Source organism: Silene latifolia, chromosome 1 (genome assembly GCF_048544455.1).
Source record: "Silene latifolia isolate original U9 population chromosome 1, ASM4854445v1, whole genome shotgun sequence".
NCBI lineage: Eukaryota > Viridiplantae > Streptophyta > Magnoliopsida > Caryophyllales > Caryophyllaceae > Silene > Silene latifolia.
This window is the reverse complement of record NC_133526.1, coordinates 1,795,846-1,928,720: the sequence shown is the minus strand read 5'-3', so window position 1 is coordinate 1,928,720 and position 132,875 is coordinate 1,795,846. Positions and strand designations below refer to the sequence as shown.

At 37.3% G+C, this 132,875-nt stretch overlaps 13 protein-coding genes across 18 annotated transcripts; 8 read left to right on the top strand and 5 right to left on the bottom strand.

The window, feature by feature from the left end:
* The first annotated feature begins 6,636 nt into the window (after positions 1-6,636).
* On the top strand, positions 6,637-13,602 carry LOC141592232 (uncharacterized). Its single transcript, XM_074412840.1, has 10 exons — positions 6,637-6,935; positions 9,243-9,302; positions 9,401-9,440; positions 10,091-10,269; positions 10,368-10,406; positions 10,520-10,609; positions 10,794-10,854; positions 11,733-11,857; positions 12,182-12,273; positions 13,249-13,602. The coding sequence occupies exons 1-10, from the start codon at positions 6,888-6,890 to the stop codon at positions 13,361-13,363; spliced, it is 849 nt and encodes a 282-aa protein (XP_074268941.1). The 5' UTR covers positions 6,637-6,887; the 3' UTR covers positions 13,364-13,602.
* Positions 13,603-25,146: 11,544 nt separating this feature from the next.
* Positions 25,147-33,945, top strand: LOC141592222 (E3 ubiquitin ligase PQT3-like). The gene is made up of 15 exons (XM_074412830.1): positions 25,147-26,115; positions 27,582-27,681; positions 27,862-27,946; positions 28,032-28,198; positions 28,309-28,379; positions 28,492-28,560; positions 28,655-28,811; positions 28,896-29,044; positions 29,467-29,631; positions 29,715-30,026; positions 30,458-30,502; positions 30,609-30,882; positions 31,385-31,510; positions 31,699-31,777; positions 32,932-33,945. The coding sequence occupies exons 1-15, from the start codon at positions 25,950-25,952 to the stop codon at positions 33,706-33,708; spliced, it is 2,742 nt and encodes a 913-aa protein (XP_074268931.1). The 5' UTR covers positions 25,147-25,949; the 3' UTR covers positions 33,709-33,945.
* Positions 33,946-34,888: 943 nt separating this feature from the next.
* Positions 34,889-37,915, top strand: LOC141592212 (large ribosomal subunit protein eL15-like). The gene is made up of 4 exons (XM_074412819.1): positions 34,889-34,995; positions 35,123-35,289; positions 36,493-36,690; positions 37,455-37,915. Exons 1-4 carry the CDS (start codon positions 34,992-34,994, stop codon positions 37,698-37,700), a joined length of 615 nt encoding a protein of 204 aa, XP_074268920.1. The 5' UTR covers positions 34,889-34,991; the 3' UTR covers positions 37,701-37,915.
* A 1,077-nt stretch (positions 37,916-38,992) lies between these two features.
* On the top strand, positions 38,993-43,903 carry LOC141592205 (phosphatidylserine decarboxylase proenzyme 1, mitochondrial). Its single transcript, XM_074412809.1, has 12 exons — positions 38,993-39,257; positions 39,365-39,453; positions 41,039-41,092; positions 41,210-41,275; positions 41,368-41,428; positions 41,537-41,646; positions 41,752-42,005; positions 42,133-42,239; positions 42,527-42,594; positions 42,795-42,872; positions 43,236-43,358; positions 43,466-43,903. The coding sequence occupies exons 1-12, from the start codon at positions 39,077-39,079 to the stop codon at positions 43,634-43,636; spliced, it is 1,362 nt and encodes a 453-aa protein (XP_074268910.1). The 5' UTR covers positions 38,993-39,076; the 3' UTR covers positions 43,637-43,903.
* A 2,226-nt stretch (positions 43,904-46,129) lies between these two features.
* Positions 46,130-48,206, bottom strand: LOC141643119 (uncharacterized). Of its 2 annotated transcripts, none has more exons than XM_074452254.1 (3): positions 48,024-48,206; positions 47,254-47,406; positions 46,130-46,414 (listed from the first exon to the last, which is right to left on the bottom strand). In XM_074452254.1, the coding sequence occupies exons 1-2, from the start codon at positions 48,027-48,029 to the stop codon at positions 47,254-47,256; spliced, it is 159 nt and encodes a 52-aa protein (XP_074308355.1). In that variant the 5' UTR covers positions 48,030-48,206; the 3' UTR covers positions 46,130-46,414. The 2 variants fall into 2 exon arrangements, with proteins under 2 accessions (XP_074308355.1, XP_074308284.1); XM_074452183.1 differs by having other exon boundaries at positions 47,258-47,406.
* Positions 48,207-49,439: 1,233 nt separating this feature from the next.
* Positions 49,440-53,320, bottom strand: LOC141592180 (VAN3-binding protein). Of its 4 annotated transcripts, none has more exons than XM_074412781.1 (6): positions 53,234-53,320; positions 52,449-52,824; positions 51,333-51,741; positions 50,661-50,837; positions 50,133-50,240; positions 49,440-49,798 (listed from the first exon to the last, which is right to left on the bottom strand). In XM_074412781.1, exons 2-6 carry the CDS (start codon positions 52,749-52,751, stop codon positions 49,569-49,571), a joined length of 1,227 nt encoding a protein of 408 aa, XP_074268882.1. In that variant the 5' UTR covers positions 52,752-52,824; positions 53,234-53,320; the 3' UTR covers positions 49,440-49,568. The 4 variants fall into 4 exon arrangements, with proteins under 4 accessions (XP_074268882.1, XP_074268888.1, XP_074268873.1 ...); XM_074412787.1 differs by having other exon boundaries at positions 52,449-52,827; positions 53,234-53,293; XM_074412772.1 differs by lacking the exon at positions 53,234-53,320 and adding an exon at positions 53,050-53,216 and having other exon boundaries at positions 52,449-52,827.
* Positions 53,321-62,952: 9,632 nt separating this feature from the next.
* On the bottom strand, positions 62,953-64,911 carry LOC141643039 (putative aquaporin TIP2-2). Its single transcript, XM_074452086.1, has 3 exons — positions 64,709-64,911; positions 64,104-64,354; positions 62,953-63,471 (listed from the first exon to the last, which is right to left on the bottom strand). The coding sequence occupies exons 1-3, from the start codon at positions 64,833-64,835 to the stop codon at positions 63,100-63,102; spliced, it is 750 nt and encodes a 249-aa protein (XP_074308187.1). The 5' UTR covers positions 64,836-64,911; the 3' UTR covers positions 62,953-63,099.
* Positions 64,912-66,676: 1,765 nt separating this feature from the next.
* LOC141592168 (uncharacterized) lies at positions 66,677-71,108 on the top strand. Its single transcript, XM_074412764.1, has 11 exons — positions 66,677-67,549; positions 68,119-68,194; positions 68,336-68,425; positions 68,525-68,641; positions 68,774-69,115; positions 69,194-69,498; positions 69,571-69,670; positions 69,772-69,831; positions 69,933-70,019; positions 70,181-70,321; positions 70,551-71,108. Exons 1-11 carry the CDS (start codon positions 67,461-67,463, stop codon positions 70,878-70,880), a joined length of 1,737 nt encoding a protein of 578 aa, XP_074268865.1. The 5' UTR covers positions 66,677-67,460; the 3' UTR covers positions 70,881-71,108.
* Positions 71,109-73,428: 2,320 nt separating this feature from the next.
* Positions 73,429-75,666, top strand: LOC141642967 (uncharacterized). Its single transcript, XM_074451997.1, has 2 exons — positions 73,429-74,237; positions 75,188-75,666. The coding sequence occupies exons 1-2, from the start codon at positions 73,557-73,559 to the stop codon at positions 75,368-75,370; spliced, it is 864 nt and encodes a 287-aa protein (XP_074308098.1). The 5' UTR covers positions 73,429-73,556; the 3' UTR covers positions 75,371-75,666.
* A 5,700-nt stretch (positions 75,667-81,366) lies between these two features.
* On the top strand, positions 81,367-92,607 carry LOC141592160 (protein SWOLLEN 1). Its single transcript, XM_074412754.1, has 15 exons — positions 81,367-81,584; positions 81,676-81,744; positions 82,269-84,022; positions 84,679-84,953; positions 85,089-85,459; positions 86,201-86,250; positions 86,337-86,441; positions 86,532-88,255; positions 88,429-88,537; positions 89,171-89,351; positions 90,267-90,334; positions 90,437-90,549; positions 90,753-91,601; positions 92,030-92,129; positions 92,222-92,607. The coding sequence occupies exons 3-15, from the start codon at positions 82,279-82,281 to the stop codon at positions 92,227-92,229; spliced, it is 5,697 nt and encodes a 1,898-aa protein (XP_074268855.1). The 5' UTR covers positions 81,367-81,584; positions 81,676-81,744; positions 82,269-82,278; the 3' UTR covers positions 92,230-92,607.
* Positions 92,608-93,425: 818 nt separating this feature from the next.
* Positions 93,426-100,148, bottom strand: LOC141592149 (O-fucosyltransferase 29). Of its 2 annotated transcripts, none has more exons than XM_074412734.1 (9): positions 99,524-100,148; positions 98,131-98,221; positions 97,356-97,432; positions 97,179-97,267; positions 96,878-97,067; positions 96,538-96,719; positions 95,851-95,953; positions 94,560-94,888; positions 93,426-93,968 (listed from the first exon to the last, which is right to left on the bottom strand). In XM_074412734.1, exons 1-9 carry the CDS (start codon positions 99,794-99,796, stop codon positions 93,617-93,619), a joined length of 1,686 nt encoding a protein of 561 aa, XP_074268835.1. In that variant the 5' UTR covers positions 99,797-100,148; the 3' UTR covers positions 93,426-93,616. The 2 variants fall into 2 exon arrangements, with proteins under 2 accessions (XP_074268835.1, XP_074268841.1); XM_074412740.1 differs by having other exon boundaries at positions 98,109-98,221; positions 99,524-100,090.
* Positions 100,149-121,655: 21,507 nt separating this feature from the next.
* LOC141642893 (metalloendoproteinase 1-MMP-like) lies at positions 121,656-122,841 on the top strand. Its single transcript, XM_074451905.1, has one exon. The coding sequence runs from the start codon at positions 121,692-121,694 to the stop codon at positions 122,715-122,717; it is 1,026 nt and encodes a 341-aa protein (XP_074308006.1). The 5' UTR covers positions 121,656-121,691; the 3' UTR covers positions 122,718-122,841.
* A 3,590-nt stretch (positions 122,842-126,431) lies between these two features.
* LOC141619317 (putative lipid-binding protein AIR1) lies at positions 126,432-126,815 on the bottom strand. The gene has a single exon (XM_074436578.1). It carries the CDS (start codon positions 126,813-126,815, stop codon positions 126,432-126,434), a length of 384 nt encoding a protein of 127 aa, XP_074292679.1.
* Positions 126,816-132,875: the final 6,060 nt, after the last annotated feature.

Genomic DNA, 132,875 nt, shown 5'->3' with positions numbered 1-132,875 from the left:
TCCTTGTTAATCAAAGTAGTACAGAGTAGTAATTAAAGTGTGTAACCATTGATTAAAAAATGATTTACTGGAGTAGGCATTTCGGGCCGGGTCAAGGTGGGCGTCACGAATCGGCACGGGCGCGGTAAAGAAACGAGGTGACCCGGGCTCGGCACGACCGAGTAAGAGGCGGGCCACGATGCCAAATTTCCAAAAAAACATGCGCTTACTCGCTTAGACACAACACGAAGCACGATGGGTCAGGCACGACGATTTCATTAAAAATACCTGAAGCAAGATGGGCGGCACAAGCCCGGCCCGACTTTGCTCGGGCCACGATAAGGGGGTGATAAAAGCGGACCGGCACGGTACGGCTCAAAAGCACGATTGACCGTATCTGGGCCCGGCCAAAATTGTAACTAGGCACGGCCCATTGCCTACTCTACCCCCCAAGGCCCCAACGACCTAACTTACCAACATTACATTCACAGACACGTCTAGTTGTGCACCATCAACAAATCAACACCTGACACGTCATAACTAAAATCTGACCTGTCATAACACGTCATCACTTTAAATCTTCTAAACACAAACGGAGTCCGTTTTTGAAATAATGCTCAAAAATAAAAGAATTGTCGTTTTGGGTCGGTTTTGAAAACAATTATCGAAATGGTGTCCACGTAGGCTCGTTTTTGACGAGCCTGTAGGAGGCTTAAACACGCCATACGTATTGGCGTGTTTACTTCACTGAACACGCCATACGTAATGGCGTGTTTAGGCAGTCCAAAAAACTAAACCAAAGACAGAAGCTGGACAACATAAGCAAAGGAAACACGCCATACGTAATGGCGTGTCTTGAGAACAAAACACGCCATACGTAATGGCGGGTTTCAGCAGCCAATTTTCCAACCCCTTTCCAGTGACTATCAAATTGCCAAAAACTAAACACGCCATACGTAATGGCGTGTCTTCCTCTTTAAACACGCCAATACGTATGGCGTGTTTAGCCAGTTGTATTTTTTTTTTTTTCATTGCTGCACAAATTCCCTTCGTCCGTATCTTTCCTTTGCCAAAACAGAAAACCAAACTCAACAATGCTCAACAATGCAAAGGACAACACAAACCATTGCCTATTATAAATAAAAACCGAGTTTACACAACACATATGTTTCGCACAAGGGGATTAAAATCTAAGTTTTACAACTAAAATGTCAAAGAAATTAACCATCTAAAATGTCAAACAAACCATTAATCTTCTAACTATTACATCATATCCTCAAGTCTTCTTCTTGCTTTTTCGTCGAAGGCGATTCCAAAACCCTTTCTTAGGCTCCGGGGTACCTTCTTCATTGACGGCTTCTTCATTGACGGGTGACATTGAAGACATGGAAGGCATTGAAGACATGGCCGGCATTGAAGACATGGAAGGCATGGAAGACATAGAGTGTCTAGCCGGCATGGATGAGTTCGAGCGTCTACCCCTCCTTGTGTATTGAACCAATGGTGCATCGTCATCCACATTCATTAAGTTGAGGGACTCTTGAACCATTGATGAACTTTCTTGCCTTGGTTCTACGGTTGGTTGAAGGAGATGGGAATAGCCTACATGTTCAAGCGATTGAGAGGAGTAGTCCCGTAGGTGTGAAACCATTGTCCGGAAATGTGGAGGCACCTCAAGAGGCATTTGTCGAAGCTCCGTATCACATGTATTATGGACATTGACGAAACCTTGCGCCTAAAACAAAATAAGTAGTATAAGCTAATCACATTTTATGATATATTGGTTAAGAATTTTAAGACAAGTATATTAAAGTGTACTTACAAGATATTCTGTGGCTCCAAAGGGTGCTTGATAAGTAGCTTGTGGGGGAAAAGGGTTCAAGCGAAGAATAGTGCGATCCCGGTACCAAACCATGTAGGGGTCGAAGTAGTTCATTTCAATATCATCCTCTTCACCACGAAACCGAAAATCACCCCTCCTAACCCAATTTGCTATGTAGGGTTGATGTTTTTCAATCCAATTCCGTGAAGAGGCACCCCTTTTGTCTACTTTGTGCAATTTTGGTTCGGTATCAGAGTTTAACGGGATAATTTGTTTCCACCCAAATTGACGAGCTACCCTATTTGGAAAATGCCACTCAACAATGTCGAAACAAATCATAGGGGCCATCACTGTCCAATCGTCGGAGTCATCATAACAAAACGGGGGCAAAAAAGACAAAATCTGTCGGGTGTAAGGTTGCCATGTAAACTGATCATGTCGCATTGAATCAAAAGCATCCCTATACCCAATTAGTGTGGTCACCCCTTCCGGCCTCTTACGAATCACACTTGCCCACCTACGACCCAATGAGTCAATCCTGATTTGATGTTGTGAACCTAATGGGTTTGGTCCATGATGGGTAGCATTAACGGGTCTCGTGAGTGTAGGTCGACCAATACTAATCCTCTCCCATGCCCACAATTGCAATAGAACAAGGGGACCTCCAATGTCTTTGGACTTTACGTTGCTTGCTCTACATAAATTGCGATACAAAGTAGCAAGTACGGCACTTCCCCAAGAGTAGTTATCTAAGTTACTCAAATCCCTCAACAAAGGCAAATAAATAACTTGTATGTCATTACCACTCTTATCCGGAAACATGATAGTTGCCATTAAGATAAGCAAATATGCCCTCACATATTGATGTAGAACATCTTCATTTGCATCTTCCGGAAGACCACTAAATTTTTCTAACAACCAACCAATCCTCAAAGAAGCCCCCTTAAGGTCTTCACTACCCGGTGTTTTGCCTAAGAGTTCAGTTATTAACAAGGGCCAATTATAAGCGGTTGGTCCACTAATAATATCCCCTCTAATCCGTAGCCCTAACAACACTTGAACATCTTGCAAGGTCACAGTAGCCTCGCCAATAGTCAAGTGAAATGAATGGGTTTCCGGCCTCCATCGCTCAACCAAAGCACTTATTAATTCCACATTAAACTTTAAACCCACTAACCTATGAATAAAAAAAACTGAGTGTCCCTAATGAAATCAACTACTTGATCACTTACCAAAAACCCCTTGTGCGAAACTAAGTGTGACCTACATCGAAGGGAACCAACGTCCCGCCCTTCCAATATTGCCTTGCTCCGGTGTACCTCTTGTTGTGTGAGAAGTTCCGGGTTCACCGGGCCTTGTTGTTGATGTTGTTCCATTATTCCTACACATTTAAAAGAAGATTATTAGATTAGCATGAAAATAAATGTCCAAATAATTAAAAAAATTATGGTAATAAAAAAAATTAAAGACAAGTGTAAGTAGTAGAATACCCTTGTGAATTGTTAACTCTCAAAGTACATGTTTTTTTATTGTGGCCTAAACCACGACACAAACTACATGTGACCTTGTTCTTGCTCTTCTCATCCATTTCATTAAGAAATCTTTTATTCTTCCGTCTTCCTTTTCCCCGTTTATTTTGCTCATCGCATACTATTTTAGGCCCATTGTAAGGACCCCAATAAGCCTCATCTTTCAAAGGGTGAAATTTAGAAGCATATGAAGCTAAGTGTTCTCCGGTAGAATAGGCGATGTCCACAAATTGAGTAGCATTTAAACCCTTGTTTTTACAAACGGCATACACATGTGAACATGGATACTTGTATGTTTGGAACTTGTTACAAGTACATGTCCTCTTGGATAAATCAACGGTGTGCAAATGGTTACCATGTGACATGGGTCGAGAACCTCTACGTGTTGTGACTTGGTACACCCCTCCGACATGGTCAAAAGCCACAATCTTATGGTATGCTCCTTTTTGGCAATTTTCCTCCAACAAGGTTGTAATCTTCGGACTATAATGAAGCCCCTTCATCAACCGTTTCCTTGCAAACTCACGTCGCTCAACAAAGTATGCATTGACTCTAAAAAATACACACTTTATGATTGCCGTTACGGGTAGAAAACGTGCTCCTTTAAGAACATTATTAAATGCCTCCGCCAAATTAGTAGTCAATATTCCATATCTATGTCCACCATCATGGCAAATTGACCACTTCTCTATTCCAATTTCAACAACATATTGTTGTGCCTCTCTATTCAACTCACCTAGGCGACGAAATCCTATGTCAAACTTCTTGTTTTGTAATTGCATTGCCGTTGACCCAAACATTTCTTTAACTGCAGTATTTCTAAATCTTGTATTAACATTTGAAGCCAAATGACGAATGCAAACCCTATGATAGGCATACGGCTCCTCCCACCCACTACCAACTTCACTCATTGCTTTCATAATCCCTTTGTGTCTATCGGAAATGACACACAACCCACTTCTTTTGGTAACAAATACTCTTATGCATGACATAAACCAAGGCCAACTATCGGTATTTTCGGCTTCAACAATAGCAAAAGCAACCGGGAAAATTTGATTATTAGCATCAATTGACATAGCTGTCAAAATTGTTCCCTTGAACTTTCCATATAAGTGGGTTCCATCAATGCTTAAAACTGGCCGACAATGTTCAAAGCCATCAATACATGGTTTAAATGCCCAAAAAACACGCTTGAATTTTTGCACATTTGGGTTAGTTGTTGGTGTTGTATAAAATTGAACAATAGTGCCAGGATTAGATTCTTTTAAGCCTTGCATGAAACGAGGTAGCAACTCATATGATTTATCCCAATCTCCAAATATTTCCTCAATTGCTCTTTGTTTTGCATTCCAAGCTTTGGTGTATGAAATTGTGTAACCATACTTATCTAAAATATAAGTAACAACAGAGTTTACTTTATATCCCCAATCTCCCTCAACAAGGTTACGAATCTCATGACTTATGAATGCTCGTTTCAAATTCATGTGGTCTTGAGGTACCATGTCACAAACACAAGACTCATCATGAGGACCTTTGTATGTCACAATGGTAAAAACTTCAGAATGAAAGTCTTTTTGTGTAGCCCTTAACCGCCAATTACATGGTGTAGGAATCCGGCCACATTTGAAGGTAATAGTATTAGGCTTTGATTCGGCAACTTTGAAAAATTGATTTGCTTTAACACAATATGATGTCACCTCATCGCTAAGTGAAGCTTTGTTTGGGAACACTTGTCCAACCGCAAACTCTTTCCCATGTTCATATCTTACCATATTTTCCCAAGTTTTCCAGCTATTCAATTCATCCTCATCTAATTGATCAATCTTATTAAACTCAACGATGGGAGCACTAGCAAAGACAAGATCATCATCACCATCTTCTTCATTTGCCAACAAATTCTCATCAAGTATTGCCAATTCCTCATCAATCTCATCACCTTCTAAGTTACCATCAAATTCCCCTTCATTTACGTAATTAGTTTCAAGTGAAACAAATTGAGCAACATCATCTAGCCTAATACTTGGTGTAGGAATGACAATTTGACTAGTAGAAACTTCTACAAATATGTCCATTGAAGGAGCATGTGAATGACGAATACTTGCCCATAACGCTTTAAAGGCTCCCTCATTATTAAGAGGAACAATTTTGAAACACCAACACTCGGAAATTTCATCATTACCTTCAATTGAGTACCCAAACTTTGAACACCAATTCCCTTATAAATCTCTTCAACTAATTCAAGATATGTCATCTTTGTACTAGCTAGAATAAAACATTGATTCCCTCCTCTATAGGTTACACATCCATTTTGCTCCAACACTTCACCATCCCAATAACAAATAAGAGGAAAATCACAAATTTCCATTCTATAAAAAAAAAATTGAACAAATTTAGTATAAATCAACTACCAATAACCTAATTTCCCTAAAATACATACCTAAACAACAATTAAAAATCAGAAATCGTTCATCCTACCTAATTAGGGTTTCGAAAATTTGGGGCTTTTTTTTAACAACCTTAAATTAACACATATAAGTTGTAGATCTAGGCACAAAACAACATAATTACCAACAATCAAGACAAAATAAGCAAAATCTACATTCAAAAGATGAAATTAAATAAGTTAAAAGAATTAAATTACCTTGCTAATTAGGTAGAATGTATAATTTGAATAGCAAAAACCCAATATAATGCGGGAGATACGGGAGATTCACGGAGATGAGTGTGAGGTGAAGAAATAAGAAGGGGAGTGAGGTTTGTTGAGGTTTGTTCTATCGCGGTATGTCTTTGTGAGGCGAAATAATGAAGGTTTTGTTTAGTAGAAAGGGACGGAGGGACGGATATACTAAAAAAAAAAAAAAAAAAATTACTGCCTAAACACGCCCATACGTATTGGCGTGTTTGTCTCTTAAGACACGCCATTACGTATGGCGTGTTCTATTTTCTTCTATTTTGCGGCTACTAGACTCGGAGTGTCGAAATTTGTCGCTTAAACACGCCATACGTAATGGCGTGTTTTATTCTCAAGACACGCCATTACGTATGGCGTGTTTCCTTTGATAATATTTCTCGAACACTTGTCTTTGGTTTAGTTTTTGATCGCTAAACACGCCATTACGTATGGCGTGTTGTTCATTGAATTAAACACGCCAATACGTATGGCGTGTTTAAGCCTCCTACAGGCTCGTCAAAAACGAGCCTACGTGGACACCATTTCGATAATTGTTTTCAAAACCGACCCAAAACGACAATTCTTTTATTTTTGAACATTATTTCAAAAACGGACTCACACAAACGTCACTCTTCATTTCTATTTCCTTTTTTCTTATTTCCAAAAAAATAAAATAAAATCGGCGGCAAAATTCAATGCGATTACTGCTTAATTTCTTCTCAGATCTGATGATCTGATTAAACAATTGTTAATTTGTTCATAAAATTGTGGATTAGATGTGGTCAACTTGAATAATTTCGCAATTATATTAGTAATTTTAGTTTATAGTATAATTGATAGATAGATTAGACGAAATTCTTCAGATTTTGGAGGTTTAATTTTGATAATGGCGGCTCCGTTCTTCAATACACCTTTTCAACCGTATGTTTATCAGGTTCGGAACACATTTTTCTATGATATTAGTATTAATTAATATAGAGTGATTTTGATTTACTGTGTTTTTTTGTTGAATTCTGTTGTTGTTGTTGTTGTTGTTGTTGAATTCTGTTGTTGTTGTTGTTGTTGTTGTTGCGATTTGTTGTTAGGTTTAGGTTGATGATTATCTATGAAATTAGTGATTTATGCTAATTTATGAAGTTAATTTGATGTGTGGAGGAATTTTGATTGATTGTTTTGATCGAATTTTGTTGTTCTCGTTTCGATTTTGTTGTTTTTATGTGAGAGTAGTGATTTGTGCTAGTTTTAGAAGTTCATTTGATGTGTGGAGGAATTTTGATTGATTGTTTTGATCAAATTTTGTTGTTCGTTTCGATTTTGTTGTTTTTATGTGAGAGTAGTGATTTGTGCTAGTTTTAGAAGTTCATTTGATGTATGAAGAACTTTAGATTTATTGTTTTTTCGAGCTTTGTCGTTGTTGTTTTGATTTTGATGCTAGGTTTAGGTCTTCTGTGAAATTAGCAATTTATGTTTGTTGATCAGTTTATGAAGCTCATTTGATGTATGGTATACAGTTGTTTGCGGAATTTAACTGGTCTAAGCGGGATTCTTGTATGAGAATTTGTTTCGAGCCATGTTAGTCTGGAGAATTACGTAACTGTTATAAGGTGATGATGAAACATCATGACAATTGGGAGTTTGAAAGTCAGACAGTGGCAATGCTAGGATTCAATGTTACGAGGGGACGTGCTAATGCAATAGTAACTTGGGAAAAAAGATTGAAAATTAAACTAAACAAATTTATAGATTGCTTTTAGGGGGCGGCACTCGGCAGCCCTAGGTAATCCCTAGGTCCAGCATTGATTGGAGCTTTTTTTTTCCTTCAAGTAAACAAATCTCACTGTGTTGTGATGTATTTTATTTTACCCGAGCCTTTTTAGGTAGGTATGTAGTTGTTGTGATACCAACAGATTTTACAATATATAGGAGAGTTCTAGCGAGGTTTTGGAAACACACATAATTGGAGATCAGATACATTGTAAAGTTTGGAAATCCTCAAATTCAATGGTGTTTTAACTTTTAAGTTCCTTTGGGTTTGACACGAGTGAGTTGTTTGACGACGTAGATTCACAATTGTCAGGGACTTAACTTGATGAGGTTGTGTCAAATGTTGGATGAAGCTCATCTAAAATGGAGAGACATGCTTATGTGATGTTAACATGTGATGACACACTCGCACATACAATGTTCTACCTTCGGGAATCTCACCCAAATTTTAGGTTAAGACCCGTTGCTTTCAATAAATAGTTGAGACTAATTACTCTGAATACCAGAGTGCCTGTGACTTGGCTTCGTACTAGAAGGAAGATGTGTGAGATACCTAAGGGGTTCCTCGTGATAGGATAACTAACAGCCTAGTTTGTAAAGAACTTTGATTGACTTTTCATTTCTTTGAACTCTGTAATTTAAGGTAGTGGTCGTGTACCTCATGTGTCTTCACATTTCTTTGGGTAATTATCCTGTTCAGGTAGGAGTGCGGGTCCAATGGTATGTGCTTAATTTTAAGCCAATATCACGAACCAAACAAATTTTTGAGATAAATATGTCAGTTTCATTCATTTCATTTTCCTTAATACAGAGTAGATTTTATACACGTGCTCTAAGTGCCTCTGGACCAAACAGGTGCTTATGTGAGGTTTGGCCAAATATGCTCCCCTTAATGATCAAAACACACATTCAACTTCTAGAAGTCATGCAGAAATTGAAACTCCTTTCCACCGAAGTAGACATCCCATCAGTAGTATATTGAACTTAACAAGAAAGAATATTACTGTATCAAAAATTTTTCCCTTTTAGAATCTTTTATTGGAGGCGGTCTTTTCAAAGTAATGTGGTACTGTGCTGTGCATTTTAGAAGGATGTTACATTTATCCAAAAGACAATGCTCTTGCCAAGCCATAACAAGAAGACCACCACTATTTTCTTGGATTCTGCTGATAGTGTACATGAATTTTATACCACATCAATCTATTATTTGGCGGGTGTCGCTTTCTCTTACACCAAGTGTTAGTTTAGTGAAGCATAAGCTACTTACCAACCAACAGTTTGAGTTTGCCTTGCCTGAAAGGTTGCATACTTCCTAATCTATTGAGACCCTTCAAGCTCCTGCCACTAACTAAGAAGTTTCTTGTTTACATCCTTAAATGAAATGGTCTTCTTATTGCAGTGTATAGTCTGTTATTAAATGTCATACGTTTGTTCATGACTCAGCCCTTAAGCATTAAACTGATCTTTTGTCGTACAGAGCCCACAAGAAGCTGTCACGCCTTTTCAGATTCTTGGTGGTGAAGCTCAGATAGTTCAGGTATGCTGATAAATGCTGAAGTTTCATATTCATGCTCACAAAAAAACAAAAGATTGAAACTTACTTTCTTTTCTGCTGAATGGTTTTACCGTAACTAGATTATGCTGAAGCCTCAAGAGAGAGTAATTGCTCGACCAGGTATGCCTTAAAATGGCTTAGATTGTTAAACTTCTGTCTTATTATTGTTCCATTCTCTCTTGAACCTCACTGCAACACTGTTCTCTTTTTCTGTGATATTGGGTGGGGGTTGGGGGATGGGGGCACAATTCTTTCTTGTGATTTCAGGGACACAAATAACAATTTTTGCTTGTTCAAAAAATACCATTAATCATTTTTGTAATGGATTTGCGCGAAAAGGAAATGAGTTTACTGAAAAGCTTAACCATAGGGATCAAACTCGTTGAAAGCTGCTAAACTAAAGTCGATATTATGAATTAATTTGGCAGGTAATCCTGTAATAAGATCGATGATGCATTGATAAAGAACAGACACTGAATGCATTAAATACATTAGTGACTTATGCCTAGCAATTAATTATGCAAAGACAGAGGTAAAAAATAGTGCTGGTAACACAGCTTGCAGGTGGGATTTTGAAACTGCAATTATATTCAGTCACACGTGACTTCATGCTAATTGTCACTGAGCTAAGAGCGCTTTTAATCGAAGTAGATAACTAGATACTTTTTTGACTTGCAAGCTGAGAGTGCCTTCTCTGTTCATTACTTAATTATGATACAATATGCTTTTAAGAGTTGCTTGGAGAAATATTAATTATAAATAGTTTGCAGGCTCTATGTGCTACACATCTGGGTCCATTCAATTGGACAACGTCTACGTTCCTGAACAAGAGGCTGGAGTATGGCATTGGTTCTTTGGCAAGAGCGTGACTAGCATTGTTCTTCTCAATTCTGGTTCCACTGATGGATTTGTTGGAATTGCTGCGCCTTCACTTGCTAGAATTCTACCGGTTGGTCTATGAGATTATTTTATGTAGTTGACATTATGTTCATGTTGCCTGGTTTAATGATCTTATATTTCTCTGATGTTTTTTCTTTTTTCTTATAGATTGATTTGGCAACGTTTGGTGGAGAACTTCTGTGCCAGGTATAATATTCGAGTTCTGATCTCTAAGTCTTTGACATCTCTTGTTGTAGAGTTGCATTTTGTGATCGTTCGTTTGTTTAATTTTGACATCTGATTTTAGTAATTGTTTGTAGCCAGACGCATTTTTGTGCTCCGTAAACGATGTCAACGTTACTAATACTACTACTGACCAAAGAGTGCGTAACGTTGTTGCTGGTGCAGAGGTCAGTTGCTAAGCCATCTCTCAACTTGATCCTTTTTAATACATACAAGGCTTTAGAGATGCTATCATGCTAAGAGTAACTGGCTAGATGAAAATATTTTTCGTTTCATTTCTTTATTTCCTGTTTTACCTAGAATCAAGGTTTTATGCAAACTGACATTCTCATGTATGTTTTTGCTCTGAAGAGTTTTTTGCGGCAGAAGCTATCTGGTCAGGGCCTTGCATTTATCGTTGGTGGTGGATCTGGTATGCGTTCTTTCTTGTAGGGTATCTTGTATTTTATCTCTGAAAATTCTCTGTGAAGCAGGCTTTCTTTCACTTCTGTATGCGTGTTATGCATTACTCCCTCTATTCCACTTTTATCGCCCTCATTTCACTAAGGGGTCATTTCGGAGAGTATGTCTTGAATTAACTACATAACCCTACGAGGCTATGACTTAGAGATCCTGCTAATATTGAGTTATCGGAAAGCGTAAATTTAGATGCTGAGTTTTTTTCCCATAATTATGGGAATGCGGGAAGATCACAACAGTAACTGAGTAACATTCTAACTTAGAAAGACGGCGAGAGAAACAAAAAGGAAATGAGGACTACTAAAGTAGTTGGGAATAAAGATTCACGAGTAATTAGCTTGAAGTTCTATAACACATTCCAAGGTGTCAGTGCCTGTGGATCGTTTCAGTTTGGGCAGTTGCCATTGTACATTTGTCTGAGAATATAGGCCTCAATGACAGCCACTTTCATCCTTTTCATTTATTTGTTATTGGTTTTTGAAATATCGTATATGTTCAGTTGATAACTGTGGGATAACTGTGGATTATTACTATATAATCGATATAAACCGATGATTCTCCATATATATTTGGGGTATAATCATTTTTATGTTCCATCTATTTCTCGTAAAAGATAAATATTCATATTCATATCTTATAAAATTGGACTTATAGGTTATAGGCCTATAGCCCTCTTAACATTAGGTAATGCAGTGACTGCCTATAGTTAAGACACAATCAGCTAGTCATTTGTATCTGCATAACTTCCCTAAATTCAAAGACGGGTCAAGTGCATTTGCTCATCTGTTGTGCTTAGCGTAGGTTCTTATTTTGCATTTCTCCTTCGTTTAGTTGTGCAGAAAAATCTGGAGGTGGGAGAAGTACTTGCGGTTGACGCTTCTTGTGTTGTGGCCTTGACAACGACAATTAACGTTCAAGTCAAACATAATGGTCCCATGCGAAGAGCAGTTTTTGGGGTAAGATTGTTCATCTTTTGTGATTTATTATTTTTTGGAACTAGGTGTTATCGGGTGGACCTAGCAAATAGCATCTTCAAGGTCTCTTTTTTTTTTATGTGTTCTTCAAGGTCTCTTGATAGCCTTAAAACCACTCTGGTTTTTATGTGATCTCTAGTCAGCATAATGATCTTTAGTATAATCTTTTGAGCACACTGTCCACATTTTAAATCAGTACATGAATGACGAACCCTCTGGATTATTAATTTCAAAATAAAAGCTCAGTCAAAGCATTTTATGTTTATTTAACCAGCTCTAAATCCTTTAGATGTGATGAAATTGTAGGCGGAGAATCTAGTAACAGCCATTCTTACGGGACCTGGGATAGTTTTCATCCAGAGCTTGCCCTTCAATAGACTTTCTCAGCGTGTTGCCAGGTAATCTCGTCTCTTCTGTGCTCCCTCTCTTCAAAGCCCTTTCTTATACATCTACTTTTGGAACGAAGTTTTACGAATAGCAAATACAGTTGGGCTTTTGGTTATTTTGGGAAGTAGATTACTTGTATTATCCTTCTAACTTAAAAAATCAACTATTGGTGCAAGTTGGGCTGGGCGTCGTTTTGGGCTTTTTGGTCATTTCAGGTAACACACATATCAAAAGAAATACTCCGTCTAGGCGTCTAACAGTAGGTCTCCCTTGTGACGGGTCGGATCTTGCGACGGGTATTTTGTGAGTGGAAATGGGTAGAGGGGACAAGGTGGGCACCCACCCCATGTGCTCCTTCTCTCACCCTTATGGGTTTTTTGTGTGATAATATGGTACCCGTCACAAGTTTGTGATGGATACCCTCCGTCATAAGGGAGAATTTGTGATAATCTAATATCTATAACATGTTGCAGTAGTAATCTAATATCTATAACATGTTGCATCGTTTGAAAGGAAAAGAAAGGGAGGGAGAGTAGGGGATTTTAAATCCCCTGTTTGGATAGCAAATGAGGATGGAGGGAAATGGAGGGTGAGAGATTTGGAGGGATCCAATTTCCCTCCTCCAAGCCTAATCAAAATCTCTTCACAATAGGCAAGATTGATTTTAAATCCTCCACTCTCCCTCCATTTCTTTTCCCTCTAAATCGAGGGGAGGAATTTGGAAGGATGAGCAATCCATTGTTTGATTAGCAAATTGAGGTAGAGGGAGTTGGAGGGGAGGAAAATGGATCCCTCCATTTCCCTCCTACAAGGCAAATTATTTCCCCACCAACATATGTAAGATTTGGAGGGAAAATCACCTCCTCCATTCTCTCTTCCCTCCCCTCCCCTCCCTTTCTCTTCCGTTCTCCCCCCTCCTCTCCCTTTCCCTCTTTTTTTTCCTATCCAAACAAGGCCTTAGTCTTTGACTGTTGTTTTTATGGCAGGGCTGTGACCGCTCCAAACGTAAGGGAGAATCCAAGGTTCTTCATTCAGTTAGCCGTATTCTTTTTCCTGGCGTATGTTGTGATTGTATCGTCGTTGATATTGACTGATGTATAGCAGTAGCACGACCAAGTCGTTTTGTTCTAGGCAGTTGGTTTAATGTATTGTTCTCCTTGTGATTGCTATCCTCTCCCCATTGCAGAAATAGTTAAATAGTACACAACTAACGGGGCAAAGCAGGATACTTTGATTTTCTCCAATTTGTTTCTTGTCCAACTTAATTAGTCTTTCAACATATGGAAAATGAAAAATTGGAAGAACAAATTTGGTAGACAAACATGTTTGATTGAGACGATTCTTTTCTTTTTGTTTGGGATTTGTGCTTTGCATCTGATTTCATGTTAGGGTGTGATACTAAATCAATCTGATGGTTATTAAGTACAAAATGTTGGTAATTAGACATCTCCGAGTACATAAACTCTTGGTTAAGACGGGGCACTATCCGTCTTAAGTTTAAGCCGGGTCAAATATACTAATGTGGTATGAATAAGAGAAAAGCAGAATGCATTGGAAAAGGTAAAAAATTTGTCCTATATATCATGTTAGGTGATATTTAACATGTCTTAAACTTAAGGCGGATAATGTCGTCTTAAGCTATACTAGCTGCTCTGTATATGGGTAATTGTGAATTTACTCGCAAATGTTTTAAAAGGCTAGTCGAAATAACATTGTAGGAGACGAAATCCGTGAGAGTAAAAGCGTTCAATGGTATACTAAGTTCCACGGTGTTTAGTGGAAATAAATTGAACAATTCAAATGTTGTTTATCAATTTTTTGATCAGATAGTGTCCATCTTAAATAAAAATTTGGCAGTTAAATGTTGACTTCACTTGAAGACGTGAAGTACAAAAGTAAGAGAGAAAATCAGTGACATGTCCCTAAATTTTGTTAACTTCCGTAACAATGTGAGTTAGCAACTTAGGATGGCCACGTAGGAGTACTTGTGTTAGTTTTTTTTGTTAGACAAGATAATTGTGTTAGTTGTGTGCATACTACCTTCATGAAGATGAAAGATCTTAATTAATTCAAAGCGCTTTGTTTGTGATGGTCATAAATTGTGACGGCATAAATATTATCACTTTAAGATAAGATGTAATCATTTATAATCAAATTTTTTCATTAAAATTGTCACATTTTGGATCCGTCACAAATTGTGAGTTGTAACGTGTTCACACCTGTCAATCTGTCACAAATGAGAATTTGTGTAATTAAGGAGAATAGATTCACAAAATCTGAATATGAATTTCAGGATTTTGGATATGGATGTTATGACTTGCAAAATTGTGAGTTGTAACGTGTTTACACTTGTTACAAATGAAAATTTGTGTAATTAAGGAGAGTAGATTCGCAAAATTTGAATATGAATTTCAGGATTTTAGATGGATGTTATGACTTGCAAAATTTGGACTTAATCTTAGATTCATGGAGTCACGGACTATACCTCAATTCTATAAAATTCATTTCACAATTTGAGTCTACGCTCCTAACTAGAGCTAGACAAATTTAATCGTTGAGCTGCCTAACTTAACCTGTTAGACAAATAAGGATTGGGTTAAATCGGTTATATATAAAGCGGGTTGACTTTAGTTTCAGTTTCGGTTCCAGTTCAATTTCGATTAGGTTCATTTCAGTTAGCCACTTTAACCAGCTTATACTATTTCGAGTCCGATACGGTTTGGGTCAGGTTAACTTCAGTTCAGTTCAGTTTTGGGTCATAATTTTCTTGAATAAACAATAAAAAATTGGTTTAAATGTATCTCATACTTTCCAATTTGAATGTAATGATTCACGTTAACACTAATAAATAAACAATCAATGAAAAAACACCTAAATTATGAGTTTATTATGAGAAACAATATATATGTTTAATTCAAGTCAATCGGTTCAGCTTTATCGGTCCAGATATATAATCAGGTTCGAGTATTATTCGGTGGATCCGCTTTCGGTTCGATTTGGATTGAGTCGGGTTTCAAATACTATCCAAGTTACTTATATCGTGTGTTAATTTGGTTATCAATATTCTCAATCGTTTTTTCGGGTTCAGGTTTATTTTGCCATGTCTTCGTCTGAGTTGATCCGAGATTAGACCAATATAACCAAAAAAAATGTTATTTGAACCAACCCAAACCCTTGAACCGACGCGAAATACATGTAACCCGATGCTGACTTAACTCGATGGATGACTCGATAACAAATTAGCTTAACACCGTTCCAAATAATATGAGCATTTATGTTAATTGTTTAACTTCAGAATATAATTAAATAACCCGTGTTAACCTAAGAAAATCCAAACCAAGTATAACCTGTTTTGTTATAACCAGATCCGTAACTGATCGAGTGACCAGGTTATGACAAATCACTTTGCCTGACACTCTGACTAACCAAACACAAAATCAAACCCCCTTACAGTAGAGTGCCTGACCTAATTGGTTGGCCAACACGACAACAAGGTCATCTATACCCTAGCTCGTCTGACTTGGAAGACACTCCCCCTTTCCTCCGACTGATTTAAGACCGGTTCTCTCAAACACAACTTCGCTCGTCAAATACTTTTTTTTTAAAAAAAAAAGAAGAAAATTGGTCAATCTAGTCTGCCCAAACACGACCTCGCCCGAGTAAAGGTCAAGCTTTAACCAACTTGTGCTGGTTCAAGGCCAAGTAAAGCTATCTAAATCCGCTTCTGAATCGACTTAACCGGGACGAACACGTTCCGTAGTGGTGGCTATCATTACTTCACGGTAGCCGCCTTCCAACAAATCGATTAAAGGCAAGTAATCATATCTAAACCCGTCCTTGAATCAACTCAATCGAGTATGTCTCGGGGCTCCTGTGGCGGTGGCTCCTTCTACCTGTTGGGAAATGTGTCCTCAACAATAGTGCGATCATATGATTCAAAATCATTATTAAATCTCATTTTAAAGAATACAATTGGGAAGTAATATTGTTCTTTTATCTATTTGGTCAACATATATCGGTAATGATTGGTCGACTAGAGTTTGACATTCTTGTCGTGAGACGGTGGTGATCGATTGACCCCTAGGTCATACCTAAAGGGCAATACACTTAATTGATTATTTAATTAATCGTATAACGTTGCGAGTTAATTAAATTACTTGAAAATTGACGGACGATTTTGGAAGTAAAATTTACGTATCAAATTGAAATGTGATTAAATGAGATACGGTCTGAGTAATTAAATTGTATAATTACTCGGATGAAATAAATTGTTTAATGTAACAATTAAAATGAATGAATTATTATAAATTCAATCAGTTGAAATTTATAAATGGTAAAATATTCTGGTACGAGTAATTGTGAAATTACTAAGTCAATTTTGTATGTGACGTATTTTGATAATACGTTGATTTTTAATATGTTAAAAATTACATGACAAATATATGTGACATGTGACATGTAACATATAGACAATTGACAAAAATAATATGGACACCATGTTATGTAAAGTGCCGAAAATAAGAGGGGAATGAACTTAATATTGTGTTTATATTTTAAATAAGAAAACATAATGATTATAAAGTGATCTAGCCATGCAAGCCTATGAACATTGTTAAGAGCAACAATTTCATGCATTGGCTCCTTCCTTCCTCCACTCCCACCGGTTTTGGGAAGTAAAAACACTTGAGTTTGTTTTTCTTATTTTGCCTAATATTCACTAAGAAGTAGTGGATGTTCATTCACTTTTTACTTATCAAAATATAAGAGTTTTAGAGAGACAAAAATCCTCTCTTCTTCTTCCTCCCATAAAACCGAAATTATTAAGAGTACATAATAATTTTGGGTCATTTTTCTACTAGATTAATATTATACTAGTATTTATAATATTAATTAGATTAAGTGTTAAGCCTTGGGTATATAGCTTGGGGAGAGATCTTATTCTTAGATCTTGTTCATCCATTGGAATAGCTCAAGAACAAGAAGAGAAAGGTGATCTCTCTTGTGCCCAATATAGCCGAAATATTGAATGTAAGGACATTATTTCTCTTCTCTTTTATTAATGTTTGCATGCATAAAATCCGTTTTAATTTTATGACAAATTAATTAGACATATATGAGTATGTTAAGTATGTATATGAATCTACATTTCCTTCAATCGGTATCATGAGCCACGGTTGTTTGCATGCAAATTGGTTAAAAGTTTTTCCGAGTTATATGAATAACAAATAAAACTTGTAAAATTTGTGTTATTATGATATATCACGAAATAATTACATGCATGTTAATATTTCTGGTCCTAAAGTATTTTAGGATATTTTGGTTAATTTTTCGGATTTTTATTGTTCATATTTAATAATAATGACATTTAAATGTGATTTTATGAGTAAAAATGTCATTTTTGGTCGAAAATTAGCTATACTTCGAATTTTCACTTGGTTTTTGGATATGTTGTTACATATATTATTTTGAGATAACCTGTAAATTTTCATAATTTTTGGACTAGTTATGCTCGAAAAATGATTTTTTCATCATTAAATTCGGATTTAAGAGAAAAATAGGTTAATATGAGTTAAATTTCGAATCTGGTCATAGAAAATTAATATGTTGTCACATGCAATTTTACAAGATGTGTGTAAAATAATTGGCTATAAAGAAGTCTGTTTGCATGATTTATGGATTTTTGAAGAAAAATAGCATAAATAGTGACATTATTAGTGGAAAATTAATAAAACATAATCTATGACTTAGGAAAAACGTCTAATGTTGCATTTTATCATATTTTTCAGATCTAAAATTGAAAAGTTAGTGAAAATAATTTTTCCATGTTTTTATGATTATTTTATTAAAAATCGATAAACCGCAACATTGTTTTTCCGGTAAATTTTCGAAATTTTTAACCTAAGTTTTTGAACATTATGAGTGTCATGGAATTTTTCCAGAATGTTCATGAATTTAAATTTCAAATTTTGAATTTATTTGAAATTTTGTGATTTATTTGAAGTTTAATGGCTTATTTTTGTAATTTTTGGTCCAATTATGAACAATTTTATAAATAAAAGTTAATTATGGTCAAATTATTAGTGAAGACTATATTTTGAGTCCTAAGAGGTTAGGGTAATTAACTTATGCATAAATATGAGTTTATGCATTTTTGTGATTATAAAATGTTGAAATCACGCAAATCCGTAAAAACCGAGTAATATACGATATTGGCTAATTAAAAGGCGATTTAGCATAAAATTGAGCATGTTCATACATAATATAATGCTGCATTTTCTTTATGATTGTCATAATTTTAATTTATGTAATTTTGAATTATGTAATTTTACTTAGTATGGCCTTAGATTTTAATTGGTATTTCCCGAAATGTATGGGAATATCGATTCGGTTGTAATTTTTATTGTGATCTCGTATCACCGTTTTGTAATTTAATAGATTTATTTTATTTTAGTTACAAATGTATAATAGGAAATTATATAATTTATTATGTAATTTTATTCATTCCGGAGTTCCAAAAGACGGATTTCTTCAAGAATGGCGATACATAAAGACGGTGTTACCTCGAGATGCGTGTCACAACCGAAGTTCAAGGGACCAATGGAGTTGGTTTCCGAATTTGTAATAAATTAATAGTTTTTCTATTTTAGGAAAGGCCATACTAGGATTTATTTATCTTTATGCTTGCATTTTATTTTATGTCACATGCATCGCTAAATCGCCATAACTAAACATGCATTGTCTTTTTATCGAGTTTATCGACCGTGTCAATTAGAATTATCGTAGTTCACCGCTTTAGTTCACTTAAAACGTGATAGATAAAAAATTGACATGACCTCTCGCTAAAACTATCAATTGAGACATAGCCTTACCAAATAGTAGAAACCATGAAAACCTATTTCGTGAGGGAGTGCACTCGGCCACACCGGGGTACAAACCTTGTTACGTAGGGGAAGTGGGTGATGAATGTTAATCCACCGAATTCATGTTGATGAGAGATGTATCGGCCCCACCGTGCCCAAGTTAATGTGGGTTTGGATCATGGACACATTTATTCGAAATTTGGATTGAACTCAACAAAAGTATTTGATAAGGGATGTATCGGCCCCACCGTGCCCTTGTCGATGTGTTTTGGGCTAAAGATAATTGTTAATGTAATATTATCGACCGAGAGTTCTAAAAGTAGAATCGATTAAACGTTAATCCACCGAGTTATATTGATGAAGGATGTATCGGCCCCACCGTGCCTAAATCGATATGAATTTGGGTCTTGGAATCATTTATCATAGTTGGGTAGAGGTCACTATGTAAATGCTATACTTGTTTACAAGTATTAATATAACGATAAATGTTTTGTTTTCCACTATTCCGTTATCATATTGTTCTATTTCTTTACCACAATTCATATACGATATCATTTCGTTTTTGATTCAAATCTCCATTAAAATATCGTAACTAAAGACAAATATGAATTTGCTTCTAAAACCTCAAATGGACCATTGCTAAGGATCTCTTGTAAAGAGTATAGATTAAAGTTATTCATTATCAAACAGGTTTTTGATTCTTGACTAACACATCTACTTGCAATGGATTGTTATTCATATACTTAATTGAATTAAGTATCTTGAAGCGATAAATTGTTTTGGTAATTAGATTTGTTGGAATTCGTAATTGACCAAAATAACGCAACCACTTCAATGAAAGTTTTAAGACTAAAACGAACAAATGAAGAGTAATCTTCATAAGATTCAACTTTGCTTCTCTAAGTAAAGACTCATTGAATTGAGTGGGAGCATTCTCTTAAACCGTTAAGATGAGGACGAGGTTCAAGAAGTAGAGATTATAATGGAATTGATACAAGGTAATGTTAAAGGTAAAGTTGTTGAGAATAACGATACTAAACCTATCAATCCCGACCGATAAAGTTTCCATTGTCTTAAAATGTTGGACACGAGAAAGGAAACTACCCCAAATTATTGAAGAATCAACAAGTTAGTTGTGGGACATCTAATGGGACATTCTTCTTTAAAATGTTTATTTGATTAAACATAAATTTTGCTAGTACTACTTCGTCAATATTAGAAACCAGTGGAGGTTTTCATCATTATGTTTGACACATAAGATGATTAGAATATGACGACTAGCATCAATAATGTCGAGAGATAGAGTAATTGTGTACTCAATCTAGTTTTTGGATTTGGAGTTGTACTTAATTGTGACTATTAAGTACATAAACTCTAAATAAGAATACAAATTTGTTAAGATACAAAAAGAGGTTTCACTTTTGTGATCCTATACACCACGATTTGATGTATGGCTAGCCCATTATCAAGGTGAGTATATTCTAAACCAAACTAGAATGATATATCATGAAGATGATGCAAGACTCAAATTGGTGACCCAAGATTGAACCTTAAATTCTGGAATGATTAACGCAAAGAGTTATCGAGTACTCTTGAAACCATTAGATTGTTAATGGTATATGCGTATCTTGTATTCAAAGCAAGATGTCTCGTGCCTTTTGGTTGAAAAAAAGATCGAGGTTGTAAATCATTGATCCAAAATAGGTTGATCATTTTCTTTTACCAACGATTTAAGTTGACGCTAATATGTTCACTTAATAAGGTAAAAGGAGAAATCTTTGAAGGATTTCAAAGAGTTCAAGGAATCACGATTTAGTCGTGATGGGATTATCAAAGTGAAGACTTTGATATAAGCCAAATGAATTGTGACATAGTATCACAAATTAATCTCTTTTAACACGCATTATGGGATAATGTATGATTAGATAAGAATTCAAACGCTATTCGATAAAGTTTGGACTTCGATCAAGTTAGTTTGAGTTACTTGATCCCTTTGGGGATTTTATCATTTTTGTCTAAATTATTTTTCCACTAAATCGAATCATATGAGATATGAAATGGTAAGGGTACCATGGTTGTAAGTTTTCACAAAGAAACAAATGCTCAATTTTTCCCTCTTCAATTAACACGAGTACGACGGGTTGCGGCTCGTGAAGCTGTCTTTCTAAAAATACAAGTTTATTTCTAGAAGACAGAGTGGGAGAAATTAATCAAGAGCCACAAAGAATGCCACAAAGATTTTATGTCGCAAGAAACTGGTCTTTCTTGGCTACATGAGACGTTTTGTGTAAGATGTTGTTTCTTTAAAACCTAGGAGGTTAAATTCGTCAAATTATTGAAAATGATGGATTCATGCTACTTTTAAGAAAGTAAAGAGCTTATAACTTACAAAGAAATCGTTTGATTCAAGATTGATTACTTCTGGAAAGTAATGAACATATGACTTACATAAGAGTGTTTAAGTCACAACTCAATACAAGGCTTAGAGCCATAAAAGTCCGAAATAAAAGGCTTGATTAGTGACAAAGGGTTTTGCACTAATAAAGAGATATTTCATAGCAAGATTGGTTGATTAGTGACAAAGGGTTTTGCACTAATAAAGACAAATTTCAAAGTTTGATTGGTTGCAAAGGGTTTTGCACTAATTGAAATGCTTAAGTCTATTTGGATCTTCTTAGGGATTGTGTTTCATTATGAGGTTATGAAATACATAGCAAGTGAATCTAAAACCCACTTCTTCAATTAGAAGGAATGTATTCAATACATATCTTGAGTTTTGAAGATTCTTGCAATCCTAAGATAATGTGAAACTTAAGAGAGGGTCTTAAGTAGGACATCAATGAGTTGGAATCAACATTTTGGATCATGTGATAAAACATTTCTCGATAAGTCGAGAAGTTGTGTTTATACATGGAGTTTAGTGGGAGTTACGGAAATTTTAATTAGTCCGATATGTGGATGACGTATTGATCATTGAGAATGATTTAAGACTTTTTGAGTATTATAATACATCTTGAATATCCAGATTTATGAAGATAAATCCACATGATATTAGCGTCAGTAAGAAGTCTTATGTTGATAAGATTCATGACTAGTTCAATTAAAGTTGAACATATTTGATTGATTCCATTGCTTCCGCTGCCGGATCAATTAAATAGGTAATGATGTATAACACTTCATATACTTCGAGTATGATGAATTGTTTTCAAAATCGAATTTTAGTAATCTTTGCCAAGTACGCCATAAAGATTACCCTTAAGTGCATGCAGAAGCATTAAGGAAGTAAAGCAAAGTGTTTATGATGCAATTTTGTGTAAGTGTGTTACACAAGTGACAATTGACAATTGAGGTTGCGCATGGTTTCCGACAAAACCATAATCAAAACACATTAGGATGGTTAAGATACCATTGTGGCTATGATAATTAAGAAGTAGATTTTCTAGAATCGTTCTAGGCAATAAAGAACAATGAGAGATATTTATAACGGAAATTGAGTACACTTGCAGTCATGAGATGTGCAAGAGGATGAGTCCCGCACACTGTGAAAATGGTGGGAGCTATTGTTAGGCTAGAGGGCCTATGTCTTGATTGGATCTCGACACGTACTCAGAGAGTTTAGTAATGCAAATGTATACATTACAAAGGAAAACGAATATGTAGTAAGGTTGAGTAAGGTACAAGAAGTTGATAAAACCTACTAACCAAAGCCTTCTCATAGGCTAAACATGATGAGTCATGTCATTTCAATTGAATTGAAATGAACAACTACGTACAAGACCAAATTAGATTATAGAACATGAAATAGTAATGAGGCATTGACTATTCATATGTGATAATCGCATTTGTCGTTCGAGTTTTACTTTAAAACTCTTTTATTATACTTTGTTACATCCAAACGGGTTGTAGAGACAATTGAACCCCGTTAAAGTGAACACGGATTAACATTGTATTCGCCCATAGTTACTTGTATGAGGTGACGTCTCGAAGTGACTAGAGTGTGATGCGATTGATGGCAAGTTCAAGTGCCATACAGTCATGTGAGATGACTAGTCGATCACATAGGCAGATGTTAGGAACACCTTGTCGGGCCTTATGACCGCTTATAGAGTTCTGGCAAATTTATATAGCCTGGTCGTGGCGAGAGCTGTTATAGTATTCAAATGAGTCGATTCTTTTGACTAAAGACTATTCACCTAAGATGGCTCAGTTCAGATTAACTTTGATTTGTGTTACTACGACCTTCGTAAATGGGGTCAAATGGGCATATTTTGGGTTATGATGGCTGTGGCTAGTCGAAGGGAATGAGTGCGATAGGAATTGTCCATCCCCTTGTCAGGGTTAAAACAATATCTCAGGGCCACTCGAGGAGTAATGAACTGGAAATGCGTGGCCACGCTCGGAAGGTATCCAGAGTGGATAAATCCGGTCAATCAGTTATTCTCCAGATCGAGGAAACCACTCTCGATATGATCACTTGCAAGTACGACCTGAAAGACACCTTGCATTGAGTGGGAGATAGTAATAGGACAAGAGAATTGGTGACGCACACTTGTCGAGGACAAGTGGGAGATTGTTGGGAAATGTGTCCTCAACAATAGTGCGATCATATGATTCAAAATCATTATTAAATCTCATTTTAAAGAATACAATTGGGAAGTAATATTGTTACTGTCAACTGGTCAACATATATCGGTAATGATTGGCTGACTAGAGTTTGACATTACTGTCGTGAGACGGTGGTGATCAGTTGACCCCCTAGGTCATACCTAAAGGGCAATACACTTAATTGATTATTTAATTAATCGTATAACGTTGCGAGTTAATTAAATTACTTGAAAATTGACGGACGATTTTGGAAGTAAAATTTACGTATCAAATTGAAATGTGATTAAATGAGATACGGTCTGAGTAATTAAATTGTATAATTACTCGGATGAAATAAATTGTTTAATGTAACAATTAAAATGAATGAATTATTATAAATTCAATCAGTTGAAATTTATAAATGGTAAAATATTCTGGTACGAGTAATTGTGAAATTACTAAGTCAATTTTGTATGTGACGTATTTTGATAATACGTTGATTTTTAATATGTTAAAAATTACATGACAAATATATGTGACATGTGACATGTAACATATAGACAATTGACAAAAATAATATGGACACCATGTTATGTAAAGTGCCGAAAATAAGAGGGGAATGAACTTAATATTGTGTTTATATTTTAAATAAGAAAACATAATGATTATAAAGTGATCTAGCCATGCAAGCCTATGAACATTGTTAAGAGCAACAATTTCATGCATTGGCTCCGTCCTTCCTCCACTCCCACCGGTTTTGGGAAGTAAAAACACTTGAGTTTGTTTTTCTTATTTTGCCTAATATTCACTAAGAAGTAGTGGATGTTCATTCACTTTTTACTTATCAAAATATAAGAGTTTTAGAGAGACAAAAATCCTCTCTTCTTCTTCCTCCCATAAAACCGAAATTATTAAGAGTACATAATAATTTTGGGTCATTTTTCTACTAGATTAATATTATACTAGTATTTATAATATTAATTAGATTAAGTGTTAAGCCTTGGGTATATAGCTTGGGGAGAGATCTTATTCTTAGATCTTGTTCATCCATTGGAATAGCTCAAGAACAAGAAGAGAAAGGTGATCTCTCTTGTGCCCAATATAGCCGAAATATTGAATGTAAGGACATTATTTCTCTTCTCTTTTATTAATGTTTGCATGCATAAAATCCGTTTTAATTTTATGACAAATTAATTAGACATATATGAGTATGTTAAGTATGTATATGAATCTACATTTCCTTCACTACCTCACCGTAACCGCATTCAACAAAATAGGTTCAAGGTCAACTAAACCTATCTAAACCCGTCCTTGAGTCGACCCAACCCAACCCAACCCAACCCATCCACGGCCCGTGACGGAGACGGTGACTACCTCTACTTGGCGCCTTCGTGGTAACCGGCTACCACCAAAAGGTCGCACTCGAACACCTCAATAAATATACAAACATAACGCTCCTCTTGATTCCCATACCCATACCCCCAATTTCTCCTTTATCCTCTTTCCCCTCTTTCTACAAACCCTAAACCTAATCCCTCTTTTTACTTCAATGGCCTCCACTCAATTCCTCACCTTCTAATCTTCAATCAATCGATTCTACTCCTCGATTCTCTCTCCACTGCTTCGGATTCAAGCGTCGATTTCTCAATTTCACTCGATTTCGGTGAAGATATATATACATATATACATCGAATCACTCATTCGTTGTTAGCAGAGAATTCATCGTATCGCTTCGATCAATCGATTGATTGAATAATCAATCAAAGGTTCGAGTTCCGCAGGTGAAGATCCGGTGTTGATTTTCGAAGAAGATTCTTTCGTTGATTACTAAATCGATCTGCTAGATCTCGTCGAATTTGATCAATTTACGCCGATTTCTAATTGTTTCGGCAGCAAAATTAGGGTTTTGATCGAGAAGTTGATTGGTTTTCGCGGCGGATAATCAATTAGGTGTTTCTATCAACGTTGAGTAAAATTTGCGACAAGAAGAAATCGAAGGCGGCAGCAAGGCGAAGGGAGATAAAATCGATAATCTCGTGTTTTGTTTTTGTATTAATATTTGATTAATTTTAGTTTTTGAGAAGTTTTCAATTAGATAAACCGCCTCTTGATCAATAACCCTTACTGCTTTTTCCAGTAAGTTAGGGTTTTGATGTTTGTGCGGTGTCTAAGTATATCTATTATCTTGTTCGATTGATTGATTTCGTTTTTTCGAAGAAAAGAAAAAAAAGTTTGTTGAAGTTATGGCAGTTTATTATAAGTTCAAAAGTGCTAAAGATTATGATTCAATAACCATTGACGGTCATTTCATAACGGTCGCGAATTTAAAAGAACGAATTTTTGAATCAAAGCATTTGGGAAGAGGTACTGATTTTGACCTCGTCGTAACCAACGCTCAAACTAATGAAGGTTGGTTTCATGTTCTTTTTAGGTCTAAATTTCGCTTCCTATAACTTCAAATTTGATTTAATTCATCAATGCATCATCATCATCATCTAGCTATGTAGTTTAAACATGTAGTAATTAGTTGAATTATTGTATATGCTGTTATTTTTATCGTAATAGTGTTAAATTGTTTGCGCAAGATTGGATTTGTCCGAGTCTGCGCTCAGCTGCCGCTATTGTGTACATGTTAGTGTGTCATTAGGTGATAGAAACCATCAAAAGATAGCGGTTTGCTGCCGCTATTGTGTACATGTTAAGAGTGTCATTAGGTGATAGAAGCCATCAAAAGATAGCGGTTTTACAACTTGTTTATATGAGGAGTCCAGGTTTGTGCACTACTGGGTGTCATTAGGTTACATAAGCAGTCAAAAGATAGCGGTTTTACAAGTTGTTATATGAGTAGTGCAGATTTGTGGGCAACTGCTTTTTTTTGTGTATACGTTGAAGTGTTATTAGGTGACAGAAGCCGACAAAAGGTGGCAGTTTTACAACTTGTTATATGAGGAGTACTGGTTTGTGCACATGTTAAGAGTGTTATATGAGGAGTCTGAGTTTGTGCAAAAGAGAATGGTTTGACAAATTGTTATATGAGGAGTCTGAGTTTGTGCAAAACTGCCGTTATTGTGTATATGTTAGGAGTGTTATTAGACGACAAAAGCCGTCAAAAGATATGAGGAGTCATTGTTTTTAGGTTTTACAAGTTATATGAGGAGTCCGAGTTTGTGCACAACTACCGCTATTGTGTACATGTTTAGTGTGTCATTAGGTGATGGAAGCTGTCAAAAAATTGGTTTTACAAGTTGTTATAATAGACATTCTCATGATAGTATTATCGTGACTCGTGAGACTAAACCTATATGGGATGCCATTCCTTATTTTAGTGGATTAACTAATAGGTACACGCAGACAGGTTTTATGGTGAAATGGTTTGGTCTCACATTATATGAAACATAAGACGGACCTAAAAAAATATTAATTGTTGCTGAAACTGTGTTAGCAATTGATTAGGGCGAATGGAATTACTGCTGCTGTTGTTTCTCTTTGTGTCTACATTAGTCGAGTTTGGGTGTTTCGATTTTTAGTATTGGATAGTTTGAATTCATAGGTGAACCATGTTATAAAATATCGGCAGCAATACCACACTGCGATGAATCTATTGAGGTTTTGACACTATTTTGAGACTGGCGGACTTGAGTGCGAAGACCCTGAATAGGCTACAACGGCTGTTGATTAAGCCGCTATGACTATTTTCGAGGTCAAGACATTCGAGATTTAATACCATGAGCTGAACTAACATTTTCCTCTTTTGCCCCCCTGTAAATTAAACTCATGCTGGCTTTCATCAGGCTATACATTTTTAATTCTGTTTTGGATGTATTATTTAGTCTCTCCTTGCAGCTCTTCAACCCTTGTCTCTTCTGCGATTTCAGAGTACCTTGATGAAGCAATGTTGATCCCTAAAAACACTTCTGTTTTAATACGCCGAGTTCCAGGAAGGCCTCGCATGGCCATTGTCACGCAACCAGACGAGTATTGCTCAAACTTCATGCTTTATGATGTTTTATAGATTGTAAATAAAATAATTGGTGCCTTGGAATCTGTTGGTATTAAGGACTGTAGTTTTCTGAAATACGTCATGTAAAAATGATGTGTATTTTCGTAGCAGTGATGGTGTTTGTTCTTAAGTGAAGCTTTTTATTCTGTCTGTAGGCCTAAGGTGGAGACTGAGGTTGTAGATGATCAACTTGCAAACAGTAGTAACTTCATGACTGCTGATTCCGTGGTGATGAATAATGTACATGCCCTTCGTGAATAAGCTTCCTTTATATCTGTTCCGATGTTTATGTACGACATACCTGAACATTGCTACTTATTTTCAGTTTGAATCGGATTTTGGTGATTTTGGGAATGATCTTTATGCGACTATTCCTGAAGTGCCAACTGGACAATCAAGTAATCCAATGCAGGATTCAGCTCCTCCTAGTAAAGCTGATGAAGAGAGCAAGTTAAAGGCATTTCTTGATAATCCTGGTTTTGACTGGCAACGGTGGGCGGTCAACTTTTTACTAGCATTGTGATCAGTGCAAATTACTTTATTACTTTATTTATTATAAGCTCCTTTGTACTGAATTGCAATTGTCATCTTAAAATATGCAGTCAAGGTGGTGATGGTTTTGGCCAAGGGAGAGGTTTTGCTAGGGGTGGAAGGGGTGGTGGACGAGGTTTCGGTATGTGTCATATGATTTGCATGCGTTATCTATGTAAAATGCTGATATAGTTTTTGGCTTTCAAGTGTCAGTCCGGAAAGACTCATTATTATTTCATGTGTCTTTATGTTAGGTCGTGGTATTGGTTTGGAGCGTAAAACGCCTCCACAGGGCTACGTCTGTCACAGGTGTAAAGTTCCTGGTAATTCCTTGTTTCTTAATGTCTTATCTTTTTTCATTTGGCATTTCTTGCCGTCTTTGGCTTCTTATTTGTTGTACAAATTTATTTGTTTCAGGCCACTTTATTCAGCACTGTCCAACGAATGGTGACCCAACTTTTGACCTTAGGAAAGTAAAACCTCCTACAGGCATTCCGAAGTCGATGCTTGTTCCTACACCAGATGGCCTCTATTCGTTGCCTAGTGGGACATCTGCTGTCTTGAAGCCAAATGAGTATGTTCACTTTTGTACGTAGCATATATATTTGTGTATTTTTAATGGAGTTCATGAGCTGACATAGCAATATCAACTTAACAGGGCTGCTTTTGAAAGAGAAATTGAAGGGCTACCTTCCACTCGGTCTATGGGGGATCTTCCACCAGAGCTTCATTGTCCACTTTGCAAAGAAGTAATGAAAGATGCTGTATTAACCAGCAAATGTTGTTTCAGGAGTTTTTGTGACAAATGTAAGCTAGTTATGTACTAAAAAGCTCCTTTTTCTTGAAATATATGTTGCATTCTTTAGGGCGTTTTTGAAGGTCATGCGGTTCTGCTCATATTCGAACTCAAGGCCCCCCATCTATATGATCTCGTCAACTTTGTTGGTTGTTATATGGTTTAACAAAGCTTTAGCGATTCTTGTGTTTTTAATATTTAATATTGCCAAAAAGAAGAAATTTGTACTTGTTTACAATTTGGTGTTATTGGTTGTGATTTCCTTTGTACTTTGCGCGTGTTAGGATGTGGTGGACATATTTACGATGACACGTGTCATTTTGGAATGAAAATTGATGTGTGCGACTAAGTAATCCATTTTGCTAATATGGTGTCATGTTCTTCTATTATAAATACAGTAAACAATTTTCTCGAATCTTTCAATGTCAATCAGGTATCAGAGACCACATCATTTCCAAGTCCATCTGCGTTTGTGGAGCAAACAATATACTTGCAGATGATCTCCTGCCAAATAAGACAGTTAGGGATACAATTAACCGTATCTTGGAATCCGGTAACAGTAGTGCTGATAATGTTGGAAGTGCTGCTCATGTCCAAGGTATTGAAATAAGGACACGTTTTTTCTGATTTTTTTTTTTTTTTTTTTAAGATCTGAAATTCTGACATGTTATCCTTCTTTAGATATGGAATCTGCACGCTGTGTTCCGCCTAAGAACCCGTCACCTACTCAGTCTGCTGCCTCAAAAGGAGAGCAAAAGATTCCTGCTGCAGTCGAAAATTCTCCAGTAAAGGAGGTTGTAAATGGGAATATGACTAACGATGCCCCATTACAGCAGTCACAGCTACAGAACTCTGCAAAAGAGAATATCGTTAAAGTTCCAGATGTATCTGAAGCTACTCATGAGTCAGCTAGTGTGAAGGAACATGTATCACATAGTAATGTTCTTCCTGTTGAGGAAGAAGTTCAACAAAAAGTGGCAGCTAGTGATGCTGGTATGTGACTTGAATGTTTGGCTGTTTATTTTTGACGTGAATTGATTGTTGTCTGGGTTAACTTCTGCGCGTGCTTCCTGGCCTTTTCTCTCCTAAATAATATATTAGACCTGCTGAAAAACCGGGTTGGGATGGACGGGTATCATGAGTGGGGAACCCCATAAACAGTTCTAGTTTCCCCGTCCTCCACAGCGTGAGAATTTGTCTTAATTTGATTCCTTTTTAAAGTTTTTGTTGGTGACCATGTTCTGGTCTGGTGGATACTTCTTTTCTGGTTATGTCCTTCCTTCTGATAAAACTGATTTTTTTGTCAAGGATTACATTAAAAAATGATATCAAGAATATGTGTTGGAGATATTAGCCTAGTAGATGTCGGAATTGAGTCTTTTTCTTTTCTGGTGATGAGTTTCTTTTGTATGGCTGTCTTTCAGGAAAGAAAAAGAAAAAGAAGAAGAAGGTGCTAATGCCTCCAAATGGTACGCCTATTCATTTTTTTTTTCAGAAGTCTAAACTTTTTGGGGTTGCTTTTTTTTTTTTTTTTTTTTTTTTGACATGGAGGTCCGTCCACTTTGATTTTCTCAGGAGCAGAAATGCCCTGGATGGGAATGCAGCCTGTGATGGATGGATATGGCGGCCCTGCCAACTTCAATCCTTACTGGCAAGGAGGAATGCAGCCTCCAATGGATGGATATATGGGACCTTTTCCTGGGAACATGCCTTACAATATGGGCAATATGGGATATGGCCCAGGCCCTATGGATATGCCATTCAATATGGGATATTGTCCAGGCCCGATGGATATGCCTCAGAACTTTATGTTCCCTCCCCAAATGATGCCTCCTCCTCCTCCTCAGAGGTATATGAAATTGATTGATTGTGTATATCGTCATTTTAATGATGTGTTTATGTCGACTGTCTTTTTGTGCTTAAATAGTTGGATGCACCACCTTGTTTTGTTTAGAAATAACCAACACGCACTGCCCACCCGAAAGGTATGCAGGCAAAGGGTCATATGGAGATTGTTTCCAGGTGACCCTGAAATTTGTCTTGTCAAGAATTGTATCTACCTATTGCTGATTTGCTGCACAGTATAACAAGCGCAAGCACATTCCGTTTATTGTGATATTTTGTTTATTTCATCTAAATATTAGCTAAGAATATGTGACTTTGTGAGCCTTTTGGCTTCATTGGAAATGAGAAGTAGTCCAAGGAATCTAAATACGTCATGCTTGCCAATTAGTAGGCTATATGTCATATGTGAAGTTACAATGGGTCGTTTACGTTCATTTACATTCTTCTTCATTTGAGCTTACTGCTTTGGCATTCCCGGCCTGTTCTAATCTTGCTCCAATGTACAGGGATCTTGCAGCTGAATTTGGTATGGGAATGAATGTTAGACCACCACCAATGATTAGTAGAGAAGAATTTGAGGCTAGGAAGGCTGATTTGAGAAGAAAGCGAGAAATGGAGAGACGATTTGAAAAGTAAGAATCACATTTAACCTTTGGTTGTCTTGTGTTGATGAAATAGGATATAATACCCGAATCTTGCACAAACTAATATACCAAGTATCAGATAGCAATGGTTTTTGGTAGTATGACATTTGCTAATTAACTTCTGTATCCTGGATACTATTAATTGTTTGCTTACTCAACTGGGTCGTTTATTGCAGTAGGGAGCTCCCTCCCAGAGACCATGATTTCCGAGAAGGTAGCAGCAATGCCAATCCCTTGCCGATGAAGTCGAAACCTGTATGTTATTTGGTAGCTCAAATTTTTGTCAGCTGTATATTTGATTACTTGTATTGCAGGGGTAGTTCTTCATGGTTGCATTCCGCGTTTTGGGTAGCAAACGGTTCATATGCTTCTAGATTATTCGTTAATAGGAGTTTTTTTTTTATGCGCTATGAGGTTAACTATTATTATTATTATTATTATTATTATTTTGTTTTTTTTTTGTTTTATGAAAGTTCGAATTGATTTTGGCTAGTAGTCGGGCGATTTCAGATGCTTGTCGCCTCCCTTGGTCTTCGTTGTTGTGGTGAGCGAGGGGAAAAAGACCAAGAATTGGGATTTGTGGGGCTGTCAATTCAGCTTATACCATTTCGTGTTTTCTGGGGTTTTATGTACGGAGTAATTTTTTTCCGACAATTTCTCCTGCAAAAATATGTAACTGCGGTTCTTGGAGGATCATCTGGCTTGTATCTGTTGTACATTGTGGCCTGTGTATATGGGCTGGCTGTAGGAAGATGTCTGCTCCGATCCAAGTTTTTGAAGAGGGCCGTCGATTTCAGTTTTTTTTTTACCTTTATTACAATTTTGTTTTTACTCTCCCCCAGTAAATAGAATCAAATTGACAAAGTTATAATGTGATTTACTCAAAAATACAATACTTTAATTGTTTCATTATTGAGAAATCCATACTAATGTTTTATCACGGCTTGTAAAAGGTTGAAAAAAAGAAGTCAAAATGTGATCTAGTTCCTAGGCAAATTGATGAGAGAACTAATCTCGAGTAAAAACGAAATAATTTTTTTTCACCATTTTCTGAATAAATTCTCAGTTGTCCGTTTTTTTATTTTACTTTCTAAAATAAATTTTCTTGAAGTTGGATTTATTTAAAAAAAATACATTGAGACATAATTTAAATTAATTAATGATAATAATAATAACGATATTGATTGACGATAGAACCGTATAAATTAACAAGCTAAGCAGAGTAGAAGTTGAGCAATGTAGTTTAAAATTCCAATTTCCCAAGGCCCAGTACTCGGTTGATTATATAATTGGGCCTTAGTTTACCCTTACATGTGCATGCACGCTATTTTTTCTCATTTTTGCATCTTATTGACTTTTTGAGTAATTGAATTCAATGTTTGACTTTTCACGTGTTTGATTTCATTCAGAAGCCCCTACCAATTCGTAGGTCTTCAAGCCCAGACCGCTATGACGACCGTGACCGGGACCGGGAGCGCGAGCGTCCCCATGATCGTCACCGTGAAAGGGAGAGGTCAAGAGATAGATCCTCCGTGGACTATGATCGGGAGCGTGACCGTGAAAGCCACTATCGTAGGTCTAGCCACAGCCACCGGTCAGACCGGGTTTCCTCGGAGCGACGCGACAAAGAAATTTCCCGCCTGCCAGCAAAGAGGAAAGCTGAACACCTTGAGCTTGACCATGATATTGACCGTCCAAGAGAGCGAGAACGGGAACGGGAACGGGAACATGACCGTGAGCGGACCCACCGTCACCGATCCGAGTCAAAACCACCCGCCACGGCGGCTGAATCAGCGGCGGCTGCGGCTCAGGCGGCAATAGACAAGAAGCACAAGGCAAGTGTGTTTTCAAGGATAAGCTTCCCAGAGGAGGAACTGCCCAAGAAGAGGAAGGTGTCTGATGAACCGAAGCCCAAGTCTAAATCTGCTGGGAAAGACCATGAGACTGGCGGATCCGGTTCCGGGTCCGGACACCACCATCAGAAGAGAACTGCCACCACGTCGTCTATGGCAAATGGGTACCATGATCATGAAACGGTGAAGAAGAGCGTGATGGCAGCCATGGAATATGAGTCGAGTGATGATGAGCGGCATTTTAAAAGAAAGCCCTCGAGGTACGAACCCTCTCCTCCGCCAAGGGAGGAGTTAGATGAGACTGCCGGGAGGAGGCATCGCAAGCATAGGTAGTTAAACGGCAGTTCAAAAGGAGGGGAAGGTGCGGCCTACTGATATTGGCCCCCAACGACGCAGCGATGCAACGATATAAGCTTGCTGGAGATATATATGCGCAATTTTCTGCTCCCTCTTACTTTGGCGTACTCCCTAACATTGTAATTCTATCCGTTTTATCAATGATAATGTAATAATCAACTGTTTTTCTTGTTTTTAAGTATAATAAAAAAAAAAAAAAAACTTTTTGCATTATATTTTTCTCTTGTCGCTTCAAATATAGTTGCTTTGAGCTTTTCGCCGTCTTTGAAATTTGCTTCATAACTAGACCATAAGCATAACATATACCAATACTGATATTGACTATTGAGGCTTCTTGGACGATTGACGGGCTTCACACCGCCGAATCTTCGTGTCCTTGCTTCTCTTTCGTCTTTTCCCTTGCGTCTTCTTCATCTTTCTCCTCCAAATGGTCTACACCAAATTGGTTCAGATTAGGTCCAAGAAAGATCCGACTGCAAGACTCACAACTTGGTGATTGCGATGAATCTTCTCTTATGCTATTACTCCAAATTGTCCGTCTTCTACCACAATGACGCCTTCTCGACCTCAAAACAATTCGACTTTTCTTTTATGAGCTTCGAAAATACTCACCCTCCACGGGCTTTGAGGTTAGTGAAAAAGAAAAAAGATCAAAGTTGGTTGTTAAAATTCAAATAAACACAAATATCTATATTTAGAGTCGGATCTTCAATTTTTAATGAGAAAAAAGGGCATATAGAATAGGCATGGCAAAAGTAATCGACCCGAATAATCCGAATTGACGACTCGAGCATGATCTGTAACTCGAATTGATATGACCCGGCCTGTTCTCATGCAGTGGCCATGCCGACACCCGAACCGAGGACCCGAGCATGATCAGTGACCTCAATTGCTCTAAACCAATATGACCAACCTAAATGTTTCGTTGCAAATTGACCGTTATCCTAAACAAAATTGATAATAATAGACACAAAAGAAAACCCAATCCGAAATGACTCGACAGTCAACCCAATCTGGTACGAATTCTGGTAAACCCGAAAATTACCCGACCCAACCAAAGCCATTAGAGAGATTATATTGGGCTATAGAAACAATTAACATCATCAAATAAACTCATTTAGAATTTGGACCATTTCAAATTAAATGGGCTTCACTTCACTTAACTCAACTCTCCTCTACAAAACCCCTCTTTTTATTCCTCCTCAAACCCTAATTTCCCTCATTCTCTCCAACAGCAGCAGCAGCAGCAGCAGCCAACAATGGGTACACTCTTCTCTCTCAATCTCTCTCTTTTTTCTTACCATCTTTATTTCATTTTAAGATTTAAGATGTTCGTTCATCAATGATGATTGAATCGATTGATTTTAATTTGAAATTGGAATTGAAACAGGGGCGTACAAGTATATCCAGGAGCTATGGAACAAGAAACAATCAGATGTTATGAGGTTCATTTTTAGGGTTCGTACGTGGGAATATCGTCAGTTACCTTCCATTGTCAGGGTTACTCGTCCCACCCGACCCGATAAGGCTCGTCGTCTTGGCTACAAGGCTAAACAGGTCTTCTATCGTTTCAATCATTTTTTGTTTTTGAATTTTTTTTGATGTTTTTTTTTAATTTGGAATGCTAGATTTTTCTGGGAATGTATTGAAAGGGTTATTGTTTATGTTTGTGATTGATCTGTAGTTTCTCTGATATGCGAGACGACTTTTCTATAATGTTAATGTGAGACGGTTTCTCAGGGTGGTTCTTGTTAAAGCGTGGTAATTGGGAAATGATTCGGATCTTACTTGGTTGATTGTTTGGTTAATGCTGGTTTTCAGCCTTTGCAGTTTAGATTAGAGACCGAGTATCGAGTATCGATATGATCTGGTACTAGTGAGATGCATGTAATGTTGTATTACTTAAGCTGTTACAGTAGTTATTTTGTTTTCTTTGAGAGCTAGATTGTGTTTGGACCGGGTTATTTGAGATGGCTGCGTGTTGGGGGATGTGTTAGTGTCTGCTCATTGTTTTGATGCATCTTATATTTGTTGCAAGTTTTTTACGTGTGCTGGGTTGAATCAAGTTGGCTCATTGTATAATTGCGTATTTAGATTGTGTTTTTTAGGTTTCATTAGCTCGGGTCATGATCATTTCATGTTCAGTGGTTACTAGTTCAATATTTGTCATGTGTAAATAGGCTCTTGCCATTTGTCTGATTATTTGTTATCTTTGCTTCAGCATTTGTGAGGTCCATTACTAATAATCCATGTTTATACCTGGTCAATATCGGGTTCAACAGAGTTTTTGCGAGTTACCTTTCGCTTCAATTTGAAATCCTCTGTTTAGGTCTAGTTTGTTCTTGTGGTACCTTTTTGGTGCAAGGTTAGCTTACCTAGGTCATTATGATAATAGTATAGATGCATCCTGGGATGTTCAATCTTTTGTTTCAATTCGGAAGCCTCTGTTTGGATCTAGTTTTGTTCTTGGGTTTATTTGTGTGAGGTTAGTTTACCCTGGTCATTTATGATAATATAGATGTTTTTAGTGCTGTTGAAGCTGCTTAAATTATTATCTTTGGTGGATTTAATTTAATTTGATTTGATTTATATTATTAAGTCAATTCTGTGTCTCTTACCAATCTTCCATTGTTTGTTTTAATTGAGTGGCTAGTCAAGCAACTAGCAAGTACAAAAGCTTTAGAAACTTGTTGACCTATGTCTATGTGCAATTTGCGATTCCAACCTTCTTTGTAACTCGTAATTTTTATGGAATGACAGGGATTTGTTGTTTACCGTGTCCGAGTGAGGAGAGGTGGTCGCAAGAGGCCAGTTCCCAAGGGTATCGTGTATGGTAAACCAACCAACCAGGGAGTTACTCAACTCAAGTTCCAGCGTAGCAAGAGGTCTGTTGCTGAGGAGCGTGCTGGTCGCAAGCTTGGTGGACTTAGGGTCCTCAACTCCTATTGGATCAACGAGGTACATAACTTTATTGCTGATTCTTTTTACTTCCATGTATTACTGTTTCTTCTTCTAGTCAGTTCCATCAATAGTACGAAAATGATGAACCTATTAATCGTGGCCAAGCTCACTTTTGGGTATGGACTGTATTTGGGCTCCGTGTAGTTGAGTCTCTGATTCTGGGCCATAGACGTTTAGCCAACAACACTTTGTAATAGGCCATAGCTGTTAGTGGCTGCCCTACTGGCTGCTGCCGCTCTTGTAGTTGCTGCTTCTATTATTACCATCACTGATCGTCTATTTGCCTGTCTATCTCATTATCTTTTCTCCTCTTTGGCCGCCCCTTAGTCAAACTCCTTAATAGTTCTATTGTAACCTAAGACGTACTATTCTTTAGTTTATAGTGGAATCTGATCGAGTAATTCAAATAGGCTTGTTATGTCTTTATTCCCCAGTATGACATAATTTTCCTGTGTCTTCGTTCCCCAGTACGATGTAATTTTCCTGTGTCTTTGTTCCCCAGTACGATGTAATTTTCCTTGTGTCTTCATTTCCCAGTATGACTTAGTTTTCCTTGTGATATATTTTTTAACTCCCAGAGGAGGTTACATAGACTCTTTAGCCATAAGTAGACCGGTGAACATAGATTCCCAGAGGAGGTTACATAGACTACTAGATAATGCTGTGAGAAACAACCCGAGAATCAACTGGTCATGGCAAGGAGCCATTGAGGCATCGGAGCAATGTTTCCAATCTTCTTACGTTTACCTGGTTTTATGCAGGATTCAACCTACAAGTACTTTGAAGTGATCCTGGTAGACCCAGCTCACAATGCCGTGAGAAACAACCCGAGAATCAACTGGATATGCAACCCAGTTCACAAGCACAGAGAGCTCCGTGGTCTAACCTCAGCTGGAAAGAAATACAGAGGACTTCGTGGCAGAGGCCACCTTCACCACAAAGCCAGACCATCCCGCAGAGCTACCTGGAAGAGGAACCAAACCAAATCCATGCCCCGTTACCGTTAAGTTTCAGCTTTATGCCTTTCCTTCTGGTGTCATTAGAATTTGGAGGGTCGGTTTTTGACAGAACAAGTGTTTTGGTTTGTATTCGGAATTTTATCAAGGTTGTTGAAACGTTTAGACAACTTGAGATTTCTTCGGTGTCTCTATTGTTGCCTCTTTCTTTAGCTTGTTTCGAGATTTCTATATTTTCATAATCTATTAGACTATTAGTACTAAAATTTTCTAGCAATTCTTACCAATGTCGATTTTGCAAATCATTATATTAACTCATCGTCATAGACTTCCTCCGACATGCTCTGATTTTGTCGAGGTTATCATACCGAGAATTTTACGTTTTCGTTTTTGACCCATTTTCATAATGCAATAAACGCATTTTTATCCCGATCAATTTATATTTTTTGACTAAGGAGGAGCTCAATATTTCAGGGAGGTGAATGTTTTTTAGTCTAAAACGGGTTTGGGTGATTTGTTTTCATATCAAATTTCGCTAAAAACATTGTAACTCGCTGGAAAATCGAGTTTTGTACAAATTCATTTTCATTCCCTATTAAAAAAAGACAAGTGAGCAACAAAATGAGCAACTTTACTTCCCTCTCATCTCAAGGCAATTAGTAGATTATACAACCAGTTGTATACGGTTCTATGGTGTAGAATCCGAGCTGTGTGCTAAAGTTTTCGAGTTTTATTAAAAAGAATCTGAGCTATAGTTTAAAGTTTTTGAACTCACCCACTTAAACATAAAAAAAATAAACTCTTACAAAACTCGATAAAATTGCATATAAGCTCGGATTAATGTATATAGTTGTACAATGCTTATTATACAACCAGTTGTATAGTAATATTTGTGATCTCAAGGAGGGTAATTGAACCTTACGGGGTAATACTATACTTCTTAGTGAATCCACCGTTCCTCAATTTTAACGACTTTACATTTATTTACAGGGAAATGAAGGGTAATATTTTAATGCATTATTGAATACATTAATTGAACTCTATTATATTAGCTTCGTTATTATTTACTTATTAGCAAGCGATTTATTAAGTAAGTTGTTAAAGGTAGTATTGATCAAGTGGATGAAGGTACGATATACAAGTAGATTATCCTATTGAATGTTGGCAAGTTGGTTAGCACATCTCGAATCTAATCCTCTCACTTTGAAAGTTATATTACTATTATGACGGAATCGACAAATTAATAAATTTAGGCTTTTGAAACGCATCAATCGGCATCTTACTTCATACTGTAGAATTATATAGGAGTAGTTGCTTACTTAGTTACTTGCTTGCCCCATACCATAATTTAGAAAAAGGAAAATTCCAACAAAATTAAAAACCCCCAAAATTAAACCCTAATTCCCTAAATCCCCAAAAAATCGCAGATGAAATTTAGGGTTTACAAAAGATTTCCAATCTTCAATCACCAGTTTACCAATCTCAGAAACTCCCAATTTCGTCACAAATTCAATCGCTCAACAATACGCAATCAATTTCGAAATTCATCTTCTTCTACTTCTGCTAATTCTTCCTTCAATAACGGCTCTAATTCCACCTCTTCCGACGGTAATTTTGTTTCCTTCATCTCATAATTGTATTATTGTAATTGTGAATTTATAATATAGGATGTGAAAGTTGAATATAATGGTGTTGAATTGTGTAAATTTGTGTAGGAAATGCATATTTGTTACCAGGTGCAACAGTTGCCACCTTACTTATGCTTGCTGTTCTTCATGCTCGCCGCCTTTACGACGATAAGAAGGTTTAATCCACCTCTTCATGCATATTTGGTTTGGCTTTGTGTATTTTAAATGTTGGTTTGGATTAGTTAGTTCGGAGTAGGGAACTTAGAACGGGTTGCGTTTAGATTGCAATGTTTGGATTGCAATGTGAATGTAGGATTTTGAGATAGGGACCCCGTTCGAAATTGACGATACAACAACATTACCCTAGTGCCTCAATGGCTCCCGCAAATTGCAGGGTAGGGGGGGTCAGATGTACGCAGCCTTACCTTGTGTTAGCAACACAGAGAGGCTGTTTCCGAATGACCCAAGATGAAAATTTCAAAGTGATGGGAAAGTGGTAATGGGAGAGGGAATTATGTTTCATTTTGAGTTGCCAATGACAATGTTTAGAAAAAAAGTTGAAAGAGAACGGGGAAGTTGATCCCGGTTCAATGGTTCATGGTGTGTTAAAAGAGAACCAAAGGCACCGTAATGTTTAATAGATTATGTTGCTGAAGTTTCAGAAATTTTGTTACATGTTTTGGGCAAGTGTTTGTCAACTTCTCATGGCTCACTTGGGATGGTGATAAACTGATAATTATAAATTGCTAGGGTAATAGACTCAAAATAAGTAGAAATAGGATGAGATTGGTGTTGTATGGACCGGTTAAGGTGCACCGGTTAAGGTGTTGCTTTGTGACCTTGAGGTCCCGGGTTCAAGTCCTTGGAGCGGCCTCTTGCCAAAATGGCAAGGGAAGGCTTGCCCCGATTACACCCTTGTGGTGGGACCAGGGTTACCTAATTCGCTCGTCCCCCCTCCGAATTGCGAATTAATTCGAACGAATTAATTCGCAATTCATTTTCATCTTAATTCGTCCCAATTCGCGAATTATTTGTTGAGATGAGCGAATTATATGATTATGCTAAAAACCAAAAAAAATCTGGAAAAATTGAAGTATAGACAAGATACTTGGTTATTTTGAAGTTTGAACTTTGAAGCCAAGCAGAATGATTTGATTCACTATTGTAGATTTGTAGATTTAGCTTTAATTTGATTTTGATTTCTGACAGGAAGATGATTTTTTTTTTAGCTTTGTTGATATAAAAGGATAATCCTTTTGCGAATTGGATTCGACGAATTACCGAATTTTAAAATAATGTAATTCGCCAGCGAATTGAATTCGCTAAATTGAACGAATCGCGAATTAGAATTAAGAAAGCGAATTGAACGAATTGCGAATCCGGTAACCCTGGGTGGGACCCTTCCCCAGACCCTCGCCTAGCGGGGACGCCATCGTGCAGCGGGCTGCCCTTTATTGGTGTTGTATGGACGTGGTGGTTGTGGAGAGTGGAAAGCGGAGGCAAGGGAGGAAATCGTTACCCCCATATAGGGCAATACATTACTTAGGATGAGGCGGATAATTATTCTCCCCTTAACTGAGCAACTATTACACGCTCTTCTTCGTTTCTATCTTCTACTAGCATTATTTTCCTCCATTCTCGAGCTCATTTAAGCTCTGTTACCTCCATGATAAGCTTGAATGGTAATGATGTGATGATGTGTTTATTGGTATTATAATGAGGTTTGTTTTAAGCTCTGAAATCAATTTTGTATTTGGATAGGTTGAAGAGGCAAAGGCAAAAGGGATAGAAGCAGGGTTTCAGCCTGATGCTAAAGTAAAGCAGTCCTACAGTCCTACATATGTTTACATGTCTGATAATATAAAAGTATATCCTTTTGTTAGTGTATTTTACTTAAAATTTAACGTCTTTTGTGTTCTTTGTGTTGCTTAGGCATCATTTTTGAGCATTCTACCCTTGCGCACTGTTTCTCGTATTTGGGGTTCATTGATGAGTACGGTGAGACTACATTACAAATTTAGTTAAAATTATTGTTTTGAGTGGCCATATGGTTGTCTGAGATGCAAATCTATTTGTCTAATTTGTCGCAGGAACTTCCTGTACAAATGCGGCCGTATGTTTATAAAGCATGGGCGCGGGCATTTCATTCGAGTAATTATCATCTGCATTTTTCTCAGTGCTTGTATTTTACTCTTTTTCTTTCTCCGAATTCTGAACTGCTGGAATTGGAGTATTCTTATAGATGACTGTAATATGCAGACTTGGAAGAGGCAGCCTTGCCTTTGGAAGAATACTCTTCAATGAGGGATTTCTTTGCGAGGGGGCTAAAAGCAGGTTCGAGACCTATAGATAGCGATCATCAATGCCTGGTAACTGGTAACAGATTCTTGGTTTCTGCAGTCAACTAATATCTAGTTTTGGCATGCATCCTTGATGGTTAATAATGGTTGTTTATTTCACTTTTTTTGTGACAGATATGCCCTGTGGATGGTATTGTTGTGAGGTTTGGGGAGTTGAAAGAACCTGGTGCTATGATTGAGCAAGTGAAAGGTTTTTCTTATTCTGTGTCCGCTCTTCTTGGTAGAAATTCTTTCCTTCCTATGGTCTCTGGGAGAGAAGTGGCTGAAGAAAGCAGTGCGACAGGAGAAAATCTCAGGGATCAACCCGAGAAGTCATGGTGGAGGGTTTCCTTTTCTTCTCCTAAAATTCGGGATCCTATAACTGCTAGGTATGGGTTTATGACCCCACTAGTTCAGTGTTCTATAATTGGTCATGCATTCTGTTGCTATCGTGTTGCGTAGTGTGCATGTTTCATGGAGCTGATTTTCACTACTCATCATGTTTTGATATTGCAGCCCAATGAAGGGTCTTTTCTACTGTGTCTTGTACCTAAGTCCGGGAGACTACCATCGAGTACATTCACCTGTTGATTGGAACATTCTTGTTCGCAGACATTTTGCAGGTGATGCAGATTTTTTTTTTTTTTTTCATTTAAAATCTCTACGTGGATTAGATTTTTATGTTGTTGAAGGGATTTGGATTTATCTGTTTGCATGGTGTTGATATTCAAGTTTTACTCCCTAGACATTAAATGTGGCTTTCTCTGTTCGCGTCTAATTTTGCTAGATGCCAAATTTTAGTTGTTCAAGTTTGTTACCTGACACCAATTCTAGGCGTACTTTCTTTAACGTTTTCTTAGATAGATAGAGCTTTTTATGGTATTCTTAAGAAGTCATTTTATCGCTGCAGGCCATCTTAATCCTGTGAATGAGCGAGCTACTAGAACCATCAGAAACCTCTATGTTGAGAATGAAAGGGTATGCACACTTTTTGACTCTCACAAATTCACTTGTTTAAATGTGTTCCTGTTATAGAAAATTAACCGACTCTGTGACTTTAACTACCAAGAGAGAATTTTGGTATTGAGCCTGAGACTGATTCAATATAACTATAGTTTAGTTTTCCTTTCATATTGAATCTGCTTTTCGAGTCATTTGATCAGTTTCTTCTTTTGCAGGTGGTCTTGGAAGGTCAGTGGCAACAAGGATATTTAGCACTTGCAGCTATTGGTGCTGCAACCATTGGCTCAATTGAGGTAGACAATATTGTATTTTTTGTGCGCTATTAGACTTGTAATACTTTATATTATTTGTCACTTTTTTATTTTATTTTACGGACTTTTCTCTGTTTTGCATTTTGTCAGTTATAACAGTTGAATTGCCTGTATTTTTTGGTTCATGAGATTTTGGCAAGCTTTGTTTAAGTAAAGTCAAGAGAGCACAAACAATTCATGGGTAATCTCTGAGAAATATATTACTTTTACAGAAAAAAAAATCACCTACAACTTAACTGTAGCAGTGATTTCATACGTTAAAAAGTCAGCGCAATTGAAGGCTTAAAGCCGAACAGTTTTTTACTTGAAACGTTGTATTTTAAGACCGTTGTTCATTTGGTGCAGCTTTTCATTGAACCAGAGTTGCGGACTAATCGGCCCACGAAGAAGCTTTTAGAATCAGAGCCACCGGCAGAGCGTGTATATGAAAGACAAGGTGCTGGGTTGATGATCAGGAAAGGGGAGGAGGTTAGAATTTACCTAAATCTTGAAATTTTATTGTGGTGGCGAGCCTGACATGTATTTTACAAATTACAACCAATGACTAATGGTCGTCTTGTCGTATGTTGCCTCAGGTTGCCGCTTTCAACATGGGATCGACAGTCGTGCTTGTCTTCCAAGCTCCGGTGGAAAAGTCATTCAAAGACGACACGACACCAGATTTCAGATTCTGTGTCGAGCGTGGTGACAGGGTCCGTGTTGGTGAAGCACTTGGGAGATGGCGCGATAACCAGAATGATCATTGATGGATAGTTGGATACTATAATACTATAATCTGAAGAAACCCTTATGGATTATTCGCGTGGAAATTATCGTCATTGGTAGACCTTACAAATGGGTCACTCGAGTTTGGTTTGTTTTGTTCAAGTTAGGATTAGGTGAGCTTTACGATGGTTTGACATTTTTTTGGGTAACAAATTCAAAATGTAATTCTAAATTAGCTATTTCAATCAATTTCAAAAGTTTTTAGTTGGGTTACTATGGATTGTTAAGTCTAATTCAGTTTTTGAGTTCAGTTGCTCGTGCCAGTATAATTTCAGCAGGTATCAGTTTAACAACGCTTGGGTCACCGAAGCTATAAAAATCGACTTAATACCAAATTACACTGGTTAGAACATGTAAATGGTTTGGTCCTAACGCAACATTTACCATCGTGCTCTAAACTCATAAAGACTCCGCCTATTGTGAGGTAAATACAGGCGTTCACTCTTTGAAATCATAACTTCGTTCCTGCAGAACTCTCAACGATTATTGTGTCGAGAATCGCATGAAAAGCAAACTTATCCTTCATTCTCATATTCCCACCAGAATGAAAAGACCACAAACTTACCCTTGAAGGCATGGCTCAGAATTTGCCTTCGGAAATCAATGGCTCTCAAGTCTCACCCGTTCACAATAGTGAAACCAAGCAAAACACGGATAAAACTACCAGGTCTTAAATGGTATGATATCGAGTATGCTTCTCCTTAAAATCCTCCCACGTCAAGCTAATTGAATACTCTTCCGTAGGGACTGAATATCCCCACATAAAGCGCAACTTTCTCTTTGAATAAGTTAAGTTGCCTCCCGAATTGAGAGGTCCCGGGTTCGACTCCCTACACGGGAGTGCTGCGGTTACCTGTCATCCTAAGGGATGTCTTACCATTGCATGTGCCCGGGGGATTAAACCCCTCGTCATCAAAAAAAAAAAAAAAAAAGAAGTTAAGTTGCCTCCCTGTCGAACATATATGAAAAAGGAAACTAGCTTTATAATGCCATGCTAGCGATGCTCTGCTTCTTCATGGGGGCTGTAAAACGTCGTCGACGTTTTATAACAAATCGTCGACGCTTTTCATAAAAAAGACGCCTCCTACCCTTCCTCTTCCTCTCTCTACCAAATTATCTCCCAAGCAAAAAACACTAAAAAAAAAAAAAAAAAAGATGTTCTAACTCGACATCAACAAAACAACTACACGAGAAATCGACAACAACAAAACAACGATTCAATGTCAAACAACGAGCAATCCACATCAAATGCTAACAACGAATCTGAGGAACGTAATTACACAATCTATTTTCATTTCAATCGATTTAGTATGATAATTGAATTAGATGTTAAGTTGATATATTGAATTACATGTTAAGTCTTCATAGAATTAGGATGAATGTAACAAACACGCCCAAACCCGTCGAAAATAGTTGTAGTCGTGTATATGGACGTGCAAACTCAAAGTCCCCCATGGTGACGGACGTGCAAACTCAAAGTCCCCCATGGTGATGGACGTGCAAACTCAAAGTCCCTCATGGACTAGGACGTGTACATTCAAAGTCCGTCATGGACAGGGACTTTGAATTTCAATGTCCACCATGGACAGACTTTGAAATTCAAAGTCCCTGTCCATGACGGACTTTGAATGTAAACGTCCTAGTCCATGAGGGACTTTGAGTTTGCACGTCCATCACCATGGGGGACTTTGAGTTTGCACGTCCATATACACGACTACAACTATTTTCGACGGGTTTGGGCGTGTTTGTTGCATTCATCCTAATTCTATGAAGACTTAACATGTAATTCAATATATCAACTTAACATCTAATTCAATTATCATACTAAATCGATTGAAATGAAAATAGATTGTGTAATTACGTTCCTCAGATTCGTTGTTAGCATTTGATGTGGATTGCTCGTTGTTTGACATTGAATCGTTGTTTTGTTGATGTCGATTTCTCATGTAGTTGTTTTGTTGATGTCGAGTTAGAACATCTTTTTTTTTTTTTTTTTTTAGTGTTTTTTGCTTGGGAGAGAATTGGGTAGAGAGAGGAAGAGGAAGGGTAGGAGGCGTCTTTTTTATGAAAAGCGTCGACGATTTGTTATAAAACGTCGACGACGTTTCGCAATCGGGTTCTTCATCTGCTCTTCCAACCACCAATGTACTATGTACACTGTCTACAGTACACTTAGTTACGACCACAAAGAATTGTTACGGCTTAAACAGTAACTACAAAAGCTCATCGCAACATATTAAGGACAACCGAAAATAACATTTAGAATTTAGAAGGCTCCATAAACTAGATCACAAAAACTTATACTAAGGTCGGGGCAGAGAATTTTCGGTTTCAGATAAATTTTTGAAAGGCTCCATTAACTAGATCACAAAAACTTATATGTGACGGTCTCACATATGTGACCAGTCCCATTAAATGAAAAATACGTAGGATTTGCGCAGAGACAGTCTCATACGAGAGTCATTGTTCCAAGATAAGACGAAAGATCAGGATAGATTACTAGAAATGGCAAAAAATCAGGCAAATTAGAATAATCTACACAAACGGAATATTGGATCAACAAAAACAATGATAACGGATGTTCGAGTACCTCTTCCATTATAACAAAAACAATGTCTTGCATTTACATTGTTACTCTCACGCGTGTATCCGATCACTGTATTACTCTTTCATTCTCCAAATCACAGTCTACTGAACCAATGAATCAAATCTCTCTCTTTTTTCTACATGTTACGCTTCTCTATATCAAGCCTTTGTTCCTGAAAAAGCAACCCAAACATAATCTCCTATCAGAACAACCTTCGAAAGTTTGCAGCAGTCATTCACATGAACATTCACAGCGGCCTACAGGATGAAATCAAACCAGTAACAAAATCCTCACTCAAATCCTTAAATCTAACGAAACGCACAAGCAATATTCTAAATACTTCAACCAACACAATCAATAACAAACTAAGGAGAACAGAATTAGAAAACTCATGTCGAAACCTTCTGTAAGCAAAGTATTGCCATCAACAAGTAGATTTATGATGCTAAAATCTACCATCAAGAATCAACCAACTACAAATTAGAGGGGTATGTAGGATGAACTCTTTATCAGTACGAATACTTGAAGAACTCAAGTACTAAGATCAAGACCATAATATACATGTATTTGTTTAAACCGACTTTAAATTAATCAAAATGTTCTTTTGAGTACCACAAGTTACATTATGGGAATAAGTTATAACCGTCTTTATAATAGTATGATTTTTCATCGTAAAACCACTATTTCACAAACAAATTCACAAAAACAACACAAATTGGCAAAAATCTACCATCAAAAGAACCCTACAACAAACATAAAACCTACAATTGATTTCACGATTACAACGATGACAACAACAACATTACACCAGTGCCTAAAGGCCTCCGCAGATAACATGATAAAGAAGTCAGATATATGCAACCTTACCCAGCATTAACCAATAATAAGAGACTATTTCCAAATGACCCATGACGAAAATTGCATCGAAACACAATTAGAAATCAAACAATCAAAATAAACCATCATCAAATATGTAAAACCAACAAAACTTCATAAATGAAAAGGAAGTACCTACGTCTGTTTTGAGAAAGTTGAAGAAGAAGGAACACGTTTGTTTCGAAACATCATGTAACCAACAGGCAAAATCACACCTACCATCATCACAATTGCACCTATCAAATACCTCATTGGACTTGCTGATTCTACTTCTACCCATTTTCCCACCTGCCAATTCAGTAGCGGATCCACAATTTACAGTTAGGGCCTTAGGGAGTCAAAAAAATAGCGGGGAACCTAGCTAGTAGCAAAGGGTAGCATTCGCTACCCCAAATTTTCAAAAAATGGTTAAAATTATCGATTTTTGCTACCAAAATTCTTATATATGGACTTTAACATGAATATAAAACACTAATTACAAAAATTCGCTACCCAAAATTTTATTCCTAGGTTTGCCCTTGGGCCGGGGCGAACAAATAATATCATATGATCAAATAGAAAAAAGTCGAAAACTTCTAACTAAAAAATTCAAAATTTCCACTGTCAAGCGAGGGCGAGCACCTCTGCTAACCCACCTATAATAATCCCATTAAGGGTCAAATAGAAAAAAGTCAAAATTTTAACTATAAATTTCAAAATTTTAACTGTTCAGCGAGGGCGAGCGCCCCAGCTAGCTCCATTTTAAGATTATTCATAAACCAATTAATTATTCAGTGTTGATTACTGTTTTAAAGGAAGAAATTGAGGATTAATCACTGTATTTGCAGGGTATGATGAATTAATGATGATAATTAGAGATCTAAGGTAAGAAAATTGACAAATTAAAGAGGAAGAGGGAAGATTACAGGCATTGTTATGGTGGATTGAGGATCTGAATTGCTGCTGCTGCTGCTGATGATGATGATTGACGAATGAAGATTAATTTGATCAGAGAATTAATTGATTATTGTTCTTGTGTTTTCAGTCACCTGACAGAACTAGTGGAGTTATTACAAAAGTTGATGGTACAAATGAACCTTGACTACAATTGATTTTAGCTACCTTTGGAAGACGGGTCGGAGCAATGGAAGAACGGGTGAATGCCACTCACAAAACGGATAATGACAAGGTGGGAAAGACCACGTGTCTTTCTCTCTCCTCTATTTGGGTCATTTGTGAGAGGAAATGGTATCCGTCACTCCAAAGTGACGGATACGTGCCGTCTTCAATAAGATTTTGTGATTGATTTGACAGCTCGAGTTATCACAACCTGAAAACGGACAGTGCCCTTTTACAATAAAGTAAGTGGGAAGACAAGTGTGGAAAAATGGAGCACCATATTGATAGTCTCGGTCTTCTGTCCACCAAATTTTCATTTTTTGTATTTGGCTCGGTCCGGTGTTAGACCAATGTTCACCCCTACCTCTAGTTGGGCCGGTAAGCCTAATTGACTAGTTCAAGTCTTTATCAAAGGGATGGGCATATAACCATTTGGCCCATCTTAGAAGTTCATTCATGGTCCAATAAAAGTTAACTTGGATTTTAAGAGGTCTTAGACTAATGATTAGAAGCAAAGTTGATGGTATAGGCAGGACACTGCTTTGCGATTTCATAAAATGCAGTAGTTCTTCTGGTGGAGAAAGGTTTTGTAAATTAGTTTGGCTTAAGCTAGTAGCTTCATCAAGCTACTTGCTTAGATGGGTCCACTTACCAAACAACCAATAGAAAATTAGCTTCAATAACTTTTTATTTATTCTTATTATTTGATTTACAATTTTTTATGTTTAGGAAAAAATAATTTTCTAATAAACCATTGGAATAGTTTACTAGCTTATAATAGTATTAGCTTAAAGGGATGAGGTGGAATTGTCAAGCTAGTTGATTGTTGCTTACCATTGTCCTTGCTCTTAGGCAATAACAAAAAAAAGTTAACTTGGGTACACTAAACTAGTACTTCGTAGTAACATAAAACGTTCAGTCGTGAGTCGTGACTTGTAATGACCCGAATGATTCCGAAAATGACAATTCGGAATTCACATACACGAAATGTCGTAAACGGAAACAACCTAACAAAAAAACCGAAGTTTCAATTGGCTGACCCTATCGGAAGTGTATATCATATCGATTCCTAAAGTTAGTTTTATATAATCCGTTTGTCAAGTCGAACGTAAGGATCTAAAATGTTGAGACACATGTAATTATGTAAATATTCCGGTCCCGAGGCCAGACATCAATAAGATAGAACCAGAGGCTAAACTGAGACTTGGGTGAACAGAAGATTATTTTCGGTCGAATTCTCGTCTCAATGTGTTTATATATGTAACATTGGATAATGGATCTCATAATTCACTACAAAAAGCAAAAAAACCGAGATATATATGCACAAAAACCCGAAAAAACATAAGAATTCGTTATTTAATCTGAAGGCGATGAAGCGAGTTCTCAATGTCTTCGAAACAACCAGCTTGCTGAAACATATTCTGAATCCCATCAATCCATTGTTGTTTATGAACTTTGCTTTTACACTTGAACTCTAAAAACCCTTGTGCTGTTTTCAGCCCGAAGTAGGCGTCTGGATTGTCGCCGCTTTCTTTTCTGAACGGCCATGTCGTGAGCTGATCACAGACTCCGTAAATCAGACCTGTTACGACAAAAATAAGCATTTCAGTAATTCAGTCGGGTTTTTACCTGGTAAAACTAAAACCAACCTAACTCGAGTGACCCACCCCAAACCTGATCTGACCCTGTTTTGAACTGTCCTGAAAATGACCTTATTCGAAATGACTAATTTAAAACCAAAACCGACCTAACTCGACTGACCCACCCCAAAACTGTTTTGACCTGTCCTGAAAATGACCTTATTCGAAATGACTAATTTGATCCAATGTACCCAATTCATAAAGACTGGCCAAACCAACAATCCATTCCCGGAACAGAAAGATGTTTTAGAGACGGGACTCGAGAGTCGAACTTACATTTATCCTTCTTAGAGAAAGCACCACCAACATGTTTGCTTTTCAATTTAAGCATGACTTGAGATTTTTTGTTTATGTAAATAGACACTTGCCTCCACCTTAACCCACCTGAAAATAATCAGAATCAACAATTTGTTTCAGATTTACGCAATTCCGACATATACTAAAAATAGTCACTAGATAAGTCTGCGTATATCCGCCCCCCTGCTACCCACCTCGCCGTAACATGAAGTATTAAACAAAAAATTAAGAATGTAGCAAAGTAGTGGCTCAAATATTAATTAAAATTAATTAGGATTGTTAAATTATTATATGCTACCTACCCTTCTCTAAGAGGACATGCATCCTACTTCAGCTTAATTATATCAGATAATAAGATCATGGGTACCAAATCAGTATCGAAAGTCAATCATCAAAATCTAATCCACTGAAAATTTAACATTTTTTTTTAAAGTAGTATCGATAGTAATAAAATGACTGTCTCATATCATAAGACGGTTTTATTTATTATATAGAATGTTTGATTACCTTTAGTGGTATGCTGCATGAGTTCACCAACACAAGGGAATTTATGTTCTTCTGATTCACTGTTGTATGGATCTAATTGATTAACATCTCCTAATCCTTTATCATATGGACTAATACTTGCATTCTTCTTTGCATCTTTCGGTAATCTTGCTCTTAATGCTGATTCTGCTCTCATTGCTGCAACGAAAAGCGTAAAATTAATGATCAGAAACATGAATTTACGCTACTGTCACAAAATGGTTAATACATTAACTGATTAGGGTCAGAAACATGAATTTACGCTACTGTCATAAAGTTAATGATCAAAAACATGAATTTACGCTACTGTCGTAAAATGGTTAAGAGCTGATTAATATCAGAAACATGAATCTACGCTACTGTCGTAAAGTTAATGATCAAAAACATGAATTTACGCTACTGTCGTGAAACATGAATTTACTCTACTGTATTAAAGTTAACAATCAAAAACATGAATTTACGCTACTGTCGTAAAATGGGTAAGAGCTGATTACAGCCAGAAACATGAATCTGCGCTACTGTCGTCAAGTTAATGATCAGAAACATGAATTTACGCTACTGTCGTAAAATGGGCAAGAGCTGAATAGGATCAGAAACATTAATTTACGCGACTGTCATAAGGTAAATGATCAGGAATGTAATCAGAATATATACCAGTCGCAGCAGCGGCTGTTAAGGTCATGAGATCGCCAGGGCTTTTGATATCAACAGCTGATTTAACAGCAGAAGCGACACGATCATGTTCAGCTCCAGCACCTTCAGCCAGCTCGATACAATGTGATGCTAAAAGCTCAGAGGCAGATGCCACAGCGCGGCTCATTTTGGAGCCTGAGCTGGAATCTTCAGTTGCAGCAACAGCAGCCAGAGCTGATGCAAGTCCTGCAATGGTTAGAGCGGCGTGCATATGAGCATTCTCTGCTCTTGCTCTGTCCTTTTTCCTGACTGCCGTGTGGTTCGAGTCTTTGTGGTGGTGGCGGTCGTGGTGGTTGTGGTAATGAAACCATTTGCCTAATGCGCCTAGTCGCCAGTGATGATGAGCATTATGGTTTGGGTGCTTATCCACCTATTATTCAGAAATCAAAAACCTTCATTAGCAGCCCTTTCTTTGATGCCGACGGGATTTGAACCCAGGTTATGAGTGTCACATCTGATTACTTAACCAACTAAGCTAACTGATATATGTATATCCCTTTGTACATGAAAATGAACTTGTAATAAAACAAGTTTTTCCTTAAGCAAAATTAAATTAAATTTATAAGTTATATTGCAGTAGATGTATACATCTGATGTATTACCACCAATTCTATAGTTTTTGAGCATTATAATAAAAAATTTGAATTTTGTTTTAAAAATTATGAGTTTTATTATAAAGTTTTTGAGTTTATTTACTTAAACATTAAACTCGAAAAAATTACAATAAAACTCAAAAACATTACATATAAATTTAGTAAATTTTAAGTTTTGATGAAAAAAAATTAAAATCTAACCTATAAATTTTAATAAGCTCGAAAAAAGTATAAATATACTCAAACAAAAACAAATAAAGTTTGATGTAATAAGCTCAAAAAATATATACATATATGCTCGAAAACAAAAAAGTTGGACGTAATACATCCAATGTATGTTCCTTTTTCTCGTTATATTGCACCAAATATTCCCTTCAATCCAGACCAAACTACCCGCTTTTCAAATTTCTCCTCGGGTTTTTGTAGGCCAGGGGTAGTTTGGTCTGGATTGGAGGGAGTACGTATAAGAAAAAAGTGGACTTACAATATGAGGAGGTGAAGAAGGTGGTGGTAATGGTGGTGGTGGTGGTTGTTTTTCTTCGGGGATCGAAACCGGGTTCAAAGGGTGTTTATCAAGGAGGAAATGTTTTTGTTTATTAGCAAGAGCCTTAGAGATTTCTTCAGCAGAAACACTCCATGATCTTGACAAGAACTCCATAGGTTCTTTTGGTGTTTGAGGTTGAACTATTAATGGTAGTGATTTTGTTAACTTAAGTTCTCCTTCTAATTCTTCTAATAATACTTCTCCTCCTATCTTCTTCCATGTTGGAATTTGACCTTTCTCCATTTTTCCTCCTCTTTTTTTTATTATTTGAAAAAAAAATGTTTTTCTTTTGTTCTTGTGTGCCAGCTACCTCTTCCTGCTAAGAAAATTAAAAAAAAAAATACATATATTAAAAATATTAAAATTATAAAGAAGTAATAGAGGTAAAGTGAAGAAAAAACTCTATCAGGTGGTTTTCGTGAGGTGCAGATATAAAAAAAAAAATTAAAATTATGAAAAATATCTCATTAGGATAATTAGATCCGACCCAAATGATAAAAATCAATGTAGTTGAGGGAAAGCAACGAAAAAAGGATTTTACTGGGTTGTTTTCGGAAGGTGCAGATATAGGGTATCGATAACTAGTACTAAGTAATAAGTATTGAACATTTCATCAATGTATAAATGCCTAAGTGAGAGTGGATTAGAAGTGAAGAACTAAATGATGATGAAAATGAGAGGTGAATAAGTAGGAAAATGTATGAGTTATTTGTGGACTTGCTTACCTTATTGAACTTGTTAGGAGGAACACACAAATTTTGAGTACATAACATAACAACTTGTGTAGGACATGTACCTATATATATACTCACCTAATTTTGACATGACATGGAAATGTGAGGTGGAATATGCTAGGACAAAATTATAATAAAATAAAAGGATTATATTTAAGAAAGAATTGGTTAGGGAGATAAGAGGAAATAGTTGAGGTTTAAGTATAACATGGAGTGTTTTTTTTTTCTTCTTGATTAAAAAATTGTTTGGTGGTATATGTGATTTGAAAGGTGATGGATGTAATGTAAGTTCCTATACATTTTATTTATTGATATTATTGTATAATTTGTATATAAGTTAAGAAAATTATGGAGTTGTTGCAATAGTCTTAAAGTATATTATTTGCGGTTTATTTGGGTTTGTAACATCTGATTTAATTAGTTCAAATTTGAATTATTAGATAACAAAATTCCTATAATGTTTTGGCGTCGTTATATTTATATTTAAAGGTTTAAACTCGTAATATTTATTAACTTAACGTCATTCGCATGGTAAGCACAACATTAGTCATTTGAGTGCGGAATATTTGTTATATTATTAATATTACAAATATGATTTTTCTAATATATGGTCTAAGGGTACACATTAATAACCTGAATGACTTAAAACTTACAAAATCTTCTCGTTAGTTATGATAAAAATGAGCTTATGAATACCTTGTAAATTATACCATATTTAGGTTACTAATATGTATAATTAAAACAGACATTAAAAAAACTGTTGCTTACATATATTTTTAATAAAGAGAACAAACAAAGAAGAAAACAAGGGAGATGTAAATGATGCGGGTAAGGTGGAGTGATGCCTCACAACACTCGTGCATCTAAGCGCGCATATCTAAGCCTAAACTTTCATTGATTGATGAACTTTAGTTTATAATTAAAATTATAATTATAAATACGTAAATTATACTATGAGACCGTTATATGGTACAATTACTTAAAAAAATACCATTTTCTAGTACCTAGTTTATATTAAAAGGATACCATTTTTTATTATTACAAAGTGACCGCTATCATTTTTTATCTGTCGCATCATATAACAGTCGCACACAATAACTACTCGACTAATCGTTACATTATATGAGAATATATTATGGTAATTGCATTTTTTGTTGATTAATTAGTAAGAGGCCGGTGATTATTGCTTTTGTTGAGGGAGAATCTAGGAGAAGACGTAGACTTTCGGTTGTTTGTTGCAATTCTTGCTAATTTTTAAGTTATTATAGTACATTTTAAATTCTAATTTTAATACTTTATGGTCACGTAATTGTGTTGTTGAACGCAAACACCAAGAGAAAATTCAGGTTCATCAAGCCTTTGACTCTTTAGAATTTGAGGTGGTCTTGGTGAGGTACCCAATGAAAAAAGTTCGTCTCTATTCCAAATGATTTTAATTAGAATATTGCGTCAAGCGTTGTATAATAGAGTTTACATAAATTGTGAGTTCACAAACAAACAGATCAGATTTAATGGGTCTCTGATAGGTTAGTGGCTCAAACCTTTGTAAATTTGACAAACATATCGCCACACCTGTTATATTTTTTGAGTCGAATCGATCAGTTAAATGAGCGAGAGAGCCTTGAACAAACCTATTCCATATATAGCATTGAAATCTAAGGGAGATTATTGAGTTGGCCAACTAGATTTCGGCATGCAGAAAAATGTGGGTTCGTTAACTGTTTTACGAGTTTTTTTAGTATATAAAACAGTTTTATATATGAGATTTACTCTTATAATTCTCAATTTTTCATTTCATATATATATACCGACTTGCGGTTATATATAAAACAAAGATAAATTCATAATTTTGACGTGATCTTTCTTATACATATATCGTATGACCTTCTGATAATGACTTGATCCGACACACGATATTGACTTCTTACAAAAGTTTATATTCCTAATTGTACGGGTTAGACATTCCATGTTAAAAGAGTGCTACAAGCCCTTCTATGAGTTGTACGCATCGTTGAAATATCGTCGTTGCAATCATAGTGTACGAAATTACAAATGAATTTGACATTTAAACATTATTATTAGTCTCCTTGAACAAAATTTGTCAATATCATCATCATCATTATTTCCACACTTTACTTCTCATCAACGATCTATTTGGTTTTAATATGTGTCCTATTTGCAATGTTGTAGTATAACTAAAGATAGCCTTGACTTTCCTGTATCAAATTAATTCATATTTACCATGTTTTACTAAGTGTGGATTCTCTGTCGCATTTTCGTGTCTTATCTTATATTCTCTATGTTCAGTGATTATTTTGAAGGAAGGAAATAAAGTAAGCGCCTGTTTCTTTTGATGAAATTATCGAATCGAACTAAATCGAACTTAATGAATGAATCAATCGAATCAACTTAATGGGATTTGAATCGAATCAACTAAATCGAACTAAAATAATAATAAAAAGATTATATTAATAATAATAATAAATACTCTATATTATAATAAAAATAATACCAATAATAATAATAAATATTATTATAATATTATTCATTAATAATAATAATATATTAATATAATCTAATAATAATAATCTAATAAGATATATAAAAAATAAAATATTAATATAATAATAAATAAAGTAATAATAATAATATATTAGTAATATAAATGATAACATTATTAATAATAATATAATATATTAATAATAATAACTAAAAAATAAATAATAATAATAATAATAATAATAATAATAATATAATAATAATAATAGGTCTAATATAATAACTTATTAACATAATAATATTAAATATAATAATAATAATAAATATATGATTAATAATATTAATAATGAGTATTGATGGGGCATATTCTGCACCCGCTGACCGAGTCAACATATTGAGCAAGGTCAAAGATATCCAAAGCAAGTCAACACCTTGACAAACTTAGCCGATTTGCGAACTGCTCGGCATTGTCACTGGGTCCCGGCTAGACAACTAGCCAAAATGACACATATCCGCGTACTCATATCCAAGACCCCGGCATGGAGTCAACAGGGCCCGCCGGCCTGCCATGGGTCCCTCGGCCGAGGGTAGATCAGTCTTTCCACCTGCCAGCCACTTGGCCACTTGGCCACTACGTGACAAAAGGTGAAAGTCTATAAATACTCCTCAACCCTCATTGAGGAAATGATCCAAAAATATAACCTAAACACCTCATAATCTGGTAATATCTTCTTTATCTCTCTACAATATATATACTTCGCCAAGTAACACACAACTTATCTCTTTAAGTTCACTGACTTGAGCGTCGGAGTGAGTACGCTCGGCCAAAGCCGAGCCCTCAGTTTGTTCATTGTTTCAGGAGAGGCCGAAAGGAGGATTCAATCAAAGACGTCATTCTACAAGCCACGAGTGGTAACAAATAACTGCTTCGGAATTGCACCCGGAACAAGTATATTAATAAATTAATAAATATTAAATAATAACTTATTAATATAATAATATTAAATATAATAATAATAATAATAATAATAATAATAATAATAATAATAATAATAATAATAATAATAATAATAATAATAAATATGTTATGAATAATATTAATAATAATAAATATATTAATAAATATAATAAATATAATATAATAATAATAATGATAATAATAATAAATGTATTAAATATAAATATAATAATATAAACAATACGAATTAATTATTAATAAATATTATAGTAATATAATAAATATAAAAATATAATAATAATAATAATAATAATAATAATAATAATAACAATAGTAAATACATTAATACGGAGTATAAAAATAAGAATAAGAATATCAATAAGAATAATAATAGTAATGTTGAAATAAACTAATATGAATCGAATCGAATCGATTCGAATCGAATCAATCAATCGAATCGAATCGAATCAATTGAGTGAATCAATCGAATCGAATCGAATGGAATCGAATCGAATCGAATCAATTGATTAGAACTGAATTTAAGTCCAAAAGAACATGGCCTAAGTGTAAACTATATTGACTGAAACTGACGAAGTATCTCATAATCTTTTCATTGGACACACATCAACATCATTCATTAATTTTTTTTAAAATATTATAAGAGGATAATGTGTCATAAGATTAAGGTAATGAAACAGAAAATAGGTTTTGTGTTTCACTTAACCACTTGGAAGTCTTGAACTATAACTCACAAATTTATTTCTTCAAGATACAAATCCATACATGGCAATAATGTATGATGGTATTTTTAAACAATAATCTAGAAGGTGAAGTACAAAAATGTCCTCAAAACATCCATAAGATGGATTTACAAACATAATCATCAGTTTAAAAGCAAGTTGTTGGACCTAATTAGAACCACTTAACACTTAATCATACATTCACACTCCTATCCTATAGTCCTATACAATGTATAATGAGTATGTACCTATCTAGCTCGATCTAGTTTACCGATCCTTGTATGTAATTAACTATTTTAAAAGAAGTAAACCTTCTATATAAAAACTATCTCGACCTTTTTTTTCTTTTTTGACGAGAGAACCTGCAACCGCTATTTTTAGTGCGCTCTGGATAAACTCTCAAGACTACGAGTATTTGTGATAATTTTCAAACCACGTAAACCAGATGGTGTTTAAATTGGCATTTACCAGCATGTCCCTCAAATGTCATTAAAGCCTTTTAGCGACATTGCATAGGCAGCATTTATCCATACGCTGCTATTTGTTTACGCGGCATTTACTTATGCCGCCGAGTCCATATTAAACGCCACTAAAGACATGCATTGTTGTAGTGTCAATCAACCAGGGGTGACAGACTCAAAATATAGAAGGCATTGCCTGATTTGTCTCAGGCAATAAATAGGAGTAGCTTTCACAAGAATACAAGATTGCTCCTGCAGAAATTTGAACCTGAGACCATTAATTAACTATTTTACGTGATAATCCTTATCTATTTTAGTGTCAATACATCTCGTCCCATAATCCATACATAAACAATGTAATTAATATATAAATAATGTAATTAAGCAAGTGAGAAAGTAGAAATGCCAACGATTATGTAAGGTAAAAAGAGAACAAAATCCTCGAAGATGTAAAATGATGATACCTCAAGATGGGTGTGTCTTACAATCCAGATTCTCAAACTGTCGGTATGGTTTCATATTGACTCAGGGAAGACTAATTAGGACCACTATTCCACAATCTAAATACTTACATAAATTATTAGTACATACTTCGTATCTTAGACAATGAGCTTCAAACTTTGTTACTTTTGTAGTTTTGTAGCTTAAAATTATGTAAAGATTTCACTGAGATCTTGGGTGCACGTGAGTCAAGAACCAATTGAAACAATCCGATTTGGTCTATGTGGGGTTCAATTGCTCACGTGTCGGACTGCTAGACGTCATCCGATGATACTGAATTTAGATAGTATTGAACTTTCTTACATGTTCATATGTAGAGTTCATCACTTAAGACTTTTAATGTACCATGCGTATCGTATATAATTCAGTAGTATCTTGTGACAGAGCTGACACCATCTCATTTTTTAAGTATACATTAAATACATAAAAAAATACAAATCAAAACATTTTGAGTGGGAGTGGAAACTAATAAGCAATTGCGTGATAAAAAAGTTTGACTCAAGAGTTTCGAAATTTTCTTACTAGGATAGTTAATGTTTTAGCTAATGGAACAGTTTTATGCACTCTTATATGAAACAGTTTTACCTAAAATAACGATATCTTTCACTATAATGTTAAGTTAAACCACGGGTTACTAGTGAATGATTAATTTTTCAAGAAAAAAGGTGAAAAAGGAAGGTAATTATAAAAGGTTGCTAATGCTTAATCAATCACCTTTGTCCTTTACATAAATTCTTACTTAGTGAGAAAATTGCAATCTTTTTGGAAGACAAAAATGTTATAGTAATAATATTTGAAATCTGCTGTCAAAAAAAAAAAAAAAAAAAAATATTTGAAATCAGGGACATTGTAAGTGAAGAATAATTGCTTTATTTACTGTAAACTTTCTGTGCACTCAAACTAGTTGTACTAACTTAATATCTCTTGGTGGTTGGCATCATCTATAAGACTAAGTAACATCTTGCTGCTTAGGCTGGAACTCACGTGGCACCAGGTGGACTAAACTACAATTCAGATTTAAGATCGCTTACAAGTTGCAAAAAAAATCGAACCTAAAAAATGTACGGTTTTTCGCTTTGATTGTCGTGGTTGTTTTGTTTGTTTTGCAAACCTAGGTAGAGTTAAAGGAGTTAGTAGGAACAGTCGTCATCGTCAACAATGATAAATTTCGGTTTTGTTGTCTATAGTTATTTTATTTCATTGCTAAAACAACAGTTTTTTTGGTTTATAATGTACGAGTAGTAAGTTTTAACTTTTAACCCTCATACTTTGAATTCAAGATCTGTCATTGTGTTAAGCAGGTAGTCTTCCTTACCATACCATACCCAAAACTTGGAAACCTTTTAGCTAAGTGTTAAAATTATAGAGGGGAGACGATTGCATAAGGGAGAATTGCATTATTGATTGATATGATTCTGATTCATACATGGATGTATATATAATAAACCCTACTAGCATAAACCCTAGACGATAGCCGGCCCTAATGAGCCTAATACCCTAACATCCTCCCGCAATCGTAAAGGCAGTACATTGTACGAACTTTACGATTGGAGAAATACAGGCGGATAATAATTAAAATAAAAACATGGATTTTCAAATCTTCATAAATCTTCTTTACGAAAAACTTCTCATCGTCGCAAGGCAGTAGATATTGCGTACAGGACTCGCCAGACACTTCTTTTTGGGTGCGTATAGGACTCGCCAGACAATTTTCTTGCGTAACTCGCCAGTCTTTTTGGGTGCGTATAGGACTCGCCAGACAACTTTCTTGCGTAACTCGCCAGTTTTTTCAGTGCGTAACTCGCCAATTTTTTCGGTACTACCTTGGTTAGAACTTAGAATTGATGATTTTCGAAAGAGAAGAATCACGTTTTCTTTCTTAATTTTTAGGTTTGGGCAATTTATTCTAGGTAAAAAAAATGGAAAATCAACAAAAGTGAAACACAGCACAACATTAGCACCTCATCATCACAGCCCTTCAATAAGTAATGATGAGATGAGATGAAAATAAATCATCTAAATGGATGAATATGGCTGATGTACTGCGCATACAGTTGTAGCCCTTGTTTAAAGGAGTGGAACTTCGGCACTGATATTTTGAGTTTTTAGGCTCTGATACCATGTTAAGATAATAATAGAATTTCCATAACTATATGCGCAATCTTTGCCACAAATAAAATATTCAGTATCCTATATTTTCTATACACAGAAAAGTTCTAGCTCCAAACATTATAGTATTTGTATAAAGTATAATATAGATTATAGAGTATAATTAAAGAGTATAATTAATACAAATAAAATCTCCAAAATCTTATGATGTATAAATAAACTTTACCTTTTTAAATAACGTACAAAAATTAGCTATGATGTATAAATAAATTTTGACATTAAAACTGAGTTTGATTAAAGCTAAGTAAAAAAAATCAACTGATTATATAAATAAAACGTGTCAACTTCGCTCTTGTCAATCTTTCCATCTTATACAACTATACAAGCTAACATGTTTTAATGTCCAATATAAAAATGTGATATTATTATTGTTATTTTGTGCTTTTTTATATATTCTCTTTATAAAAAGATATAGGATGCTATCATTATTTTTAATAATAAAAATAGATTCACAAAAAAATAACTTAATCTAAAAGTCCTTTGAATAATAAACTTTTTTTTATAATATTACTAACATTATAATCAGTAGATTACAACTTACTATTATAACTACAACTCATTTATGTAAAAAATAAAGCTCAATTAATTTAACCCTCACAAATGCCGTGCTTTAGCACGGGATCTCAACTAGTAAACTTGTAAGAGAATAAAGATATAGAAGCGTAACAAACATTAATCTTATCTATATTAATACAAAAGACAATACTCAATCCTCAGCGCGCCACGTCATTAATGCAACCACTTTTTTTTTTTTTTTTGGAAATTCATGTTATGGTGGGACCCGTTAGTGTGCAATGTATTTAATTCTTCAGATTTCCGTCTTTTCAAACATGCGATAAATTCCGTCTTGCAACAAATTCTATGAAATAATATTATGAAAAAATTCTATGAATTAATATTATGAAATCTTATCTTTATTAATTCAGAAGACAATACTCAATCCAGGGCGTGCCACGTCATTAATTCAACCTTTTTTTTTGGAAATACATGTTATGGTGGGACCCGTTAGTGTGCAATGTATTTATTTTTTAATAAATTTATACAAACATGCGACAAATTCCGTCTTAGAACAAATACTATGAAATAATATTATGAAATAATTTTATACATTTCGAATAAATGAAATTAATGGCATATAAGCGAAATGAATTACAAATCGGAATAAATGAAACTAATTACAAATAAATGAATTACATAATTTAAAAAAAAAAATAATAATAAAATTACATAATTACGAGAAGAAATTACATTTAATAGTGGGATAGAATTACATATAATGCGAATAAATTAGATGCATAATTTTTATAAACTAGATAGTACGATATATTTTTTTTTAAAAAAAAATATCCTTTGTTATTTCCTTTTAAACCATTGCATGTGAACACATATTTGTAACAAGTTTAAACATTAATTATGTAGATCGCTGATTTAGACCAACTAGATAAGTACAATAAAAACGCAAAAAAAAAAAAAAATACATCCAAAAACATTAATACCGGCCCAAATACATACCCGTGCAATTTTGCACGGGTTTAAAACTAATATTATTTTAATTCAAAAATTAAAAGCTACTTTTTTTTCATGAGTAAGTTTGTGTAAGGCTGTTTTACACTAGTGTGATACACATCTAAATGCAAACTTATATAGGTGAGTAAACATAGTTACTTTAATATACTGTTTTACAATAAAATTGCCTGCAACTGCATTATACAAGAATTATTTTGTCATCTCCACTCGTGAAAGTCCTTGAAAGTTGAAAGTAAAAGATGCAAATCAATTAACTTTAGGCTTTCTCTTTATTTGGTGTAAAATCAATTAACTTTAAGCTTTATTGAAACAAATCTTTCCACTACATTTCAACTCGACAGATGATTGGCCATCTTTTTTATGTACACCCTAGTTTCTCACATATTATGGGCATAAGTTACGGTTTTTCAGTTATATTGTTGATTTGTTAGTCTACATATGTATCGATTAAAAGGTAAAAGGTTAATAAATGACCAGGACAAAAAAATAATAATTACGGTTGTATTCGATGAAATCTGAAAATAATGCAAGAACAACATAATTTGGATACTTTGATGAATGCGTTCTAAACATCATTAGCAATGTATGTACGAGAGACAATCGTTTCAAACTACTCGTATTAATCAAACATCTCTTGATTAACTAACTAGTCCAAAAACTCATCAAGCAAAATTTTGATCAAAAGTAATTAATTTGAAGGAAATTATTTTTGTCTAGCTAGAACTTATATTGATATTGCCAAGAGAGAAATATTGCCCCGGCCACTGAAAATATAAAACCTCACAGACTTTGTAGCATACAGATTTAAACCTCGAGAATCAATACGATATTACATTAAATAACAAGGAATTTAAGCAAACTCACAATATATTTTATTTTATACATTACTTCCCAAACTCACTCACACCATGCATAACTTAAAAACATTAAATTAAAACCATTTACAATTCATAAATTCCCATAAAATTCCAAATTAAAAAAGAGCACTCTTGGGCTTGGGCCTTAGGGATAGGCCTCAGATGTTGGAACTGGGCCATGGCACCCAATAAAGATATCACCATACACAAGTCCAGCAAGCCCACCACCGACAAGCGGGCCGACCCAGTAAATCCAGCTTTGGGCCAAGTCCCCACTTACGATGGCCGGACCGAACGAGCGAGCCGGGTTCATCGATCCGCCGCTAAATGGGCCTGCAGCCAAGATGTTTGCCCCAACAATGAATCCAATAGCAATTGGAGCAATGATACCCAATTGACCCTTCTTTGGGTCAGCTGCTGTGGCATATACGGTGTAAACTAATGCAAATGTGATGACAATTTCCATTACAATTCCTTCTAATGCGTTCATTCCTGATGCAACTCCGTGGGCCGGGATCTTTCAGTATTGTGTAAAATCAGATTGAATATAATATAATTAGTCGTCAAGATAAATATTGAAACAATCAATATAACCGAAAGTGAACTAAAAATACGTGTGTGTAATGTAAAGGTTTTATATGAGTGTTTGTTATGATCAGAAAAGTGTATTATATTCCCAACAATTTTGTGTATTACAAGAGTGATTATGATTTTACACAACAATTTTGAGATCGTTGGACCATCAAAATCAAATCGGAACTATAAACTAAGTTGACATTTGCACTTTCTTAGCTATGCTATTTAACATTTTACACAAAATTGATTATGATTAGTATTGAATAACCAAATTACTCTTATCCATCCTAAATTTATAGTTCCGATTTGATTTTGATGGTCCAACGATCTCAACTATTCAACGTTGACCAATATTTTATTTTGAGGCATATTTTCCAAAATTATTGACAAGTTAACCTGAATTGACTAACAGAATTAATTTAAGACACAAATTTAGAATTTACAAAGTATTACTCGTGTACTCTTTCTGTTCAATCCAATTCACTATATTACTCAATTCTCCCTCACGTATTCGATCAAATACAGTGAATTGGACCGAACGAAGAGGGTAACTAATAAGGGGAAAGGGTTTACCTTGCCATTGGTGACAAACTGAAGAAGAAAACAAGCAACAATAGATCCAAGAACTTGGGCAACCCAATAAAAGAAGCCAGTGATGAGGGTGATGTGGCCACCAACAGCCAATCCAAAGGTGACAGCTGGATTCAAGTGTCCACCTGATATATTGGCAGCTATTGACACTCCAACAAAGAGAGCAAATGCATGAGCCACTGCCACTGCTACTAACCCTGCTGGGTCTAATGCTCCATCATCTGTCAACTTGCCTACAAAATTACACACCCATTTGAGTTTGAGTCGGATTCGAGTTGAGTATGATTCAGAATATGAGTTCAATGTTGATTTTTTTTTAAGAAATAATCGACATATTTTTTAGAATCTTCTTAATTATTTCCTAGTTAGTAGAAAGATTATAAGGTACTACGAGAATAACTCCACGTACCCATTATTAACAATTTAACATCGATATCAAGTTCAACCTTTCCAGTAAAAGTGTATATACGGTGTCATAGTTAATATGAGTTCGAAATAATAGTAGTATAGGTGATATTTAAGTTATATCAAGTTTTTAAACAAAATCTAATACGATAATTAACCCTTAATTAAACAGCTAAACTTACTGAATGCGACCGCGGATCCGACTCCAGCAAAAACAAATAGAAGGGTTGCAATAAATTCAGCTAAATATGCCCTTAATGAAGCAGCACTAAATGAATCACCAAAACTTCCAAAAGCCAATTTAACCATTTTTCTTAATTACTTAAACAAAATTAATTTATTTTTGTAAATAATAAAGTAAAAATACCAAAATTAGCTAAAATTGTTGATGTTCTACGGCATAAATTGCACAGTTTATATATACTAATATTTGAGCTATTGTAATTGGTTGCACCGTCCATTGGACCCACTATAATGACCTGGCTGATTAATCATTAGCCGTCCTAACCGTCCATCTATTTGATTAAGGGCGCATTATCAAGTGCATAACTAGTTAATTACACTATTATCTTCTTAATTCAGTGGGGGAGCGAGAGACGGTAAGAAGAGACCGTACGATTTGATATTAGAGGGAACGAGAAATTCCAGCGAGAGTGAACTATTAATGTAATAGCGCAAAACAGAGAAAAAATTGGAAATTTCAACTAAAGTTTCAATTTTTAATTGCTCAGAGTTATCACTAGGCTCTGTTATTTTGGGTTGAATGAAGCTAAGTTGAGCTGAACTAAACTGAAATGAGCTGAACTAAAATAAGTTGAGCCAAAGTGAGTTGAATTGAGCTGAACTGAAGTGGGCTAAAGTGAGCTGGATGAAAATTGAAATTAAGCCGGAAAAAACAATGCCTAACTTACTCGTATATTTTAACCAACTGAGTCAAACCATCCGAAAATTTGTCTCGGTCTGTCACTAACTCTGGTATGGACCTTAAATGAGTTGTGGACTTGGTGTATGTGTATTTTGATAATGTATATCCCTTGTAATATTCGTGAGATCATCACTTAATTTATGTATTTTTCTAATTGTAATTAGGCTGTAATGCTTATCTATAGACTTAAATTAAATTAATTAATTAACTTTCGGAACTTTTTTCTAAAATTGTTTTATACCAACTAAAGATAATATCAATATAATGATAGAGTGGAGTAGATCCATAGACAACAGACGTGTGTTGCTGCTAATAATCTAATCAGTTAGTCTTGTTATAGACGGATATATTCGTCTATAGTTAAAGGCAGGTCAAATAGCTTGAAAGTGGTGATATGTTTGGCCCCCACCATCCCACTTGTTGTTTGTCATATTAAAAATGTGGTATTGTATTTGACCCGAATTTAGTTATAGACGAATATGTGCCGTCTATAATGAGATTTTGTGTAATCTAATAACTTGATGAGTATCTTCAGGGTGGATGTATCGAGGGGTGTTCACGGTCCAAACCCGGGCCGGTTATAGCTTTAAAAAAAAATCATTTGTGATCGGTGAAATACTATTTATGTAGATAGATAAGACAAAAGCAGAGAGTAATACGAAGTAATATTTTGTTTTATCTACCAAAATGAGTATAACTTGACTCATCGCAAATTTATGACAGATATGTGCATTACATGGAAGACTTGTTATTATAGGAAAGATCTTACTCTACAAATCATACAAGTTACAACACATGTCAAAAAAATTTGAAAAAGATTAAAACTTAGTTTAAAACTCTGCCATATCGGACTTTTCATTAATTTTTATCATTTCTTTATTGTTCAGACTTATTCAAATCGACTCAAACCCAGTATATTATAGTCAAACTAATCGAACTACAGTTCTCCCAATCTCTTTGGAGTAAATTAACGATTTAGAGTAAATTAGATAATATAAAGGATTAATGAAGAAGGGATAGATTTGCCTAAAATTAAATCCCGACCTTTAATTAGGCAAACGAGAATTGGAAATGAAGCAGAAAAATGAAGAGGATCTTGAATCGGAAAAAAATCAATGATGAGAAACATAAAATAGTGAATTACCAATTCAAGAAGGCAAAAAAGAAGGCCGCAGCAGTTTCGCAGGTGGAAGTTAATGCCCTACTGTTCATGCCAGCATTCAATGCTCTCAACGTCACTTAACTCATCACATTCAATTCAATCTCTTCATTTTTTTGCTTTCTTTGTTTAGTTTTTTTAGCAATTTTTAGCATCTTTGTCCCACTTTTTTAGTGGGTTTTAATTCTTGTTTAAATCTATCTATCAATCATTAAAAACTGTTTATACCCCTAATTTCATTTAAGACCGTCTTAAGTTTAAAGACGACATCTTTCATGCTTTTATATGGTTCATTGAATGCTAGACTATGTTGTAAACTTAAGATGTTTTTAGGGTTTTATTTCTTGTTTCAATCCATTTATCAATCATTAAGAATTGTTTATACCCGTAATTTCATTTAAGACCGTCTTAAGTTTAAAGACGACATCTTTCATGCTTTTTGGTTTATTGAATATTACCTGTAGTGACTATGTTGTAAATTTAAGACGGACATGTTCAGGACGACATATTTCATGCTATATGGTTCTTTGAACGTTACCTATAGTGTCTAGGACCATGTTGTAAGCTTAAGACGGTCGGTCGTGTTTATATTTGTTGATTGTAAACAACATCTTTTAAATCAAGTAACTGAATGTCTTGTCCTTATTACATGTCCTATTGCATTTAATTCTCTTACTGCTACTTTAGATTGTTAGTTGGAGGAAAAGCCTTGAGCATGATTTTATACATTTATATACTTACAAAAATAACTTGGTTAAATTGGGTTTGTATTTTTAATGAAAATCCAGATGAATAGTTACTTTTAAAAAATCATTAATATTATAAAGTTTTGATCTTTTTTTATGTTTTAATGGGGAGCTTGAAAGTAGTTATTGGAGATGAAATTTTGGTTGAAAAGAGAAATCTTGATGAAAAGAAGCAACATAGAAGGTCAAGAAGGTGACAACAACATTGCATTATCATCAATTTTATTGTATAGTTTATACATTCTCCGTTCTGATCATTTGTTTACGTTTTCTATTCTTTGTTAGGAGCGTTTTAATCAAAGCTAAACAAATGACTGAGACGGAAATTAGTTTATTGGGTTGTTGTTTTAACTTTCAATAAACAAGTTTAGACTTTACATCACTTTTTTGTTTGTTTTGTTCAAATGGGTTGTAATTGAATATTTTATTGTTTTTGGACTGTGTTTATGTCTTCTACTGATATGTTTACTGACAAGTTTGGGTTTGGAGATGTTAAAATGTTCTGTATTGATGATGTCCTAGTCTAGTGGTTAAGACTTAAGACGGAGATGTTAAATGTTGTATTTTGAAACTCTTCAGTCTGGTAGTATGCCACTGTCTGATCTGTAAATTCAGCAAAGGAGATTGTTGCGTAGTTTGCGGCCTGAATGCTGTCTGATCTGTAAATTAGCTGTGTAAAGTTGATTTTGTATGATCAGTGAAAGTATACTATGTTCATTTGAGGTTTTTGCTTACTAAACGCGCCCATTATTTCCTCTTCAGTGCTTCTGACAGGAATGGTGAACTTCCGGGTGTTGGGATTCTGTCTTTTGTCGAGCGCAAACATAATTTACCACAGGTAAGCTAACAGACCTTAGCCAGTATAGTCTTGATTACCTTTGCTTTCTAAACAAAGGTAAACGAATGATTTGGACAGAGGGAGTACTTACGAATGTTCAGTTTTTCCGAATAAACATTGCTTGAATTCCTGTTACTATAGGACTCGCCAATTTCTACAAGAACTTCTCATGGACAATCCATTGATTCAAGTACAAGCTCATCAAATCAGCGCGCTTCCTTGGAAAAGGATGTAAGTTTTCATGTTCCTTTTATTTGGGAATATGACCGGCTTTTATATTTCAGCTTTGGCATTTATCTTTTGTCTGATGTTATTTTATTTGTATAACAGATACAACTCCTTCAAATGCGGCTTCAGCAGGAAAAATCAATGCGAACAATGCTTGAAAAAGCAATTGGTCGGACTTCTAGTACATTATCACCAGGTCATAGGCATTCTGCTTCTCAGGTAAGAAATGAAATCGTCGACTGTTTTGATTAACTGCTGAATCCTTACATTGTATTCCAAACTTTACAGAACATTCGAGCATTGTGGATATTCTGATAGTTGCTGACTTAGAATTTTTTTTGTTATTGACAGACGAAGGAGTTGATTAGCGAGATTGAATTACTTGAAGAAGAGGTTGCCAACCGAGAGCAGCGTGTTCTTACACTTTACAGGAGCATATTTGAAAAGAGTGTCAGTAGACCGCCTTCTGAGCAAAGCTCTGGCATGACTTCTCCTGCTCATGCTAAACCCAAATTAAGAAAACACCCAAGCATCATCACGAGTGCATTTTGCTCCTCCAACAACTTCCCCTTTCGAGCTTTCTCTTTAAAAAGCGCTTCTGATAATAGAGACAGCAGGATCAGAACTGCCTCACCTTCCACAGTAAAGACCGGCAGCATCCACTACAAGAAGTCTTCTTCCGCTGTCATCAGGGTAATTTATCAAATCGTAAACTCGTGTGCTTACTGCCAGTTATCGGTATAAAAGTATTTGGTTATGAGAATGTTTCAGGTTGATGGAAAATCGCCTTTCAGAGACAAACCTCCTGGTGCGCGGACATTAAAAGATCATTTACATCAATGTCCCAGTAAATTGTCCGAGGAAATGGTTAGGTCTATGGCTGCAGTCTACTGCTGGCTTTGTGGTATAGTATCGACAAAGCCAGAAGTTAAACCACCTTCAAAGTCATGTGCTAATTTACCTCCTCAGAGTCGCAACCTCGAGAATCATATTTCCAAGTCTATGGTAGAGATATCGTCGATGCCAACTAACAAGAACCAATATTCTCAAGCTTCTTATGCAATCAACAACTACAGGTTTGTTCTGTAAATCTGTGAATGTTGCGCTGCAAAAGGTTTCCTTGAATTTAATCTGATGTGTATTTTCAGAGCCCTCGTCGAGCAACTAGAAAAAGTGGATGTGAGTCAAATGGAGGCCAAAGCGCAAATTGCATTCTGGATCAATGTGTATAATTCTCTGATAATGCATGTATGTATGGATCATACTTCAATCAATGTGACTGTCGTTAAATTTGTGTTCGACTTTGTTTTCCCTGAACTCGGAACTTTTTGGTTTCTTGTCTTCTGCAGGCGTATTTAGCATATGGAATTCCGCATAGCTCACTGAGAAGAGTAGCTCTATTTCATAAGGTACTGCACTTTTACGAAGTTATGAACTACTGAGTAAACGAGTTTGATTTCTGGCATTGCATTTTAGACGCTAAATTGACAGGTTTTTCTGGTTAGTGCAGGCAGCCTACAACATAGGGGGTCTGGTCATAAGTGCAAATGCCATAGAGCATTCGATATTCTGCTTTCATACTACGCGAGTTGGAGGGGTAATGGCTTCTAACTTTCATTTTCATCCTTGACTAACAGATTTCTTCTATTTCACGTGTCTCTATGACCGACAGTCCCGAGCAATTTATTGCTCCCAGATAACTGACTGGCTGTTGATGTTTCTCGAGTTAACTAATTGTCATTTTGGCTGTAAATACAGTGGCTTGAAACCATACTATCAACTGCATTCAGGAAGAAATCTGCAGAAGAGAAGCAACTCATCAGTTTAAAACTCGGTCTTCCTAATTCGCAGTCTGCAGTTTGCTTTGCATTGTGCACTGGTGCCTTTTCTGATCCTGTGGTAAGTTTCCTTTCTGAAACCGCGCCCTATCTTAAACAAGTGGCCTGGAGTTCGATTCCCGGCTCTTGCGAATGAAAAGGTCAAACTTGGGAGGGGTCAACCCATTAAATTGCTTTCAGCTGTCGGTAGGGATACCCCTGGTTAAGACCCAAAATAAATAAATAAATAATTGTCATACAAAATGAAGTGAACTGAATTAAATGGAACTGAACTAAATTTTGACGCGCAGCTGAAGGTGTACACGGCAGCAAACGTAAAAGAAGAACTAGAAAAGGCAAAGAGGGAGTTTCTGCAAACCAACATAATAGTAAAGAAATCAAAGAAAGTGTTCCTACCAAAACTTCTCGAAAGAGTAGCACGAGAAGCAAACATGGGTTCAGACAGCCTCTTGAAATGGGTTTGTGAAAACGTCGACAAAAAACTTCAGAACTCGATCCAACGATGCCTAGATGGTAACAACGGAAAGAAAGCGTCACAAATCATTGAATGGTTGCCTCACTGCTCTAAATTTAGATATGCTTTCTCACAAGAGCTTGCTACTAAGCCTTGGTGGATTTAATTATATGAGATCGATTTTTCGGATTGTTTAATTTGGCATCTAATTGTTGTACTGTATGAGAGAATGGTGTTAGAATGTTGAATGATTCTGTAGTATTTGGTTGTACAAAACAGTGATACAGTATATTGCCTTAATCCGTCCGTATTCTTATGTAAAGCGGTTTTATTTACACTAAATTATCCTACATTTTATTTTACCTAAATACCATGTTCATATATAAGTTCTTTTTTTAACTAGCTACTCTTGTTTTAGACTTTTAGTAAGGGTATATATGAATTTAATGAGTGTTTTTTTTATCGAAACGGTTTTACACAAGACCGACTCGTTAGTTTAGAGTGTAAAAAGGGCGGTTAGTTGAGAAGACCAATTCAGCTGGCGGGAAGGAAGGGAATATAATGGAACATGAGGAGAGAAAATAGGGAGTGGTAGAAAAATTCTGTTGAGAACTTGAGAAGCTTTGACTAAGAATTATTTTTATTAGCAAAATATTTTTTATTTTTTATTTTTTATTTTTTGGTTCAACTGAGTACGAGTCACTATATCAGTAGTCATTACGTATTTATTATCAAACGTGTTAACTTTAGCTTTCTAGTTCTCTTCGGAAATAAACTTTACTTACGAGTTACTCCGTATTAATTTGTGGACAGACTTCTAACGGTAAACATTTACACTATGTAGTTGTTTTCTAAACAAGGTTATAGTCAATAGGCATATGCATAAAACAACCGATCATACATGTGGCAAACGTAGTAATTTTTGGGGGCAGATTTAGGTCGTCTAACAAATACAGAGTAATTGTCCTATAACATTTTTACCCAATTTTTTTTGCGTAAATTAACCTCAAATAATTACCTGTGATTTTACTTAGATATTCTGAGTAAAACCACATGTGATTGACAAGATGTCATAAACATGTTAACTTTCATAACTTACATTAAAAATATAACAGGTCTTTATATAATGTCTTATACTATAAGCAAAGATAATTATACAATACACCTTTTTATTACTTACAACCTTAGTACATTGATCTTTCCAAAAAAAATCTGACATCTTTGAATCAATCCATTAAAAGCAAGAAATAAATAGACCAAATCTACACAATCATCGTGCTGTTTTTTTTTTGTCTTATGACACAAAAGTCCGAGTTAATGGCATTCAATATGCAGTCATTTTATTTTGACATTGAATTTATCTTGTGTGTGTGGGTGTTTGAGCTAGGACACAATTCGAATTTGCTTTGAGCCTTTGACATCATGAGAAACACAAACAAATTAAAAATGGAAAATACTCGTTCTGTTTATTTGTTTACTTTTGGAACAAAGACCAAAGAAAGGGGAAAAGACTAATTATTGGATAACAAATTAAATAGACCAAATTGTGTGTACAGGGATTAAATTGTCCATCAATGACATTCCTAAAATAAAAAGGTAAACAATTGATTGAGACACCTTAAAATTGAATAGGTAAACAAATAACCAAGGAGAACGGAGTAGGCCCTGTTTGGTAAACAGCGGATTAATTTCAGCATAAGCAGATTGCAAAAGCAGATTATAAATGGAAGATTTTATCAGAAGGTTTGACTAGCATATTATAATTAGCAGAATTGATTTGAGTGTTTGATAATTGGCAGATTACGATTAGTAGATTGTTAGTTTTCTTTGTAAAATGGAGAAAAATTTCCTATTTTACAATATGCATACTAACCAATATCTTTGGGGTAAGCGAAAAGATATTGTAAAAAACAAAGATATTGACCCCAAATATCTTTGTTTCAATATCTTGTTACCAAACACTAAAATTAAGATATTGATTGGTCAAACATCTAAAAGCGCTGAATATCTTAAAATTTGGCCAATATCTTTTTCAAAAGCCATAATATCTGCATGCTACGAAAACAAATCTTATGTTGGGTAATTATACAATCGAGTGAATTCAATACTTCTAAGTTACTCCGCATAATTTATCATATATGCAACAGACCGACATTCATGTAACAAAGAAAACTGTCATAAACTACTATATCAATGGAGTACAGAGTATAAGTAACATTATTTAAAGTACGTACGCGACTCTAAGCAAAGTTTTAAATAAACACAAATTCATATAAAAAATCGCCTTACATACAAAATTCTTATAAAACATACTTTTTAATATACCATAATAGTGTAAATCGGCTTTACGAGAGATTATACTCATAATTAATTTTGTTTTACACAACATCAATGGTGCAAAAACCTTGAGCATTTAAATTAGTTAGCAAACACTCTTTTTAGTTCAATTACTCAAAACTAAATTCGATATCTCAGACCCAAACATCGCAAATATAATCGTATTAAAATTCACAAAAAAACTACTTTACCGTCCTTATAATTCGACCCAACTTCCGTACATTCTCTACTAAAAATACATAAAACCCTAACTTCCAAAAAACAACCTCGGATACCAACAAAAAAACCTCAAAGGCAGTTACTAATCTCCCCCACTAATCACTCTATTTAAAGACTGGCGGTTAATTTTAAGCAGTTATTTTCCCTTCTTAGTCTTTCTTCATTCTAATCTCTCTCTAATTAACCAACTAATTAATTACCTTTATTTACCCCTCCCCATTAACTTCCTCCTCTTTTTCCTCAGCTAATTCACTAATTTTACTGACCTCATTAACCTAACACAACAATGACATTACTAGATTACTCTAACCTCATTATTAACCCTTTTACTGATAATCATGATGATGGTAATTATGGTTATGGTAATAATTTTCCATCTGAAGCTGAGCTTCTTTGTTTTGATCCTCTCCCACCTTCGCTTTTCGACTTTAATGTCGTCGATTTCAACCCACCACCACCTCTTTCCATCCCTCCACCTCCTGCTCCGCCTCTTCTTAATCTTGATGATTACTTTTTTCCTCCTAATAATCTTCATTTCGACGAATTAATTATCCCTAATGATAATTACCCTTTAATCGAAGATTACCCGCCTCCAATTTACCTTCCTAGTGAAGATCCTTACCCTTTTGTCCAAGACTTTTCGGGTCAATTCCTCCCTTTTCCTAAGAAACACAAAATCTCCTATCCCGAAAATTATTATTATAATAATAACAACAATAATCATTTTGGCCTCGATGTTTGTGCTGGTGTTGGTGGTGGGGGTGGGAAGGTGAGGGAGGTGTCGGCGCAGAGTAAGGCGGCGAGGGAACGGAGAAGGAGGATAACTGAGAAAACACAAGAGTTAGGGAAGTTAGTACCAGGAGGTACTAAGATGAATACTGCTGAAATGTTTCAAGCTGCGGCTAAGTATGTTAAGTTTTTGCAAGCTCAATTAGGTTTACTTAATACCATACAAAATTTACCTGAGGTAATTCTTTTTTACTCTAATTAATCTTTCAATTATAAATTATTTGGTTTGAGTTTGTTTGATTGAGTTTGAGTCGGGTGTGAATTGACCAGTTTAAAACTTACATGAGCTCGAAAAGAACATAACATATGTGAATATTAATTAAGGTGGTTATTTGCATTTATTCCATATGAGTGATTTTGAGTATTTGCAAATTTTCCATAATTTTGTGTGTTAGTTGTGAACTTGTGATTATTGAGTCGGGTTAATGAGTCCTCGAATATAATTTATTTAGTTTGAGCTCGTTTAATTGAGTTTGAGTCGGGTCTTGACCAGTTTAAAAACTTGCATGAGCTCGATAAGAACTTAACACATGTGAATAATTAAGGTGGTTATTTGCAAAAGTTCCATATGAGTCGATTTTAAGTATTTGTTTCATAATGTAAATTGCTAAAGCCGAAATGGTTATTTGGGTCAAGTATTTGTTTGGAAAGGGTAGTTATTGGATTGGACAAAGCTACTTAAGCTTAATTAGATGTTGTTAACACTTGACCAAAACAACGAAATAAACGAAACGTGCTAATTTTGTTGATTGTGGAACCCTTGTTTATAGGCCTAATGATAGGCAAAGTTGTTACCTTAAAAATTCCAATTACAAGAATCCAGAATTTACGTTACAAAATAAAATAAAATAAAAAAGTTTTTCGTAATGTTTACAAAATTCTCATAAAATTCAATAAATGTGGCAAAATTCGGAAGACGAGAAATTTACATTACTCACTACTCTGTACATGTTTACCAGAGTAAAATTTAACACAGACGGTATGGTATATATTTATGTTTGTTAACTATAAATGCTTTTTACCACTATGGTAATCGTAGATGGATGTTATTTTTGTTGCAATTATCGATCATATGTATTTTTTTTCCATGAAACATTTAGTTGACAAAATTCGATTTATAACTTGCAGGAAAATATTAAGGAAGCAAACTTGAACAACCTTCCGATTTTGGGATCACTCGGAGTTCAAGAAAAGCTTTATACGAAGGAGAAATGTTTGTTTCCTATGGATTTTTTACCCATATTGGAAAAACATTTGGATTTTGAAGCAAACCCTACAATTTCAAAGGATATAAATGACCTAATTCGTTAACCATGTTCATTTATATTCATGATTTAGATTAGAATGCAATGCAATTACATCTAATTAACAACATTAGTTTAGTTGCTAATTGTAGTTGCTTCTGACAAGCTAAGTTTAGTTTAGTCCGTAGGTTTCCTGAGAGGCCGTCTCTCACTAAATTAGTGCGAGACAGTAGCTATTAATTCTTAATTTGCTTACCTAATGTTGGCTAGGAATTTTTATTTTCGTACTTTAATTATTTGTTGTATGTCGATATGTTAATATGTTAACTATTAACATATTCATTTATTTTATTAAATCATGTATTTCCGTCCCTGTTATTTTTGGTTAAATATTTTTTATTAGTTTCTCCGTTTCTATTATTTATTTAACTTTAATTAAAGCATTTTTCAAGAATAACATAAAAAATAAATAAATACTTCCTCCTATTCTAAATAACTGTCCATTTGTCATTTCCGTCTACTAGTTTTATACCCGTGCAAAAAATGCACGGGTTGCTTTTAAAAATGCAATCAAATTATGAAGATTTCTGTAAAATTCATTTAATTTCAATAGATAGGAACCGAACAATCATATGACACGACTATTCTGAACATATACCTTTTGGACTTTTGGTCTATATAAAAATAATGTTAAGCAATATAGTAGACGAAATATTAAGCAAATATCTGAAAGTTCAAACATGTAAATCCCATATTATCATTTAAGACGGGTATACCTATCATAAGTTTAAAACGAATCTAATACGGAGTATTATAAATAAGACTAAACAGAATGCATATGCATAGGGAAAAATCAAAAAATTTGTCCAACATCGGCATTTTGGATGATATTAGACTCGTTTTAAGGTGATGACGAATACCTCTATTTTAATGAAATGTATACTCCATCCTATTCACTCATTTCCTCCCTCTTTTCGTTTTCATTATAGTCGGATTTTCATCCCTCTTTCTTGTTTTGGAAGGTTTTGTGTTGTCCAAAATCAATTGTATGTGGGGTAGAGTATTTTATGTGGTCCAAAACCATTTTCTTATTTCTTGTGCAAAATGGAAGGGGAAGAAATGAGTGAATAATAAGAGAGTATAAAGAACGAACTATACTTTGTGGATTTTAAAAATATAAAAATAATGAAATAACAACAATGGAGTATTATTTGTGGGATACTCATACTATATGGCTATTGACTTTAGTCGCTATTTTCATATGGTTGGTCCTCGTTCATTGTTGTAGGTTAAATGGGCCAAAGTGAGTGTTAAAGACTCGGCACATACCCATATACTCTTAAAGAAACCTAACCTACTCAACTTTTAACACACACCCTCACGGCCTCACCTAGTCACCGTGACTCTTTCTTCGTCAAAAAAAGAAAAGAATGTGAAAAGCCTCACTCTTAAATCTGAATCCTCTCTATCTCTCACCCTCCCTGCATATTTATATGTTTGTTATTGTCTTTGTCAAATTTTCCAATTGTAATACTTTATTCACTTTTTTTGATTTTTTTCTTCGTATTTTCCTCTCACACCGGGTTTGCATGAGGATTTTAGAAGTCAAATTTGAATTTATTTTATTGGGGTATTATATGAAGTAATTAATGTAAGTATTTTTCCTAATTTATATTTGTTTTTTTAATAGTCGATTTAATGGCTTTATGAGCATATTATTTGGTTTTTTTGCCTGTTTCATGTCAATATTTTTTACTGTTTCAAAAATTTTATTTTTTCGCAAAAATCTGCTCAGTATCGCTATTCGCTACAACATTTCTTTTTCAGAACTGATAAGTATTATTGTTGTGATGATTTTTTTTGCGATTTGATAGGATTTTTTTTCTTTTACTTTGACTAATTCTGTAATATATTACTGCATTTTATGTATACGTTTTCTTAAAAAAAATTCCTGTTTTTCAATTTTTTTTTTCCGGTTTTTCAAGTTTTCTTATATTGATTTTATATCTAATATTTTTTTAATGAAAGTTACTCATAAAAAAGGATCATTTTATATAATTTTTTGATTTTTGTCCTTGAATAATTTTTCTGGTTTATAAATGTACAATGTTATATTTTTATCGTAATTTTTATTATAATAATTTGTAGTGATCTTTTTGTGAAAATAATTATTTAGATACTGTGATTAGTGGTAACTTTTTTAACAAAAATCATTATTATCATATCATATGAGCATATTATATAACATACTCCCTCCACACACCTATTTTCACCTCATTTGCTTTTGAAAGGTCAAAGTTTCCGAACTTTGACCGTAAATAACTTGGAGAATAAAAATTATTGGATAATAAAATAAAAATATTCACACTTATTTTCATGATAACTTTCACGAAAAAAAAATTTCAAGTAAAAAAAGTAACATATAGACGTCGAAAATTACGGATTCATAATAATAATTAACTAATAATATAGTGACGGAGTAAATAATGAGTAGTGGAAATAGGAGAGAGGGTAATTAATCAAGGAAAATATGATAATAGAGGAGAGAGGAGAATTAATTACCAAATGAGGAGAGAGGGTAAATAAACATTTAGGCTTGAACGTGGGATGAATTTTTCCTAAAATGCTGCAGCCAATAGGAAGCTTTTAAAGGCTTCAGCTTTTAGAGCATCTCCAATGGTTATCTAAAAGGACTTACTTGCAAATAAAAAAGATTTCAAGCTATTTGCTTAACCATTGGAGCACTCCACATCAACTAGCTTAAATTAAGCTAGTAGCTCCATGGAGCTAGTAGCTTAAATGGTCCCACAAGAAAATATAACCAATAGAAAAATAGTTGTCTCATTTATTTTTTATTTAGTAATTAAGAATTAAATAAATTAATAAAAAAGTGTGTTAGTTAGGTCTAATCAAGCTAATACTAAATAGGATTCACCATTGGAGTAACTTGTAGCTTGAAATTGTGTTACTCAAAAAAATGATGTCCCATTTGCCATATTTGGACATGGTTTTTTACTTTCCTACCCTTGACTCTTTTCTTTATTTACCACCTCAACCACCCATAACCCATCATATTCAATACTTCTCACTATTTAACTCATATATTCTTACCCATATACAATAATTTTTATTATTTTAATTATATTCCTTAATTTTCGTGCCTATGTCCAAATGGGACACTTACTCAGAATAGGAGGGAGTAATTGGTATAAATGAAGTATTTACTCTTCAACTATTAATGGGTTCTCCAAAGAAATACAATATGCAAAGCTGTTAGGACTTTAATTTGGGCTATACCTAATGGCCCAACCCAATTTTACTGACCAAATAAACGCATCAATGAGGCAACGGTCAATAAATATAAACATTACGTGTCCGGTCAAAGTTGGCCCAATAGAACATACCCGAACATAACTTCATTGAAAAACATTTAATAATCCGGCCCAAATTATGGCCTGGACTAGATCGACTGGCCCTAGATCTGTCAAACGGGTCGGGTCCTATGTTGAGACATAATGGGGGTCGAGTCGAATACTTGTCGGGTTGGGATCAAAATACGGATCAAATTTAGTTTCTAACTCCTTTTATTTTTACTATATTTTAAATAAAAAAATATTTCTTTTACGTAATCAATGTCAAATGTTAATTGTGGCAATTGATATTTTACAATGATGATTGTTTGTGTTAACAATTATATGACCCTTAAAAAGAAATGCAATGTTGATTCGACAAAAAAGGGTGTTCCGCTTAGAGAATCACATGTCTGATATATCAGTATTGTACATTGTGTATGTCAAACTTTTTCACAATATAAATGAAGCTTGAAAAAATGCACATTGAAAAAATGGATGAGAAAACACGTTGCTCGGTCAGAAGACTTCGCTCTATCATTCTTCCGCCTAGCTTTCTTGTATGTGGTCGCGAAAGGAGATGTCACTATTTAAATGCAAAGTCTTTGGTTCGTGGATATGAAAGCGCGATATTTTTCCAACAATTACATATAATTCGCATTGGCCGAGCTTTAGCGTGATTTACCGGCACGCGAAGAAGCACAAAATAATTAAGACAAAAAGTCATGTCATGAATTATTTTTAAATCTTGACCCTGAAATGATGGGTTAGATTGGGTAGGGTTTACGGGTCGGTCAAAATTTAATAGGTCTAATTGACCCCGATACCCAAGTCTACTCTCAAATATAAGTACACCACAAATTCTCATTTGAGACGACATCATCGGTCTTAAGTTGAAGATGGGTCAAGTTTCATATTGATTGTATTTATAAAGCCAATAAATATATGTTTTCTCAATATATTAAATGAAGCGTTTGTTTCGCGTATGAGTATGAGTTTGGAATCAGGAATCATACCTGATTGGTATGAAGTTATAACCCAATTCCTCATTCCATGTGTTTGTTTTAATTCCGAGTAGTATGGATATAAAACCCTTATGTTTGACAAACAAATAGTTGGTATAAGTTTGACTTATTCCTAAGTTTTTTTTTTGTCAAAAGCTACCTAAGATTTATCTTACTTACAAATACACTACCTATCATTTTATTTTTTGCAAGACAATATCTTTAATTTTAAAGTTTTGTTGAAAACTACCAAAACCTATTTTTCGACCAATTTTTTATCAAACTCCGGCATGGACCTTATTTATTCCAATTCTCACGTAGGAACTCTCTTATTTCCCCATTCCCCCCCCCCCTTTCCAATTTCTCTTTTACCATAGTCCCTATGCCTATTTCCCTTTCTCCTTCACCTATTTAGGATTGGTGAATTTTATTGTAATCACCCATCCACTATTTTGTAATGACAAAATGTAAGCAATGCAATTAAAAAGAATCATTACTTGAGTACATTACATTGCATTTCAAGTCAAAATAACCTAATATAACATCTATTTGAAGTCTACATTAGCCCACATTGAAATACATAGAAAACAAATATTGAAAACATCAATCCTATGAAAATCTTAGCTTTCTTCTTCTATGACCTCTACATCTCCAACGCAAATCTTCATCTTATCACATTTGACTTCAAACTCCTTCAAATGCATTTTCTCCTTAACTCCTTGCTTGAGTTGATTAACTTTTCTCATCACACGAAGCTTCAACATGTTTTAGGTACAACATGAATGCCACAATTGCATATCTTTCTTCTAGTTTAGGTTTTCGTGGATCTTATTGAGGTACTTGGTATTGGGCAAAATCAGAAATAAAGATGAAGGAGATAAGAAGAAAGATAAGGAGGATAGGAGAAGAAGATGGTTATGAATGAGAAAAGGTTAAATGAGGACAAGAACGAGGAGAGAAGAGAGGGTGTTGAATTTTTTCCAGGGAAAACAGAATGAAAGGTTAAAAAAAAAAAACAGTTCTCACATGATAAAAGGAGTAAACAAAGTCAACGCCGGAGTTTGTCCAAAATTTGGCCGGAAAATGAATTTGAGGATAAAGCTGATGGCAAATGTGTAAATAAATTATAGTAAAAATGACCATTTGGTCAAGCTTTTTACTAAAAAAGGATAATGGAGAGTTTGGTGTGGATGATCCATATTTAGTAAGTGGGGTCGTGGGGAGTTTGGTGAAGACGGATTAAATACCGTTTTAAACAAGTATTATTGTAAGTACACGGATTTTATACACCCCCACACACCAATCCAACGCACTAATCACATCAACCCTCATCACCCACCCCCCCACCGTTAGATCAAACACACCACCCCTATTTTTTTCAGACCACCCCATTTTTATACACCCACACTCCTTCTAAAATACATCGATAACATTATAGTATCACATTCGTATTGTACTATTCACACTCTTGCGCTGTCCTTCTCTCACCTCATTATCGGTTAAGATTTAAGATCGTCATATTGTATTTAAGTTTAAAACGGATCAAATATTAATTCATACGAAATATTATATTTACAAGTATATACTCTACTGAGACATTTTTTTTTTTAAATTTTAAACCTGATACATTTTTTTTATCAATCTAAATATCTAACTATTCAACTCGTTTCATACTTAAAACGGATATTACGTCTCAAACATTCAAAATCACACATTTTGTACAACCTCCCCCCACTTTTATTCGACCGTATCGTATTACACACTCACAACACTCTCTTTCTCTCTCCTCATTCTCCCCCCTTTTTTTATACAAACAAAAATCAAAACTCCGTACTCTCTCAACTACACTCTCTTTTGCTCAATCCAAAACCCTCGATTTCTTACTTTCTTCGCCGGAGATTCCTATTTCCTCTTTCGATTGCTCTACGTAAGTTTAATTAACTTCTAATTCAATTGATTTTTGATTTGTTTCGTGATTTCTGAAAAATTAGGGTTTTTTGGTGCTTTTTTTGGTGTAGGTTGAGGTAAATGACCGTTGTCAACGCGATAAATTCGACGGTTTAGATTTCGTCACCTTATGGAGGGAGGTAACTTCTTTCTTACTTTTACTGTTGTGCTGTTCTTCATTTTTGCTGTTTTCTTTTTTTAATTTTAAATTTGGTAGTTTTAGTATAAATTAGGGTTATTACTGTGTATAAGTATAAATTAAGCATGTAATTAGTTCAAACCAGTGAAAATGAAGAAATGTTGGAAATTCGGTGTAGTCAAGAAACTATGTTTTTTTTTTGGGTGTAAACCATCCGGTTTAATCCGGATTCGAGCCGGGTAGGGCCACTAGGGCGGTAAAGCTTTCCCTCATGAGATTTAACACTGCCGCGTTCCCAGGACTCGAACACGAGACCTCTGGTTAAGCTAGAACAACCCCTTGCCAGTTGATCTAAGTGCTCATGGATAGTCAAGTAACTATGTGGTGTTGAATTAATTGTAGAGTTTCAAATATTCTAGAAACATTTGGAGTTAGAAATGTAGAAGATTGAAGTAGGGAAATAGTTGTTGGTTTGTATTATTATCTGTGGGGTTGTATATTTACTTATGGCTTGTGTTGTGCTAGATCAATACCAATGGATTATGATGACAATGATATCTCGCGGCATAGTCTTCAATTAGCCAGTGAAGGTAGGAATAGAAATTCAACGGGGCTAAAACCGTACGAGTTTCCAAAGTTTGACTTTGACGATAATCTCCAAGGTCATTTAAGGTTTGATAGCTTAGTTGAGAACGAGGTATTTTTGGGTATCCCAAGTCAAGAGGACAATCAGTGGATTGAGGATTACTCCCAAGTAAGTAATGGAATGGAGTTTAACTCGGCTCCAGCTGATCCATGTTCAAACACGAGAAGAGATAATGTTTGGTCTGAGGCAACATCCTCAGAATCTGTCGAAATGCTATTAAAATCTGTTGGTCAGGAAGAGATGATGCCTGCAGCGAGCATCATTCTTGGGACGAGTGTGTGTAAGGATCAAAGTGGTTCAGCAAGACATGTAGAATCTGATATTGACTTAGATACGAGAAACTCTGACAACATGGGACCGAAGAATGAATTTCATGAAGATTCTAGTCAAAACAAGCCCCTGGATGAGCAATTGCCTCTTGTTGAAGTATCTGCACTAAATTCTGAAAATGCTGGATTATCATTTGAAAATCCTCATAATCTGACCCAAAACACCGTGTCTACAACGAGTGTCATTTCAGCAAATGAAGGAGAACATGATACTGAGCCAGCTGATGAAAATGTACAAGAACCTAAAACAACTGGTTGCTCCAAAATGGTGGCGCTTGGTGCCTCTGAAGCCTTAGTGCAAAAAAATGCTGATGTTCCACACACAATCTGCAACGAGAGCGGACATGAAATTAATGCTTCTACTCGGACAGGGATAGAAGACACTGTGGTTTTGGACCAAAACACAAGAAAAAGTGGTGTTGATATATCTAGCATAGGTGATACCCCTTGTTTAGAGTCCAGAGTAGAGAACAGTGTAGATACTGTTGCGGCAAACCTTGACTGTCCCAAACCAAAAGATTCTGGTAGTATTCCAAGTAATAAAGAGTGTAAGCTGTTATTCCCAGAAGGATATGAGAAGACGTCCTCAAGAGCTTCACTGCAGACTGACGATCTTGAAATTAAAACATTGGCTACAAGTAGCGATATCGGAAGTACCCTTGATGGGATTCAGGAAGGGTCTGTAGATGGTAGCAACCAGCATTCTGCTGAGCCGGGGTACTTTGCTGAACATTGTACAATACCTGATGGAAAGAGGGATTCTTTCATACAAGTGATTCCCAGACCGGATAATTCAATGTCAGAGGATGTGCAGACAAGTCAGTCTCCAAGTAGGACATTGTGTGAGACACCTTTGTTAATAGTGGAGACTACGAAAGACACTACAAAAAGGGCTGATACGATTAGTGGTACTGATATTAGTAAATCTATCAAGCCGGATTTGTTTTCTTCTGATGTTGGAAACCACCAAACTACAGTGGTTGAAGGATGTGTTAATGATTCATCATCCACCCAACAGGGTCTTGGTGTGCATTTGGCCGGTGATGTCTCTGGTGTTTCCTCTCAAGTGAGTGAAGAAAACTTGCCTCATGCACAAGCTGAAATTTCTGTACCTGGAGAGGTTATTTGTGGAAGTAGTGAGCAGGATGGAAAACTCCCTGTTTCTCCTGGTAATTTGGATCCTGAGAATGTCGAAACACTCACTACTCACTTGGAAACTCAGTCTGTTGGTGAAGAGGAAGTGATCAAAAGTAATGATGGTCTTCATAATTTACAGGGTCAAACCTCTGGCGGAATGGAAACAGGTACTATACACACTATTTGATAACATCCACCCAGTTTACTATAGGAGTATGGTTTTTTATATTTTTTTGTTCGTTTATTTGTTTGTGATACTTGTCGTTTTTTTAGATTGTCAGACTTTTGTTTACAATATGTTTAAGGAATAGATCTTATGGGTATAAGTTGCAATCTTTGCTCACAGAAAGTTTTCTCACTTTTTAGACTCTGAGATTTTTGTTTACAATATGTATAAGGAATACATCTTATGGGTATAAGTTGTAATCTTTGCTTGTAGAAAGTTCTTCCTTTCGAATCGGGCCTTTGATTTAAAAAAACTTCCAAGTTCGATGATATAAATGAAAAGGAAAGAGTAATACATGTACTTTGTGCTTATTGCTATGTTACTCCGAGTTTTCATATTACCCTCCTTTGCCCAAGTCGACCCAGTTTGAAGTTGATATTTTGACATATGTATGATATCTGGGCACTTCATTTTAGGCGAAAAACACGATTCTTTTCATTAAATCGAAGGACACTCACACATCCTCGTTGTAGATACTTCTAACCGAGCCTGAGTAACATTGGGTCACTGTCTCCGCAGACGAATGTTCTTGTTCTGCTCATTCGCTTTGTATTAATCATATATGTATCTTTCCTAAAATGCGAGTTATGTGTCCAGAGGTTGATAAGACGTCTTGTGGATCTCCAACCATTATTAGTTCAAGTGAACCTTCTGGAATGGAGACTAATGGCCCTGAAGATGCTAAGGGTTCTGAGACCACAGAACATGCTATCAAGGGTAGCCAACCCACCTCTGAGGATGCAAAAGGAAAAGATTTACCAGGAGATGACAACAACTTTACATTTAAGGTGAACGCGATGCCAGATACAACCCGGGAGTCAGAAACAAGTTGGTCGCCGTTTCACGATGCTGACAAATCCATCCCTACTATTGTAAGTATGTCAGGCATTCAAGAGACAATATTATGACATACTAGATTAAGTATTTAAATTCCCAAGTTCAGTAGGTTTATATTGCACCAAAGTTCTTGTTAGCTTTTCTTTTAAATCTTCAATTGCGCGTTCTAGGTGGCAAATGAGAGTATACCTCCCTGCAAAGGGAAGATGGAAAGAATGCATTCGCCCAAAACTCCTCGTCAGAGTGCTCGGACTGCGGATGTAGAGTCTTCACAGGGGACTTCTAAAGGAACTCATGAACGCAAAGGAAGACGAACATCAGGCAAAGGAGCTACTAAGGAGACTGCCAAAAAGGGAGGTCAAGCAAAGGGCCCAAACCAAGAGAATTCTGCTGGAATAGATAATAAAAATCTTAGTAATTCATTGAGTGCACCTGGTAGTAGTCCATATGTCCAATTTGGGCACATGCAGTCTCGGCAACCTTTCACGGATTTGCAGCAAGTTCAACTACGAGCTCAGATCTTTGTATACGGATCTCTTATGTCAGTTATTTCTCCCTTATATCTTTTAGTATAATTTGTCAAACACTCTTTTATACAGTATATGGTTTTTTGCGAAACACCACCTTTTATTCAAAAAATTGTGTAACACTCCCTTTATAATCATTTTCTATGTTTAATACTTCCAATTTTCAATCTCCGGTGAGAGAAACCAATTTCCAGCCATTTACTCGTTTTGACATGTGAGAAGAAAAAATCCTGACTCCTCTATTTCTCCCTGATTCCTCTAATTCCTCTCTCACTAAGCCCTACAATAAATCCATCACCTTCAATATCATAATCAACATAATCATACAAAATCCTCACTCCTCTTCTCTTTCACCATAATTAAATCGCCAAATAACTTCTGGGTTTATTAGGTAGAAAAAGAGGCTGTGAAAGTATAAGAGATGACAAACAAACAAAAACGACCGAAGATTCAAAATTGGGAGTATTAAACAAAAAAAAAAATTGATTAAAAAGGGAGTGTTGCACAATTTTTTTGAATAAAAGGCAGTGTTTTGCAAATGACCATAATTAAAAAGGAGTATTTGACAAATTATCCTATCTTTTATTTTATTCCTATAAGTTGATATATGCTTCATTGTATTAATGCTCAAGAATGTACGTATACGTGATATAACTTCTAGCTTTAACTTATCGACAACCCACTTTTGTACATCTTTATTTATATGAATCATTTTACTTTTCATGATTATGGATTTGTTAATTTTCATTTTGCAGCCAAGGAACCGCCCCGATGAGGCTGTATGGTTTCAGCCTTTGGGCCGTCGGTAGGTGCTCATATATATAATGAAGTTTGATTACGTTCTGAGTTGCTGCTTCTGAGTTCTGACACGCGGCTTACGCGGATTTGTAGATGCAGGACGGATTACTTGGGATTCTGTTTGGCGTATTGCTGTCGAAAGGGTTCGGACCCAAAAGTCTAATTCCAGCCCTGAAACACCTCTGCCTTCACCCTCAGGTAAAGTTCCTAGATTTTCTTTTTCTATGTTTCCGACTCTTCATTGGTCAGAATTTGATTATTGTGCTAATCTGATATGGAGCACTACAGGTGCCAGGGCCTCTGATTCGGCGGTTAAACACTGTTCACATCCAAGTAAAGTGCTATCCACACCTGTAAGTAAAGTCAGCAGTAAGGATACTCCTACAATAAAGGCGGGTCCTATGATACCATTGTCATCACCTCTTTGGAGCATTTCTACACCGTTGCGTGATAATTTGTCTTCTAGCACAGTGCATAAAGTGATGGGGTTTCAGCAGACTGCTACACCTTTGCATTCTTTTCAGACTCCACCTATAGGGAGCTTCAGTGGTCATTCACCTTGGCCATCTCAAACATGCTTCCCTGGTCCATGGCTGGCCTCTCCACAAACCACTTCATTTACTCCTAGTGTTCAGTTCCAACCAGTAACCATGACTGAAACAGTGAAGTTAACGCCTGTCAGAGATAATTCATTGCCATTAGCCTCTGGTATGAAGCACACGACATCCGTAACTGCTGTTCACTCGGTGGCTCCCGGCCCCGTGTATGGAGGAGCATCTCTACTGCGTGACACAAAAGTGATACCACCTGAGCTACATTCTAGTGATTCAAAGCCTAGAAAGAGGAAAAAAATTGCGACCTCTGATCATAGTCCTTCCGCTTCAGCCTCTGCACCTCAAACACTGCCGGTCGATGCGCTTCACTCTTCAGCTGTTGGTGTTTCAGCTCTTGCACTTCCTCAACCTGATGCTACTCTGGGTTCATCTATTGCTGTTGATTCCATAGTTTGTTCCGTAGACACCTCTAAGAAGTGTGAACCAGACACCATGAAGGGTGTTATGTGTTCTGACGAGTGCCTGAAAAATGTCTTGGAAGCTAAGAATCAGGCAGAGAATGCTTCAGTTCTTGCTGCTAATGCTGTTACTCACTGTGAAGATTTGTGGGGCAAGTTGGCTAAGGAAAAGGAGTCTGGACTTACCTTGGAATCGGAATCAAAGTTGATTTCAGCGGCTGCTGCAATCGCTGCTGCGGCATCTGTTGCTAAAGCGGCTGCAGCAGCTGCAAAGGTTGCGTTCAGTGCCGCACAGCAGGCGAAATTATTGGCTGATGAGGCCTTTCTTTCCAGTAAACATGGTGTTGTGGTTTCATCTAGTGCAAAATCCTGCACTGATGTGCACGATATACAAAATGCTACACCGGCATCTATATTGAAGTCTGAGAATTCGTCTAATGAGCCAAACTCAATTCTTGTTGCTGCAAAAGAAGCTGCTAAGCGGAGGGTTGAAGCGGCTTCAGCTGCTTCAAAACAAGCAGAAAACTTGAATGCTATAGTGAAAGCTGCTGAGCTTGCTGCATCAGCAGTTTCTCAAGCGGGGAAAATTGTTGCTATGGGTGAGCCATTATCTTTGGTTGATCTAATAGAAGCTGGGCCAGATGGATACTGGAAATTACCTCAGACTCAGGCAGAGCTGGGTGCTAGATCGAGTGATGAGAACAAAGACAAGTTTAAGGCTCCTTATTTAAAAGAAGTTGATGATGTTCATACCAAGCCCTCTGGGGTAGTTTCAGTAGCGAGGGGAGGATCAAGGGAAAGGAGTCATTTCAAGATGCACCAAGGGGAGAGATTAAAGGACTCTGTGGATGCTGGGATGAGTCATACTGATGGCATTATGGGGTCTGTTGACGCGCAAAAACCCAAGTCCGGGAGGGACGGAGAAGAGTCCCTCATGGCAACTAGTAATATGCAAAATACACTTTCTGATGAAATCATCATGGAGGGTTCTCATGTTGAGGTTTGTGTCTATTGAATAGACTTCTTATCATGCTTTTGTTTCTGCTCTTTAATGTCTAATGTATTAATGTCCATTTGTTTCTTGCCATTTAGCTTTAGCTCTAGAGTTTCTCATTTCATGTGAACTATTATTAGTTTTAGTATTTTTTGGATGACTCTTAATTGTTTATGTAGGTTTTGAAGTGTGGACGTAACTTGAAGTCAGCCTGGTATTCCGCAAAAGTCTTAAAGTTAGAAGTTGGAAAAGCGTATGTGTTATACAACGATCTCGCTTCAGAGGAAGGTATTCCTCACAGTTAGTCATGTCGATTGCATCTGTTCTTATTTCCTCTTACTAGAAAACAACAAATAGAAAGCTCCGTATTAAATTGTGAGAACAAATATATTTCAACAGTTATCAAATTGAAGTTCTACTACTGTATATCTAACATAGGGGATTGGTGGCCCATAGGGCTTCTGGAATCAAACATGTAAAATTAAATGTCTTTTAACAACAGGACAATGTAGAAAAAATTGCGGTCGTGCTAGATAGTTGTCCTGCGGTTCATGAATAGCAGCAAACCTGCCAATCTAGAGCATTCTGTTCCATTGTCACAATTTGATTATATCCTTTTTATGGTTGTCCTGTAAGATAACACCGAAAATTGAAAAACGTTGCCTTTGAAGATTAGTCATGTTTCTTAATTCTTACGTTGCAACCCTCAATAACAATATGCAACTTTTCTTAACCAACTTTAATTTTGTTTTTGAACCACATCTATCGGCTTAGAATTCCATTCGCTGTTTATTGTTTAAGATGATTTTGCCTGAATGTTCCTTTTCTTTTCTCACCTTTATTGGTTCTCTCCTTCATCCTTTCTGAAAGTCGATAAAAAAAGAGCTGATATAGATTTACCTTTTCTATATGTAATCCTAGAATCTGGCAACCTTTGTGAGTGGGTACGGCTTGATGGTGAAGGGGAAAAGGCTCCTGTGGTACGTGTTGCCTATCCTTTTAATTCGTTGCAATATCAAGGAACAAGAAAGAGGCGCAGGGCTGCTTCAGGGGATTACGCTTGGGGCGCTGGTGACAAGGTTGATGTTTGGATTGATGACTGGTATGCTACTGTTATTAATCTTTGAAGACATTTATCTAGTACTCCCTTCGTCCATCCAAATCATTTAAGTGTTTTATTTTTGCGGGTCCGTGCTAGTAAATTATTTTTCCTATTTAGATATATGATGTGTGACGGAGACTTCTTACCTCACTTGCATATGCTTACATAAAAAGTTAATCTTACCACAAAGTAAACAGTTCGCATGGATAGAGGGAGTGCCTTCTTTGTTATTTTCTTGTTATAATCCCGTAGGTTGTTGGGCCCATATAACAAGGATATTTACCTATTTGGCTAGTAGCTTGTCATTTACTTTCGGTGTTCAGAGTTTCAAGGTATTTCAATACTGATTTTACCTGGTAGTTATCTGAGTGTGGTGTTGTCTATGTGCCAGTCTCGAACAATACAGCTTCAACTATATGTATCTATGATTTTAGTTTGAACCATCAGGATTTTCAGAAAGAATACTAGTCGTAGTTTCTCAAGTTTGATGATAAAAAATGATTAATAGACGCTTGGTTGGAGAAAATTATATTGGTTTACCGTTTATGTGCTCCTTTATTGAGTAGAGAGATGTTTTATTACAATTGTTACGCTTATCGTATTTAGTGAATCTCATTTCTCCCCACCTCCACTTGTAGTGATTCATGGATCTTCATTGAAAGCATTGGGACTTGGGAGTCGAGAGACTCCAAACTTATTATGTTGTTATTTCTCCAGTGTTTTTTTTGTTGTCTTTTACTAGTTTTTAGGGTTTTTATAGACCCTTGTTAGGTTGCTTTCCATGTTTTAAATTAATTTTTCTTTGATTCCACGTTTTTTCTTTCAAGCTTGACTAGCTTTTCTTGCTGGATCTAATGTTTTATAGTTTCTGTTGTTCATAACTGACAAGTGACAACTCCATATTTTTGTTTCCAGCTGGTGGGAAGGTATAGTAACTGAAAAAAATGAAAAGGATGAAACCACTTTGAAAGTTCATTTTCCAGGTTTGTCATTTTTGAGTTGGTGCTTTTTGGACTTGTTTGTGGACGAAAGCTACCCATTTTCTGCCCTGTTTTACCCCTTTATGCTCACTCTACTTGTTGCAGCTCAAGGAGAGACCTCAACTGTCAGGGCATGGAATCTTCGGACATCACGTTCATGGATTGACGGAAAGTGGGTTGAATGTACTTCTTCAAAACCTCATCACTCTTCTGATCAGGTATTATATATGTTAAATGTATACTAGAACGCTTGCCCATTGTTTGGATAGAGGGATTTATGGGGGATGGGAGGGAAAACTTCCTTACCTCCCTTTCCTTTTTCTTTGGAGACTCACACGCGGCCCGGGCGTGGTAAAACCTCAGATAGACTTCGCTTGATACTCATCAGCATAACATGTATATATCCATTGTTTGTGTTCAGAGTGATACACCACGAGAGAAACGACAAAAGATGGGAAGTCCTATCAATGGGAAGGACAAGTTATATAGTGAAGGGAAGTTGGCCGTGAGGGATCCTGTGGAATCAAAAAATTTGCCTTTATCGATTAGTGAGAGAACATTTGACATAGGTAAAATTACGAAAGAGGTTAGTAAGGGTGTTGCACGTAGACCACTGAGGTCTGGGCAGCAGAAAGAGGGATCAAGAGTGGTATTTGGGGTTCCAAAACCTACCGGCAAGACGCAGAAATTTATGGAAGTCAGTAAACATTTTCCTGCTAGTAAGGGTGACAACCGCAAGGAGGCATCTGAGCAGGTCAAATTTCCAAAGTACGTGATGCCACAATCTACAGGAACACAGGGATGGAAAGTTCCTTCAAGAAATGTAACCAGGGAAAAAAGAACAGTTGAATCTAGACCAAAAGTTCCTAGCACAAGAAAATCTCATCGGACATTGCCTCAGAAAGAGAATTCTGGCTCTAGATCAGGTGATGTGGACAGCGGTACATATCATGGTACTGATGCCGAGGATTCTGTTGGTCATGATGTTAATTCGTCAGCGAAGATGGCAGATCATGGTTTTGGTGTTACTGATGAGCCAGCAGAAGCTCCTTTATCATCTTTGATTTCCCATACTTCGAGCTCTGCTTTGAAGAAGGTCCCTTTATCACATAGTAGACCGGGAAGACTGAATAGAGGAAAATTAGCACCTTCTGGTGGAAAGTTAAGTAAGATAGAGGAAGAGAAAGTCTACGCTGCTGATTCTGGTAAATTTGTTGATGAAGCTTCTGGACCCCGTAGATCTAATCGGAGATTTCAGCCGACACATAGAGTAAGTACTCTGTGTTAATTTGCTACAAAGATATATTTCTCTTTTTTCACTGTGTATGGTAAATTTTAACTGCATACTGTTAGAAGTTGAGATTATACGAGATATGTGGTAAATTTACTAAAATACAGAGTAGTAAAGAGCTGGTGCATTCTTTTTCATGTGTACTTGTAACTGGGCCCATTTGATGTGTACATTCGGAAGAATAGGACGGGTGGGAATCAGACTGGACTTGTGACACGAACCATTTACTAGACGTGGTCATGGCCAGAAAACTGCCATTCTATTAGTAATCAGTGGGAAAACACCACCTTCAATACAAATGCTTCCTGCAAGCTTATCTGCTCTTTCTGGGCCTAGATAATCTACCTAGTGACGAACGGACATTGGTGGACACTTGATAAGTATTCAAGGTTTTTTTTGTAATGCAGTTATTGGAAGGCCTGCAGAGTTCTATGGTAATTCCCAAAATGCCCTCCCTTTCACATGACAAAGGTCAGAGGAATCCGAGTAGGAATGTGTTCACTAGAGGTATCATTCTACTTCATAAGCATAATTGTCGAATTTTTCTCACTTCATCCCCACGATAAAACATGACAATGTTATCGTCCTCCTTGTTACAGGAAAATAACCACGTGAGACGAAAAACCACGAGGATTATCCATCCCAGTACTGTTCTGGAAGAACGAACAAGCTACTGATTTATTAGGCTATATCTACATTCTGTATGTATATTTATAGTTTGCATTTAGGAGGTAAGACTTGCATTTACCGTAATTCAGCAGTAAAATCTGTTGTGTAGATGTTTTTAATTTAAATGTAGGGTCATGTAGATTGGGGAGCCTACTCTTAGGGCCTCCCAACAATTGTAGAGCACATGATTGCACTTGGTATAGTTAGGCGTCAAGATGCCTCTCTATAACAATGTGCTTCTTTGTTCAATAATTGTCGACTTCTTTTGAGAACACGATTTCGGATATTTGAGATTTGAGGACTAGTTGTCTTTAAATGTGATGTATGGACTCTGGAGTCAGGGAACATTTTGAAGGTGTGAAGTGCTGATGGGATCTCCGGTTGATTCGTGATTAGGGTTTCATATGGTCGGAAAATTGTTCTATAAGACCACTCTTACTGTAAGACAGGCCCAACTAAAACAAAGCCCAATTTTTTCTTTTAATTTCTTACTTTCACTGACTACTCCCTCTTACTACGTCCCGCTCTCCCCTGATGCCTATAATTATTCGCCGCTGATCATGATCCTACCATTTGGCTCGCCCCATGGCGTCAATCCTACATCGCTAGGACCCCCCTTCACAAAGTATTCATCTCTCGTGAGTTTAACTTAAAAACACAAGTTATCAAATTACAACTATTAGCTATTAAGCGCAAAATTGATTACAAAATAAAGCAAAAGTCTTAAAATGTGAAGAAGTTGAATTAAAAATAAATGTTCTTAAACTAAAATCTTACGCGCTTTGCTGAAGTAAAACATGACTCGAACCAGGAGTGTCAAGTTTTATGCTATAATTACGATATTTAATTGTGTAATCGTAAAAAAAATATGTAATTGTACGTAAAAAAAATATGTAGTCTCCCATACGGCACCTTTTTGAGATTTCATACGCCGTCACCGAAATCTCCCATACGGCCCTAGATTGAGTCATACACTCATATACTCCACGACCTATAGGCTATAGCAGTTGCTGTCTAAGGATGAATTTGGCATGGAGTATGTAATTGTACGTACATCTATTACGATTAACGAGAGGTTCCATTGATTGAAACATAATTTCCTTGATTATAAATCTATAGACATAAAATAAGATGGTTTTAGAGTCGGTTTTACATCTCAAGATTCGATCTTTGGACAATTTCCTTTCTAGCCTGATATTTACATCAATCTAGCTCACATTTAACTGACAAACCCCGTCAAAAACACTGCATCAACGCTAACACCGCCTTTAGGTATGATTTTGATAAAAAAAAAAGATGGTCACTGTAGCTACAAGTTTTCACAATCACACCCGTCGCAAAAACTCATCTACGTCAGCGTCCTTGGGGGAACCCCAACCCTCTCCAACAGTTTTGTTTCCGAGTTTACGCCAGCCATCACTAACAGAAACATCGCCGTTGTCTTCAGATGTTCCATTAATAGACGGCCTGATACGCCTCTTGCATATGCAATCAGCAGGAAATTCTTGGAAGTCTCCTTTTCCTAGTTTCATTTCATCCGGTTCTCCCATGAAGCCCCTCTGAGCCGACTTGACCTTTTTCGCAAATGTACTCCACCCCATTGTGTCCCGAGACATGAATAAAGCACTAAGCTTTTTCGCATTGGGTTTAATTGTCCTCTTGTGGCCCATGTACCGCCTGAATAACATCCGCGAAATGCTTAGTAAGTGAGATATCTTACAACTCTACAACATCGAGAATTCATAAAAGGATTCTTGTTATTTTTTACATATTATATAATCCCAATTTACGCGTAATAATAGATTAAGCATTACTCCATATGAAAAAAAAATGCTCTTTAATTGATAACATCCTCGTTAAAAAGACCGACTATTATGTTTCACATTTTCCAACACTAGATGATATCGCACAAGAAAAACGACATGATATGTTTAGCAGCATTCGGCATATTAAGTCTTCGGAAATGTTTGTTAGTGATAGCTTGACGGAAGAAAGAAGACGATTTATTTATTACTCCCTCCGTCCAGGTCAATTGTTGTCCTTTGGTTTTGGCACAAAGACCAAGGAAAGGGGAATGACCAATTATTAAATGACAAGTGGAACAAATTGAGTGTGAATGATCAAATTGCTCATCAAGTTCATTCTTTCTGGATAACAATTAGACACCCCAATATGGAAAAGGACAACAAATGACCGGGACACAGGGAGTATTCAGCAACACATTAGCGGAATAAAATTTCAGGGAAGTGCGGAGTAAAGAGCTCTTACCTTCGACCTGCTAGTATCTTTGCCATGTTACCATTGTTGTTGGTGACAAAGACATCACTCTCATCACACACAATGTAGTCTATAGCAGCTAGGCGGGAAGCGAAGGGCAACAGAGATTTCAACTCCTCGGCAGCAAGCATATCTTTTGTGTAGAAGTTGGGGAAAAGTCCCCGCAGAGGTTGTAGAGTGGCCTCCCCACCATAGATTTCGCCAGAAGCCACATACAGATAGGTATCATTTTTGAAGCCTAGTGCTCTAAGCATGACACCAACTTCTTCGGGAGTGAGCGGACATTTCCCTCTTTTACGCTCTTCAAGTGGGCTCAAATCCTACATACATAAAGAACAATTTAAAATAGGATAAACAACAACAACAAAGCCTTAGTCCCAAAATGATTTGGGGTCGCCTAACATGAATGTCATTCAAAACCGTTTAGGCGTGTGAAACATTGTAGAATAAAGTCATAAACGGAAAAGAATTTGATGGCGTATCAGCTACCAAGGAAAAGAGTAACTTTACATGCAAACTTTGTAGTACACTTCGGATGAAAAATGATTACAACACATTTGCAGAAGTTGGGTCGAAATTATTTATTTTACTAGAATGGTCGACTCTCAAAACTAAATGGCCATCATGTCCGACCAACAAAGGAATATCTAACAATAATCATACAGTCATTAGCCACCATAGGAACAAATGCTAAGTTGCTAACATTGAGGTAGTTTTTTTATTTATTTTTTCCGTTTGAGGCAAAATATAGAAGAAAAGGTAAAGGCAGAATGGATGCTTACACGATCTTCGCCTAGAACTCTAGAAGCACGAACAAGTGTAATATTTCGTTAAAATGGAAAATGTTGAAATCTAGAAGTTTGTACTCCAAAATACGAGTAAAAGTTGTCACACTGGCGACTGAACTAAGACATGGTGTTGCAAGTATAAAGTTTCAATGGCAAATCATATTCAGCAAACTCCGAGCAATGGTAAGGACAACTTAATCACGTATATGAGAACAATCTAATCAGGGCGAGCCAGTGGTTTCTACAGATTCACAGGATAGGAATTGTTGAAAATTTGAAACTAAGACTGAGAAGACTAAGACATGAGACTGCAGCCAAAAAAACATAAATTTGGCAACAAGTCTTGTATGATATGGTCTCATATCAACGTGAGAGCAACCAACCAAATCCGTATGCATTCCTTACTTGTTTATAGGGTTAAGGGGTTGGTCCCACATGTACAACCGTCTCATATAAGTTTTTGTGTTAAGATAAAGTAAGGTAAAGGAGCTCACCGGTAAGGTGTCCCAACGCTTCCTTATTTCACGAAGCTCGTTTCTTTCCTTTTCACCTCCCCCATAGTAGCACCCTGAGAATGCCAGCATGTCAGGTTCGAATCTGCACGAGTTCTGAATTATCAAACATAGTGCAGGAAGAAACTGTACCCTCAGATTTGTACAAGATATTTTAAGTTAATCCAATTCCCCAGCCATGATGGCATGCAATTCAAGTTTGTTCTTGAGTCAACAGTTAGAATTTCAAAGTGAGCAGTAAGTTGTTTACATTTCTATTATAGGCAAGTTAGTTCACTTCTAAGGAAATTCTGCCCTTGACCAACTCATGTGGGCAAGTGTCCCCACATTAATCACAAAGATATAAAAGCTATGTTGTTCGGACTCGTCTATAAGTATCCGATACGGCTATTTTTCGACCAAAATTCATGTTTTGGCCTAAAACGGAGTGTCCAGTGTCCGTACCTATGTCCAAGTGTCAAGGGTCCGACTCAGGGACTTGACTAAAAATGAAGAGTCCGAACTTAACTCAAACGCAAAAGATACGGAGATAATATACTTAGAACGAGATAATATACTTAGAACGAGAAGGCTAGAAGCAGCTGAGTAAATGAGCTCCATGAACAATCAAACGTAATTATATCAACCTTCGTATTAACTAGTTTAAACTTTAAACTCAATGAAACCAACCTTACATGAACAGCAATAAATCGTGATGCCATTCGACGTATTCTCATGACTACTTTAGCACCAAGTTCCTGAATAGGCTTGGTAAATCTCAGAGCATGATAGTTAACACGGCATCGTAACTTCTGAAGTTCTGAATCAAGGTCATTTGCCAGCCTATAGTCAAACTTGTATAGCTGCACAACCTGCACACATCTAAGCACTGTCAGGCTTCGAATATCTTCTATTAGAACAGGATCACGTGATTTAAGCATTTAGTTTGGGAGTCCTTTCAATGTCATATTAGCGAAAGTATAGAAAAAGATAAAATTTGATATACCATGGGAAACTAAAGTTTTCTTACACGTCTTCTCAAGAGTATAGGTAAGACTAGCTCAATATAGTCTTCCGGGGTTGATTTTCTTGGCACTCGCATGGTATATGGTGGCTTTTCCATAGATCTCATGACTTTATCAGGCACTCTTTTAACAATTTTCACATCTTTGGCAAGAGAATGTATGAACCAGTCAACATCAAAAATGTCAGCGAAGTCACTACACAGCAGAAGGAAAAAACAAATCAGAAAGAGGATTACGAAGGTATGATTTATAAATTTATTCTATTCTATTTGGTGGCCGCATTCAACTTAATCAAAGTTCTTATACCTCCCATCTTTCCAGTATGAATTATGATCCAGTGAAGGAACTACCAAAGTAGCATTGAGTATGCGAGCTACAACTACAGCGTCTGTTATCTGTGAAAACAAAATAAAAGAATAAATATGCGAAGAAGCATTTACAAGTTTACAAGCTTAATAGTTACACATATGACTTCCCACTTACCCCGGTCCTTTGTTGATTGAGCCCTCCACTAGTCGCTATAAGCAAATAGCCATTTGATAATCTCTCAGGAACCGCCGCTACATAGAACCACAACAGGAGCATTAATTTATGACCATGTACCACTCAACTTATTTTTAAACGACTCAAAGCGAACTGAGGCCCTTGTAGCACTGAGGACCATGGAGCATGACGAAAGCACAAATCTTGTAAACAAAAGACGCTGTTTTCGCAAACGAATTTGTATTTTCAAAGTAACTTTTTCTGCAACAATACCCTTTTTTGGATTTTAAATGAGGCTTACAAATAAAGGTAATGGGGCAAAGAGAAGGGCATTAAAAAAGAACTAGAAAGATGCTAATAGCATAATCGAATGCCTTGCTAGCTACACCATATTCAGAAGGCACAACGAGGACTTTTGGCTAGTGACTTACTGAGCCTTAGGCTAGAGCATGTCCGAGGCGCATTTTCAAATTAAGCCACCGATAATATCACATGTCAGAGTAGGAGCGGGGGAGAGTCAATAGTCCATTCATACATCATATATACCCAACTAAACCTGGTTTTGTAACAGAGAACTGAAGGAAGGGGATACATATGAAATGGTAATGCAAAAGATGAGGCGGCTTTTTATCGATAAAGAATATCATTCCCCCCCATTTCAACCATTATTCTCATCTTTTAGAGCCAAAAGGAAGGACACACACTTTTGAATTCAACGAAGTAGGTAGGAGAGGCGGATAAAATGAGACTTACAACGAAAATAGATTGCACTTACAACGAAAACGTCGCCCTCTTTTACTGCATCCATAATAAGCTTCTGTATAACTTGATTTCCATATATTAATTCGTTCGCGATGGCTTGCAGCCTACAAGAACAGAAAATCACATTATTCGCACAGATAACAGCTTCAAAACTTGCAGAGCTATTTAGAACAAAGATATAACACTCTCAGGAATCAAAATGCTCTTTGCTATACCGGGTTATAAGCAACTGCATGTGAAAGAGACGGAGGGCAGCTAGTCTCATCAATCAATAGCACATAAAGCAAGAAGCATACTCAACTGAAGATAATCCACCCACCTAACTCACCATGATGGAATTACTCACCGTCTCACTCAACAGTCAACACTACAGTTATCCCCTCTAGTGCCATTGGATAAGCAAGTAAAAAAACAAAAGGTTCTAAGAGAGTAGTAGCACATTGTCGATGCTCTTTACAAAGCGGAAATCCTACACGCACACTGCTTTCTCAGCAGGCTACCCCATACCAACCCAATCATTGTGCGTATTTCCCTGCATTAAGCAGAAGATTTTTTTCCTTTTTTGCTAAAAGTGAAATTATTCCTAAAAATGGCTAGTCAAACACGAGAGAATTCATCATAGGCTAATTGCCACTCCTAATAGAGTCACGATGCAGATACAAAGCTACATGTTAACCAAGCAGCCCCCCTCCGCCATTGTCATCAGAAAAGTGACAATAGTACTACTAAGAACCAAGCACTCATCAAATCGGCTCTAAACAAAAAAACTACAGCAATGGGATTTATTATGACTTAACTTCTAGAAACAACTACTATGAATACCAAGCTAACAGTTGTGACAGTCTGAAATGTACTTCCTCATAACCAAAAATCCGAAATGTACACCCTCTCCTCTAGTCTGAAATCTACTTCCTCGTATCTACGTAGTAGCGTTATTTTCCTTTCTTGGCCAATTCAGTGGAATTACTACATTTCTAAATCTGGCTAAATCATTCCTAATTGGCATTTCCCTACAGTCTACCCGACTTGCACTCCTAAATATCGCGACAAAAACAAATGGAGCAATTTCAAAGAATACGAGAGCATAATTAACTACACAAAAGGAAATACTAATAACAACCCACAAAACTGAAACCAATAAAATCCACCAACATGTATATTAATACTATACTACTCAGCTGGAGCACAACACTGTTGCAAACTCCATGAATACTTGCACATATATGATCAACAAAAACATCAGTAACTACATTATTGATAACTTCCAAAATTAGTACTACTCTTTCCGTTTCAGTCATTTGTTTACCTATTATAATAAGCGTAGAAGGTATTTTAATCGAAGTTAAACAAATGATTAGGACAGACTGAGTAAATTGGTAAAAAAAATAAAAATAAAGAGAGAATACCCATGTATTGTAGATGCCCTTCTTAATCAAACTTTGAGAGTAGTACTCAAGATCAGAAACAACATGTCCAGTAAACAAAGAAATTAAACCAAACCCAAACAACATAATCCCACACACAAATGACCATGAAATTGGCTTTCTTTTAGATCTCCAACAACTTATATTTTGTTGTTTAACATCAATTTTGCTATTATTATTATAACTATTAACAACTAAATCAGCATTTTCATTAAAATCAGCATTAGCATTACAATTACCATCCGAAAATTGCATTTTTTAAGGTTTATCTACTAACTCATAATCAAAAGTTACTAAATTGGGAATTTGAAAGTTAGAACCCTCGAAATTGAATTGGGGGTAGGCATAAAGAGGATGAATTTGAAAAATTGAGTACAAGATTTTAATATCTGGGTAGGATTTAAATTAGGATAAAAAAATTACTAAATTGGCACTACTAGAGTTAGAACCCTAAAAATTGAATTGGGGGTAGGCATTGAAATTGAGAGAAAGAGGATGAATTAGAAAAATTGAGTGACTACCCAGATTATATAATGGGATTTAAATATCTGGGTAGGATTTAAATTGGGATGATCTTTATTCTTGAGTGAGGTACAAGTGTTGCAGTGACGTAGTGGACTTAAACACAAAATTTTATTTAAATGAAGGATACCATTTCCTCTCATAAATGACCCAAATAGGGGAGAGAAGGAAGCACATGTGCCCCCACCTTGTCTCTCTATCCGTTTTGTAAGTGACATTACCCGTCATTTGCTCCGACCCGTCTTCAGCAAGACTAACTGTAAAAAGTGTGTATTTAATGTAAGTGGTTTATGTTTATGGGTATGTGACTTAGCAAATGGGTCAATTGAGTCGGGTTAATTTTGGGTTGGGTCTGCACATTTCGGGCCAGGTTATTTGGATTCAGGTCATTTTCAGGTCAACTATTATCAAGTTATTTGTTGATAATCTGTTAGCAACAATAAAAATTCGGGTCGGGTTATACTGGATCGGGTCAAGTTCGGGTGTCGGGTTGGGTTATTCCGATCGAGTCATTTTGGTCGAGTAAATTTTGTCAGGTTTAGATATGTCCGGCACAAATGAGAATTCGTGATCGTAAAATTAAGCGATATTTTAACTAAACAATAAGTCTCTTTTAATTCTTTAGTCTAAGAAAGTATGAAAGTGGTAGTTATTTGATCCGTTTTAAACTTAAGATAAATAGTGCCAGTCTTAAATAAGGATTTGTGTTAACAAAATACCGTAGCTTTTATTTCGTACAAATCACATTTATTTTATAATAAGGGCATGGAAAAATTTATAGTTACTGTTTTTCAATGTTTTATTGTAAAATTGTTTTATATGAGACGATGATCTTAAATGACGGAGAAGTGTTGCCCTGAGCCGACTGAGGTAATGGAGGAAGTGGACATAAAAAGTGTGTATTTAATGTAAGTGGATTTATGAAGGACCATATGAAAATGAGAGAAAATGATTTTAATTCTTTTAGATTTTGTATTTATAGAGACTATCATTTGTTTTAATTGTTTGTGCTCTTTTTATCTAGCATCTCATTGATTTTTTCTTGGACTAACTAGCGTCTCATTTGATAAATGATAACTATTGATTTCTGAATGCTAGTGATTGATTTTGGAATAATAGGAACAAGAAGATTTTTGTGTTGGCTTGTTTTATTATTTTTGTCCCATTTTAAGTCGGCTTTATACATAACAATTTCTCTTTTTATATTGTATGGAGTATTTGTTATAATAGTCAGTTTTTATAAATTTTAGCTTTTTTTTGGTGCATACCGTTCATTTATCTGAATTCGAGTCGGATAAGCCTATTAGGCGTCAAACTCTCCCTCACGAGTTATGAGTTTTAATATTGTTGATTTGTTGCATTTTTATGACTCGAAGATGAGACATCCGATTAAGGTAGAACAATCATTTATTAGTTGATCAAAGACTGAATTTCTGCATGTCACTTTATCTTTTCACTAATTTTTCATTCTTCAAACTCGAACTCATATATCCTCAAGCTCACTCAAATAATTTGTCACCTAAAATATCCACTTAACTTAGGCTCTATTCGTTTGAAATTTGAATGAATGGTGAGCTAAGTGGAATCAAAAAAAGTGAAGTGAGTTAAATGGAGCTGAATTGATTTGAAATTTGCTGAGATGAATAGAGCTGAAATAAACTAAAATGAAGCAAACTGAATTAAATTATTGAATTGAGCTAAATTGAATTAAAGTGAGCTGAATAAGAATTAAAATTAAACCGAAAAAAACATGACCTTAATTTACTCTATTTTTTCTTACTAGATTTTTATATCATACAAATTAATAAAACAATGCTAACCATATTATTCATTGATCTCAGACTTGAAAATCCAAGACCCATTTCAACACTTCTTTTTACATTAAAGTTACTTTTTTGGTATTTGCTTAAAACTATGCAAGTATGAGCTTCAAACTCTTACTGGTACAGTTGTACGTCTTCTCATACTGTATTAAAGTTCACAAAATCTCATTGAAGACGGCACGTATCCGTCATTTTGAAGTGACGGATACCATTTCTTCTCACAAATGACCCAAATAGAGGAGAGAGGGAAACACATGGGGGTGCCCCCACGTTGTCCCCCCTATCCATTTTGTGAGTAGCATTACCCGTCACTTACTCCGACCCGTCTTAGCAAGACTAACTGAAGTTCAGTTAACCTGCTCGTGAGTTAGAAAATGAAAAGCATTAAAAAAAGATTCGTATATGGTTCTGGGTTACACCCATCAAATACGAGAGTGTCAGAAGTCCAAAATATTCCATCCTAAAACCAATTAGAGTAGATCACTCTTTCCTATTTATTCAATGTGGGAGACTAACATGCGCTTTTTCACACGGCCCCTCACATGTAAGATCTTCTTTTCGATCCATCAACCATTCCTTTTCGAACCTGTTTCGTCGGGCGGGAAGCTAGGAACATTGTCGCTTTTTTGGACCCGCCAAATTGTGGCCCAGTTTCACCTTTTTTCGGATGAGAACATCGTCGCTTTTCCGACCCGTCTTCGCCTCATAACCCGGGACTAAACATTGGGCTCTGATACCGTGTTAGATTCGTACATTAGCCTGGATCGGCCTCACTTAGTAGGAGAGAGTGTCCACTTCACAAGCCCAAAGATGTTCCATTTCAAAACCAATTGACAATGGGTGGAGTAACCCCTTGGGTTATAAAGTAAATCACTCTTTTATATCAATACTATATATTAATTCCAGAAACCAAGGGACTTTCATGCAATTAAATAAATCTATACACATTAATTATACTATATAGTTTTAAATCGCTAGCGCCGTGTGATGGACCTGAACAAGGGACTTCAATGCAAATATTATATAGGTTTGGTTAAAAATATAAATTTAGAAAATATTAGAATATGGCGAGTTTCCTTAAAACAAACGGGTCCCACTTATGGTACTAATTAGTATAAATATGTTAATTATTTAACATACATAAATATAATATATAAGTTGTTCCGGGTGTAATTCCAGAGCAGTTATATGTTACCACCCGTGCTTGTAGAATGACGTCTTTAGTTGAATCCTCCTTGCGGTCTCCTGAAACGATGAACAAACTGAGGGCTCGGCTTTGGACCGAGCGAACTCACTCCGACGCTCAAGTCAGTAACTTAGAGAGGTAAGTGGTTGTTACTTGGCAAAATACGAATTGTAGAGAGATAAGGAAGATATTACCAGATGAATAGTGATTCTTAGGTTCAATTGTGGATCCTTTCCTCAATGATAGTTGAGGAGTATTTATAGACTTTCACCTTTTGTCACGTAGTGGCCAAGTGGCCAAGTGGCTAGCAGGTGGAAAGACTGATCTACCCCTCGGCCGAGGGACCTATGGCAGGCCGGCGGGCCCTGTTGACTCACCGCCGAGGGGTCTTGGATATGAGTTCGCGGATGTGTGCCCTGGCTGGCTGGTTGCCCGGCCGGGACCCATCCGACAGCCGACAGAGCCTCGTTGTTAAATTTGTCTAAGCCGTTGACTTGCTGTGGATATCTTTGACCTTGCTCAATGTGTTGACTTGGTCAGCGGGTGCAGAATATGCCCCATCATAAGTATATGTTATATTTTGGAAACTATTAAAAGGTAAGTAAATCAATTCAGATTTCCAAAAAATATAACATTCCATAATTCATTCTGCGCAAGTGAAATTTTTCTGCCCCGGCTTCTTCTACCTTGGCGTGGCTCTGCTTAGGCCGTACCATATCCCCCCTCCACATGGTTGTGTAATGGACATCCGATGTGGAAAAGGCAATGACGCTGGCCGAGACCGGGGTGGAAGTCTTCGGTTGTTTTGATTGCCCCTGGCCGGTGCTTTACGGCCTGGTTGATCATATGGCGGCGGAGAAACAGATACTTAGGATTTTCTTTGAGGAAGATGAACAGGCAGAGAGATATGAAGGGGCGTGTTGAAGACGCTTGGTCACTTTGTTGCATTGGTTGACATTCAAAGTTGCAACGATTGACATTCCGTGGTGCATGTCCGACACGTGTCCGATTCTTGATTGGTCGACGTTTCATGGGTGTGCCCTGATTGGTCCCTCTTCATGGGCTTTCCTCTATAAATAGGGTACTTAGTCCCTGAAATTGGCCACCAATTTCATTTCCTCAAAAATTTCCTTCTTTCTAGCCCTTGTGATGAAACCTCTCTCTAGCTTTCAGAATTATTACTCCGGCGTGGCGATTTTCTTCAAGGTAAACAAATAAATTCTCTCTTTAACTCGTAAGTTTTGTTGTAACATGTCTTCTGCTGGTGTTGGACCTAGTAAGCTGCAAGGCTGGGGGTTCCCGTCGCGTCTTGGTGAGGAGGAGATACTAAACGCCATCCCGATAAGGTTTGGGGGCCCTAGGTCTCCGTCTCCGAAGTCGATCCAAAAGCTCCGGAGGGTGGGGAGGATGATGATGTTGATGATGACTGTGAGGAAGGATTCCTTACGGTGAGGAGAGGCCGCCTATCCTGGGCCACGGCGAGGCGTGCGTGGTAGTCTCCGACGTGCCTGGACCAATAAATTCGCTTGATTGTTTCTGGTGGAACTCTTTTCGAGGGTCATTTCTACTTCGGTGAGGGGTACAAAATTGTTATCCCAGGAAGGGTCAGCGGTCTGTTGCCCTCCTCAGGGCATATCGGCGTATATATCAGGCATCGGAGTATGGCCTCCGGTTTCCTTTGAATAAATACGTCGCGGCCATCGTCAAAGCTATGAACGTTGCCGTGGCTCACCGCATCCGTTGGTGTTGGGGACGATAGTTGGCCGTGTGGCTCTGTCTTTTCAAGGGGGAGGTACCTACAGTTAATTTATTCCGCCGGCTTCATCATCTTCGGGCATCGACCCCCGGTAAGGTGGGGTGGTACAGCGTGCAGATGGAGCCGGGCACCCTCTTCGTTGATAAGCTTTCTTCTTGCAAGGACTGGAAGGGGCGGTGGGTGTATGTCAAAGTGCCGGATGACTATCCTTTGCCCCGGTCCTTCCAGCACCAAGTCAACTTACGGTGCGAGAGTAAAAGGGAGCGTGAAAAATGGGTCTCCCAGAGTAAGCACAAGATGGATGCCAGCAGGGTTGCTCTTAGTGCGACGAGGAGCGGGCGATCTGTTGTTTGATCTTTGAGAAGGGATGGGTGCCCCCGACTCAGATTATTCTTCAGGATGAGCTGCTTTGCCGCGTCGGCCTCATACCGGCCCTCAACCAGGGTGAGTAGGGTCGGTGTGAGGCCCATTTTTGCCTGTTACGCTCCTGTTTTTAGAGCTTTGTTTTACTTCTTTTATGTAACTTTTGTCTGGTTTCTTGCAGACCGGTTTGGCTAGGATCTGTCTGAGGAAACCTTGAAGAGGTTGGGGCTTGATAAGGACGGGAACGTCGTTGAGCAACACCCTCAGGCTGACACGCGTGATCGTAGATTGGCTCCCAACGAACTTATGGACAAGCAGCTGAAGGCGCTGGATCAGGCGGCGGCTCAAGCACGGGTTCTCGGGGTGTCGAAGAGAACATCAAAGGCAAGGTCAGGTCTGCGACGTTGTCGATCCCAGCTCCCTCTTCAACCCCAACGGTTCAGAAGGAGCATGTGGAGGTCATCGATGTCTCCGAGGAGATGGTGACCGTTGCGAAGGGCCCTCCTTCTCCCAAGAAGAGAAAAGAGCCATTGCAAACCTGCATCGCTGCTGGGAAAAGACTGATTCACCCGGTCCTCCAACTAAGAGGGTCCAGACTGGTACGGACCTAACCTGTGGTTCAGACTTAGCTGGTTCATTATGCATTCCCGATGACAGACTCTCTGATGTGTCGATGAATGTTGACATGGATGCTGTTGTGTGTAAATTTTTGTAGATCGCCGTCGGCAGCCGCCGTTCTTCTTGAGCGGCAATTAGAGAAGTAGCCTGAGAAGGCGGGTGATAGGAGTGTCACCGTTGACTCGCACTCAGGAAGGTTCCCCCGCCGAGCTTGTGGCGGAGGGTACAAAAATATCCAAGAGGCTGGCGAAGTGGACTCAATCGGCCGGCTCCTACATTATGGAGCAAGAACAGGCCATGGCCCGGTGGCCATCGATCCAACGGCTCAAGCTTGATCTCTCCGCTGCAAAGGGAGAAGCCGGGAAGGCTAAGCTTGACCTCCTGGCTGCTCGGAAGCGTGCGGAGGAAGTTGAGAAGCGACTGCGGCCGAGAAGGCCAAAGTTGAGGCCTGGCTGATGCCACCTCTGCCCGATTCTTTGGAGGAGCGGGACAGGTATAAGGGTGGCTACGACGCCGTTGTTGCCAAAAGGGAAGAATGGAGGGGATGTATGAGGCTCGGTCGGAGGCTCTCGCGGACACTAGGGTCATTTCTTGCCCAAAGAGAGAAGGACATTGAGGTGCTTCAAGATAAGATCCTCCCGACCGTGCGCTCAATTCGGGATCGGCCGAGGAAGCGACCGGGGAGGCAATCAAGAGGCTCATTCCCGAAGACTCCTTTCCATGGGAGAAATTTGAACAGCTTACGGACGAGATGGCGGATCCGCGGAAAAGGCGGTTGCGGAAAAAGAGGAGGTGGCGAAGGCGGCTCGGATAAGCCGAGGCCAAGGCGGCCTATGCTGCAAAGGTGAAGGAGGCCGAAGAGGAGGTGAAAGGGAAAGGTCAAGGCATGTGGAGATGGCAAGCTTTCCTCTGGGCGGGCCACCGAAGAAGTTGGCCTGCCTTGCCGATGGTGGGCAAAGCATCAGCGTAGGGAGACGGGCGGTCGTCACCAGACTCACCCGGCATCTCGGATAGCTTTAGCTGTTCGGGGGCCAACTACTGAGCCTTTCCTCCCTGCCATCTTTTGGCGCTTCAAATATCATGTCTGTAATCTTTTGCTTTTCCTTTCCTTGTTTATGTAAAACTCTGGTAGGTTGCGTTTTGGCTTATCCCTATGGGGACGGCCGTCGTCTGCACTCTTCTTGTTTGTAATCCGCTGTGATTAATGAAAGTTCGCTTGTTTTGCCTCTGGCTTGGCCGAGGTCTTTTCTTGTCTTCTTGCGTTATTAATTGAGCGCTCTTTCATCTTTACCTTCAGCTCAGCCGAGGTAGCTAGAATGTGTATCTCAACTGCGTTTAACGTCTTTTTCTTGAACATGTTAGCGTGTTGGTCGCTTCCTCTTTCACTCTCGGTCTGGCCGAGGCGTCGGATTTGCATTTCCCAACCGCCGTTGTGAACATGTTAGCGTATCGACCGTTGTGTCCCCTGCCTGGCCATCGGCGGACCGAGGCGACCAGGGGTTACGGCGCGACAGCGTAAGTTGGCGTTTCGATCGTTGTGTCCCCTGCCTGCCCTTCGGTTGGCCGAGGCGACTAGGGGTTACGACGCGACAGCATGAGTTGGCGTATCGATCGTTGTGTCCCCTGCCTGTCCTTCGGTTGGCCGAGGCGACTAGGGGTTACGACGCGACAGCATGAGTTGGCGTATCGATCGCTGTGTCCTCTGCCAGGCCTTCGATTGGCCGAGGCGACTAGGGGTTACGACGCGACAGCATGAGTTGGCGTATCGATCGTTGTGTCCCCTGCCAGGCCTTCGGTTGGCCGAGGCGACTAGGGGTTACGACGCGACAGCGTCCTTGGGGTGACTGCGCGGCTTGGGCCGTGGCGTCTACCTCGATATGACTGCGGAGGGGATAAACACTTTGATGGAAAAATTGAGTGATTCTTCATTAGATGTAAACCTGCGTTGGGGTGCCAACAATTGTTTTGGACACCTCCGCCGCTACACAAAGTATTTCCTGAGATTGTCAGTGTTCCAATGGCTCATCAGAGGCACACCTTCCATGTCGGTCAACCGGTATGTACCCGGCCTCATTTCTTCAACCACTTTGTAGGGACCCTCCCAGTTGGCCGTTAGTTTACCATGAATGTTTCCCTTGTTGGTGGCGGCCGACTTTCTTAGGACTAGATCCCCTACTTTCAAGTCCCTTTTGTGGACTCTTCGGTTGTAAGCTCTTCTCATTCGGTTTTGGTACACCGCCAAGTTGAGGCGTGCTGTATCTCGGCTTTCTTCAACTAGGTCTAGAGAGGTTCTTATGCCTTCCTCATTTTCAACCGGGTTAAAGGTGGCCGTTCTGAATGTCGGCACCGTTGCTTCAATTGGCAGGACTGCTTCGGACCCGTAGACTAAGTGGAACGGACTGTACCCCGTTGCTTCCTTCTCCGTGGTTCGCAGGGACCATAGGACGCCGGGTAGTTCATCGGCCCATCTTCGCTTTAGGTCTTCAACTGTCTTCTTCAAACCATTGAGGATTGTTTTATTGGCTGCCTCCGCCTGTCCGTTGCTCTGTGGGTGGCAGACGGACGAGTATGCAAATTTGATACCGAGTTCTTCCAGCCAGCTCATTATTGTGTCACTCCAAAACTCTCGGCCGTGGTCGAATACCATGACTTGGGGTAACCCAAAACGAGTTATGACATTTTCCCAGATTACCTTTCTTACATTGCTTGTCGTCTTTGCGAGGAATCTTGCTACGCCTTCAACCCATTTGGTGAAGTAATCAACGGCGACAATTAAGAATTTTCTTCCGCCGGATGCCGTTGGAAATGGCCCTAGTAGATCCATCCCCCACTGTGCGAAAGGAAGGGGATTAAGTACCATTGCCGAGTCTCGGGACGGCGCATGTATCACCGGAGCATGCATTTGTGATTGTTGCATTTTTGGTCTTGGCTCGGAATCGCAAGCATGGTGGGCGAAGTAGCCGGCTCGGAGAGCTTTGTGGGCTAGTGTTCTTGCCCCCATGTGATGGCCGAGATGCCTTCGTGGATCTCTCACAAGATTAGCTCCGCGTCGGTGGACCGACGCACTTTAAGAGTGGCCTCGTCACGGACCTCCTGTACAATTCCCCTTCAAACACCAAGTACCTTGCTGCGATCCTCTTTATTTTCTGCGAGACTGCGGTCTTAGGTAGTTCATTTGTCAATTTGTATTTCAATATCGGAGTCATCCACGTTGTCTCGGTCTCTATGTTACCCACCATGCCGACGGCCTCATTAATGCTCTTGGCATTCCGATGTCCACCAAAGACGGTTGGTGACATTCTTGATGGTTGAACGACGAGTTTTGAGAGAGCGTCGGCTCGGTTGTTCTCGGACACTGGGAATGCATTGTATCGAAAAGATTTCAACTTCGAGGTGTCGGCTTTTACCCTTTCCAGGTATCTTACCATTCCGTCGTCTCGAGTCTCGTACTCTCCTCGATCTGATTAGCCACCAAAAGTGAATCTGTTTTTGCAACTATGTGCTCCGCCCCTGCGGCCCTAGCTAGCTCGACTCCGGTTATCACCGCCTCGTATTCGGATTCGTTGTTTGAGGCCGAGAAGGTAAATTTCAAGGCGTACTCGAACTCGTCCCCGTTTGGGTGATGATAAGTATCCGGCTCCGAGTGTTCGTCGTGGAGGACCCGTCGGTATATACCTCCCATACTCCGGGGTTTTGCTCTTCTTGGTATGTGCATTCGGCCAGGAAATGCCCGGTGCCTGTCCTTTTATTGAGGGCCTCGCTTTGTACTTGAATCCGGCCGGATAGCTCTACTGCCCATTTGATGAGCCTGCCGGATTGCTCAAATTTTTCCAATGCTTTCTCCAACGGCTGGTCGGTTAGGACCGTCACGGGATGTGCGTCGAAGTAGGGTTTCAGTTTCCTTGAAGCGACGACGACGGCAAAGGCTGCTTTTTCAATCAACGGGTAATTTCTCTCGGCGGGCAACAGTGTATGGCTGACAAAGTAGATTGGGTGCTGTTGCTTGTCCTCTTCTCGACGATCACGGACCGACCGTGGCGAGGTAATCGCTATGTACTGGTACAAGAGTGTTTCCCCAAGATCGGCTGGATAGGGTTGGGAGAGTACGAAGATGAGCTTTCGGTTGTTTGAAAGTGTGCTCGCTCCTCCCCAGCCCGAAGTCTTTATTCCCCTTCAACACCTTGAAGAATGGGGTGCTTTTGTCGGCTGACCGAGAGATGAAACGGGCTAGAGCCGCCATCCTCCCGGTCAGCATCATGACCTCCTTTCGATTTCTCGGCTCCGGTAGGTCTAGGATCGCCTGGACTTTGTCTGGATTGGCGTCAATTCCTCTGGCACTGACAAGTACGCCGAGGAACTTACCTGCCCGGACACCGAAGTTTCATTTCATTGGGTTGAGCTTCATCTTGTATTTTCTTAGTGAACAAAATGTCTCGTGTAAATCGGCCAAGTGCTCGCTGTCGGACTTGCTTTTTACAATAGCATCGTCGACGTAAGCCTCAATGTTTCGCCCTTTCTGATCTTGGAACACCTTGTCCACTAGTCTTGTGTAAGTTGCGCCGGCGTTCTTTAAACCAAACGGCATCATTTTATACATGTATGTGCCGTTAGCAGTGATGAATGCGCATTTGGGCATGTCTTCCTCGGCCATGAATACCTGATGATACCCCGAGAAGGCGTCCAGCAGGCTCAGCATAGTGTAGCCTGCCGTCGCGTCGATTAAGCTATCTATTCGAGGCAAGGGATAGCAATCTTTGGGGCACGCTTTATTAAGATTGGTAAAATCTACACACATCCTCCATGCCCCTGATGATTTCCTCACCATTACAACATTAGCTAACCATTCAGGATAGGTACAAGGCATGATGAAGCTGCGCGAGTAATTTATCTACCTCGGCTTTGATGGCCTCATCTTTCTCGACTGAGGAGTTCCTCATCCTTTGCTTGACGGGGCGAGCGGTGGGGAGTACGTTTAGCTTGTGAATAATTACTTCCCGGTTCACGCCGGCATCTCGGCCGCGAGTAGGCGAAGACGTCTTTGTTCTTTCACGCAGATCTAGGAGTGCGGCTCGAATCTTGGCTCCGGGTTAACACCGATAGTTACGGTGCGGCTGGGTTAATCTCCACCTCTTCGGTCTCCGCTCCTTCAACCATGCCGACGGTGGCACCCATGTGCTCGCCCTCCTGTTGCAAGGATGGGCTCTTCCCCTTCTCTGACTTCTTCGCCACTTTGAAGGATTGCATGTTGTACCCTCGGGCGGACACTTGGATATTGACCACTTCGTCCTTTTCGTTCTTTGAAACGAGCTTATGCGCTTCCCCCTGGTCCGAGACATACATCAATGTCGAGCCGGATGGACATTCGCATCGGCCTCGCTCGGGGTGACTCGGCCTATCGAGAATGTTGTAGGCGGACGAGCCGTCAATGACCACGAACTCAGACATAACGTTTTTGGCCGCACTTCCCTCGCCGAATCTCACCGACGGCTGATTGACCCAAGGGGTACCAGCCGGCTCCGAAAAAGCGTACAACGGGCTGGTGCGGGGGCTCAAGTCTTCAACTTTCGGACCGAGGTTGAGAAAGCATTCGCTGTACATAACGTTTGTGTAGGCGCTGTGTCAATCGGCACCTCTTCACCAGGTGGTTGGCTATGTCCAAGTGGACTACGAGTGGGTATTTGTGAGGGGCGATGACTCCTCGTAATCCTTCTTCCCAATAGTTATATCGGGGATGTTGGAAGCGGGAGTATTTGTGTTGGGCACAAAGTTGATGGCCGATACGGCTCGTTCAGGTGCCGTTTGTGCCCATGAGCGGACCCACCGCTCTCGTTGCCCTCGATGACGACATGGATTACTCCTATCCGTTCGAAGACGGATTTCTTATCTGAACCGTCGGCATCAGTCTTTTGGCCTTTGGCAACATATTTGCCGAGGCTCCCTTTCCGGATCAGTTCTTCAATGGCATTCTTGGATGCCGGAGTTGTCGATAAGGTGACCGGTGTGGCCGTGGTACTCACGATCGCTCGTGTCACCGTCACTCCTCGGCCTGGGAGGCCTCTCCCACTTCTGACCCTCGCTCTTGCTCAGGGCGAAAACCTCGGCGGCAGACACGGCCAGGGGGGTGTGATCATTGTACCGCCTCTGGTGATTCGTTCCCGAACTCCCCCGGCGTCCGCCGAGTTCTGCTTCCTGGTGGACCTGTCAGACCGTGACCTATTATCGTCACGGCGTCTTTCATCCGGGTTGTCCTCCCGGCGGCTTTTTCTTTCTGAGTGCTCGGCCTCGCTGGGGCCTGCCCAGGTTTTGTGGTAGTCCTCCACCTTAATGGCTTGATCGGTCATTTTCCTGGCGGAGTCTAATCTTTGGCCGCCGCACTTGATGAGCTCATTCTTTAGGTCTCCTCTCGGGAGGCCTTTCATCAGCGCGAAGGCTGCCAGTTCGCTGTTCAGCTCACGAATCTGCTAAACCTTGGCGTCGAACCTCTTCACATAACTTCGGAGAGATTCGCTTCCTTCCTGTCTGATAGTCGGAGGTCCGAGGTCTCCACGGCCCTCCTCTTGTTGCGGGGAATACCGGGCTAGGAACGTGTCCTTGGTCGGCGTAATAAAGTATACCGACCCGTCGGGTAGCCCTTGTACCAACTTTGTGCCATCCCATGCAGTGTCGTTGGGAAGATTCGGCACCAAACTTCATCGGGTTGCTCCCATACTGACATGTGAGACTCGTAAGCCTCGACGTGGTCAGTTGGGTCGCCTTCTCCTTTGTATGCTATAGGTGGCAACTTCAGCTTAGTCGGCACCGGGGTATCTAGGACGTAGGCGCTTAGGGGTTGTCTGACCACGTGTCGAATGCCACGCGGCGATCGGCTCCTCGCATCCCTAGTCCGGCTCCTCTCCCCGTGGCGGGAAGGGCTTCTTCTCCGACTCTGGTGAGTCGGGCTTCTTCTCCGACTCTGGTGAGTCGGACTTCTTCACTCCTGCGGGGGTGCCTCGTCGGCGCTGGCGCGACGCCATCCTCCCGTGAGTGCGGGAAGGACTAAGGTCTACCACTAGCGCTCTGGGCTCCCCCGGCGTCTTGACAGGGCCGGCTTCTTCCAGTGCTCCATTCAAGTCTCTTGGAGTCACATTTTGGGCCCTGGTCTCCTGGACGGGTTCCGCCGCTCTTGTCGGTGTGACAGTGTGAGCCGGCGTACTAGCAATTATGTCCGGGAGTAGCCCGACTTTCTTTGCATCAACCACATGTCCCGGGACGGTGACTTGGTCGGCGGGCAGCGGCATATCTTGTTCCTTGGGCGTCCCGATCGTCGTATCGGTGATCGGCGGCGGTGGGACTGCCCGATTTCTGAGTTGTGGAATGTGTCGTCTTGGTAGAATTTGTTTTCCACCAACACCTTCTCTGGTTGTTTCGACATCTTCTTAGCTTTTTGGGTGAGTTTTTGTTTTGTTTTTTTTTTGTTTGGGAATGAATGTGACTAGCTTCTAGTATCTTTTCCCACAGACGGCGCCAATTGTTCCGGGTGTAATTCCAGAGCAGTTATATGTTACCACCCGTGCTTGTAGAATGACGTCTTTAGTTGAATCCTCCTTGCGGTCTCCTGAAACGATGAACAAACTGAGGGCTCGGCTTTGGACCGAGCGAACTCACTCCGACGCTCAAGTCAGTAACTTAGAGAGGTAAGTGGTTGTTACTTGGCAAAATACGAATTGTAGAGAGATAAGGAAGATATTACCAGATGAATAGTGATTCTTAGGTTCAATTGTGGATCCTTTCCTCAATGATAGTTGAGGAGTATTTATAGACTTTCACCTTTTGTCACGTAGTGGCCAAGTGGCCAAGTGGCTAGCAGGTGGAAAGACTGATCTACCCCTCGGCCGAGGGACCTATGGCAGGCCGGCGGGCCCTGTTGACTCACCGCCGAGGGGTCTTGGATATGAGTTCGCGGATGTGTGCCCTGGTGGTGGTTGCCCGGCCGGGACCCATCCGACAGCCGCCAGGCCTCGTCAGGATTAAATTTGTCTAAGCCGTTGACTTGCTGTGGATATCTTTGACCTTGCTCAATGTGTTGACTTGGTCAGCGGGTGCAGAATATGCCCCATCATAAGTATATGTTATATTTTGGAAACTATTAAAAGGTAAGTAAATCAATTCAGATTTCCAAAAAATATAACATTCCATAATTCATTAAATTTGTAATTTAATTAGTAAATAATAATGTTTGCTCTTAAATAATATTCTAATCTAATATTTCAGATTTATTTAAATATATAATAATCAACTATTATGATAGTAACCTTCCATATGAGTAGTAAATTAGTAAATAATAATGTTTGCTCTTAAATAATATTCTAAACTAATATTTCAGATTTATTTAAATATATAATAATCAACTATTATGATAGTAACCTTCCATATGAGTAGTAAAAGCAACAATAATATATAGCAATGAGAGTAGTGAAAGTCATACTAGCAGCAGCGGGAATACTAAAATTAACAATAATAAATGCGGGAGTAGTGAAAGAAAAAATAATGACGGCGGGAGAAGTGAAAGTAATAGTAGTCACAACACATATCGAAAGTAATAAGTGAGGAACAACGGAAAGAGTATGAAAAATTAACTAGCAATTCTATTTTAAGAAAATATTAATTTATTTAAATATACGAGCTTGACAAAACTAAAACTAACGGGTTAATCCTAAAAATAGCAGGAATAGTAAAACAAACAACAGTAACCGAAGAAGTAGTGAACGTAATAGTATCAACAGGGGATGTTGTGAAAGTAATAATATTAACAGCGGGAGAGGTGAACGTGTCTCATAATTTGTTGATTAATTTTACCTCTCATCATAATTTCAATATATAAATTGTAAATGTATACAACAACAACAACATTACCCCAGTGCCTCAATGGCTCCCGCAAATAGCAGGGTAAGGGGGGGTCGGATGTACGCAGCCTTACCCTTGTGTTAGCAACACAAAGACGCTGTTTCCGAATGGCCCAAGATGAAAATTGCGTCGAGAACTGCATCGAAGGACCGCCACTTTACAAAAGAAAGAAGCGCGGCCACTTTAGTGAGCCATTTTGATTTATTCCATTATAATCCATAACCAAAGAATAACGAGTCTTTGGCTCCATTGGAAATATGGAAATTTAGAGAAATCATATTTCATATAAAATAAAATTTAAATGTTAAATAAAGGTAGCCCGGGCGTAGCCGGGCACCAAACCTAGTTTCTTCAATATATGAGACCAACATGTAATTTTTCACATAAATGTTTTATTTATAATAGGAGTATCTCGAATTGATATATTAAACTAGTTTAGAATCCGTGCAATAAATGCACGGTATATATGATTTAATATTTTTAATAAGGTATTTAAGCAATATTGGTATTTCACTAATTATTCATCTTTCTCGTTATTGTGTTTTGTTTTGAGAAAAATAAAATAAAATTGAAAATTAATCCAAGAGAAATGTGCTCAGTTGTATTTTTTTTTAAAATATTTTTTATTCCATGGATCTAATAATTCCAATTTATAAATTCTCTCAACTTTTTTTTCATAAAAGTAATTAAAAACAATTTATAATTTTGTTTATACATAGTATGAGTCAAATTATTCTCAAATAGTATCATTAATTAATAGATGATTTAGCAGTTTATAGTTTTATATTATTTATATTTTAAGAGTTTAGTGAAATTTATATAATTTGATGAATGAATTAATTTTAATGAAAATATAATAATATAATAAAATACATTATTATTATTATTATTATTATTATTATTATTATTATTATTATTATTATTATTATTATTATTATTATTATTATTATTTTTTTTTATATAGAAGGATGCACGCAGATTTCATTAAAAGGCAAATAAAAGTTTACATGAAATTGGTGGGGAGCCGAGAGACAATATCGGCTCCCACACCCTTAGCAACAACAAAGCTAAGTCTAGTAAAAATGTAAGCGGCTACCCTGGCCCCCGCATCCTGAGATACCGAGCACTTCTGGATCCGCTTGAGCAAGACAACATCATCCGAACCCAGCTCCCCAAGTGAAGAGAAAGAGAAAGGAAGAAAACCATAACCCGCTGCCGCGCACAAATCCCCGTACTTAGCACACTTACGCTGAGCAGCATCAGCGACAACCCGGCCAGGCACAAAATCCGTCATCCCAGTCTGAGTCAAAGGAGAAGACCCCGTCAAGTCAACGCACACATCACGCCCTCTGTCCCAAGAATAAAGCAACAAATCCGCAGGACGAAGAGAGCCCCCATGCCCATCAACCAAACCGATATCAACCTCCTTTCCCACAGTAATACCAGATCGATATTATTATTATTATTATCATTATTAATTTTTTTATTTAGTGAATATACTTAAATTATCAATAACTTTCTTATTTAGAAAGATGTTTTTTGGAGGGAAATTTTTTGAGTTTATCTATTCTTTTAGTAGATATGAAATTTTATTTTGAGTGCTATAATATACAAATACCTCTCAAATTTCATTAGTTGAAATAAAAAATCAGTCAAACCTTTAATAATACTCGGTATTTAAAATAACAGATTACTTATCACTTGAACCAACCAACTTAGGTCACATACAAAGTTTAAGGGGGAAAAGGAGGGGGGATGGGAGGTGAACCTCCATACACACTGTCCTTGCACAAAGTATTAATAGCAAAAGGTGGGGGGTCATTCCACCAAAACAAACCCGAAACCGATCTATGGCTATTAGAAGCAACCCATCTAGCAATTAGATCCGCACTTGCATTGCACTCCCTTCTCTCGAAAGTGAGTTCCCAACCTTGTAAGACTTGCAACCGTTTATTCCATATCCAACAATCCAGGAACCTAAATGATCACGACAAATACAAGCCAGACCCGCCAAACCCAAAGAAACGTGAAAGGAGGCATCACAATTAATCTTAAGCTTACCTAACAGGGGAGGGGTCCAGATAGAAATGGCAGGGGTAGTAGAAGCGATGGGTGAAGGGGCTGAAAAAAAATTGAGGTTGTTGGGAGAACCATTCCCAAGCCAGGAACCTAATGTGATGAAGCCAAAGATTAGGAGAGGGGGGGGGGGGAGGCTTGTCCTTAAAAACCCATTTATTCCGTATCACCCAAATATTCCAAATGAAGAAGGAGAATACAGTAGACCAAGGGAGACCATGAATAAGATTTTTTTGGGTTAAATTACTATGTAACCAGTCCTTTAGGGAGAGGTTGAAGAAATTTGGAGGGAGATTAAATTTGTTCCACACATTACGTGAAAGAACACAATCACGCAAAACATGAAGAGTGTCCTCAAGAAAAGAATTACATATTTGGCAAGTAGGAGAAGGGATAATATTTCTATGGAAAAGAGTTGTTGAAGTGGGTAGCCTATCCCACCAGGCAAACCAGACCATGATTCGAACTTTGGGTAGGGTATGGATTCTCCAAATGCACCTCAAGTCTGCCACAAGATTAATAGGGAGAGCATTATCACGCCATTGACTAATAGTATCATAAGCACGAGCAAGAGAGAAAGAATTATTAGTGGTGAAAGCAGAGAACTTGTAACACTCCACGGTAATTGAAGAGGTCCAGTGATAGGCTTAAATGACTAGTGCTTAAAGGGATTGGAAGTACTACTCATATCAACAAAGTGCACTTTCTTTTATGGTCATCCATGCGAAAGAACTCCAAAGTTAAGCGTGCTTGACTAGGAGTAGTCTTAGGATGGGTGACCTTCTGGGAAGCTTTCCGGGATGCACATAAGTGTGGACAAAATGCGCTGTAAAGGACCCGTGTTGATCTGTGGGCCATGTACATAGCCTGGTGAGCTATCATAAGTAACCGCTCCCGACCCGGTTTGGGCCAGGGTGTTACAGAACTTGATATCAGATCTAGGACTACTAGAGAGAGGGATGGAGTAGATGGCGTCACTGATTAGGCAAGGTAGGGAGAAGGAAAGAAAGGTCAAATCCATGTTTGGTTAGAAATGATGAGGGAAAGGCGAGCATTCTCCTCACCCTCATTCAGCGGACCATGAACAAGAGAACGTAGAGGGCCAAGTGGGTGCCAATTATCGCTCCAAAGAAGTATGGAGGAACCGTCACCAATGGCCCAAGAAATGAAATCTTTGAGATACTTTACCAATGGTTTTCTATACATCATTTTTTTTCTCCTAGGTTTATTGTTGCAAATGCAAGTATGCACCTCAACATTCGACAATCAACACTAGTTAAACCAAATTAATTAAGATTAATCATTATACTAGCTAAATATATACTCCCTCTGTTTTTTTTTAATTGTCATTCTTACTTTTTGAGACACTCACTTCTCTCTTCAATATCTCTCAAAATATATGACTAAATATGTTGAAATGTATACTCATATTAAAGCTCTATTCGTAAGGAATTTTAAAGTGTAATTTTTATAATTTTCCGACCAATATATTTTTGTATAAATTGAATTCAAAGACTCACCTCGTAAATTGAAAACGTCAATTATTTTAGAACGGAGGAAGTATATTGTTAGAGGGACAATGCTTTAGTAATTCTTGTCCATTATATTAATGGATTTGTACCAATAATCTAAGGACCGTCATTATTACCTCCATTTGATTTCATCATCATTCTACAATTAACTCTTTTTTTTTTTTTTTTTTTTTTTTTTTTTTTTTTTTTTGTGACATGGTCCATATAGCATAATCATGTAGTACCAATCTATACTATAAAGATCAATCAAAGTTTAATTAGGCTAATGTGTCAAAATTAAGTATCTCCAAGTTGCATGACTTAACGTATAATAAAGGGATTATTTGGTTATCGGTTGGTCTTGCTTCAGCCGTCATTTTGGTTTGAAATAATAAGACGAGATTTTGTAACCATTTTACAGTCAAATGTGATCACTATTGAAAAACAAGCTACCATAAACTGTAATACTGGTGATACCATTGTGATTACATTTAACCATAATATGACCACATACACATATACCCGTCTGAAGCTTCAAACGAAAAGTGACCGTCTAAAACAAGAATTTGTGTTTAGTTATTAGTTCACGTTAATTCTGTTGTGCGGAAGCGTGAATATCCCGTGTTGGGCCTCTGCTGCATCTGTGTCCACAATCCATAATAGTACGATATTGTCCGCTTTGGGCCAAGCCCTCACGGATTTACTCTTGGGCTCCTTCCCAAAAGGCCTCGTACTATTATATTTTGTAGACACTTATAAAGATGAGCTTTCATCTTTATTCTACCGATGTGGGACAAGGGTTTGCACCCTAACAATCCTCCCCTCAAACCAAGGACCATCATCTTGACTCGGACCTTGACCTCCATGGAAAACTCCCCCACTTTGCAGCCCCAACTTCTAGACACCCGAAACATCACAAGTCTTGATAACCTCCCCTTAGCCGACACACCATGCTACCATGAGCCGTCCATGTGCCCTTCTTGGGGATTCGCTACACATGCATATCGAACATCCTCTGCATCCAATATACCCTGGACCGGGTCCGTCACTTCTGAAGTCCTAGAACACAAACGGTCTCTGGCATCCAACCTGGAAAGGACCCACCAGACCTATGACGCCTTTCATCCATTTAGCCCTGGACCGGGCTTGCTCAAGGACTCACCCCGAGCTAGGAGTTTCATGCCTTATAGTGTACAACTTCAAGTCTTGGGCCTGCTAATGCATCCTCGTGTCTAGCCCAAGTCGAACCTTGGGCTCTGATACCACTTGTTGTGCGGAAGCGTGAATATCCCGTGTTGAGCCTCTGCTGCATCTGTGTCCACAATCCATAATAGTACGATATTGTCCGCTTTGGGCCAAGCCCTCACGGATTTACTCTTGGGCTCCTTCCCAAAAGGCCTCGTACTATTATATTTTGTAGACACTTATAAAGATGAGCTTTCATCTTTATTCTACCGATGTGGGACAAGGGTTTGCACCCTAACAAATTCTAGTTGAGTTTTGTGGAACTCATATACCTCGTATTTTATTTGTCGCACTTTCATTCATGTACTTCCTATTAGTTATTTGTCTACTCTTATCCCGTATTCCTTTATTACTATCTAATTGAAAACCCACAATTCTTGTTCAAAACAGTTATATCCGTCTATTCATCTTTATCTTAAAAGGAATTAAAAAGAATAGATAAGACAAAAGCATAATGTCTAGGAACTATAAAAATACTTTGTCTCATCTCTATCCAAATAATGAAGTTATAGTTAACTCATTTCCATTTAAAACGGATATACTCGTCTTAAGAGATCAGATACAAACTGTTTCAAAATTTCCTTATTCTTTATATTCTCTCAAAAAAATGATAATCCGATCATCGTATGCATGGATACTACGTGATCAACAAGTTCACTTCTGCTTCAAAACACGTAAAATAAAACCTACACGTACAAAAAAGTGTTTCTATATTTAAGCACATAAGAATCTATTCAATCTAAGATTCATCCTCCTAAAACTAACGAACAAAGAAACTGTCACTTTTCAATGGTGTCGTTTTAATTAGGTCAACTAATAACTAATTCAGATGAGCTAAATCAAACAACTTATTATTTTACTTATATTTAATTATTATACAAAAGTTGATTACTTCATCATTCTTCTCTTTTTTATAAGTTTGTGCTAGATAATACTGACCAGAGTAAGAAATTAGGACACGTTACCAAAATACATAAATATAACTTATTCCATCATACTCGTATTATTCTGATTACGATATATGACAATACTAGTTTTCAACCCGTGCAAAATTGCACGGGTATATTTTTATGAACATTGTCGTAAATAATTAATATTTTTAAATCAGTATTAAAACATGGTATAAAGTATATTAAATGCAATGCATATAAAACAATATGCATGTCTTATAGAAAAATTATATCTAACATAGAAAAATTATATTAAAACATGGTATAAAGTATATTAAATTTTTTAAAAAGGAAAATTTAGTATGTTCTTTAATTTCTTACTCCATTTACACTTAATTTAAAAATTAATTTAGTATTTAGTATTTTTGTAACAAAATTGATTGAATCAGTTGATGTATTTTTTTCGTACTTTATTTTAGTGATTATTGTAATTTATTATTGTAGTAAAATTTGGGTTGAATTTTTAACCATTGGTGCAATATATTGTAATTTATTAGTAAAATATTTTGGGCTGAATTATTTAGTTTTAAATTATTTATTATTCGTTATTATTCGCTAATATTTACGTGTAGAAAACATAAACGTAAAAATTTACGTCTAAAACGTAAACATAGAAGTTTTTCAGCAATTAATTCCAGATTTATTTTCGATGGGTCCCACATTTCTTTAAAAAAATAAAAATAAAAATATGTATGTAATGAGGTGGCTTAAGGAGAAAGCTTGAAATGTTTTTGGTTTTATATAGATAAGATTATATAATACCGTTAACGCAATATAACATCAACTCATAATCCCAAACTATAAAATTAATAAAAAGCCACCACATTAGTTGACCCACCCATTCTTCATTTGATTATGTTGTTTCCTAAATTTTAGTCTACTCGGTTTAGAAAAGTGTCCTATTTTCCTAATTCCGAATTAAGTTAGTTACGGAGTATCATTTTTCTATTTCATTTTAGGTAAGCATTTACTATATTTTTAGGAGTCATAATCTACACGAGTAGATCATCTAAGAGACCAGTTAAGGAAGCATGTTTTCATTACATATATACACTACCATGCACAATCTTTCTCCTTTCTCTCCTCACATTCTTTCACCACCCTTTTTTATTTTTATTTTATTTTCTAAACCCTAATTTATTTATTTATATATTATATATACAACACATTTGACACAACTCCCAACATAACTAACTCAGTCGTATAATCCCGAAACCATGCACTTACCGTTATCCATATCCGTCATCTTTTTCTCTTTCTTACTTTATCCGATACTAGTATTTCCCGCCACCTGGCACCATTTCTCGAAACTCGCAAACCTCAAAAAAGGCACACGTGTCACCGGAATTGGCAATCTCAAACACTACTTCCACCGTTTCGGCTACCTACCTCCGTCACCGGCGAACTTCTCCGACGACTTCGACACCGAGTTAGAATCCGCCATTTTAAGCTACCAGCGCAACCTCGGGTTACCGGTCACCGGAAAACTCGATAGGGACACAATCGACGTAATCATGTCGCCGAGGTGCGGCCACGACGACAACACCCACCGCTTCGTAAGCGAAACGCGTCGTTTCGCGTATTTCGCTGGACGACCGCGGTGGGTGGAGGCTAAAAAGCCCATGAAGGCTATGACACTAACATACGCGTTTGATAAAAATCATTTAATTAATTATATAACCGAGAAGGAAATAAAATCGGTATTTAAACGCGCTTTTAAGCGCTGGTCGATTGTAATACCCGTAAATTTTACTGAAGTGGAGAATTATTATACGGCCGAGATTAAAATCGGGTTTTTTAAAGGAGACCATGGTGACGGAGAGCCGTTCGATGGTGTATTAGGTGTTTTAGGACACGCATTTAGTCCGGAAAATGGGAGATTACATTTAGACGGAGATGAAACGTGGGCCGTCGATTTCGACACGGAGAAATCAAAAGTAGCCGTTGATTTAGAATCAGTGGTTACGCACGAGATTGGTCACGTGCTTGGACTTGCTCATTCTAAAGTTAAGGATGCTATTATGTATCCGAGTTTGAGGGCTAGGAGTCGGAAAGTGGACCTTCGTATTGATGACGTGGAAGGTGTACAGGCTTTGTATGGGTCGAACCCGAGTTTTGATTATGGTTCGTTGTTGGAGTCGGAAAAGAGTTCGAGTTGCGGTGCTGGTGGTTGTCGTGGAGTGTTTGGATTGTCGATATGGTGGTTGTGGATTGTTACGAGCTTGTTTATTCATTTGCTATAGCGTAAGTTTAACGTCTCTGATTAGATTGTAGATCCAATACGATATAAAGAGTACAATTGTACAAATACATACAAGTTACAAAATACAATATAAATTTCAAAAAAAAATGAAATTCAACCTATGTAGGATACGTAAATGTTGCGTATATAATGTCATTTATTTACTCATGTTGGTTACCGTATAATTTTATTAGATTAGAAACAATTCAATTTTCCCTTTTTGTAATGCAATTAATTTGCTCTTAGCTTTACATAATTAGGAGAGGTTAATTTCTATTGATGTATTGTATGTATTTTATCCTTCTATGCTCTTTTTTCTTTAGGAAAGAGATATCTATACGAAGTATTAATTTTTTTTTTTTTTTTTTGGCAGCTACAAAGTATTAATTAAGTAAATAAAAGCCGACATAAAATCGATGGATACAATCATACACTGTCAACATTCAGCAATCATCTTTGGGCGGAGTGTAATGAGACAAGCGATGGGCGGCCTTATTACCATCACGCTTTACAAAATTAAAAGAACGCGATTTAAATTCATCACTCATTTTCATATGAATGAGTTAGGAAAAAATTATTTACTTATTTAACACATATTTAAAATATTTGTTTTTTTTAAAAGAGAATGTGCTCCACCTAGTATCATTTTAGATTCACAATATTATGAGTTTCAAAACTATTAGGCGCAATGGATAGTAGTATCTTAATAAAGTGGGTAATGGCACAAATTATGCCTAATAAATAGAGAGTGGCGGCGAAATAAATATTCATCCATGCCTTCCGTAAGTATTATCGTTAAAAATGAATGCAAAAACAACATACTAGTTTAATAACAAACAATTTTATGGGCCACATTGACTATCTGGCACAGGACCTCCCAAAAGTTTGAGACGCCCCTGCCTTACTATGTTCCCAAGATAAATTTTGTAATTAGGTAATTTTCTTTTTAATACGTAGTTTAGCTACTTTTTTTTTTCCCTTCAAGAAAAAAAAAAACAAGTAGCTAAACTATTAAAAACAAGGTTACCTAATTACAAGTTAATCAAATATTTACATAATACTTACTTCCTAAGAGATTTATATAGAAAAATACTTCATATAAATAAATCAAGTAGCTAAACTGTTTATTTACATGTTCACGGGTTTACGGTGACGACTTGATTTAATGAAATTTTTTACGTACATGTTTACAAAGACAAAAAGAAACGGACTTACCATTGTAGCTAAACTAATGAGAAAAATTCTTAGGAAGTTCGAGTGTAGCATGCAATCAATTAGTTATAGTACTTCTGAAGCAGATACGGAGTAAAAAAATTGGACGTAGTTGTGTAGTAAGCTCCATTAATTTTTAATCATTTACTTTGGATAATTATAAGTTTTGGAGAAAATTGTTAATCACTATCAGTATTGTTTTGGTTTTTGCATCTCGTCAATTTATTGCCTGTCCTAATAAGACAATCGTAAATTGATTCGGATTGAGTCGTATTTGTTGAGGTCAAATCGGGATACGGTCATACTCGGATCCATACTATGAGTGTCGGGTCAGGTCATTCAGGGCGGGTCAATTTTGCCCCTTCGAGTAGTGTGTAAAGAAAGTGATAATAAATGAAGAAAGTAACATGGAGATAATAATAGAAATAGAAAAAGGAAATAAGTTTGATTACCGAACCCAATTACAAGGATGGAGCTCAAGTAATAAAGAGCGTTACAGAAGGACAAACATAACTCGAAATTAAAGCATGCATGCATGGCTTAATTATAATAAGACACAGTACGAAGTCGTGTCGTACCGCCATGCATGCTTATTTTTTAGGTTGAAAATAAAAGTACGTAATTAAGGAGTAGCTATAATTAATCCATTCGACCAGGTTTAGTAAGGCAATAACAAAGCACGCTTAATACTTTTGATAAAGTGTATATTCCCTGACAAGAATATTCTCCGACAAGCAAGAGGTGCTTTTAGAAAGTTGTTCTTCTCTCGACGACTTCGGTCGCTGATGGTAGCCTAACGGCGCCGTCACCGAGCTATTTCAGTCGAGGGTGATGCTCAAATGAGAGAAAGGAAGTGAGGTTTGTTCTGCGCCAATGGCGAGGAAATCAAACCTGCAACGGCAGCGGGAGATGTCTCTTCGAGGACGGAGTATCTCTGCTAAGCAAATTGTGACGTCCAGCAAAGATGAAGAAAAGAATGAAGATAAGAATGATACCATAGAAGGAACCCCTATTGAGATTCAAAAAGGCCCTGATGTTGATGCAAATGGAAAAATGAAAAGTGTTAATGAAATTGTTGGTATACCAGAACTAGAAATTGAAACGGAGAGTGATGATGAATCAGCTACAGAAGGAGAAGATGAAGTGAATGGAGAGGAGGACGAAATAGTGTCAGAAACGCAGAAACCAGAGACTGAAGAAGAACAAGAAGACGACCAAGAAGAAGAAGAAGAAGAAGAAGAAGAAGAAGAAGGAAAAGAAGAAGAAGAGGTGGAAGACGAGGATAAACCAGAGTGTGAGGAAATGCTACAGATCCAACCTGAGGATGTTGAGGAAGAGATAGTCTATTGGAATCAAGCGGTGATGTGCTTCATTTTGGGTGCTAACCCACCGTGGGAGGTGGTCGAGGGTTTTATTAGGAGGATATGGACAAAATTCAACATTGATAAAATCTCCTTCCTTCCAAATGGTGTTTTCCTGGTTAGGTTCAAGTCAATGGAGATGAAGGATAAAGTCTTGTTATCAGGGCACTATCTGTTTGATAACAAACCGATGATAGTCAAGGAGTGGACAAAGGACATTGAATTAACAAAGGCAAATGTTAAGTCTGTTCCTGCATGGATTCGTCTACACCACCTACACATTAAGTTCTGGGGTAAGAGTCTGCCTAAGATCACTGGCCTGGTGGGTAAATATGTGAAGAGTGATCAGGCGACGAATGAGAAAACGAGATTAGGCTATGCAAGAGTCATGGTGGAGATGATGGTGGATCAATCTCTCCCATCTGAAGTCTTGTTTAAAGATGAAAAAGGGGATGTGATAAAAGTGGAAGTAGAGTATGAATGGAGGCCTATTACTTGCAGCAAATGTCAAGGAATGGGTCATGATGGAAACCACTGCAAAAGAGTAGAGGAAAAGAAGAAGAGCGCTGTGACAACTAGAAAAAGGTGGAGGCCGATTGATAAGAAAGCTCCTGAACAGGTGATAGTTCCTGAGAAGACACAGGAAGCTGCAACTGAAACAGTCGGGGTGGCGCAAGGAGCTAATAAGTCTCCTATCCAGGAAAATCTTATTATCACTACCCCAATCAAGAAATTGACTCTTTTTAAAAGGAGTAATGAGGAGTCTGGTGGACATAGTAAAGTGGATTTTGGAGCTCTATCCTACAGGGATGTTGCTTCTCCTCCTCCCTCTATGAAATCAGGTGCAAATGGTAATGGTTCCCCTTCTACTCGTGCACATGACGGAATAAATGCAGGAATGGGGGGGTTCTTCTCCTGAAGCTGAGAATCCATGGTAAAGACAGGCGAGAGATTACAATCCTAGAACTAGATTGGCTTAAAGATGTTGGATTCATGTAATTGCCTTAGATGATGTAACTCGCAAACTAGTATGTTCTTGATACATTTTTTATATTTATACAACTCACATTTCACCAAAAAAAAAAAAAAAAAATATAATTAATCCATTCATATGATCAATTAAGTTAGGGCATTTTTAATAATTAAGGGCAGGTGAAGTTGGGGATGTTACAGGCATTGATGAGAACAGCGAGCTCTTTGTTAAGATCGGCGGTGCTAAGTAAACCGCCAAGAAGGCCACCGAGGCCAAGAAGGCCACCAAGGGTGGAACCAAGAAGGGAACCAACGAGACCGGTGCAGATACAGACTTGTGCATTAGCAGCCACAAGCCCACTGATAAGGCTACAACACGGAGTTCCGGCTTGGTAACCCAAAGTAACACCCACCAACGGTATCTGTACACATACGTCGAGTGTTGGGCACGGTGTTGTTGTACCTGGTATATATGTTGCATTTGCTGTCACAAATGCAAACATGGCTAGGTTCACTAGCATCATTGCTGCTACTGCCTTGGTGTTGGACCCCATTTTTTTCGTATCGGAATTAAAATGGATTAATAATATTAATAATTTTTTGTGTTTAGTATTGTTTGTTGCTTGGAATTAGTTTTGATGATGGAACTCTTCCTCTTCTTGTTCCCTTCTTATAGGCTTCATCTAAGGTTAGTCTTGTCATTTCACTCCCTTCCTCTTTAATCACATCCTTAATAATTAATTACCACTTTCATTAACATATGCATATACCATGTACACATACGGAGTAATTCTTAAGCCTAGTTGCTTGGTGCCACCATTAAAATTAATCATAGTTTTGCGCATTATGGATCCTATACTTACGCTTACTGTAAGTGAACTCATCCATGTTACTTTCCATTAACGAATTCCTTCAATTCTAGAATGGTCCTTCTTTTTACGAATAATTAAATAGACAGATAGTCGTACATTGTACTCCGTAGGTGTCCGTAAGGGCGGAGTTTAATGGTTAACAACTTTGATGGAACTCCCAAGGCCGAGCCTAAGGATATCATGTATACTCACTCCCAGTCGTTATAATGTTCCCCTTTGATATGGGCACGATATTTAAGGAAATGTATTAAAATATTAGTAAAAGAGTTGTGTGGGGTTGGTGGTAGGAGAGAGGGATGAATTATTAGTAGTTAAATAAAGAATTGTGGGGCCAAAACATAAAAGAAAGTAATAAAATAAGAGAAAGAGTTGTGTGGGGTTTGGTGATAGGAGAGAGAAATGAATAAAATAAGAGTAAAAGTTTCTAAAAATAGAAAGGGGGACATTACTTGAATAATCCGTTTTGGGAAAGAGGGAACATTATAGTGACAGGGAGTGAGTACTCTAGTTTGCGGCGAAACCAATTTTTTTAGTTTAGCTAAGGGTCGAAATGATTAAGACAAAGAGAGTATTCCTTTTTTGACAATTATAACGTGTCTGGAAACCATACGACTATGATATTATCATAGCTCTTTATAAACCGAAGGGACATCGAAGGGCAAATGAACATGGGCGGACCTAAAATTAAAATTTTTGGGTAGCGAATTTTCTTTTTTTTTGGTTTTACATTTATGTTAAAATCTCACATTTAAGAATTTTTGGGTAATAAAAATCGATAATTTTAACAAATTTTTGGAAGTGTGGGGCTATGAGACGTATGAGTGCTACCCGGCCCCTTACTACTATCTAGTAGGACAAAGTCAGATCGGATATCCGATCTAAAGTATTAGTTTGGATGGGATATCCATATTATAAATTATTCCTGAAGTCAGATACCCTTATCCAAATCAAATGTTTCGGATATCCAATGTTCCGATATCTAAAATTATAGGATTGGATGCGGATATCCATATTTTCGAATTAAATTTAAAATTAAGTTTGAAACACGATCATATTCATCGTCTTACATGATCATTTTCTCTAGTATTCTTACTCTGGTGTTCCCGACATAAAATTTAAGCACCACTTACATATTTCTCTAATATTTTAAATTTTAATTAAATTGTTGTATCAGATTAAATTGTATTTTCTCAAAATTATACTAGAAAACTAGTGTTTCGATCTGACCAGATATCCAAATATTTTTATTTATTTTAATATGCATATCCAAACCAAAACCAAAGATTTCGGATCACATATCCAATCCAAAGTTAATTTTTAAATCGGATATCCATAAATTCAGATCTAATTCGGATCGGTTTGAATAATCAGATTTTTTGAGTAGCTAAGTTCCTCCTTATCATCGAATATGGCATTGTACATTTGTACTATAACACTAGTGATTTCAGAAACCAAATTGCTTGATTAAGCTAGTTGTTTAATTGGGTTGCAACTTCCAAAAATTGTTAGAATGGAATATACCACAGTAGAATTGAATTCGAGCAATCACATACATCACCGACGACTCTTGTGAAACATAAGAGTCTGAGAAGAATTAAGATTATTTCTCATTACCAAACACTGCGTACAATGTACAACATATATACTCCTAGCTACATCCTACTAATTAGGCAAAAGAATATTGACTACTACTAATAAGGTAACCAAATAACAAACTATGCCTAATATATACAAGGAAGATATTATACGTATCAATTGGTTAGCGCATCATATCTCAGCATAATATGGATATCTTGTATCCATATTCTAACACTCCCCCTCAAGTTGGAGCTCTTGGTAAACCGAGGCCCAACTTGAACTGCAAATGATCAAACGATTCTCCGCTAAGCGCCTTTGTAAATAAGTCTGCTATTTGCTCCTTGCTCCGAACATGAAACGTGTTGATCGTGTTAGACACTAAATGTTGCCGTATAAAGTGACAATCAATCTCGATGTGTTTGGTTCGGTCATGAAAAACCGGATTTTTGGCAATGTGCAGGGCCGCTTGATTATCACAATATAGGTGCATGGGTTTGGTGTGAAAATTCCGAAAGATGCTAAGAAGGACCGGAGCCATATAAGTTCACTTGTGGCAGCTCCCATTGCTCTATATTCGGCTTCAGCAGTCGATTTTGCTACCGTCACTTGTTTCTTTGCTCTCCATGATATAGGAGAATTTCCAATGGAAACGAAATATCCACTTAAGGACCTTCTAGTAATCGGGCAACTTGCGTAATCCGAGTCACAATAGCCTCTCAACTGGAAGTCCACATTTTTCTGGAGAACTATTTCTTTGCTCGGACTCCTTTTAATATAACGAACGACTCTTAAGGCAGCTTCCCAATGATCCTTACGAGGTTCGTTGACGAATTGAGACAAGATGTGAACAGCATAGACAAGATCCGGGCGTGTTATTGTCAAGTACACTAACCGTCCAACTAGGCGACGGTATTTCATGACATCTTTCAAAACCTCTCCCTTTGCTAGAGCTAGAGTATGTCGTGGCTGAATTGGGGTATACACGGGTTTAGCTCCCGCCATTCCACTGTCTTCAATAATATTCATTGCGTATTTCCTTTGATTCAAAAATAGGCCATCTTTACCGTGTGCTACCTCAATTCCTAAGAAGTACTTGAGTCGCCCTAAGTCTTTCACTCCAAACTTCTTATCTAAGAAAGTCTTGAAATTACTACAAGCCTCATCGTTGTTGCTAACCACAATCATATCATCAACGTAAACGAGTACTCCAATAAAAATTCCACCTCGATTAAGTGTGAATAAAGAATAATCCGCGAGAGATTGAGTAAAGCCGTACCTTTTCATTGACTCTGTCAATTTTGCAAACCAATTGCGGGAAGCTTGTTTTAGCCCATAAAGCGATTTCATTAATTTGCAAACCTTATTTTTTTCACCTTTCTCAAACCCTTGCGGTATCCTCATATATACTTCCTCATCAAGGTCTCCATGAAGGAACGCATTATTCACGTCTAACTGCTCTATCTTCCAACCTTTCATCACGGCAATGGCTAGCATACAACGGACACTCGTCATTTTTGCTACGGGAGCATAAGTCTCATGAAAATCAACCCCTTCGACTTGGGTAAAGCCTTGTGCTACGAGCCTTGCCTTGTATCTTTCAATGTTTCCGTTTGATAAGTACTTGATCTTATAGACCCATTTGCAACCAATTGGCTTCTTACCTTCTGGTAACGTCACTATCTTCCAAGTTCCATTTCTTTCTAAAGCATCAATTTCCTTTCGCATTGCATCACGCCACTGTCCACTCTGGGCTGCCTCGTGATAAGAATTAGGTTCTCTGTGCTCATCAATTTTGGCTAGAAAAGCTTTGTGAGTCTTAGAAAAACAATTAGTAACAACATAATTCGCTAAAGGATAGCGCGTACCTGACGACGAAGATGATTCTTGTGCGTGATGAGCATGCGACATGGGTGTAATTATGCGTGTTGATTTGCAGTAATAATCTGATTTCCATGATGGTTCGAATTTTTGGCGTGCCCCTCGACCCATCTGAATTTCCGAAATTGTACCAGTACCAGTTGGTTGTGAACCCTTTGTATTTTCGACACTGGCTGTATTTTCGGCACTGGTACCCTGCACTGTAGTCTCCTCTGCATTATTTCTATCAGAATTATTCCCCTGTACATGATCAGGTGTGGCTTCAACATTGTCCCCTCTAATCTGATTAGTTTCAAAACTTTGGCTCCCCCTGTCAACGTGGGGTATGCCACTACTTTCCTCTGGCTCATCATCAAAGAAAGGCTGATCTTGCCTAATTTCATTAATGTGAGTATCTTGTGCATCCATGTTTTGACCAGATTGCAAATACGGATAAACATTTTCATAGAACATTATGTCTCGTGATACAAAAACTCGCTTATCTTTTAAGTCATACACCTTCCACCCTTTTTTACTATGTGGGTATCCAATAAAAATACAACGGGTTCCCCGCTCCCCAAATTTATCTCGAGTTCTGTCCTTGTTATGCACATAACATAAGCATCCCATGACTCTTAAATTATCGAGATTGGGTTTTCTTTTATACAAAATTTCATATGGAGTTTTCCCATCTAACAATGGTGTAGGTGTTCGATTTATTAAATAAGCGGCTGTCAAAATGCACTCTCCCCAAAAAAACAAAGGCAATCCTCCTTCAAAGCGTAATGCTCGTGCTTTTTCTAAGATATGACGGTGTTTCCTTTCAACTCTACCGTTTTGTTGTGGCGTATCCGTATTGCTAGTTTGAAACAAAATACCATTTTCTTTATAATAATTTTGCATATCACCGGACAATAATTCTGTTCCATTATCGCTTTGAATTTTCTTAACACTAGTCTCGAATTGGGTTTTAACCATTTGACAAAAGGTTTTCATATAACTTCCGGCCTCACTTTTGTCTTTCATTAAATATACCCAAACTCCCCTAAATTTGTGGTCATCGACTATGGTCAAGAAATAATGTGCCCGGGTCAAACTAGCTACATGATATTGCCCCCATATATCACAATGAATTAATCCAAACAAAAAATCACACCGTTTGTCATTTATTTTGAAAGAGCTACGAGTCCTGTTTTGCTCTCTGACAAGAGTCACAAACAACATCTGAATTCCAATGCAAATTGCTACCAACTAAAGGAGAAAAACGAGAAAAAATACTCTTTGACGGATGCCCCAATCTTTTGTGCCACAACCGACCTTCCTTCGAAACCTTTGCAGAGTGCACGACTTCTGTCTCTCTTATCTTGTAGTAGTACACCCCTTGTCGATGCTCACCTCGTCCAATCATCATCTTCGTAATCGGGTCCTGCATTTCACAATAGTCCGAATAAAATGTTATTACACAATTGTTTTCGCTAATTAATTGTTGGACGGAGATAAGGTGACAAGTAAGGTTCGGCACATATAAAACATCCTTCAAAATAAATTTATTATTAAGTCTGACTTCTCCATGTATTTTGGCCTCAACTTGTCTCCCATCCGGAAGACTCACCATCGAAACGTCATCTATCCAACTATTTTCTAACAGAGCTCGGTTTCCCGTCATGTGGTGGGAAGCCCCACTGTCAATCATCCATTCAAAATCTATAGTGAGTTTCATGCCTTGCAATTTATTGTTATTACCATCTGGACTTGCACCTAACAGAGTGCGTAGCTTTTCTATTTCGTCGCTGGTGAAGGGGGCGTTGGCTGGGATAGTCTTTGGACTCCCAATCTGGTTTTTCAATTTGTTTCCATCACCTGTCATGGTGAATCGTTAATTTTTTTTTGATGATTTTGTTTTTTCTTTTTTTTTTGGATTTTTTTTTGTGATGAGATCGTAATCTTGCTCACGATACCATGTGAAACATAAGAGTCTGAGAAGAATTAAGATTATTTCTCATTACCAAACACTGCGTACAATGTACAACATATATACTCCTAGCTACATCCTACTAATTAGGCAAAAGAATATTGACTACTACTAATAAGGTAACCAAATAACAAACTATGCCGAATATATACAAGGAAGATATTATACGTATCAATTGGTTAGCGCATCATATCTCAGCATAATATGGATATCTTGTATCCATATTCTAACAACTCTTGATCAATCTCAAATAATAATACATTGTTACGAACAATAATAATTTCTAAAGTCTCGATGAAATGCTATAATGCCACTTTATTAGGATCATGTTCTCA

Bases quoted from the DNA above. Each gene is read 5' to 3' on its own strand.
- LOC141592180 (XM_074412781.1), bottom strand. From the start codon at position 52,751: ATGGAGAAAGGTCAAATTCCAACATGGAAGAAGATAGGAGGAGAAGTA. The intron at 51,742-52,448 runs GTAAGTCCACTT...TCTGAATAATAG, and splicing joins CTTCTTCACCTCCTCATATT to GTGGATAAGCACCCAAACCA. The intron at 49,799-50,132 runs GTAAGTTCGACT...TTGTCGTAACAG, and splicing joins TTTCTCTAAGAAGGATAAAT to GTCTGATTTACGGAGTCTGT.
- LOC141592149 (XM_074412734.1), bottom strand. From the start codon at position 99,796: ATGCAATTTTCGGATGGTAATTGTAATGCTAATGCTGATTTTAATGAA. The intron at 98,222-99,523 runs GTATTCTCTCTT...CTGTTCTTGTAG, and splicing joins AGGGCATCTACAATACATGG to GCTGCAAGCCATCGCGAACG. The intron at 95,954-96,537 runs GTTGGTTTCATT...GAACTCGTGCAG, and splicing joins TTTATTGCTGTTCATGTAAG to ATTCGAACCTGACATGCTGG.
- LOC141643039 (XM_074452086.1), bottom strand. From the start codon at position 64,835: ATGGTTAAATTGGCTTTTGGAAGTTTTGGTGATTCATTTAGTGCTGCT. The intron at 64,355-64,708 runs GTAAGTTTAGCT...GTAATTTTGTAG, and splicing joins CGGATCCGCGGTCGCATTCA to GCAAGTTGACAGATGATGGA. The intron at 63,472-64,103 runs GTAAACCCTTTC...CAATACTGAAAG, and splicing joins AGTTTGTCACCAATGGCAAG to ATCCCGGCCCACGGAGTTGC.
- LOC141619317 (XM_074436578.1), bottom strand. From the start codon at position 126,815: ATGGGGTCCAACACCAAGGCAGTAGCAGCAATGATGCTAGTGAACCTA.
- LOC141642967 (XM_074451997.1), top strand. From the start codon at position 73,557: ATGACATTACTAGATTACTCTAACCTCATTATTAACCCTTTTACTGAT. The intron at 74,238-75,187 runs GTAATTCTTTTT...TATAACTTGCAG, and splicing joins CCATACAAAATTTACCTGAG to GAAAATATTAAGGAAGCAAA.
- LOC141592168 (XM_074412764.1), top strand. From the start codon at position 67,461: ATGGGGAGCTTGAAAGTAGTTATTGGAGATGAAATTTTGGTTGAAAAG. The intron at 69,499-69,570 runs GTTTGTTCTGTA...GTGTATTTTCAG, and splicing joins TATGCAATCAACAACTACAG to AGCCCTCGTCGAGCAACTAG. The intron at 70,322-70,550 runs GTAAGTTTCCTT...TTTGACGCGCAG, and splicing joins GTGCCTTTTCTGATCCTGTG to CTGAAGGTGTACACGGCAGC.
- LOC141592205 (XM_074412809.1), top strand. From the start codon at position 39,077: ATGAAATTTAGGGTTTACAAAAGATTTCCAATCTTCAATCACCAGTTT. The intron at 41,276-41,367 runs GTGAGACTACAT...AATTTGTCGCAG, and splicing joins GGGGTTCATTGATGAGTACG to GAACTTCCTGTACAAATGCG. The intron at 42,006-42,132 runs GTATGGGTTTAT...TTGATATTGCAG, and splicing joins CGGGATCCTATAACTGCTAG to CCCAATGAAGGGTCTTTTCT.
- LOC141592222 (XM_074412830.1), top strand. From the start codon at position 25,950: ATGGCAGTTTATTATAAGTTCAAAAGTGCTAAAGATTATGATTCAATA. The intron at 27,682-27,861 runs GTATTGCTCAAA...TTCTGTCTGTAG, and splicing joins ATTGTCACGCAACCAGACGA to GCCTAAGGTGGAGACTGAGG. The intron at 27,947-28,031 runs GTACATGCCCTT...ACTTATTTTCAG, and splicing joins ATTCCGTGGTGATGAATAAT to TTTGAATCGGATTTTGGTGA.
- LOC141592212 (XM_074412819.1), top strand. The intron at 35,290-36,492 runs GTCTTCTATCGT...ATGGAATGACAG, and splicing joins TTGGCTACAAGGCTAAACAG to GGATTTGTTGTTTACCGTGT. The intron at 36,691-37,454 runs GTACATAACTTT...GGTTTTATGCAG, and splicing joins ACTCCTATTGGATCAACGAG to GATTCAACCTACAAGTACTT.
- LOC141592160 (XM_074412754.1), top strand. From the start codon at position 82,279: ATGGATTATGATGACAATGATATCTCGCGGCATAGTCTTCAATTAGCC. The intron at 84,954-85,088 runs GTAAGTATGTCA...TGCGCGTTCTAG, and splicing joins ACAAATCCATCCCTACTATT to GTGGCAAATGAGAGTATACC. The intron at 90,550-90,752 runs GTATTATATATG...GTTTGTGTTCAG, and splicing joins CTCATCACTCTTCTGATCAG to AGTGATACACCACGAGAGAA.
- LOC141592232 (XM_074412840.1), top strand. From the start codon at position 6,888: ATGGCGGCTCCGTTCTTCAATACACCTTTTCAACCGTATGTTTATCAG. The intron at 9,303-9,400 runs GTATGCTGATAA...TACCGTAACTAG, and splicing joins GTGAAGCTCAGATAGTTCAG to ATTATGCTGAAGCCTCAAGA. The intron at 10,855-11,732 runs GTATGCGTTCTT...TCCTTCGTTTAG, and splicing joins TATCGTTGGTGGTGGATCTG to TTGTGCAGAAAAATCTGGAG.
- LOC141642893 (XM_074451905.1), top strand. From the start codon at position 121,692: ATGCACTTACCGTTATCCATATCCGTCATCTTTTTCTCTTTCTTACTT.